General features: G+C 40.9%; 1 protein-coding gene and 1 long non-coding RNA gene across 5 annotated transcripts; one reads left to right on the top strand and one right to left on the bottom strand.

Annotated features, from left to right (window-relative positions):
* The first annotated feature begins 11,596 nt into the window (after positions 1-11,596).
* LOC130549335 (rho guanine nucleotide exchange factor 9) lies at positions 11,597-97,572 on the top strand. Of its 4 annotated transcripts, XM_057326528.1 has the most exons (10): positions 11,597-11,792; positions 14,908-15,105; positions 15,207-15,386; positions 15,524-15,756; positions 30,869-30,998; positions 54,292-54,423; positions 54,733-54,792; positions 54,901-54,976; positions 55,408-55,476; positions 96,686-97,572. In XM_057326528.1, the coding sequence occupies exons 1-10, from the start codon at positions 11,667-11,669 to the stop codon at positions 96,769-96,771; spliced, it is 1,290 nt and encodes a 429-aa protein (XP_057182511.1). In that variant the 5' UTR covers positions 11,597-11,666; the 3' UTR covers positions 96,772-97,572. The 4 variants fall into 4 exon arrangements, with proteins under 4 accessions (XP_057182511.1, XP_057182508.1, XP_057182510.1 ...); XM_057326525.1 differs by having other exon boundaries at positions 54,733-54,976; XM_057326527.1 differs by lacking the exon at positions 96,686-97,572 and adding an exon at positions 70,343-70,450 and having other exon boundaries at positions 54,733-54,976; positions 55,408-55,502.
* A 121-nt stretch (positions 97,573-97,693) lies between these two features.
* Positions 97,694-102,040, bottom strand: LOC130549337 (uncharacterized). Its single transcript, XR_008962166.1, has 3 exons — positions 99,444-102,040; positions 99,015-99,050; positions 97,694-98,714 (listed from the first exon to the last, which is right to left on the bottom strand). It is a non-coding gene; the product is annotated as an uncharacterized LOC130549337 (long non-coding RNA).
* Positions 102,041-106,501: the final 4,461 nt, after the last annotated feature.

The following is a 106,501-nucleotide window of genomic DNA, read 5'->3' as shown; positions in this document are numbered from 1 at the left end:
TTAGTTTAGGTCACAGACACCAGCATAATACAGTAATGTACAATTCATAAACGCGAAATAATCTCTACATATCAATGGAGCAAGGTCGTTACAGCAATTTACCATGGTAAAAACAGTTAATCCTTCCAAAGCACATGTAAGTAAACGATAAAAAAAAGAAATGTTCGGTAGCCTACTACGCATATAAATTAAATTTTATGATTAGATATTTTAGCCTACAGGATGTTTGTACATCTGCAAATGTATAGTGTTTTAAAAAGGAACTCAGAAATTGCGGATAAAAACTCACTTCAGGGAAACAGTTAAGACATTTTAAATGCATAGAAACATTAATATGTTCATTTAGAGATGACAAGCATATGGAAATGTACCGCTTTGTCAGATTTATGGTTTTTGGTTTCTTTAGCAGCAGCTGCTCCGTTCCGTGCGTCATACGCCCTTACGTCTGTACGAGCCAGCGTCGTCTTTGCACATGCGCACAATTTCCTACTTCGGTTTTCAATCTGATCAAGTCCTTACATGCCCTATCAAGCGGATTACAAACGGCATAAACCACCCCCTACAATCCGACTGAAATTTCAATGGGCATTTTCAATTGGGCATTTTTAATCTGATTGACGTGTTTATATGGAGCGTTTTCATTCGGATTGGATTTTTAATCAGATTACATTGGTCCATGTAAACGCAGCTAGTGATTGGTCCGGTATGAGAGTTGGCCACTCAAACAAAGAGGCTGAAGGTCACAAACAATGAATGAAATAAATAAACCAGTAAAAGCATGTTATTATTTATTTTACATTACATTACTGTAAAAATAGTTAAGTGTCAACAGGATTGAAGAGTATTACAGTATTATTATGAAGTGCATGAGCTCATATAGTGCAAACTGCACTATTTCATGTACTGTACATTTTTGTTGGACTGTTTCGTTGCTTCATGGATTAGTTTGTGGTGAATTGTGGAATTTAATAAATAGAGAGTGGGATGAAAAAAATAACAGGAGGTGTTTGGAGAAAAAACATTGTGTAGCGGGAGTCTGATCCTCTCAGATCCAAATGGCAGAAGTCTGGTGTGAACTGCAGCTCCTGTGAGGTGATGTGTGTGTAAGGCTGAAAGTGAACTGTTGGCCAGACGCTCTGAGCAATGTATGATGTGTCTCAGCATTTAGACATTTAGGGCCCTATTTTAACGATCTAAGCGCATGGTCTTTAGCGCACTGCGCAGGTGCACTCAGGGCGAATCCACTTTCGCTAGTTTAACAACGGGAAAATGGTCGGCGCACCCGGGTGCATGGTCTAATTGGGTTGTCCCAATTCTCTTAATGAATCATGGGTGTGTTTTGGGCAAAACGTGCAGTAAACCGTCTCATTCCCTTTAAGAGCCAGAATTGCATTCGTGCAATGGCGGATTCGCTATTAAAACGGCAGAATTTGCAAGAGCAAAACGGGACGCTTCTCCAGAGAGGAAACGCATCTGCTTGTGCGCTAGGTTAAAGCGCACGAGCAGACCGTCTGCAGGACAGGCCAGATTTGTTATCTTTATGCACACAATAATAATCTTTTTCATTGCAGTCCATTTATTTTTAATATTTGGCATGTTTGGGTGCTGCTGCGCGTCCCTCTGTGCGTAATACATACGAACGTTAACATAGAGGCACCAGCCACCATAGTCCAATGTTTACCGGGAGCCAGAGCGCCTGACATCAAGTCAAATTTAAATGTGCTGGCTAAGGCTAATCGTAAATTCAGTAAGATTGTTATTCACGTCGGCACAAATGATGTTCGACTCCGTCAATCGGAGATCACAAAAGATAATATTAAAGAGGTGTGTGAGCTCGCAAGCACGATGTCAGACACTGTAATATTTAAGGTAGGAAAGAAAGAAAGGAAGGTAGGAAAGAAAGGAAGAAAGAAACGAAGAAAGGAAGGTAGGAAATAAAGGAAGAAAGGTAGGAAAGAAAGGAAGGTAGGAAAGAAAGAAAGAAAATAGGAAAGGAAGGAAAGATAAACGGAAGGATAGAAGAATGTTATGGGTGAGCATAAAAGGAGAAGTGAGAGAGAGGATCATGCCGCCTGGCTGACGTCCACACACCTGCTCTACTCAAGGTCTCAGTCCTCTGAGCTCTAAGAGCTCACTGAAGATAGAGAGACGGAACAAAGACAGACAGTCACTCAGCAGACAGACAGCACATCTACACACACAAATCTATTCCATCTCTTAACGCACCCTCAGATGTGATGTCAACATCATCATCACTTTCTTATACAGGACAGTGGAGGCAGACAGGAGCACGAGGAGAGTCGGGTGTGTGATCGGGACATGACCCGGGTCCCCGTGAGCCGACTGGCACACTAACCACTGGGCTACAGCTCAGACAAATCACTTACTTTAGAAAAATACCCACAATCCTGAGATCAGCATCAGATGAAATGTGTCAGGCTAACACAGACAAGCGTTACCCATGCTGGTTTCTTCATGTAGTTCTGATGAAATACACAATACGACTACATTATGACTACATAATACCAAAGTTTTGTGCAGTCTACTTCTGTTCTTGTACTTGATTGTTTTTAGGTCTAAAGGCAGATACCTGCTTCCCAACCCGAGCCCGCCAGAACCTAATTTTCTTTGTTATTTTTATGACTTTACTGAAATCTCTAACAGTCTGACTTGCTAGTTTGCAATGGATGGGATGCTTAGCCTCATGTGATGGACTCTGAGCTTCAGAGCCATTCTGTCTGGAGGTGAAGTTGAGAAAGAAAGGATGTTCACAAACTTCACAATGACCACACCGCTTGAGCACTGACCGGAGGGGAATGGAGCGGGTGGCCAAGCGCCATCTGCAGAAAACGAAGCTCATGTTAGCAGCGACATATCCCAGCATGCAACAGGGGATGGGCAAACCAGTCACTCCAACCACTCCAAGATTGGGTGAGTCACACATACCCCCAAGTGGGGATTTGTGAGTGTAGATATAAGCACGCTAGATCGGCGTTGTGATGATCTGATGCTTTATATCTATAATTTAGCAAGCATGCTAAACCAATGTGTGATAAAAAAACAAGTTTCACAAGATCTTTAAACTTGTTGAAGCGTCTCTCAAAAAGTCAATTGCGAGAACGAAATAAGTCAAATAAGTTTGACAACAGACGTTGTGAAACCAGTTTATTGTTTTTATCACCACAGAGAAGCACAAAGACAGCTGAAGAAAAAGATATATCGAGAGAAAAAACATGATATGAACAAATCAAACAAAACCACAGATGTACAAGGACACAAGCACTCTCTCTCTCTCTCTTAACACACATACACATTCACACAATAAACAGAGACTCAACGCAAAAATACAACGAAAATGGCCACGATACAGACACCTATAGGGACGTATACAATAATACACATATATACATTTATATATGGACGCTGGGACATGAGAACTCCAGAGAAATAGCTCAGCAGCTCAGACAAAGTGACAGGGATGTGAGATGAGACATAAAACTAGTAAATATCTAAACAAAATACCCGTTAGATCCATTTCTTACTGTAAATAACTACAGCTGAGTGTCTCAGAGACTGTGTGTCTTAAAACTGGACAGTATTTTGAAGTACAGGATTGTAAAGAGATCACACATCAAAACCCCACCACTAGACCTAGAGGCCGTTTACACGAGACCGTTTTCAACTACAAACGGAAAACTTTTCGTGCGTTTTGGCTGTTCATTTATGCGACAACGCCGTTTTGGGGAACTGAAAACGCAAACTTTTGAAAACGGTTCTCGAAGTGCAAGGTTTTGACAACGACGGCATTATCGTTTCCGTGTAAACTCTGAAGGCGGCGTTTCCAAAAACGATGACATCATACGCATGCGTATTACGCGTTCGGTCTGTAGGCATGCGCGAGTATTCCCGAAACAACAAAGGCGGCCTCCGTGCATGCATGTTTGTGCTGCTGTCGTGAAAAATTCGGTGTCCGCGTAGGAACAAATTTAGAAGGTAATTGTACTGCCTGATCACAACGTTGTTACCTCGATATGTTGTTAACACGGCTAACCGAAGCTGCGTTAGCTTCTAGCATGCTAAATACGCTGGGTAAAATAAAAGCATTAAAATGACATGTTAAAATTTTAGTTTACGAAAAACATATGAGCATATAAGCTTGATGTAACATACACGCCAGTATTTCTGGGTCAATATCTGCTTAACAAACAAAAAACATAACTTTTGATATTTTAAAGTTACCATTGTTTTATTATAGTAAATAGAACAGTAAGAACGAGATTTGTTCGATTTCACAGCCCATAGCCTCATTTATGTACTACTATTTGAAGAATTCAGTGAAAAAGACAATAATGGTCATTTTAACAAAGTACTAGCGATATAAATCGTAATGTAGTTTATTACGAATTGCAATCGGGCGCTAAAAAGAGTTCCCATTAGAAGTTCTTTTAGGCAACAGAATCACGCGGGGTCCTAAAGGGGACCGATTTCGAGAGGGGACTCGATTTGTCCTGACACCGGGTGACAGAAAAAAAGTCGACCGTCGATTTACTGCACCACTACAACCAGCGGAGTAGTATTTATATGCACACTACTATAAACACACATAAACGCCGACAACGTGTATTATAAGCGCATTTAGATTAAAACAGTGTATGCTGATGTGCGCAAGCACGTAGGGTTTCTTGAAAGCGCAACAGCGCCATCCACTGGCCTGGCATGCATAATACATCGTTTTTATTCGTTTTGATAACGCTGTCCTGTGTACGTGAAACTTCAAAAACGCAAAGGAAAAACTTTTCCGTTTTTTATCGTGTAAACATTCTCTTACAGAACCACTTCCCAGCACCACCCTCTTCAAGTTCAACATTAAACGTCACCTATAACGTTCCAAAGAGATTTTTATTACCTTCTGAAAAGTCTTACTTTTGCAGAGCAAAACATGTCAGAGGTCAATCCTTCGGCTCCTCGTGTACATTAGACATCAAACATCGATGAAGAACTTAAATCTTGATGCGTGCAGGCAGTCTGGTTAAGACTTAATGTTTGATGCTAAACCTTTAAAGTTTGGTGCTGAGAAGTGGTGGATTAATCCTTTAACAAGTCAACTTTCCTGTCCTCTGAAATCAACCATTAATGCTGATTTGCTTTGTAATCTGTAAAGCCACAGAGAGGCCTGTCAGAGCTTTACTTCATGACACAAAATCAGCAAGGCACAAAAAATGCTTTTTTCTAAATTGATCTTTCTATCGTCACAATATTGCCAAACAATGTTTGATAAGGACGTTGTTATTCCCATAACGCTAAGCGGAAGAAAGCCAATATGAAGCAGAACCAAACCAAACAGAGGATCACATCTCGCCATACTTGCCTCTAAAAGTTTCTATGGAGACAGAATGGAAGAGCAAGCGTTAGACAAACCAGCTGATGTATTTGTACAACCATTACTGCGTTTTGACACGTTCTAACACTCAGACCACAGAGTTGTTTCTCATAAATACAATAATCACATTGAAACACAAAGCAAAGAGATTTTCATTGTTTCATAGCAGCCACAGGGCTCAAAAGGTGATGTTTTCTCACATAAGCAGAGGAAAAAGAAAGTGTGATTGTTAGATGTCCTCGAATCACAACACGAAGAACTCACAACATTAAGTGAAGCCTTGCAAAAAATGGCAGCGCTATTCTGTAAAATAGGAAAAGTATAGGAAAATGCTGTGGCAGCGTAGTTGATTGACTTCAAAGTGTCCCAAAAAGTGTTTGAAACAAATTAAATTGCCGAAAAACGAAGATTTGAGAACTTAAAACTTGCAAAGTGCAAAGCAAAAACAATGCAATCGTCAAGCAAAATAACCAAACATATATTATGCATTTAGAAAAATATACTGTATAAATCTCAAATTTAAATTCCGAGGCAAAACTATAAAAAACCTCGCTGCATTTAATCATTACGGATGTAATTAAAGTTAAATGACTAAAATAATGTATTTATTTTATTTTATTTGAGTACATGGCACATGACACATAACAGACATTGTTGTGGATTCACTCAGCGTTGGGCGCCAGACGCACTTCTTGCAAGGCTTCTACATTTAAAAAAGGTGAGGATGTTTATACTTACGTTGACTTCGGTGATAGCGATATCTACCACGCTACCGACAACTATTAAGGCGTCAAACGTGTTCCACGCGTCAGTGAAATAATGCTGTTAATAAAAACCGCACAACACACAAGAAAGAAAGAAAGAAAGAAAGAAAGAAAGAAAGAAAGAAAGAAAGAAAGAAAGAAAGAAAGAAAGAAAGAAAGAAAGAAAGAAAGAAAGAAAGTTAACGATAATAAAATACACTAATATTAGAGCGAAGTGGTAAGCGCACTGATACAAACAAGCCGCCGGCAGCGATGCAGGAAACAGGAAGCAGGAACCCTACACACACGACAGCTTTCATGCTGGGATTCGGGTGACACATGTTATTAAGTGTGGGGGGGAAAAGAGCATGGTGCTTTCACTGCCTGTCAGATGCTGGCTTTACAATGAGTTCGACTTTGTGTGGAACCAGGGTGCTGCGGGAGCGATTTGAAAGCATATAAAGTGGTCTGCTACTCTGCTCTCAGGTTGTTCTCACGGTGCTTTGCTGTCGTTCTCCAACCGGTCTGTGGGGCACTGCATGGGTTTCGAGCGTAGCCATCTTGCATGCTTACGCGCTAACGTGACCGAACCGGAGAATCTATCGACCAAAGCGGAAAGATTTTTCCTAATAATTTGCCTCGGCAATATATCGGTCAACCACTAGTCATTACATGATCTGCCTCGGGAGATGATTGAGGTGTGAAGTACTGTCACTGACTAATTTTGCTATTGACAATCCAGCCAAGAATTTAATTCCTCCTATTGTTGTCGGTACTTTTGCATCCGGTTTCGTTTCAGCTCCGAAACTTTCAGAGCTGGATGCCGTGGTAATCATCTGACTGAAGCTGCCTCTGCCATTGTTTTAAATTGACTCACTCTGCCAAGATAACTCTGGCCTCTGAACCTGACAGTATTAAACGAGGCAATGATTGCAGCATGTATTAGCCAATCAGGGGTTGAATAGGATGAGTCTTATTCACAGGATGAGGGTGCGATCATTTGTATCTGATTTTAGACAACTTGGAAAAAACGGGACGTGCTATTTCATTCTCAAATATGGGAGGATGCCGTATTTTAAGGGACCATGTCGAGGACAGCTCACAGGACGCATACATTCTGTGTGCACCAGCTCAAATTCAGAGTCTACTCCTGATGCAAGTTGGACCACTCATTTTTAAGTTATTTTTATTAAGTGGTCTTTGAACATTAGGTAGTTAATAGTCTCTAAAACAGGTTGGTATATCCATTTTTGTTTGGTATGACCATAAACAGTAGGGAAACAAAATCCATGTGATCTCTGTGCTAGCTCATAAAGTAGTGGTTCGCAACTCTGGCGCACTAGATCCATTTTCCTGCCGAGTTTAGCCCCAACTCTGATAAAACACACCTGAACAAGCTAATCAATGTGTTCAGGGATAGGCGCATTCAGCTTAATGCACAGGTCTATCGGTGTATAATATAAAGAGTACACAATATCGTTTACAGGATAAAAAACTGAAAACTTTTTCTTTTTTCGTTTTTGAAAAGTTTCACGTACACAGCGTTATCAAAACGATCTGCATTTACATGGATCCGGGCAAACTAATAAAAACGTCTCGGTTATGACTGTAACCTCCGTTCCCTGATGGACGTTGTGTTGAGAGTTAACTGGGGTTTGATAGGATGAGTGAATGGCCGCCACCTCCCTTTTATACCCGTATGCACGGGGCGGGGACTGGAATGCGTGTGCCATTCGCCAAAGCCCATTGGCATTTTAAATTCCTCTCGGAGATGATAGGTCTCAAGATCAAACCCCAGTCTGACTCTCAATACAACGTCGAGAGACCGACTGAAGGGGGACTATGTATGTGCATGCCAGGCCAGTGAATGTTGCTGTTGCGCATTATAAAAAAAACCTACAGGGCTCCAGACAAAAAATCAGTTAAGGAGCCATTGGCTCCCATAGGGGGAAAAAGCAGGCGCCAAATATTTTTTTAAAGCCATATAACATGAACTTACATTTTTTTATAAAAAATACTTTTAATTATCCTGTCGTGTCATTAAAATCAGTCACAGCAAACAGCTCTACTAACACGCTCACATTGTGTGTCTACTTGTCCATAACAAGCGCTAAAATCCATGGAATTCTGAGTTTTCTGCAGAGATCTGCAAGCCTTTTTCCGGTGCTGCCTCATCGAGCATTGGTACGCACGTAGAGTGTGGAATAAACTAGGGCTGCAGCTATCGATTATTTTAGTAATCGAGTATTCTACTGATTTTCCATCAATTAATCGGGTATTCGGATAATAAGTACTTTTTCTTTATTAAAGAGCAATACTAAATATACAAGAGAAAATAAAACAGGTCTCTTAAAATAAAAAACCCAAAACTAATTTGTTTCCTTTTTAGAAAAATTAATATATTTATTGCTGAAATTGAATACATTAATATCTGTGAAAACTAAACCCATTTAGTACATTCCATTGCCATATTACATTCAAAATGCAATATATGACTAATACAAATGTATAAACAAGAAACATTAATAAAAATAGAAAGAATAATTTCAAAGGTAAACAACTAACTTCAGCTCATGCATGATGCATTTAGTTTATCTAAATTAGTTTTAGTTTATTTTTTACTATTAAATAGTAATATATTTGTCCACATAAAAATACTGAGTTAACCAGACTTTTATTTTGGCAGGTCGTCGGAAGCTGCTTATTTTTTTAGTGTGTTACCTTCACTCGGTAAAATGTTTTGAAATAAGCTCTCAGAGCAACTCTGGAGATGAAGTTTATGTGTTCATGTCCTCATAAAGTGCAGTTCATTCACTCAGACACGCAGAACAGCCAGATGGCATGTGTAAATAACAGGATTCCCACTATTCCGAATCTAGTTTTATGGACTAGTGTAACCGGCTCCACTCGCACCGCTCTGCGCGGGCCTCGAACTGGCGTCGGTCCGGATGGGAGACGGGCACTCTAACGAGGAGGCTAAAGACCGCAGTCTCTAGCGTCTGTCGCTAGAGCGTCTCTGTTGTTCGGGGAGTGAGGTTAACACACTGCACAGCTCTTCACTGGCTGGCCTCCGTTACACTAGTTTACGGAAAACAAATTTCACTCGCAAACTAGACTAAAACTAAGTAAAGTAGCAGTTCACCATTTCAATAAGCTATCAGTTATTTATCAGCATGAGAAATACGTTTGAGCGTGTGAACAGACTAAAATGCGTGTCTCACAGTGAATGCGTGGGACTTGAGAGCCCTGTAACATGAATAGAGTTTAGCGGGCTGTGCGTCAGTAATAACGGTCCGTGGGGAAACGCAGTGCTCCATGTGTACTGTAGTTAAATGGATTAAACGAGGCTTCGAGGCAACAAAAATTGCCTCGATGATTTTTTGTATTCTAATTACTCGAGGAATCGTTTCAGCCCTAGAATAAACGCAAGCGGAGAGTCGAGCGCTGGCGCTGAGCGTGCGAGAAACTGCTTGTGTAACCTGTCTCGCACAGCTCCTGCTAACAGGGGGACATCGAACCAGGTGTCGGTCCGGCATGGGAGTCGGTCGCGTCTGCCGCTAGAGCACCTTTTGAGGTCGGGAACTGCACCTTCCCTGAGACCTGCACAGCTCTCTCTCTCGCTAGCTTGCCGTTTTTTTAAAGTGTGGCGCTTCCGTTGGAAACACTTTAAAAACGAGTAAATTTGCACGGCCGCCAGTGGCGACCTACGCAAAAATATCACTTGCAAATTATTATTTTTAGTCGCAAATGCGACCGCTTTAGGTGCAGTCTGGAGCCCTGCCTTATGTGATTGCGCACATTCGCATACACTGTTTTAATATAAAAGCGCTTTTAATACACTTTGTTTGCGTGTATGTGTGTTTATAGTAGTGTGCACATAAATACTATGTCTCCACTGGTTTTAGTGGTCCAGTAAATCAACTTTTTGCCGAAGAAATGATAATGAAATGATAATTTGAATACGTATGAAAACGCCCCCTTCGGAGTTTACACAGAAACGATAATGCCATCGTTTTCAAAAGCACTTTGAGACCCGTTTTCAAAAGTTTGCATTTTCAGTCCCCCAAAACACTGTTTTTGTATAAATGAACAGCCAAAACGCGTAAAAAGTTTTCCGTTTTTAGTTGAAAATGGTCTCGTGTAAACGGCGAGAGGCATTTAAAGGGATAGATCACCCAAAATTGTGTGATGTCCCAGAACTAAAAATTGGAACAGAATTGAACAGAACAGAAAACAAGTAGCCTACAATTGTAGTAAAAGACAAATATATTTGTTTATTTTTTAATAACCAATTTATATTCTTTATTTATGTTCAGCCAACAAAAAAATGTTTTATGTTGTTCATTAGGTAAACTTGACTATGTTGTGACAACTAATGACTTAAACATAATTTTTTTGTGCCTCTCAAGAAAACTAATTATCCTAAATTACCTCAATTAAATATTTTTTATATCTCCAGTTAGTTGTTTTAAGTCAGTACAACTTCTATTCCAACGAGTTGAGTGAACAAGAAAAAGCAAGGGGAAATTAGTACTAAGATTTTTTTGTTGTGCAGGCTTAAAATGTTTTAGTGTTGTTGTGAATCTACTTTTATTCAGATACATGGCATCATGGATTAAATCAAATACCAATCAATTAAAAAATCAAAACCTGACTTAATATGCTAGAAATCTTATAATGGTTTTTTTTAATCAGGACATTTGTTCAAAACAACCATAAAAATAAACAAACAAATGACTCACTAATCACAAAATCAAAGTCATGCAGTTTTTCTTGCAAATGCAGGTAGCAAAAATAATTAAATGAAGGGTGTAAATAATAATAATAAAAAAAAAACATGTATTTCATAATGTTATTTCCCCCCACTTTCAGTTGTTTTACTTCAACGAAACATTGGATTTTTGTGATTTTTAAATAAAATATCAAAAGGAGAAACAATGCAAATTAATTTTTTACAGCATTCTTAGATCATATTTACTTAGATATTTTTATAATATTTTTTATGGACACAGCAACATGGCACATGGCAAAACATTTCCGAGACAAATATCTTATTAAGGGTCACCAAAGAGCTTTATGTGTGAATCTTTTCTTCCTATTGTTTGATTTCTTTATTTGGATTGACACACCAAGCAACTTTTTTGACAGTGCACTATATATTTAACACGATCTCTCATTATTTGTGTTGATGTCTATGCAAATTTATGTCCTGCTATTAACACACAGAATATTTGTCATTGTAGCAATTGTAGTAAATGTGCTCTCATACAGAATGATGAGATTGTGTAGAATAATTCCTTGTTAATGTACATGCCTGGTTTCACATCAGAAAAAGTCAGACAAATATAGACTCCCTACCATTCTCTGTAGTCAATGAACAAGTGTTAAGATTGTGGTTCTGTTACTACAAGGGTTAAAATCACTTTCCAGATCATTCACTTTCTTTGTTGCTCTGTGGTGGAATGAAATTTGTCTAATTTTTTGTTTAGTTGATCAGTGGCGGTTCAGTAGTCAGTGCAGAGGCAGTATGGGATCATGTGACGATGGCTGAGCGGGAGTTGGCTTTTAAGGCAGGGGATGTCATCAAAGTCCTGGATGCCTCAAACAAAGACTGGTGGTGGGGCCTAATCGACGATAAAGAAGGCTGGTTCCCTGCCAGCTTTGTGAGGGTAAGTCTTGGCTTATTATTTTTTATTATACCAGGTCCATCACTTAATATGTTTAAACATAAAATTTGTATTTGGCCTAGGACAAACAAAACGTATACCCAGAGGTGGGTAGTAACGAGCTACATTTACTTGAGTAACATTTTGGAAAATATCTACTTTTTAAGTAAAATTAAAAGTGTGTACTTTTACTCTTACTTTAGTAAATTTCTATTAGGAAATCTGTACTTTTACTTCTTACATTGCGTGACGTTCCTTCGTTCCTTCATTTTAAAATATGCTTTTTAAAACGCGTTGTTTATTTCAAGGTTGTCGTCTCTTTTTACGGGCATTCCCGAGTGATCGATTCTTTTGAGTCGATTCTTTTGAAAGCTTTAATTGAACAATGGGCAAAACCATTTGAATAGGCTAATGAATCAGTTCAAATGATTTGTTTAGTTCGCAGCACGATCTGAATCATCTGAAGCAGGATTAATCACTCCTCGTAGCGCGAAATTTAAGAACACGCAGAACACAAAGAGCATTGGATGAAGTGGATATTAATCTACACTCACCTAAAGGATTATTAGGAACACCTGTTCAATTTCTCATTAATGCAATTATCTAATCAACCAATCACATGGCAGTTGCTTCAATGCATTTAGGGGTGTGGTCCTGGTCAAGACAATCTCCTGAACTCCAAACTGAATGTCAGAATGGGAAAGAAAGGTGATTTAAGCAATTTTGAGCGTGGCATGGTTGTTGGTGCCAGACGGGCCGGTCTGAGTATTTCACAATCTGCTCAGTTACTGGGATTTTCACGCACAACCATTTCTAGGGTTTACAAAGAATGGTGTGAAAAGGGAAAAACATCCAGTATGCGGCAGTCCTGTGGGCGAAAATGCCTTGTTGATGCTAGAGGTCAGAGGAGAATGGGCCGACTGATTCAAGCTGATAGAAGAGCAACTTTGACTGAAATAACCACTCGTTACAACCGAGGTATGCAGCAAAGCATTTGTGAAGCCACAACACGCACAACCTTGAGGCAGATGGGCTACAACAGCAGAAGACCCCACCGGGTACCACTCATCTCCACTACAAATAGGAAAAAGAGGCTACAATTTGCACGAGCTCACCAAAATTGGACAGTTGAAGACTGGAAAAATGTTGCCTGGTCTGATGAGTCTCGATTTCTGTTGAGACATTCAAATGGTAGAGTCAGAATTTGGCGTAAACAGAATGAGAACATGGATCCATCATGCCTTGTTACCACTGTGCAGGCTGGTGGTGGTGGTGTAATGGTGTGGGGGATGTTTTCTTGGCACACTTTAGGCCCCTTAGTGCCAATTGGGCATCGTTTAAATGCCACGGCCTACCTGAGCATTGTTTCTGACCATGTCCATCCCTTTATGACCACCATGTACCCATCCTCTAATGGCTACTTCCAGCAGGATAATGCACCATGTCACAAAGCTCGAATCATTTCAAATTGGTTTCTTGAACATGACAATGAGTTCACTGTACTAGAATGGCCCCCACAGTCACCAGATCTCAACCCGATAGAACATCTTTGGGATGTGGTGGAACGGGAGCTTCGTGCCCTGGATGTGCATCCCACAAATCTCCATCAACTGCAAGATGCTATCCTATCAATATGGGCCAACATTTCTAAAGAATGCTTTCAGCACCTTGTTGAATCAATGCCACGTAGAATTAAGGCAGTTCTGAAGGCGAAAGGGGGTCAAACACCGTATTAGTATGGTGTTCCTAATAATCCTTTAGGTGAGTGTATATCTATACAATCAAAACTGCAAATGTGTAATATTGTTTGCCAGCAATGATAAAAGCCCGCCATATGTGCGCACCCGCGCGACCTGTTCATCAGACACAGCAACATGCGCGTTACCTGTCAGACACAGAGACGTGGGCTTGCAGAAATATACATTTGAACAACAGAAGGAAGAAAACTTGTTGATGGGCGTGCCTGTTTACTGTTTGTTTACAAGTAAGAGCGTTTCACAACACACACGTGACACAACACGAGAAAACATGAGCTTTGTTCAAAAATGTGTATTTCATTTAAGAGAGCACTGCAGATGTTCTAGATCATCTTAGCAAATGCTCTGAGTTTAGTTAATGCATTGTATACGCAAAACTCTGCAGGTTCACTTTAGTTTGACATGGTCTATTATTCTAAATAAGTTGTGTAAACTACATTGACATCAGGACTAGATGAAATTTACAGAAATGCTTGTCTCTTCTGTGTTTGTATATTCTTTAGTCTCTCTAGTATATTGCAAAGATATTTGCTTATGATAATTAAAAATATTGATTAAAATGTAATATTAAAATATTGGCGTTAATATTAATTTAATGTAGTAGGCCTATATAATCAGATACTAAGTTACTAGCTACTAGCATTTTTACTTTTACTCAATTAATTTTTAAAATAGTGACTTTTACTTTTACTTGAGTAACAATTTCTCTAGTTACTTGTACTATTACTTGAGTAAAGATTTCGGCTACTCTACCCACCTCTGCGTACAACTGATTTTATTTTCACTACGAAAGCAATATAAAGAAAGCAAATGTGCATCCAACACCCTTGGCTTGACAAAGCAGATTAATTTATATGTTAGAGGTGTCTAGATGGTCGAAAACAACTTATCTAAAAATAAATGACTGATTGTTTGATTTGATTTGTTTATCCCTTTTGTGTTCATCCTTGGGTGGGGGTGCAACTAGAAATCTCGCCTAGGGTGCCAAAATATCCATAAATAGCAATGCTCACTTTATTTCAAACATTTGTTTTGTTTCTTATTTTTAACAAAATACATAACTTCCACATACATTTTAAAAAAAATTGACTTTTCAAACTGTCATTAAAATGGAAGATTGCATCTCTGGAAGATTGCAAGTTTATTTTATATGATTGTGTGCATGAAATCTGGGTTACAGTGGCTAAATGGTTTAATTTATCATCTGTGGTAGTCTGTAAAAAAATAAGCATCTATTGCTGTAACCATTTATTAAGGACAGATAGAAATATTTTATTACATAGACTTGTTACCTGGCAGTCAAAATAACATTCTTTAACCCAGTGACAACTAGGGATCAGATGAGTTTCTTTTTTTGTCAGCTGTGGGTTAACCAGGATGATGAAGCCACAGAATCAACAGAAGGTGTCATGGTACACAATGGACACATTGACACAGCCAATGGAGGTCTGTGTATTAGCCAACCACTTCAGAATCGAGATCAGATGAGGGCCAATGTTATCAATGAGATCATGAGCACCGAGCGCCACTACATCAAACATCTGAAAGACATATGTGAGGTATTGCATTGCTTTTATGATATAAGATTATTTGTAACGTTTCCTATCTTCCTTTTTTACTGTAATCAAAATCAGATTTTTAAAGCTGCTTCTCTCTATAGGGCTACTTTAGGCAGTGTCGAAAGAGGGTGGACATGTTTAATGATGACCAACTGAAAGTGATTTTTGGAAACATTGAGTGCATCTACAGATTTCAAGTGGGATTTGTTAGGGACTTGGAGAAACAGTACAACATTGAGGAACCCCATCTCAGTGAGATTGGACCGTGCTTTCTGGAACACGTGAGTACATTGACATTTGCTTCAATATCATCATAATATTATCATGGTATCTTTAGGGAATTGCAAGTCTCTCAACTATTTAACTATTGAGAATATTTACTAATAATTCAGTTAGATGACCTTTGTCTGCCATACAGCAAGATGGTTTCTGGATCTACTCAGAGTACTGCAACAATCATCTTGATGCCTGCATGGAACTTTCAAAGCTGATGAAGGATGGGCGGTATCAACACTTTTTTGAGGCCTGTCGCCTTCTGCAGCAGATGATTGACATTGCCATTGATGGGTTTCTGCTAACTCCTGTGCAGAAGATCTGCAAGTATCCACTACAGCTGGCGGAGTTACTCAAGTACACAACACAGGAACATAGGTAGCACACACTGCCTAAACCACTGGATCTGTTTGATCTTTTTAATACTCCCTACTAAACAGGGTTGATGTATTTTTGTAAGCAAAACCCTGAAGCAAGGTTCTTCAGGAACGCTTCAGCATGACAGCGTCTCCAGCACGTGTAACAAAACATCCAATGAGGTGATGATACATCATAGGCGGGTGACGTATGGACCAGGAAACATAAAAGGGCATCCAGAACAGCATTTTCAGCTAACGAGTGCCAAAGCAAGATCTAACAATGGCTGCACGGAGTATGGCAGGGAGACACAGTGTCTCGTTCCTTTTTCAGGGAACCGGTGTTACAGACGTAACCCAAGATGTAACTCGCACTGCGTCACCATGGTTACCATACCTCCAAATGCGTGTCTCTGTGTATAACTGAACACAACACAAGAGGTGAATATTCTCCACTTTAGGGCATAACGTTTCCTTGAGGATGGAGCTCTTGTCATTTCAAGCCTTTATGCACGGCTTGACATTAAGCATTGTCATGTGGTTGTCCTTCGGACAAGTAAACTTGTCATTCACTTGTCCGAGTACAAAAATTACTGTCCAACGATAAAAAAATGATATTTCATTTGAATTCTCAATATAATTGTTCCGGATCTAGATTGGTAAAGTTTGCTTCTAAGCATTTTAACTAGTGTCTGCTTTGGCCACCTGAATTTGGTTATAGGCCTACTCTCCGTGACTGCTATAAAACAAAGGCAAGCAGTAATTATTATTAGTGTTAAGGCTGTAGGTTAACTTTTTTTGCTAGAAAGGTTTAAAGTTTGGTAGCACAGGCAGGCCTGGATTAAGAATTCAGGGGCCCCTGGGCACAAGTGTTTTGTAGACCCCAACACCCCCCCAAGCTCCCCCCCCCCGGGCACACAATAAAGTTTTGAAAGAGCCTACAGCGTATGGATCACCTACATTTTATACAGGATTACATTGCTAAATTACAAAATATGATCACAATCTGAAGGAAGATATCAACACCTGTACACATTCTCCATCATACAGGATTTACAACACAACAATGCTTTTCTGGACCAGCAACAGCAATATCAAGACATTTCCCTGCATACTGTAACTCACTGGCATTTGCAAGCACACAATTCAGTTCTATCAGATTCTTCCATAATTCACAAACAAACACGCCGGATTAACAAAACTGTTTTTAAGAGAAAATATAAGAACTTTATTAAGATAAATGATAGGACGTTCTTAAGAATATTCTTAAAAGTAATTCTCAAATATTTTCTTATAAACACATTCATTTTTCTAAGAATTAAAGGGCAGACTTTGTCAATGATTATACTATAGTAATTTGTCAATTTGTTAAACTTCATTTGTGTAACAAGCACCGCGCGACTCACATTCTTATGTAAGCGTGTAATGTGTTAAACGACATTAACGAATATTATAGGTGCTTCTTTAGCCTATATGTTACGAGTCTGTGTAAGTAAACATTTTGCAATGTATGTAAAAGCACTCTGGACTTTCTAATAAAGAAGGCTAAAGTAAGGCAGTTAGACCTGATCAACATTATATCAAAATTCATTATTGGCGAAGAAACACCACCAAATACATGTAAAAAAACTTTTATCTTTTGAGATTTTAAAGACAACCGTGAGGGTATTCTAATTTAGCCTATAGATTATATTTACAACAATAAAGCTGTTTTCATTTACATATTTTCAGTTTCACCTTTCTAACTAAACTCGACATCTAACGAATCACCATAAAAAGCGTCGATTTTGGCTATATTTTTTCAAACAGTCTCTGTCTAGGTAACCATATGCATATTTACAGACGAAATGTGTTGATGTTTATACATTCAAACAGTCGATAACAGTGACAGGTTGTTGGAAACGCTGTTTTGTACTTATTTCATTCAGGAGTCACCTGTCGAATATGCTGCTTCTTCCTGTCGCTCACTGAGACGATCCCTCCACGCGGGGAAATTGAGACCTTGCGCTCGCGGGACAGCACATGCGACATTTTCCCACTGAATGAAAGCTTTATCGGAAGGTCGCTGGATATTTCGCTTTGTGCTTCTCCTGAACAAAAGCTGCTAAAGGGCTTGTAAAAGTTACTAAATCAAGAGACAGACTTGCGTACGTTAGAAACACTGTTTTATGCGCACTTGCGTGTGTGCGGGCCAGAGGCACACTGCAGAATGAATATAGCGATAGCGATGTTATGTGAAATGTTCTCCCCCTTTCATGGGCCCCAAGCGCGCATGGGCCCCTGGGCCGGTATTGTGCCTAGAAATGCACCCCTGCCAGATTATGCACCCTCCCTCCCCACAATGGTTAGGGTGAGGATTAGGTGTTAGGGGAGGGGTTAGGATTAGGATTAGGTGTGGGGAGGGGTTAGAATTAGCCAATCGGACAGCATGTTATAGAAGGAGGTGCATAATCTGGCAGGGGTGCATTTCTCGGCACAACACCGGTGCCCATAATGCCCATTGGATTATCCGGCCCTGAGCACAGGCCAAACTAGGAGTATAAATCGTCTGTTGTCATCATTAAAAAAAATATGCAAGTGCAGTTCATCATGAATAGACAGATAACTGACAAAAGACATTAATGTTACATACAGATGCATAAATTAGGGCCGTATCATTTTTAGATTACCTAAATTTGTTTGAATATTTCTCTATTGTGTATTTTTCCTTTTTAACTATACAACAGTGGTATATTTGTCCACATAAATTACTGTAGTATACTATAGTAAACTGCAGTAAAATTCTTAGATACTGTAGTGTTTTTGAACTTTACTATAGTATACAGTGTTTATCAATTCACTACAAGGGCACTACAATTTTCAAAAGCAAATACTATAGTACACCACGGTATTTTTTGTCTGAGTGTTCAATTTAACGGGACTTTTATTTTGACGGGTCTTCGGGAAGACGCTTGTTTGCAGATAGCTTCACTCAAACAGTAAAACGCTCATAAAATAAACTCTCAGAGCAACTCTGACTGGAGATGAAGTTCATGTGTTCACATCATCATACAGTGCAGACGCAGACACATACTCGACCATCACTCGTGTTGTATGTTAAACTGTGCACGTAATTCACTCAGACACGCAGAACAGTGAGATCACATTTAAATAACAGGATTCAGCTCCGCATCTAGTTACATGGACTCCATGCGGTTCGCCATTGATTATTGTAACACACAAGCACCACCACGACAAACGCACTACACACAAACACACAGCTCTGTCTAATGTACATATTCTTATTATTCTACATATATGTCGCACTGTTGTTATTGTTTTTTCGAGTTACTTGTCCAGTCGGGCAAGTAAAATTATCTCTCACTTGCCCATACAAAACATTCACTTGTCCCGGACAAGCGTTAATGTCGAGCCCTGCTTTATGACTTTCTTTTTCCGCAGAACACAAAAGAAGATTTTTGAAGAAAGTTGGTAACCGAACAGCACTGGCCCCCTTTCACTTCTATTGTATGGACTCCAAACCAGTGCAAGTGTATGGGGGCCAGGTAACAACATTGTTTTAAATATCTTCTTTTGTGTTCTGCGAAAAAAAGAAAGTAATACAGGTCTGAAAGGACAAGAGGGTGAGTAAATGATGACATATTTTTTTATTTTTAGGTAAACTCCTTTGACTCCGTCAATCGGAGATCACAAAAGATAACATTAAAGAGGTGTGTGAGCTCGCAAGCACGGTGTCAGACACTGTAATATTCTCTGGCCCCCTCACTGCTTATCATGGTGATGAGATTTATAGCAGATTATCATCACTAATGGCTGGTTGTCTGAGTGGTGCCTGCAGAATGATATAGTTTTTATAAATAACTGGAAGAGTTTTGAGGGCAGACTTGACCTGTTGAAACGAGATGGTCTCCATCCCTCCTGGGCTGGGGCTTCCATCCTGTCTAGAAATATTGCAGAAAGTCTTAATTATGATAAAGTTTGACTCGCTGGGGCCCAGGTCAGGGAGCAGACAGTTGGCTTAACCAACTGTCTGCTTGCCGTCTCACGTCGCAGAATACACAAAATGTACAACATATTATAATCCCTTCTCTCGAACATCATAAAATAGAGACCGTGTCTGTCCCCCGGATTAGCAAGCATAAAATAATGCGTAAACCTCTTGAAAGTAATTTAATAAACGTTAAACAAACTAAACATGAACAAAATACAGATAATCAACTGTTACGACTCGGATTGCTAAATATTAGATCTCTCTCTCTAATAAAGCACTTTTTGTTAACGATATGATAACAGATCATGAAATAGACATGCTCTTTTTGACAGAAACATGGCTAAAACCAGATGATTATATTGCTTTAAATGAATCTGTCCCCCAAGATTATTATTATAAACATGAGCCTCGTCTAAAAGGCAGAGGGGGAGGTGTCGCAGCACTTTACAATAACTCTCTTAGCATTTCCCAGAAGTCTAACTCTAATTACAATTCTTTTGAATGGTACTTCATGTTTCAACACCTAATACTAAGGATAAAACATTTTTAAAATTTATTCTGGCTATTGTATATAGGCCTCCAGGGCACCACACAGATTTTATTAAAGAATTTGGTGGGTTCTTATCAGAACTAGTACTGGCTGTAGATAGAGTCCTTGTCGCTATGTAGATATCGATACAGATGCCTTAGGAATGGCTTTCAAAGACACTCTTAACTCCATGGGCGTTAGTCAACATGTGTCAGGACCCACTCACCTTCGTAATCATACTTTAGATTTAATACTGTTTTACGGTATAAATGTGGACGATATTAAAATCCTTCAGCAGAGTGAAGACATTTCGGATCATTATCTGGTATTATGTTTGCTTCACTGGCCTACGGCTGCAAATAAAACTCCTTGTTACAAATATGGTAGAACAATAACTTCAACTACCAAAGATGCGTTTCTCAATAATCTGCCCGAATTGTCTCAAATCGCTAGCATGAGAAATAACGCTGAAGATCTTGACACTACCACTGAAAATTTGAATTCCACCTACTCGGAAATGCTAGACACAGTTGCTCTTCTACATTTAAAGAAGATAAAAAATGGCAGTCCCACACCGTGGTATAATGAACACACTCAGGCTCTAAAGAAAGCGGCCCGAAAAATGGAGCGCATCTTTAAGAAAACTAAATTAGAGGCATTTCGTACAGCATGGAAGGATAGTATTTGAAAATACAGGAAAGCCCTAATAACTTCTAGATCTGCCTACTTTTCATCACTAATAGAAGAAAACCAGACAACCCTAGGTTTCTATTTAATACAGTGGCTAAATTAACAAAAAAAATCGTCAGTGACTTCTGATCCTGTATATCAGCATATCAGTGATGAATTTATGAACTACTTCACAAATATAATCCAAGATATTAGAGAAAAATTATAACAATGCAATCAGAAGTGAAACCCGCTGAACAAACTAACTACAGCGCCCTTAAGGAGAAAATGCAATTATTTTATACCGTAGATCACGATGAGCTGTCTAAAATCATTAGATCATCTAAATCAACAACATGCATGCTAGACCCTATACCTACAAATCTACTGAAAGAGATGCTCCCAGAAATTATAGACCCCCTTCTTAGTATTATTAACTCATCTCTGACATTAGGACATGTGCCTAAAGCATATAAGGTGGATCTGTTATAAGGCCCCTCGTCAAAAAACCCCAACTCGACCCTAGAGAACTAGGGAACTACAGGCCTATATCGAATCTACCTTTCATATCTAAAGTTCTGGAAAAAGTAGTTTCAACTGAATTATGCTCCTTCCTCCAAAGGAATGACATCAATGAAGAATTCCAGTCTGGATTTAGAGCATGTCACAGTACAGAGACTGCTTTGATCAGAGTTACAAATGATCTGCTATTGACGTCTGACCGAGGTTGTATCTCGTTATTGGTGCTGCTAGACCTTAGTGCTGCATTCGACTCCATTGACCACAGCACACTACTACATAGACTCAAAAATAGACTACGTCGGCATTAAGGGAATAGCTTTGAAATGGTTTAAATCTTATTTATCGGACCGTTTTCAATTTGTAGCAATAAACAATGAGGTGTCACGCAAATCGCAAGTCCAGTACGGTGTACCACAGGGATCAGTCTTAGGGCCTCTGCTCTTCGCATTATACATGCTACCTCTAGGAGATATAATAAAGCGACACAGAGTTAGCTTTCACTGTTATGCTGATGATACTAAACTTTATATTTCCCCGAAGCCTCATGAAACACAGCAGTTCCATCGAATAATGGAATGCATAGTCGATATAAAAAACTGGATGAGTAACAACTTGTTATTACTGAACTTGGACAAAACAGAAGTGTTAGTTATTGGACCGAAAACTGCTATACGTAACAACCAAGAATACTGCTTAACTATTGACGGATGTTCCATAAAACCCTCGTCGTCAGCAAAGAATCTTGGCGTTCTATTCGATAGTAATCTGTCATTTGAGAGCCACGTCGCCAACACCTGTAAAATTGCGTTTTTCCATCTTAAGAATATATCTAAACTACGTCATATGCTGTCAATGTCAGATGCAGAGAAGTTAATTCATGCATTCATGACATCAAGACTAGATTACTGTAATGCACTGTTAGGTGGTTGCCCTGCAGGCTTATTACAAAAACTCCAATTGGTCCAAAACGCGGCAGCTCGAGTTCTTACACGTACAAAAAAGTATGAACATATTAGCCCGGTTCTGTCAACCTTGCACTGGTTACCTATAAAGCATCGCGTTAACTTTAAAATCTTGCTTATTACCTATAAAGCCTTACATGGTTTAGCTCCTCAGTACTTGAATGAACTCCTTTTGTATTACAGTCCTTCACGTGCATTACGCTCTCAGGCGTCCTGTCAGTTGGTAATACCTAGAATTTCAAAATCAAGTGCAGGTGGTAGATCCTTTTCCTATCTAGCGCCTAAACTTTGGAATAGTCTTCCCTGCACTGTCCGGGAGGCAGACACACTCTGTCAGTTTAAATCTAGACTAAAGACGCATCTTTTTAATCTTGCATACACTACTCTTCCATAATATAAATCTTCAGAGGGTTTAGGCTGCATTAGTTAGATCAACCGGAACCAAAAACACAACTGATGTACTTGTTGCATCAAAGAGTACAGAACAGTACTCTACTCTCAGCCAGTCTTGTCTCATTGTTCCAAGGTTACCACAGCGAGCAGGATGCAGTTCATGGCCTGACCTGATGGTAGAGCGGAGAATGGGAAGTGGGGACCTGACAAGAGCTGAGATGATAGAGCTGGATAAAGAAGGACGCGGTCTCTTGACATGTCTTCACCACAAAATTTCAAATGCTATTAGATTATTAATGATAATCTTAAACTATAATTTATTTTATTATTAAGTTTATTTATTTTATTTAGCCTTGTTGTGCAAGTTCTCTGGAGCTTGTGCAGAGGCAGCAGCTTTTGCCAGAGGGGAACTGGAATCCCCTGGTTGGGCCTGGGTTCTCCTGAGGTTTTTTTTCTCGATTAGAGTTTTGGGTTCCTCGCCACCGTTTGCATACTGTTTTTTGCACTATTTGCCTGGCCGGGGGGCTGCTTTAGAATTTTAAAGTTTTACTTAATTAATATTGCATATAGGAATTTATAGTCTGTTATATTTGACCTGTGCTTCTCTCTCCTTTATCTTAAATGTGTGCTCTCATTGTGCGTGCGTGCGTGTGTGTCTGTGTGTCTGCACGTCCGTGTGTGTGTCTATGTCTATGTGTGTTAGTACGTGTGCATATTGTGTGTGTGGAGTGTTTTGTATGTGGGTATGTCTGTCTTCTGTGTTTTCACCTTTTTCTTGTTTTTACAGGTACAACTTTAATTGTTTTGCTTATAGTCAATATGTCTCATGTACAGCTGCTTTGTAACAATGAAAATGTTAAAATGCGCTATATGTCTCCACAAGACACTGCAGTGGAGTGAAGGTGAGAAAGATGACCCATCTAAAGTTCTGGATCAATTCGCAAACTACATAAGGCCGAGGAATAACAAAAGAATAGCCAGACACCGCTACAAACAAAGAAAACAATCACTCACCGAAAGCTTTGACCACTTTGTGAAAGATTTACGACTTCTGCTCATGGATTGTGAGTATGCAGATCCAGATGACATGTTAATTGATGCAATAATAGCAGGCGTCTGAGAAAAGCGTGTACAAGATAGACTGTTAGACAAAGGTGAAGATCTAACGCTGCCAAAAGCCATAGAAATAGCTCAGCAATTTGAACTCTCACAGAAGCAGATGAAAATAGTCAGAGAAGAAGAATCTCAAGTGCAAGCTGTAAACGTAAAAGCAAAATACCAAAACGCAAATAAGAAAGTCTACAGAAAAAGTCCAACAAGATTTGTACAGAAAGAAATGCAAACGGCACAACAAAAAAGCTGTTCAAGTTGTGGTAGAGACCCTCAACACAAATGGAACCAAGGAAAATGTCCAGCTAAAGGCTCTGTGTGTTCCTACTGTCACAAACCAAACCACTGGGTGGCAGTATGTCGTAAAAGATCGGTAAATGCAGTCAGTGCGCAGCTGCAATCAGATTCAGAGAAGGAAGACGTACTGATCATAAATCTGATGCAAACAGGTGAACACGATGAAGATAAGTGGACAGTGGACATTGAAATTTTGTCTCAGAAGGTACCATTCAGAATTGACACTGGCGCAAGATGCAACAGTTTAACTTTGAATAGTTACCAGTTACTTATGCATGTGAGTGAGCTCAAACGTTCCAATCGAGTGTTAAAGTCATACTCAAACCACAAGCTGAAACCAGTGGCTGCGGTAGACCTACTGTCAAAACATAAATCCACCGAAATACCAGCTGAATACGAGATTGTGGATATTCCACAGGAAAATGTGCTTAGTGGTGCAACAGCAGAAGCTTTAGGCTTAATAATGTGGCTTGATGCATTGCAGTCTACAAAGAAAGAGAATATCAAGACACATCTCAGCAAAAAGGCAGTCAATCAAAACATGCCGGTTGGACTAGATGAATACCCAGAGCTGTCTCACACTACTGGAACCTTGCCAGGCAAGTACACAATAAAAATAGATCCAGATGCAAAAGGTGTGGTCCATCCAGTCCGCAGACAACCAGCAGCGCTAAGGAAAAAGATAATTGAAAAACTGCATGAGATGGAAAGAGATGGACACATCACTAAAGTAAACCAACCAACTGAATGGGTGAGCTCAATGGTAGCAGCAATCCGAAATGAGAAAATAAGGATCTGTATTGACCCGAGCGACCTGAACAAAGTCATAAAGCGGGAACATTACCCAATGCGTACCATCGAAGAAGTGGTTTCAGCAATGCCGGGCGCTAAAGTCTTTTCGGTCTTGGATGCAAAATCTGGCTTTCTGCAAATAGAGTTGGATGAAAAGTCATCACTCCTGACAACATTTAATACACTCATTGGAAGATACAGATGGCTCAGGCTTCCCTTTGGCCTAAAAGGTGCACCAGAAATATTCCAGCATATTATGGATGAAATGCTCGAAGGCATCAGTGGAGCTATCAGCGTCATGGATGATATTCTCATCGCAGCTCCCTCAAGGAAGGAACATGACGAAATACTACGTAAAGTAATTCAAAGAGCCACAAGCTACAATCTCAAGTTAAACTTTGACAAATGCCACATCAGACAATCATCAGTACCCTATGTAGGACATTTGATAACATCAGAAGGCCTGAAAGCAGACCCATTGAAAATAGAGGCTGTCAAATTGATGCCAACACCAACAGACAAGGATGGTGTTCGTCGTTTCTTAGGTTTCGTCACATATTTGTCGAAATTCCTGCCTAACCTCAGTGAAGTGGATGCAACGCTAAGACAACTTCTAAAAGCTGACGTTGAGTTTGTGTGGCAACCGGCACAACAACAAGCCTTTGACAAGCTTAAAGACTTATGTACGAAGTCTCCTGTGCTACATTTTTTTTGATCCAGAAAAGTCAGTGGAGATTGTTTGTGATGCCAGCAGCAATGGCCTTGAGGCAGTCTTGCTGCAGGACAGTCATCCTATCGCTTTCTCATCCAGGTCACTGACGGATACAGAAACTCGCTACGTGCAAATTGAGAAGGAGATGCTCTCAATAGTCCATGCTTGCGTCAAATTTCACAACTACATATTCAGAAACCATGTTATAGTGTACAATGACCACAAACCACTGGAGGACATATACAGAAAGCCTCTGCTTTCCACACCCATGCGCATACAGAGAATGCGCCTCCGCCTGCAATGGTATGATCTGACTGTTAAGTAGGGATGTAACGATTCACTCAGCTCACGATGCGATGCGATTCACGATTCTGATCTCACGATGCGATTTATTCACGATTTACTCACGATTTATTTTTAAAAAATGAGTTGAAACAAATTAGAAATGAACAACTTCCCTTGCATTATTTCTTAAATGCTTCACGTTTCTTTGCATAATAAAATAATGTTTTATTTCAAATAACAAAAGTAAACTGCGATTTTATAACAAATTAATAATAGAAAAAGTCTCTTTAATATAAACAAACTAATACTGTCTGTGCTTATCTTGGATTTTTTTGCATTTAAGAAATATCAGCATCCACGTTTAGGTTTGCAGTGAAAATAGCGGCCCCTGCTGTTCAAAAAATGTATTGCGATTCAGTTCAAGCCTCAACCGAATTGAATCGTCACTCATTATAACCGATTTTCAACCGGCTCACGGTGAATCGTTACATCCCTACTGTTAAGTACAGAAGAGGAAAGGATATGGAACTGCCCGATACACTATCTAGAGCACAGTTCCCTTTCTGTCGGTCTCTCGATGTTGTGTCGAGCCGACAGATGGGGTTTGTCCCTGAGAACCAATCGCTTCCGACTTCTTAGAAAAGGCCAATGAAATTGACGAATGAAATTTGCATGCCGGACTCTGCCCCCGGATATCCGGGTATAAAAGGGAGACGGCGTGCCTCATTCATTCACCTCTGGGGTGAATTCAAAGACATTCCTAGATTCATATCCCATGCCACAGATACAAGAGGTATTAGAGTCATTACATGGAGCAGCTGTTTTTAGTACACTCGACCTCAAGAGTGGACATTGGCAAGTTGAGAAGGAGCGTGACAGTATAGCCAAAACTGCCTTTGCAATGTCCTCAGGATTGTACGAATTCCTACGCTTACCATTTCAGCTTAAGAATGCGGCCGCCACATTTCAACACCTGATGGAGTTTGTCTTGAAAGATGTGAGAGGCAAGAGTTGTTTTGTCTACATTGATGACATCGTAATTTACTCTAAGTCAGAAGATGAGCATTTAATCCATCTGAAATAAGTTTTTAACTGCCTACACCAAGGAGGACTTACATTAAATTTGAAAAAGTGTAACTTGATGCAAAAATCTTTTAAGTTTCTGGGACATGTAGTGTCTGCTGAGGGAGTTAAAACGGATCCTGTCAAAGTGGAAGCAGTTTTGGATTTCCCTGTGCCTAGATCACTGAAAGAAGTTCAATGGTTTTTAGGTTTGGCAGGATGGTATCATCGATTTATCCCTCAATTCTCATCCAAAGCTGCCCCTTTGCATGCTCTAAAAAGAAAGGAGCAATATGGAGTTGGACGAAAGAATGTCAGGAGTCATTCGAAATAATCAAACGTGAGTTGATCAACACTCCCATTCTGATTCCTACTGATCCATCAAGACCTTTTAAAGTTCAAACCGATGCCAATGATGTGGGGTTGGGAGCTGTTTTAACCCAGGAAATTGATGGTTTAGAACATGTGGTTGCATATGCTTCTCGCCTTTTACATGGAGCAGAGAGAAACTACTCGGTGTCAGAGAAGGAATGTTACGCAGTGGTATGGGCTGTGGAGAAATGGAGACAATACCTGGAAGGACAGTCTTTTGAAGTGATCACTGACCACGTTGCCTTGACATGGGTGTTTAATCATCCAAAACCTTCACGCTTGACCAGGTGGTGCATTCGTCTACAAGACTTTGAGTACTGTTAAGTACCGTAAAGGGCAATGCAATATTGTACCGGATACCCTTTCCCGAAGTTTCTCAGATGCAGTTCCTCTGAATGCATTGTCTCAGGCTAAACTATAGGATTCTTCTACCATGTTTACTTCATTCCCCATTGATTGGTCGGATGTAGAAAAAGCTCAACAGGAGGATAAGGAGATTCAAGAGCTTATTGCAGCTACCCGAGCAGCCAGTAATCCAGATTCTATGCAGATTTTTTACCTAATGAAAAATGGATTTCTATTCCGTAATCCCCAAAAGCAGAAAGGACCCAGACTGCAATTAGTTATCCCTACCTGTCTAAGGCAAAATTTGCTGAATTATGCTCATGATAACCCACTCAGTGGACATCTTGGACAGCTTAAGACTTTGTTGCGACTAATAGACATTTGCTTTTGGCCTACTATGCGATCAGATGTATGGAGTTATTGCAAGAAGTGTCAGGTATGTCAGAAGTACAAACCTTCCATGGAAAAGCCTGCAGGTTACATGCAATCCACGTCTGTAGTGGAACCTGGTCACATGTTGGGGGTAGACCTAATGGGCCCCTTTCCAAAAAGCCCTAAACGGAATGAACATCTTTTAGTGGTTGTAGACTATTGTTCCAAGTGGGTAGAAATGTTTCCTTTATGGGTTGCAAAAACACTGCAGATTGCATGCATTCTTGTGGAAGAGATTTTTACGAGATGGGGCACGCCGAGGTATTTGGTTTCTGATAGAGGAGCTCAGTTCACCTCTCAACTAATGAGGCAAATCTGTAAACAATGGAATGTAATTCAGAAATTAACCACTACTGCGCACCCACAAACTAACCTCACTGAGCGAGTTAACCGTACCCTTAAGACCATGATTGCTTCCTACGTTCAAGGGCATCACCGGCTGTGGGACAAATGGTTGGAAGAATTTCGTTTTGCAGTTAATTCAGCATGGCAAGAGTCCACTGGATTTTCTCCGGCTGAAGTCATGTTGGGCAGGAAGCTAAAAGGTCCTTTAGAGAGGGCAATTCTCAGAAATTCCGACCCAGACAGTTTAACTTATCCGTTAATGGAGAAACATAAGGAGTTAATGGAAGACGTGAAAAGGAATGTGGAACGAGCCCAAGAAAAGCAGAGGCGTAACTACAATCTCCGAAGACGTCCAGCTGTTCTTCAGGTCGGAGACTTGGTTTGGGTTCGTACTCAGCCTCTTTCAAAAGCTAGTGAAGGTTTTATGGCAAAACTGGCTGCGAAATGGAAAGGACCTGCTAGAGTGATTAAGTGTCTCGGGCCGGTAAATTATGCAGTGGCTTTCCTAGATAACTTGGAGCAGTCTGATTCCTTTCATGTTCAAAATCTGAAGCCCTGTTATGGTTATGAGGTTACTCTTTCCAAATGAGGTGGAGGGTATGTAACAGTCGTTACCAGTCAGGGTATTTATTGACTGGGGTTGACCAGACCACTAGGGGGAAACCTTGAGTCATCTGAGGCAGTATAAAACAAGACAGAGAGAAAGAGTTCAAAAGCTGCCACATGGCAGAGTTTGCTGTGCTGCTTATATCCCATTTGAGAAACTCCAGAGTTTGCTGCTCAAATGGGATTTTGTACGGTAGGATGCATATAATAGATCTGAGTTACTGGGTTCGGGACTCAAGGAGAATCTTGTAAAATCGATCTATGGATGTACGGGCAAGATGAGAACAAGTTTCTACAGTGGCTATTATCTTCTCTTGATCTGTGTGGATGCTTACAGACTCTTGTGAACCAAGCCAGTGTGGATACTTAAAGACTCTTGTGAACCAAGCCTGTGTGGATGCTTAAAGACCTTTGTGAAACTTGGGCATTTTCCCAAAGGGGATTATGAATTGCTCAGATTGATGTGGGACAAATGTTAATCTGAGAAACCCAATGTTTGTGTGTTAATTAAAGGGGTTGTATCTGAAACTTAATCATACCCAACTCATTTACTAGTAAAATATGAATCCCCATGTATTTATTAATCTGATCAGTGCAAGGTAGCTGAGCAGGTTATAACCTCTCCTTCTAGTTATATATTGATGCTCAAGAAGTCATTATTGTTAATAGTTGTTTAATAGTAATATGTTTGCGTTTCATGCTTAGGAGATGTTATGTATTGCTATTGTGTGCCTGTTCCTTTAAGTGAAGCCCTGACATCTGTAGTTTTACGTGATGTCGTGGCACGTTGTTGGAGTGCAATAATAAACGAGTGAGCATGGCTCTGTACTGAAGCTTTGTGTCAGATGCATTATTTTACACTTCTGAAGATAAGTTACATTAAGTAAAAGCTGTGTTGAGAAATTGTTAAAAGGTGACAAACTTTGATAACGCTGCTACTTTTAAAACATCTGCTGGTTTTAATAATGAATGGGTTTTACATTCATGTGATTGTGAAAAGCTGCACGCTGAACTGTTTGACCTTAAGAACGATAAGACTGACTATGTTCAATGTAATGGACATTTTTCTTGATGTACTGTGGCAGGCAGCACAGTGCGCACTGCAAATGCTCTCCCAATGCATGTGTATCATTACAACCCTAGCATTTTATTTTCTTCACTTATTCTGTTTCATATTACTTCTGTGTGCTTTATCATTGTTTTTATTTTATATTTTCTGTACAGCTGCTTTGATACAATGCAAATAGTAAAAAGCGCTGTAAAAATATACTTGACTTGACAGGAGATTTTGGGGATGTTAAACATCATCATGCATAAAACTCTCTCAAATAATGCAACATGAGTACAAATCTACAAAAAACTTGGATTCATTCATGGAGTAATAACTTATCAGGGAACGTGTTTTTAATGTGACCGGAGGAGCTATCATGTAGTCTGATATTTGCTTCATGTTAGCTTTCTATTGCTGGCAATTGTATTTAGGCTTCAAAATTCATAAATGTTATGTTGATTTGTTGAAAATATGTAAGTATCATAGACAATATTTTTGTGATTTTTTCAGAAGCCTATGGAAAAAATATGTAGGCTCTTGGGCGAGGAAACCAGTGCGATGCTATATTCCGGGTTGGCCTACAAAAATACATAATCTCTGTTGCACTCTATATGCATGATTTTTAAAAAAATAACTTCTAATCTATTATTTTTCAACAGTGATTACCGATATGTGGCAGCAGCACTGGCTGTCATGAGGAATGTCACCCAGCAAATCAATGAGCGCAAAAGAAGACTTGAGAACATTGACAAGATCGCTCAGTGGCAGGCCTCAGTCCTGGAATGGGAGGTTTGTTTGAAGAATATTTTGGTTTTAGTTAGTTAGGTATTAGTCTCAGCCTCAGACATCATGCCCACGGACCGTTGGTTAAACGTCTGATGCATATGGCACACTTTAGGATTAACTTTATTGTCCGTTCTGTTTGTCACAGAGCGGAAAAGTGTCTTTGACACTGGTGGCATGGTTCAATACATTGACATAAACATTACACATAACATAACAATACATTGACATAAACATTACACATATCAACTCCCCAATTCCGCAAACACATAATCAATAAAATCACAAAAAAGAAAAAGAAAAAACTTTAAAAAGTCATTTGATTTACAAACCCGATTCCAAAAAAGTTGGGACACTGTACAAATTGTGAATAAAAACAGAATGCAATGATGTGGAAGTTTCAAATTTCAATATTTTATTCAGAATACAACATAGATGACATATCAAATGTTTAAACTGAGAGAATGTATCATTTTAAGGGAAAAATAAGTTGATTTTAAATTTCATGGCATCAACACATCTCAAAAAAGTTGGGACAAGGCCATGTTTACCACTGTGTGGCATCCCCTCTTCTTTTTATAACAGTCTGCAAACGTCTGGGGACTGAGGAGACAAGTTGCTCAAGTTTAGGAATAGGAATGTTGTCCCATTCTTGTCTAATACAGGCTTCTAGTTGCTCGACTGTCTTAGGTCTTCTTTGTCGCATCTTCCTCTTTATGATGCGCCAAATGTTTTCTATGGGTGAAAGATCTGGACTGCAGGCTGGCCATTTCAGTACCCGGATCCTTCTTCTACGCAGCCATGATGTTGTAATTGATGCAGTATGTGGTCTGGCATTGTCATGTTGGAAAATGCAAGGTCTTCCCTGAAAGAGACGACGTCTGGATGGGAGCATATGTTGTTCTAGAACTTGGATATACCTTTCAGCATTGATGGTGCCTTTCCAGATGTGTAAGCTGCCCATGCCACACGCACTCATGCAACCCCATACCATCAGAGATGCAGGCTTCTGAACTGAGCGCTGATAACAACTTGGGTTGTCCTTGTCCTCTTTAGTCCGGATGACATGGCGTCCCAGTTTTCCAAAAAGAACTTCAAATTTTGATTCGTCTGACCACAGAACAGTTTTCCACTTTGCCACAGTCCATTTTAAATGAGCCTTGGCCCAGAGAAAACGCCTGCGCTTCTGGATCATGTTTAGATATGGCTTCTTTTTTGACCTATAGAGTTTTAGCCGGCAACGGCGAATGGCACGGTGGATTGTGTTCACCGACAATGTTTTCTGGAAGTATTCCTGAGCCCATGTTGTGATTTCCATTACAGTAGCATTCCTGTATGTGATGCAGTGCCGTCTAAGGGCCCGAAGATCACGGGCATCCAGTATGGTTTTCCGGCCTTGACCCTTACGCACAGAGATTGTTCCAGATTCTCTGAATCTTTGGATGATATTATGCACTGTAGATGATGATAACTTCAAACTCTTTGCAATTTTTCTCTGAGAAACTCCTTTCTGATATTGCTCCACTATTTTTCGCCGCAGCATTGGGGGAATTGGTGATCCTCTGCCCATCTTGACTTCTGAGAGACACTGCCACTCTGAGAGGCTCTTTTTATACCCAATCATGTTGCCAATTGACCTAATAAGTTGCAAATTGGTCCTCCAGCTGTTCCTTATATGTACATTTAACTTTTCCGGCCTCTTATTGCTACCTGTCCCAACTTTTTTGGAATGTGTAGCTCTCATGAAATCCAAAATGAGCCAATATTTGGCATGACATTTCAAAATGTCTCACTTTCAACATTTGATATGTTATCTATATTCTATTGTGAATAAAATATAAGTTTATGAGATTCGTAAATTATTGCATTCCTTTTTTATTCACAATTTGTACAGTGTCCCAACTTTTTTGGAATCGGGTTTGTAAAAAGATTACTGCCATCGGGACAAATTATTTTTGTATACATTTCTTCTGGCCAAAGGGACTTTAAGTCTGCGCCCAGATGGGAGCATTTTGAGGTTAGGATGAAGAGGATGTGTGTGATCTTTAAAAATTGCAACTGCAGTTTTTTCTATAAAACAGACAAATAGACACTGAATTCACTGTTGCTTATGTCCCGTTATCTTATTTGCTTGGTTTATAATTTGTGGTACTTTGTTTTTCTGTTTTACTGTTAGATTACCATACCATGAGACAATATTATATGTAAGGATACTTTCAATCAAGGATCTGTATACCATAGTCAGGGTGCGTGTACTGATTTTAAAACTCCTCAGTTTCCTGAGAAGACCAAGGCGTTGTCTAGCCTTCTTATGAATGGACTCTACGTTGCTTCAAAGTTAAGCTCATCATCAATAATTGTGCCTAAGTATTTGAAATTGGACACCTGTTCTACAATTTTTCCTTTTATGTCAACTGGTTCGAATACAGGTCCTGGACACAATGTTCTTGTTTGACTACTTAAGCATAGTTCTTTTGTCTTTCCTATATTAAGATGTAAAAAACTGCTATCAAACCAACGTATAATACCATCGATGTAGTTAAAATATGAAGAACAATTCCTTTCTTCCTGACAGGAGACCAATGCCATATCATCAGCATACTTTATGAGAGAGAGGTTGTTATCACCTTGCATTCATTAATATACACAGAGAACAGCATTGGAGACAGTATGCACCCCTGCGATACTCTAGAGTTTAAGATCGAACAATTTGACCTGATACTATCAATGTGGACACGCTGAGGTAGATCTTTTAAAAATTCTTTGATCCATAAAATCATCCAATCACTAACTCCCAAATCATGTAAGTGGAGTAAAAGAAGATTGTGTTGAACCGTATTAAAGGCAGATGAGAAATCCATGAATAATATTCTGGCATATGTATTTGTGGTTTATCCAGATGAAGTTGGACTTTATTCAACAGGGTAAGTGAGGCATCCACGGTGCTCCGATAGGGCCGATTGAATTCTAAACTTGTGAGGACAGTTCCTTGCATAATATTCTTTCCAAGCATTTGCTAAGAACTGATGTGAGCGCAACTGGGCGAAAGTCATTTAACGATTTTGCATGTGGTACCTTTGGAACTGGAGTAACAATAGTGCTCTTCCAGGCCGTTGGAACAAAGCCACTATCCAAAAACGTTTGAAATAACCTTGTACAAATGTATCCTAGTTGCGCTGCACATTCCTTCAAAACTCTCCCCTTCAGATCATCTGGGCCTGATGCCTTGTGCGATTTAACTTTACGAAGCACTGTGACAACCTCTCTCTCTCCTGTATAATCATAGGCTGTGATCGGGTCGTGGTCATGGCTACATTACTAATAGTCAGATCGGACGGATTATTTTCAAATCTAGAATAGAATGTATTAAGATCATTTACAAAACACTGAACGTCCCCATATTGTTGGACAGTTTTCTTTTGCCTACCCATCATTGTATTCAGACCTTTCCATGCGTCTCTAACATTACCAGTTTTTATTTACTCCTCCACATCATCTTTATATTCTTTCTGTGCATCTTTTATCTTACATTAAGGGATTTATTAAGCTCTTTTACGTTCTGTTGGTCATTCTGTCGGAAAGCAATCTTCTTCATATTTAGGTATTGTTTTAGATCTTTGTTAATCCATGGTTTGTTATTTGAGTATGTTCTAATACTTTTTGTTTGAACAACAGAATTTGTGCAAAAATTAATATAACAGGTAACTGTGTCATTCAAAAGCTCATAATTATTACTACAGTCCAGGTCATTAAAAAATAAGTCCCAGTTAGTACATTCAAAACAGCCTCTTAACGCATCAGTTGGTGTAAAATATTGGAGTAAATGTAATTAGTTACTGTACTTAAGTATCTTTTTGGCTACTTTGTAGTTGTACTGAGTATTAAAGATATTAGCAACTTTTACTCTCTACTTGACTACATTTTTGAATTCTTTACTCCACTACATTTGTAATGACTAATGCAATTACACATTACATTTTGCATAGCACCTATCTTTTTTTTGCAGCAGTTTATTTTCGCTACAGAAGAATTAATATTGCCATTTAAAGGGCATTGAAGGTACTTCTTGTGAATTTTGCCCTTACTTCTTTATGTGAATACGAGTGCATTATCAGGTAGTTGACAATCGCTGGCTTTGACTTTTTAATTTTACCTAACATTATTTTATTTATCCGTTATATTGAAGAGACCTTTTTGAAGAATATTGGCTTACTTATGAGCACTTGAGCTTAAATGAGACTTGGGTGTTTGTAATAGATGTAGGTTATGGTGTCGATCATGATTTGTTGCAATTTTTAGGTGTTCAGTCTTATTATGATTTAAGAAAATAAATGTGATTGCTCTCCTCACGAATCGACTGTTTCTTGTTATTCACTGACATGTCTCTTAAGTGTTGAGGACTTGAGCTGCTTTGAGCCTACATTCAGTATGAGTAAAATACTCAAGTACTGTTAAAATCAGATACTCGAAGACTTTTACTGAAATCGTTTTGGAATTGGTGACTTGTAACTTGTAATGGAGTAATTTTCACTGCAAGGTATCTGTGCTTTTACTTAAGTATGGTTTTCTGGTACTCTTTACACCTCTGCACTGGACCATACTTGAACCTGCTGGATGACAGGCTTAGTCCTCTTTAGTAATTGCCTGTATTTTGGAAGTAGATGAATGACATTGTGATCCAAGCGACCCAGAGGTGGATGTGACTTTGGGATATATGCCCCTTCCACGTTCCCGTAACATTTATCCAGAGTCTTAACCAATCTTGTCGGACAGGTTATATATTTCTCAAGATTCGGCAGTAATGAGGATACATCACATTTATTAAAGTCACCAAGCAAGAAAACTGGGTCATCGGCAGAGCTACACAGCGCCCTGCTGTAACTAGCAGCTATGCATTCCACAGCGAGTGCAAAGTTTGGGCCGGGCACGTAAACTAAGATCACTGTTATTTGTCCAAATTCTCTATGTAAGTAATATGGTCTAAATGAGACAGTCATCAGTTCATTATCGGCTGAGCAGTGTGTTTCATGTAACGTGATATTACTCGCCCACCCGCAGTTGATAAACATACACAGTCCTCCTCCGATGGCTTTAGTAGATTTAACACTGTCCCGATCCAGTCGGATTATTGAATATCTGTCCAGTTGTATGTTGTTAATCTCCTCCGTGAGCCATGTTTCCGTGATACAGATTAGGGGTGCTAATTCACCTTTAGTTCGGTTCATATTGGTCCGGACCAATATAAAAAAAATTATACATTGCAGCATTTTTCAGCGGTGTTGGTTCCCGGATAGCATGAGGGAAGAAGCTCCTCCTTATTCTCTCTGTATTTGCTTTCAAGGAGCGGAAACGCTTTCCTGACCAACAGAGAGAATAGTCCATTGTTGGGATGGTGGAGGTCTTTCACTATCCTCTTGGCCTTGGTCAAGCACCATCTAGTGTAGATGGTGTGCACGTCAGGAAGCTCAGTTCGGATGGAACGCACAGCTGATCGCACCACCCTCTGGAGAGCTCCTCTGTCCTGCTGGGTGCTGTTCCCGAACCAGGCTGTGATGTTTCCTGTCAGTATGCTCTCAATGGTGCAGGTGTAAAAAGTCCTGAGCACCTGAGAGGGCAGTTTAAAGTCCTTTAGGCGTCTGAGGTGGAAAAGACGCTGCCGGTCCTTCTTAAATGTGTGGTGGATGTGACATGACCATGACAGGTTCTGTGAGATGTGAACCCCAAGATATCAGAAACTGTCCACTCTCTCCACTGGGGTCCCGTTGATTGTGATTGGTTGGTAATTCCTCCTCTCCTGCTTTGTACTGAAGTCCACTATCATCTCCTTTGTCTTGCTAACGTTCAGGAGGAGATTGTTTTCCTGGCACCATGTCTCCAGGTTAATGATCTCCTCAAGTTAGGCTGTCTCATCGTTGTTGGAGATCAGGCCCACCACAACAGTGTCGTCAGCAAACTTGACAATGTGGTTGAGTTGGAAGTGGCTACACAGTCGTATGTGTACAGTGAGTACAACAGGGGGCTCAGAATGCAACCTTGGGGAGATCCAGAGGTAAGACTTGTTTGCCCACCTGTACTGCTTGCGGTCTGTCTGTCAGGAAGTTGTAGAACCAGCAACATAGCGATGGGCTGAGTCCCAGTACTTCCAGCTTGGAGGTGAGTATGGAGGGAATTATAGTGTTAAATGCTGAACTGTAGTCGACGAACAGCATTTTAACGTAATTCCCTTTTCTGTTGTCCAAATGGTTCAGGGCTGTGTGATGGAGGTGTGCGATTGCATCATCTGTGGAGTGGTTAGGACAATATAAAAACTGCAACAGGTGCAGGGTCTCAGCTACTGTAGTGAAGAAGCGATGAAGTCCCTTACTAATCTTTCAAAGCACTTCATCACAGTGGAGGTTAGAGCTACTGGACGGTAATCGTTAAGATAGGCAGGCTTGGGTTTCTTTGGGACAGGAACAATGGTGGACTGTTTAAAGCATGAGGGGATTACAGACTGTTCCAGGGAGAGGTTGAAAAACTCTGTAAATACCGGAGCTAGTTGGTCAGCGCAGGCTCTCAGTAACGACCTGTGGCTTTCCTGGTATTCACTCTCCTGAAGGCTGTTCTCACGTCGTGCTCAGAAATGATGAATGCATTGTTCGCTTCAGCACTCTCAGCTTACATGCTGTTAGCAGTGTTGTTAAACCCGCTAGCGCCATTAGCTGGCACGCTGTTAACATTTCTGGCACCGTTAGCTGCAGCCTCGAAGTGAGCATAAAATGTGTTTAGCTCATTTGCAAGTGAAGCATCCGCGTTCATCGCCCTGGAGGGTGGTGTTTTGTAGTCCGTCATTGTTCTTAGTCCTTGCCACATGCTTTTATGCTCTGATGAAAGAGAGCTTTTTACTGTAATGTTGCATTGCTGTTTATACTATAACCGCTGCCCTGTCATGCAAAAGCTTTGGCTATACATCTATACTAGGGAGGACTCGCTGTTTGTTCATATTAAACTTCATAAAATGGCTTCCTCAATGGCTTCCTCCTTTACTATAAAAATAAACAACCCACAAAGACGTTCAACAATATGCAAATACATATATTCATGAGAATTAATACTTGATGAATGTCTCACAAAACAGAGGTGCAATAAATACCACCAAATACAAACAAGTGAAAAATAAGAAACAACGATTATTATCTGGAAGAAGTTGGTGATAAGTCCATACAGTCCATGTCTGAATCCCACAGGCAGAAAACAAGACAAAAATCCCACAAGATGAAGGTCTCAAAAAATCCACAAAAACAATATAATCCACAGTTGGCATTGAGTCCCCAAAGGCAAAAATGTATATATGTAATCTTTGTGAAACATTGTCCATAAACAGGAATTCCCACAGGTTGAGACATTTGTTGCACTTCTACACCATGCTGCAAAAAAAAAAACATTAATTACTCATACTGGGTGATAAACTTGATCAACAAGAGAGAAATGTGTGTCAAAATCAGGTAGGCCATTCCTACCTCTCATGGCAGACTGACGTCTTCTCTGATTAAACAGAAGTTATTCCTAACTGCCTATAACTCACTAGCACCCCTTTAACCCTTTAGGCGCCAGGGTTTTTTGGAAAACATGCTGGATTTTGACATCAAGATTTCAAAAGCTTGTGGCTTGAAAGGACTTAAAGATAGAGATCTTCTGTAAATTAGAAAAATGTTGGGCATGACCAAACGTTTATGTGGGGTGTAAATATACTCATCTAATTAGCATATTATGACGTCATCCGGGGCGGCCAAATTGAATTTCATAATATTCAGGAAATAGTAGATATTGAATTGATGTTTGAACTTATTTGCATGTTTTTTTTACTCTTTGATCCTTATTCCAAATGATCAGGAAAAGAGGAAATCAACAGTAAAACTATTAGTAACTATAGTAAAATTATTACTATATTACTGTGCCATAGTAAAATCGAAGTACTACATGTCTGCCATCTAGTGGTATGGAATACAAATGAGATATTACACCATATTAGGATCTACAGCCTATTTTATGAAGTATGACGTCTTGTCGCAATTCTGCGACTTTGGCGCTTAGAGGGTTAATGATGAGGAAGAGGAACTACAGGTTAACCATGATAACAGTTTCTCAAACTGTTACAATACTCACATACTTACTGGTACTTGGTACAGGCCAGCTTGATCAGTGGCAGCCTGTGGGGCGTCCAGGACCCGGATCAGTGTCCCCACCTCCATCACTGGAGAGCGATCGACAAAATGATCGGAGTCCCCGCAACGCCAACAGACTGGCCCAGGCTTCCCCACCGCCCTAGTGGCAGAAAGTGGGCCAAGGAATTGGTGAGGAGAGGGCGGAGGGAGGAGAGCTGAATCTCCTTGCCTTCGACGACGTTGCCGGTCCCGTTCCTGGAGCCGACCTCAATCGAAGAGGTATGCTCAGTGAGAGGTTCCCTCGGGACCTAGGGAAGGGGGCAGGTTTGTAGGGAGAAGATACAGGGGAAGGGGAAGAAAGAGAGAGAGATGGTAGGGGTTCACCGACCCTGGAGCACGCCACCATCTAGTCCTCCACCAGCTGGATGGCCTGGCTCAGCGACGTCGGGCGGTGGCACTGGACCCACTGAGCGGTCTTGCGCAGCAGCCGAGCCACGAACTGTTCCAGCACCACCTTCTCCACGACGTCCTCGATCTTGCTTCCATCGGCCATCAGCCAACTGCGGCAGGCGTCCCAGAGCTGTTGCGCCATCAGAAACGGCTGGCCCAGATCCCCGAGGTCTTCCGACCGGAAGTGTTGGTGGTGCTGCTCAGGGCTCATGCCGACCCGCTTGGTGGATAGTGTGCTAGAGGTCTGCATACACCAGGATGTTCTGGACTGGCAGCTGTTGGGCGGCTAGCTGTGATTCCCCAGACAGCAACGCGATGAGCTGCACTTTCCAGTCTTCCTGGGACCAACAAGATGCCTCCGCAGACTTCTCAAATAGATCGATGAACACCTCGGGGTCGTCCTAATCTTGTGGAGCGGCACATGAGGGGGCAGGGGTCAATGCCGTTCCCGTGGCGCGATCCTCTCGGACCATCCAGCTCCGGAACAACTCATGGGCTTCCTGTTGCGGCTTGGACGAGGGCCTGGAATCGACTCTCCTGATCTTCTCACAGCCCCAGCAGAGCCTGGTGTTGTTCTTGGTGAAGACCCGCAAGTATTTTGATCACCTCCGCAAACGGCGATGCTGGTGGCGACTGCATGTTCGCGGCGGCGTTCTCCTTCCTTCCCGGGTTTCAGAACCAGTGTAAAGAGGTTCAGTGTATGGAATGAAGGAGACAGGGTCGGTGTGGCTGAAACTCAGGTTTTTATTGACAAAACTCAAAACGGGCGCTCACAGCGCGTCCTATCACTCATACAAGAACTGCATATAACTTCAACTACAGGGATGTGTAATCCTTCAGCTTTCGTAGTACGTTTGCCTCGAGTTCCCAGCCGATCTCTCTCAACCTCTCCTCCGGTTGTGCTGGCTTTTAACCGTCTCTTAACACATGTCAGCTTGACAAGCCAACTATTGTCCTTCCAACTTTGGCGAGGACGTCATCAATAAACCAGTTCATACACTCTAAGAATGGCTACCTTAACTTTTTCATAATCAAGAGACTCCTCAACTGATATAGAAGAATAAGCTTCCTGTGCTTTCCCAACAAAAACTCACTGAAGTAACATAGGCCAGAATGTTCTCGGACATTTTAAATAATTGTCAACACGCTCAAAAAGAGCAAAACAATTCTCTACCTCTTGCTTTCTAAAAGGAGGAACAACACAAATTTTACGGCTTACATCAAAATAAGCTTTCAACTCAAATTCTTTGAGGTGGCAAGATTGATCAATCTCAAGTTTCTACATGTTAAAATCATGTCTTTCACGCTGTTCTTGTCTCTCTTTCTCACATTCCCATTCCTCTCTCTCCCTCGGCACAATTCGTTCATGCTCTTAAGCCTGCAACTCCATTTTCTTAATTTTCAGCGCAACATCTGAACCACCATCAACTGATTCAGGATACTCCACTAACTTTTTCTCTTCAACAAAGACGCCCTGCTTATACAAAGACTCAACAAGCAAAATCTGAAGTTTGCATTTAGATAGAGTGACACGAAAACTGACCTTATAATGAGCAGCTATTTTCATAAGATCAGGGCCCGGTTGCAAGAAACCCCTTAAATTAAGAAAACCCTAAGTGACAATACTGTTAGAATTAAGGGTCTAATCTTAATTAGAATTAAGGGTTTTCTTAATTTAAGGGGTTTCCTGCAACTGGACCCAGTTCTATTAATTATAGCTTTGCAATAAATTCCTCTAAATCCAACGTGATTAAATTAAAACGTCTAATGTAAATTAGGGAAGGAAAAAAAGCACTATAACCTACGAGACAAAATTCACATCAAGCTACTGTGATATTTTTTCAAAGTGTAGACAGAAAAAAAATCTAACAAAGCCACACAAATTATTATCCATATTATTAAATCTCTTAAAAGCCTCCAAATATGTTGAGGCCCAAACCAATTCAAAAAGCTTGTTTAAAAATCTCCCATAAATATTGGTCATGGTCTGAACATATAAATATCCCCAGAAATGTCAGATAATCCGTTTATTTTAATCAAGAACAGAAAATAATTCTAGACACAATCAAATCACAATAATATCAACAAGTAAATGTATGCAAAATATATAAAAACAAACACACACACAATTAGTCATAGTAAAAAAAACTGTCTCGCTCTAGCGAGCGGAGAGTGGTTTTCGGCGACCCTGCCGAGAGGAACAAAGAGAGAGAACACAATTAGGCCCGTAGGCAGATATATAAGGCATCCCTGATGACGTCACTCATCACATGATTGGGAAATCCACGCCTCCACGCCATCTATATATGAACTAAAAAAAATAACACAGACATACATATCAGTAATTAATAAGACGTGTATATATACTATTGAATGTTGAAAATCACTAATTTTGTGTGTTATGTGGTTTACAAATAACTGTTACTGTTCTACTGAAATAGTTCTGATTATCAGAAATGAGCCCACTATTGTCAACAACTGTGTCCATTAATGTGTCGTTTTTATTACTTGGATTCATGATAAAGGATGTGGATATATTTCGTTCATAAACTGTAATGTTTCATCATTCAGTCACGTAGGGCTGGCGATTTGGCAAAAAAATCGAATATAGATTTTTTCAGAATGTTTGACTAATTCACAATGTTTATTTCAATTTTTTTAAATGTTTATCTAGTCAATTTAAAAACATAACTACAACGTGTGTTAAGTAACATTCTTTTTAATATCCATCTGGTTAATCCCATCATGAAGTGATCAATGTGGTGTAAATATAAGAAATGACTTGCCATTTGTTAAATATCTTTTTAAAAAATCCATCAAATTTTGCACAAACTTAACCCAAACATATCTTACATGACGTAATATAAAATAAGATAGATGCTAAATATTTCTTGGTCAGCGATAGACTGAGTCAAGGCACATTCAAAATTACAACTGTAAATGTTACTAAAAAATAGAAAATAGCAGCACCATCATGCACATAGCCTATGCCAGCGGTTCTTAACCCTGGTCCTCGCGACCCCCGCCCTGCATATTTTGCGTCTCTCTTGTTGAACACACCTGATCACTAGGGGCCTCATGTACAAAGACTTGCGTTGATTCCATACTAAAACATTGCGTACAGACAAAGCTGTAAATGTGCGTACGCACAAAAAAAACTCACACCAGACATGAAGTTGGCATGGAGGAATGCACATTCTCACATTAATTTCACTGTTAGTACATCCGACCGTGAGCGTGAAAGCTGGCGTACGCAAAGTTTTTGTGTGCATGCGGCGTTGAGGTCCCTGCTCATTAAAAGAGCGCTTTATGAACAAACTGTGTTTTGATTCACATGGTCCCTTGACAGTGTTCTTTGCTCTCTACTCCCTGCACACAGGAAATCAGTTTAAGTTTAAGAACACGGATTTGCGCTACCTGACTCTCTGCAGCATCTTCAAACACAAACCTTGCTACAGAATTGTGAAGTGTTATTTAACCGTAATCAAGATTTGCGTACGTTTTGTGCACTTTAATGTCCTTCGAATCTTATACGAATCATGGCAGAATATTCAGTGATGTTCACTTCGCAGGGCACCTACGATCGTATTGAACAAACCTCTAAACAGAATGTGAGAAACATACAAAATGTGCAGAGCAGGGGGTAACGAGGTCCAGGATTAAGAACTGCTGGCCAATGTTAATAACTTACAGCATGAGCGTCTCGTGCATAAATCGCATTCTTACAACACGATGCTCAAGTTAAAAGAAAGTACAACTCGCGTATACATTGGCGAGCTTAATTGTAGCTGTGTGTCTATGTGTAACCGGATCTACTGGCCCCGCTCCTCGAACCGGGTCAGTCCGGCATGGGAGTCTGGCACTCTAACGAAGAGGCTAAAGACCGCAGCCTCTAGCGTCTGTCACTAGAGCGCATCTTGAGGTCGGGAGTGAGGTTTACACACTGCACAGCTCTTCACTATCTGGCCTCCGTTACATATGCAGTATATGTGAAAAGACCAATCAGAACAGATTGGGGTGGCCGACAAATCGGAGCACATGGAAGGGAGGGGTTTAGAGAAAGTGAATCTTTGAACTGCTTTGAGTTAGTGTTGTCATGGTACCACAATTTCAGTAGTCGGTACCAATACCAGTAAAATTCCACAATTCTCTGTACCAAGTTCGGTACCAACGCAAAACACCAATACATGCTAATTGAAACACACAATTTTAGTAATAAAGCAATGCCATTTTGTATACATGAAGTATACAAGTTAATTGTTGCGGAAACTGTGATGCCATAAACCAAGTTTTGTGTCGATTCATGAAAGTTTGGAGAGGATACATCATCAAATTCATTTTGGGATGCTTGTCTTTGAATTTGTTAATCCTGTATATGAGAATGAATTTGCGAATAATTACGAATTCCATAAGGTTTTGTCAGGAGTATATCTAGAAGTTATATAACAAATTTCATGCAAATCGGACAAACGCTCTAGAAGGAGTTAGAAAAAGTAGGTTTTCAATATAATTAAAAATGACTGACAGTATGTTGGGCAATTAAAAGTTTTATGTCAAAATACTTGTTATTACCCATTAAATGTAAATGTATGAGTAACATGGCAATATGGCAATTATTTCATATGTAATGAGCATTTTTATACATTTTGTTATATCTATTGACCACAAGGGGGTGCCGCCCTAAAAATTTTCATGTGCTCACAGAGGGAGGTTCAACATTTTATGACAAAATTAAACATGGGCGAGGCCCACAATGGTTGACTGAGGAACATTGGGTATGATTGGGTATGCCTCAAGGAAACAAACAAAACCATACTCATGATTATAGAACAAAGTTTACAAAAGTTATATGCAAAAACAGCTATTGTTTATATCTCTTGACCAGTGAGAATGGTTGGACCAATTAACACAAATTCTATAACTTTTAGTCACGAGTGTCTCTAGTCTAGATGCTACAAACAAAATGTTTCGCAAATGGGACAAATGCTCTAGGAGGAGTTTGAAACTTTTTTTTAAAAACCCAAAATGTCAAGAAAACTTTCATGACGGAAAATGATGTCATACAGTGCACTTGGCATGAGCCATGGATTCAGAGGAACAAAGAATTTTGTTTACTACCGGCCTGGCTACGTGCACTTTTCTGGTACATCTCGGTTACGACTGTAACCTCTGTTCCCTGATGGAGGGAACAAGACGTTATATCTCTCGGGTTACAATGCTGCTCTGCCCATTGCAGCTGCTCTGCCCGCTGCAGGTTCCTCAGTACAAAAGCTGAAGGAATGGGCACACCATCCTTCTTTTACGGCATGCAGATGCCATTCGCCAAGTTCATTGGCCTTTCAGAATTATGATCAGTGATGATAAGTTCAAACCCCATACTGTTGTTTTGACATAACGTCTTGTTCCCTCCATCAAGGAACAGAGGTTACAGTCGTAACCAAGACGTTCCCTGATGGAGGGAAAAAGACGTTGTGTCAAGAGACACGATGGGCCCTATTTTCACGATCTAAGCACATGGTTTAAAGCACACGGCGCAGGTGCACTCAGGGCGTGTCCGAATCCACTTTTGCTAATTTAACGACGGGAAAACGGTCAGCGCGCATGGGCGCATGGTCTAAACGGGTTGTCCCGATTCTCTTAATGAGTAATGGGTGTTTTGAAGGGTCAAACATGCAGTAAACCAATCAGAGTCTCATCTCCCATTCCCTTTAAGAGCCAGTTGCGCTTGCGCCATGGCAAATTCGCTATTTACACGGCGGAATTCGGAAGAGCAGACACTTCTCCAGAAAGGAAACGCGTCTGCTCTTGCGAGAAGTTAAAGCGCGCAGGCAGACTGTCTACAGGACAGGCCGGATTTTTATCTTTATGTCCACAATAATAATATTTTACATTGTAATCCATTTATTTGTAATATTTGGCATTATTGTGTGCTGCTGTGCGTCCCTCTGTGTGTAATAAGCAGAATGTACGAGCGCTGTGCACCTGCCTATAGGCGCACATTCGTAATGCGCTCTTTAAATAACAAAAAAAATATTGCACCATTGATTTTAGACCAGGTTTGAGTTGGTCGATAGCGCAGTCTATTTTCAGTTCCTCAAAATAGCAACGCGCCAACAATGCGCCTGAGCACACCTCTTTTTTATACCAACACGCCAATGGGTGCACAAATGAGCGCAAATGCATTTGCTATTTAAACAACGTGGCGCAGGACGGCAAAATGAGAACTGCGTCAGGTGTACAATAGGGCCCTAAAGGTTTGACTTGGGAACCTATCATCTCTGATCTAATTTCAAAACGGCAGTGAAATGTGGGAATGTGGAATTTGCATGCCATTGTCTGCCCCTTGTATACGGGTATAAAATGAAGATGGCATGCCTCATTAATTTAGCTTTTGTTCTTCTGAATCTGGCACAGCGTCTATTTAGTTAATGCAGAGTTTTATTGTCATCTTTGATCTTTTACTACTGCATATACGGTGCAAGCTGTGGATCTGTACCTACTTCAGCGAGAGCATCCCGTGTGCGTTTCGGCAGCAGAGCCTGGCATCGCTATGCTAAAAGAGCTCTTCGTGATGCACGTGCATCTTTTTAAAATGCTTCGCTGCTGTTTACCTAGGAGCGGTATTTTTCTCCCTGACAGGTACAAAATCTATGTCGCGTGTCTGGGGCGCCAGCACACCAAGGCAGCTTTTGTTGAAGTGTTATGTTCTCATATTTAAATCATTGTGTACTGTATTCTATTGTGTTATGGTCTCTGTGTACTGTTGTTGCTGTTTCTGTGTTCTGGATGCTCCTGTCACCAAAACAAATTCCTTGTATGTGCAAACATACTTGGCAATAAAGCTCTTTCTGATTCTGATTCATTGTAAGAATATGTCGATTAAAATGTTGTGACCACAGCTTTTATATGTATTTTTAAATTGACTGCCACCAAGGATGCTTTTCAGTCTGTTTTGTCTGCTGCTTTTGTCTGCTGGTGCGGTAAGCACCTTGGGTGATATAGGGATTTCTAAGGAAGTTACTCAGCCGGTACAAGCCCCGGGTAAATTGGTATTGGCAGTCAGAAAGAGTTATTTCTGTTACTATTTCAAAACAATTCTTAATGCGTGTCACGCCCGGTTGCCTGCACCATTGTGAGCCACTAGAGAGTGTTTTTGTGTTGTCTTGTGTTCCTGCATGTTGTTCTGGTTATGGACTCCATTTCCCATCATGCTGTGCTGTCATTAGTGCTCAACCTGGTTCAGCTGTGTATCATTTCCTGTTTTCAATGTATATAAAGCCCAGGGGCCCGTTTCAGAAAGGAGGTTTAGTGAAAACTCTGAGTATATTAACCCTGAAATGAGGGAAACTCTGGGTTTTCTGTTTCAGAATGTGAGGTATGTCAAACCTGAGAAAGCGGGGTAACTCAAGCCCGTTTCTAAAGGAGAGGTATCTTATACTCAGAGTCAGTAACCATAGTAACTTACTCTGTGAACCTAACCTGGTCGGGAGCAGGTTTTCTTTGGTAAACCCAGAGTTTATTTCGATCTCCTCCCCCTTTTAAAGCGCAAGTGGTGTAACTCATCCATTCATTCATTAATACAGTCATTCATGGCACACATTTTGATTACACAGAGACCATCTCAGTGACTTATACTGTATGTCATATGTGCTTTTATAGAGGATTCATGAAGATGCTGCATTAATTCATTGGAATGTACTTTGATTTCAGGAGAGCACCGAGTGGAATTTTGTCATTTCCCTGTGCATTTTAAAACTGTACCGTTTTTCTTTACAGTGAATTAGATGTATCAAAATATATCTCATCCATCCTTACACATAAATAAAGTGCATGAATAAAGAAATGAATAAATACAGACATACATGCAGAAATGAAGCGATAAAGGTAATAAACAAGTAAATTTGACATGCATCCATTCCAAGTGAAATCTGTTCAGAGCAGGATTCGAACCGGCGATCAGTCTAACATTGCACGAGAGTCTGACGCCCTACAGGTGTCCTATACACCATGACGTCTTACTTGCGTAACTAGAGCACTCATGGCGAGTGAGAACATATGATTTTTTTATTATTTCTGTTGTTTCATTCATTTAATTATTAATTTATTTGTTTATTGGTATCAATTTATTAATTTAAACTTAAGTCATTTTCAGGACATCAGTAAATCGAGCGGAAAGTGTGCCTCACTCTCATGTGCTTTCTGCCGCCATGTTGCTTTTTTTGGTGCTGTTGCCATGGTGAATCGTGCTATCTTCGCTCAATTGATGATGGCTTTTTAAATCAATGGTGCACGCGCGTAACCTAGAGTGAACTTACTCAGAGTGGATTGAACTAATTGAAATCACCTGTTCTGAAACCGAAAACTCAGAGTTGCGATTCTCTGAGTAAATCAACTCAGAGTTCACATTTTAACTCGGTGTTGGTTGAACCTCCTTATTGAAACAGGCCCCTGATTTGCCATTGTCTAGTGTGAGTTGTTGATAGTGTTACGTTCCTTGTTTCCTTGGTCTTGGTCTTGGTTTTGGTTTTGGTTTTGGTCTTGGTCTTGGTCCTATCATGTGTTTTGGATGTATATCACTGTGGACTGTCATTAAATGGATTTAAACTGCATTTGGACCCGCTGTCTGTTCCTGGCCTGTGCATTGTCGTAACGGAACAATGCGACCATGTCAAGGTACCTGTTGTGCCCCATTAATGAAGCTGTATTCTATTTATCAAGGGGGGGGGGGGGGAGGCGTCATATTGAAGCTTATGTGGAGAACTTTTTTTCACTTTTACTCCCACCTTGTGTCTGGTGATGATGCATTGCTAAGGGACTGTTTTTGGAATGGACTTGACCTGGATATCAGTCTCAACTTGCCAGATGAGAATCCAGGTTGGACCCTGGTGCCATATATTGACTTTGTTTTTGAATCAGAATCAGAAGGAGCTTTATTGCCAAGTATGTTTATACACACAAGGAATTTGACTTGGCGACAGGAGCTTAGTGCAGAAGAAAGTGTACATTACGAATATACATTAAGATATAAAAAATGAGAACTTAAATAAAAACAATAATGCACTACTGTATATACAAAAAGTGAAATAGACAAGAAAATAAAATATATATATTTTTAAGTGTACAGGTGTGTTATTTACAGGTTTAACCTATTGTTTCTTACAGTGTACAGTTTCCAGATGCTATGTGCTGTCGTGATTCTGCTTCATCTTGTCATGTCTTTCGTGATCTTGTGGCAGAATCATGGCAGGATCCCTTGTTATATGTGGAGAGAGACGTTTTGGCCCTGTGGGCCTTCCATATACTCCCTCTCTCCAGTGTTGCATCTTTTAGCCCCGCCCTCTCGTTCCCTCGTCAACTTCTCCTTATTGTTTAATCCCCGTCACCTGCCCATCACCTTCCCTGTATTATTATCCCTTGTTTGTATTCCCCTATATATTGACCTTGTGTCTCTTGTCTTGGGCTGATTCGTTTTGTGCTACTTTGTACTGTTTGGATTACCTCATATTCTCAGTGTTCCTCGGCATTGTAAGTGTTACGTTTTGCTCTGCCTAGTCTTGTGTGTGTAGTTAGTTTAGTCCTGTCTAAGTTTCATGTAGTTTAGTTAGTTGCCTTGCCTCGTCTGTTTTATCCCCCTCGAGGGTGTTTTGCTTTGTGTTTTGTGTAAATAAACCTGTGTTTCCGTCCACCATTGTCTGCACCTGGGTCCTCATTTCCACGATCATGACAATGTGCAATCTGAAAGTGTGCAATGTGATGGACAGTGTGTAGTAAGAGCTTTTAATTGTTCAGGCTGAGTATAGCCTGCAGGAAAAAACTGTTATTGTGTCTGGCTGTTCTGGTGGTCAGTGCTCTGTAGCGCCGGCCAGATGGCAACAGTTCGAAGAGGGAGTGAGCTGGGTGAGTGGGGTCCAAAATGATTTTCTTGGCCCTTTTTCTCTTTCTGGAGGTGTTAAGATCTTGGAGGTTGGGCAGGGGGGCACCAATAATCCTCTCAGCAGTCCTGACTGTTCGTTGTAGTCTCTTAATGATTGATTTAGTAGCTGAACCAAACCAGACAGTTAAGGATGAGCACAGGACAGACTCGATGATGGCCGAGTAGAACTGTGTGAGCAGCTCCTGTGGCATGTTGAATTTCCTCAGCTGGCGAAGGAAGTACAACCTATGCTGGGCTTTTTTAGCGATGGAGTCTATGTGAGTGTCCCACTTCAGGTCCTGAGAGATGGTAGTGCCCAGGAACCTGAATGACTCTACTGCAGCCACAGTGTTGTTCATGATGGTGAGTGGGGGGAGAGCAGGGGGGTTCTCCTGTAGTCCACGATCATCTCCACTGTTTTGAGCGTGTTGAGCTCCAGGTTGTTGTGATTGCACCAGACAGCCAGCTCTGCAACTTCCTGTCTGTAAGCAGACTCGTCTCCATTGTGGATGAGGCTGATGATGGTAGTGTCATCTTCAAATTTCAGGAGCTTGACAGAGGAGTCTTTTACAGTGCAATCATTTGTATACAGGGAGAAGAGCAGTGGGGAGAGCACGCATCCCTGAGGGGCACCAGTGCTGATTGTGAGAGTCTCGGATGTGAGTTTACCCAGCTTCACTAGCTGCTGCCTGTCTGTTAGGAAGTTAGTGATCCATTGACAGATTGGGGTGGGCACGGAGAGCTGGGTCAGTTTGTCTGAGAGAAGGTCAGGCACGATTGTATTAAAGGCCAAACTGAAGTCCACATATAAGATCCTTGCATAATTCCCAGGTCTGTCAAGGTGTTGTAGAACATAATGCAGCCCCATGTTGACAGCATCATCAACAGACCTGTTTGCTCTGTAGGCAAACTGAAGAGGATCCAGCAAGGGTCCAGTGATGTCCTTTCAGGTAGACCAGGACCAATCTCTCAAACGACTTCATAACCATAGATGTGAGAGTGACAGGTCTGTAGTCGTTAAGTGCAGTGATTTGGGATTTTTTGGGGACCGGAATGATAGTGGAGTGTTTGAAGCAGTGGGGAACTTCACACAGCTCCAGAGATCTGTTGAAGATCTCTGTGAAGATGGGGGCCAGTTGGTTAGCGCAGACTTTTAAACAGGCAGGTGAAACACCGTCTGGGCCTATACATTTCTTGGTCTTCTGCTTCTTGAAGACCTGGTTCACATCCTCTACACATACCTTAAGTGCAGGTAGAATGGTAAAGGAGGCAGGGGGGGGGGGTTGCACGGGGGGTGGGTGAATGTGTGAAGTGCAGATCAGAGCGGGTGTGGAGTGTGAGTCTTTTCAAATCTGCAGTAAAACACATTCAGATTGTCAGCCAGTTGTTGATTCTCCACAGACTGTGGGGGTGGTGTCTTGTACTTGGTGATGTTCTTCAGACCAGTCCATACTGATGCCGGGTCGTTGGTCGAAAACAGTTTTTTCAGCTTTTCAGAGTAGTCTTTTTTTTTTAGCAACTCTGATCTCTTTTGTTAGTCTGTTCCTGGCCTGGTTGTACAATATTTTATCCCCACTTTTGTAAGCATCCTTTTTGATGTGACGAAGCTGTTTGAGTTTCCCAGTAAACCATGGTTTATCATTATTAAATGACAAGAATGTCCTGGTAGGAATGCACATATCCTCACAGAAACTGATATATGTAGTCACAGTTTCTGTGAGCTCGTCCAGATGGGTGGCTGCAGCTTCAAAGACACTCCAATCAGTGCAGTCGAAACAGGCTTGTAAATCCTGCTCTGCTTCATTAGTCCATCTTTTTACAGTATTTGTTACAGGTTTAGCTGTTTTCAGTTTCTGCCTGTAGGTTGGTATGAGATGAACTAGACAGTGATCAGAGAGCCCCAAAGCTGCTCGTGGGACAGAGTGATATGCATCCCTAATAGTAGTGTAACAGTGATCCAATATATTCCTGTCTCTGGTGGGACATGTAATGTGCTGTTTGTATTTCGGCAGTTCACGGGAGAGATTTGCTTTGTTAAAATCGGCGAGGATGATTAAAACAGAGTCTGGATACTTTTGCTCAATTTCTGTTATTTGTTCGGCCAGTTGTTGAAGTGCTGCGCTCACGCATGCGTCTGGAGGAATGTACACACTCGCGAGGATGAAAGAGGAAAACTCCCACGGAGAGTAGAAAGAGGCACTTTTCATAAACTGTAAACCTAAGTTAGGACAGCATACCTTTGTGGATCTGAGTTTACTGTGGGGGTAGTGGAAGAGGAAGTCTCCCCTAAACATTTTTTGGGAGGGGGAAACAGGCCGTGGGCTCCAGTGGACACAGAGTTCGGTCGACCAGGATTGCCATCATGCCAAACACTGATGATTGCTAGTCCAGTGCACTACCATGCCATAGCCAGTGTCAGCAGTCAAGATGGCTGCCAGCCCAGAGCCTGTTCACAAGATGGCCACCAACCCAGAGCCCCCAGCCATTATGGCCACAAGGCCAGTGTTCCCAAGTCCGGTGGTCCCGGAGGTGTCCATTCCTGAGGTTCTTCCCTTGGAGTCTGCTCTGTCGGTGGTGGTTGCTGCTTTGCTGTGTGTTTGGACGGTGCACTGTTCATCTGCACTACCACTGAGCTCCCTGCCTCATCCAAGATGGCCGCATCTGAGCTCCCTGCCTCGTCCAAGACTGCCGCATTTGAGTTCCCTGCCTTTTCCAAGATGTTCACCACTGGCCTTCCAGCCCTGCCTGTGCCTCGCTGGCCTGACCAGTCTGCACCTCAGCTTAATGGCCCAGGCCTGCCTCTGCTCCACGGCCCTAACCCTGTTCCGCTTCATGGGCCTGGCCCTCCGTCCCGCCACCCCTCCTCCGCCTTCCTGGACTCTGATATTTTAGGGCTTCTGGAATTCACCCTTAGAGGGGGAGTTATGTCACACCTGGTTGCCTGCACCATTGTGAGCCACTAGAGGGTGTTTCTGTGTTGTCTTGTGTTCCTGGCTGTTGTTCTGGTCATGGACTCCATTTCCCATCATGTTGTGCTGTCATTAGTGTTTAACCTCGTTCAGCTGTGTATCATTTCCTGTTTTCAATGTGTATATAAAGCCCTGATTTGCCATTGTCTAGTGTGAGTTGTTGATAGTGTTACGTTCCTTGTTTCCTTGGTCTTCGTCTTGGTTCTATCATGTGTTTTGGATGTATATCACTGTGGACTGTCATTAAATGGATTTAAACTGCATTTGGACCCGCTGTCTGTTCCTGACCTGTGACTTCTCGCAACAATACTTTTGTATGGAAAACACTTAGGAACTTCTTGTTTAAGGTTTTCGTTATGACACCATAACCACACTGAAAAAAATAACTTGTAGAATTTACTTTAAAAAAGTTAGTGCAATGTGTCACGAGGATTTTATTAAGTAAATTTGCTGCTATAATTCAAGTACGACTTACTAATCAGAATAAAGTAAATTCTTCGTATTAAATACATTACGTTTTTGTTAAAATATCAAGTAAATGTTACTTAAAGTAAACGAAAAAATTGTTCTGATCAAAATCATGTGTTTAATTCAAACTTCATGGATCACTTACTTTCATATTCAAATATACTTCTTTTTTACAACATAAGAAGAGACTGGTGTTCTCTGTACTGGTATTAGCACAGTTACTGCTCAATAAATGAAATGACACACTTCATGACATATTGTGCCTCCCTCAGCCTAGGCACAAGCACCGCTCTTCTGAACAACGGTTACAACTTAAAAAACCCAAACTTAAAAATAATGCCGAAGCTCTCCTAAATCTCAAAGATAAATCAACACGAACAAGTCTTTCTTTTTACTGAAAAACACTTAAAATGGCAATTAATCTTGAAAATTAATCTCCTAATGCAGTCAGAAACAAAGCATGCTGGGAACTACGGATCAACTGCCAAAGTAATTATATCTACACATTTTTTGTATGTAGTCTCAAAACAAAATAAATAAGTAAACTTAATGGGTTTTACATAATAAAATTGAGTTGGATTTAATTAATAATTTGTTCAATTAAAATTCGAAAAAAATAATTAAAATCTAAACTACCAATATTAGTAGATTTTATTCTCAAGATTTTTACGTTATTTTAACAAATTTTTCGGTTAAAAACAGGAACATAATTATATTAAGTATATTTTAATCATTTCTTTTCATAAAATCTAAGGCAAAAATATTTTTTTTCAGTGCATATGTACATTCAGTAAAATGACTTATACAAAATGGAATAGAACCAGTGCATTTCTGTGTTGTTTTAGGATATACTGCATATATAATATATTTTTCTGATACAAAAGATATCTTGTGATATTTCTTGTGATATACAGCTTTCCTGTAGCTCAGCGGTTAGAGCATGGCGCTAACAATGCCAATGTCATATTTTAAATCTCAGGGATTACACATAATTCGAAAAAAAAATTATAGTATAATGCAACGTAAATCGCTTCGGATAAAATGCGTAAATGTAAATATTTCAGTTCTTATCTAGAATTGTTTTGCTAATATTCATTGTGACAGTTGGACAAAGTCCTAATTTTGTCTGTAGGTCAACATGGGTTGGGAACTACAGACAGTAGTTAATGTCATTTGCATGGTTTGAAATGAAAGTGGGGGGTGAATTATAAGATTAATTTTGTAGTACCTCTGAATGTTTTATGTGTCATTTGAGAATTGTAGTACCTCTGAATGTTTTATGTGTCATTTGAGAATTCTTGCCTTTGTTGCTTGGCTCCATATCTCTGCCAAAAGCTTTTCATATTTTTCTTCAGGGTGATGACATTCTGGACAAAAGCTCAGAGCTGATCTATACTGGTGAGATGTCGTGGATCTATCAGCCTTATGGCAGGAGTCAGCAACGAGTTTTCTTTCTGTTTGATCACCAGATGGTTTTGTGCAAAAAGGTGTGTTTGTGTTGTTATACCTTTTCTGTACAAAATACATTGGGCCCTCAAAAAAGGATTACATTTACAGCCTGCAATATGCAAATAAAAAAACTCTAAAATGCCCCAACCCAGTTCCTTTTTTATGTCTGTACAGAATCTATAAAAATAATTGTTTTCTTACCATCTAATCTACCCACACTTTAATATGCGGCCTTGTTAAGAGATTATCATATTTGCTTTAGATTGCAGAATCAAACTCAAGTTGCTTGTGTTATTGACCATGCTTTCTGACTACGAGCTTTAGCGAGCACTACATTTTTTTTTCAGGACCTCATAAGACGGGACATTCTTTACTACAAAGGTCGCATTGACATGGACAGGTATGAGGTGAGAGATGCTATTGACGGACGAGATGACGACTACAACATCAGTGTAAAACACGCATTCAAACTGCGTAATAAAGAAACTGATGAAATACACATATTTCTGGCAAAGAAGTCAGAGGAGAAGATTCGGTGGCTAAGGGCATTTCTTGAGGAGCGCAAGATGGTTCAAGAAGATGAAAAAATGGGTAAACTTATTTTTTATTGATTATGATCTGTATTGCAGAAGTTTTGCGCAATATAGGTAAAAATAGAATATATGCAGTGCTTTTCTGTGTTATTTTAGGATATATAATATATTATAGATATATATATATTTTATGAAACAAAAATATATTGTGATATTTCAGTTCTTATCTAGCCAGCTAGAACTGTTTTGCTAATCTTCATTGTGACATTTTGACAAAAAAGTCCCAATTTTGTCTGTAGGTCGAAATGGGTTAGGAACCACAGACATTTTAGTGTGTTAATGTCATTTGCATGGTTTGAGCTGAAATTGGGGGGTGAATTAAAAGATTAACTTTGCAGTACCTTTGAATGAATTTCATAAAACTTTATAACATGATTTTTTTTATAAAATGATATTTATGAACCTATTTTTTTGGCTTGTTGTTTTTAGGTTTTGAAATATCTGAATACCAGAAACGACAGGCTGCTATGACAGTGCGTAAAGTGACCAAACAGAAAGGTGAGGCACCAAGGCGATGATACCAGGTGAATTCAACATTTTTCTATTTTCAAACCCATCTTAAAACTTTTGTTTTAGTTTAATTAGCTCACTAAAACATTGATTACTCATGGTCAAGAACTAGACAACCCAGATATTGCGAATTAACTGCCTTGGTGGTTATACAGTACATACAGTACTATAGCTATAGTTTCTAAAAAGCCTGTTCACCTAAACATATGACCCAATAGGTTGTTTGTGCAAGCAGCTTATTAGGACCTATATTCACATTTTAAAGCAACAGTGCTGTGTGGCACACCCTGAACTGTGCCCAAGCACAATACTGCTGTCGTTTTCAAAAACTTGCACTTTGAGACCCGTCTTCCCAAAACGCCATTGTTGTGTAAATAAACAGCCAAAACACATTAAAAGTTTTCTGTTTTTAGTTAAACGGTCTCTTGTACATGGCCTCTACTTCATATGAATTCGTACAAAGTGAATTAAATTGTACGAATTCATACTAATTGGCCACTTCATGAAATAGTTACAAATTACAAATTTTATTGAACCTTAAAAAGTCATTTGAATAAAAAATTCCATTGCCTCTGAAATTGATTTATTGAAGATTGTTTTAAGATACCATGCAAATACATGGTTAAACGCTGAAATTGATTTATTGAAGATTGTTTTAAGATACCACGTAAATACATGGTTAAACTCTTCAAATACACTCTAAAAAGTTTAACTGCAATTTATCCAGTTTTTGTTGAAACAATTTAACTCAAAAAATTAAGTAAATTTTAAAGCTGTGTAATCAATTAAATGAATTGTTTAAATTGAGTAAATGTAAGTAAAAAAATTAATTAAATTTGATTAACTCAAATATTTCTATTGGAATTCACCAAAAATATTAATTGTATATTAAAAATATTATTTGTTGATTAATTACTCATTTATTTTATTTAAATAAACATGTACCGTGGTCTGTCTGAATACTTGATTCTGATTGGCTGGAATGTGTACATTAAAACCATTTAATGCACAGGTAGTTCCAGTCCATTTGATCAACATGTAAGGGATAATCCACGGGTAGCCAGGAATTAAAGGATTTTAATGTGTGACGTGCAGGTGAAGAACCACTCGAAACGAAGCGAAAGGAAAGTTTAATTAAAATCCTTTAATGCATGGCTAGCCATGGATTATCCTTTACATGTTGATCAAATGGACTGGAACTACCTGTGCATTAAATGGTTTAAATCAGAATCAAGTATTCAGACAGACCACGGTACAAGTTTATTTAATGAAAATATGGATCAAATATGTGGATCATCCGCTTATTCCATGGTCATTTGCCAAATTTGGAGATAAAGTAGAGCCATATGATTGCATTTATTTGAACTAATTTTAGCATTTATTTGAGAGAGAGAGAGAGAGACTCTGAATTTAAGATCTCTTTATTTAACAATTTCCTATATATAAGAGTCTTTTATAATTCACAGACATAAACCACCATTACATCTAAAAACAGTAAAAATAATAATAAATTAAATAAATTAAAAAAAAGAAAACTCCAACTATAAATACATTTGCAAAAAAACATCAACATCAGCTTCACACAAAACTTAATTACGGTAATTAAAAGTTTCTAAGTCTTTAACCATTTGGTAGTAGGCATATTCCAACATTAATCTTGATTTAACAAAACCTTTTAAAATTGTCATTGTATCAGTTGACCCCACACCATTAAGTTTACCTTTACGTGAGATCCATATTGCCATTTTTGCTTGGCCGAATAAAAAGTTAAGTAATACATGGACCTCTTTTTTACTTTTGTTGTACTTAAGACCATAAATAAAAAGCATTGGTGAGAAAACTCTCCCAAAACTGTACACAATTCTTCCACTTGAGCTAAAATATTAACAAGTCTTTCACAGTAAAAAATAAATAAAAACGGTTTCTGATAAACCACAAAAAGGACACCCCTCCCCTACCTGTGGATCAATGTGTGCTCTATATCTGTTTGTGGCTATTATACCATACACAATTCACCATTGGAGGTCACCAGACATTTTCTCTATAGGAGGTTTGTACAAGGTCCTCCAGCAACCTTGAGGGGAAGTGTCTGATCCGAACTTTTCCTGCCATTTGGATTCTTTAAGTCCTTCTAAGGATCGAATATGTGAAACTTTGACACGTTACATATAGTGCCCTTTTCTCATTTTCACTAAAGAGTCTTAGTTCTGGAGTATTAAAATTAATCAATTCCCCCTCCTTCTCTTGAAGAGCACCTACAGCAGGTGCAACTTCCACCTCTGGGAAGGGGACTTTATCCTCATTAGCAGTCTCCAAAACATGTTTAAAATCCATTGGCAAGCTTTCAAAAATGTAATTTAACAGTCTCCGTGTCAGGCAAACTGACCTAACACCAATCTTTGAAGACAGCATTTCAGCAGACATCCATCCTTCTGTTGTTATCAAATGTCCCAGTGTTGTAACTTCTGCATTTTTTAAAGCATTTCTCAGAGATGGTGACTTTAAAATTCCTGAATCCACAAGCGGATTATGCTGCAAAGGTTCCTCTCTTAAGCAGAGATCTCGCACATCCCTGAGATTCCTTGTAACATTTAGAGGTTTCCATGCTTTAAACATCGACTGATAAAAAGAAGTCCATAAAATCAACGTTTTGAATGTCCATCAGAAAAAGATGATAATCTAGCCCCATTCCACCTGCTTTTCTCAGGAGGGCACACGCCAGACCAGCTCACATCTTCTCCATGAAGAAGCCTTTTTGCAGTTTGAAGCCTAAAAGTCATTACTCTGCTATTGATTTTACTAGTCCTTGACCACCTTCTTGTCTTGGTAAAAACAAAATGGATGCTTTAAGCCAGTGTTGCCCAGATCAAAAGAAGTCCATCAAACGTTTCTGCAGATTTTCCACCAGTTCATTAGGAGGTTCCAAGATACTCATTTTGTGCCACAAAGATTTGGCTACAGGGTTGTTGCAGACCAAAACTCTTCCCCTATAAGAAAGCAGGGGTAGCAGGCTTTGCCATCGAGACAACCAAGCACACACTTTTTCCATCAGGCCCTCCAAATTTTTCCTCCTATATTCCTTTCTGCCTAAAAAAAACAGAAAGTATTTAAAACCAGATCTTCCCCATTGTAAAAAAGCTGTCCAGTAATGGACTATTGTGATCAGCACCACACCACAGAGAATCACTCTTTGCCCAGTTTACTTTAGCAGATGATGCTTTCCCATAACTCTCTAAAATATTTTCTAATACTCGAACATCATTATTGTTTCTTAAAATAACAGTTCCTTTTCTGTCGGTCTCTCGACGTTGTGTCGAGCCGACAGATGGGGTTCGCTCTTGAGAACCTATCAACTTCTGACTAGTTTAGAAAAGGCCAATGAAATTTGCATGCCGGACTCCGCCCCCGGATATCCGGGTATAAAAGGGAGACGGCGTGCTGCATTCATTCACCTTTTGTTCTTCGGAGCCTTCACATTGATCGACTTCGAGATTTCAATCTCTACGCCGATTTACTGCTGGAAATCTTATGACGTGGTGCAGCGAACGGTCCCTTCCTGCAGCGACTTTCCCCTGGGCGTCTCGGCAGTTCCAGAAGTGTTCGAGTTTTTTTCTAAAAGAGCAAATTTCTCCAGTGTGGCATGTCCCGCTGTTCTCATGGGTGCAACACACTCATCGAGGAGGGGGACGGACACGATGTCTGCTTCCAGTACGCTGGGGCAGACGTTGTGGATACGTCCTGCTCGCACTGCGGGCGGTTGATGATTCAGACGTTGCGTCACAGACGGCTGTGTTCCCACGGGACTCAGCCACCACCTTGTCTGCTCCCCATTCCGTGACGGCAGGACTACGGCCCTGCCGCCCGCTACGGCAAGCAGCGAGGGTGATATGAGGATCACTGTGAGTGCTTATCTGCCAGCCACTGGCTCACGGACCGTTCGCACCTCGTCTCGCTCGTCTGACCGTTCCCCAGGAGACGGTCCAACCGTCTTGTTCCTCAACCACGTATTCGGACACGATGCGTGATGATGAGATGTTGCAGCATCAGGGGGTGACGTACTGTCATCCGACTCCAACGATTCCTCGGGCTCCCTCCCTCGGGGGGTCGAGTCCAGGAAGAAGCGGACGTTGAAACGTCAGCCATGCTTTCCCGGGCCGCCGTGAGCGTTAGGTTACAGTGCCCGCACTGCCTCTCCCAGCGCTCACGGCTGGCTACACGGCGCCTCGGGGTTGAGCGCGGCTAGAGGATACGTCGATGTCCCCCAGGTGGAGTGTGCCGCCGCGATGCACTCATGCCTGCAGGCGGCGGCCGTCTGGGGGGCTCGACCTAGACTCCCGTCCAAAGCATGTGGGGTCTCGGCATCCCTGGTGTCGAGAGCTCACATTGCGGCGGACCAAACTGTCTCCTCTCTCCACGCTATGGCTCCTGCCAGGCCAAGGCATTGAGAGAGTTCCACAAGGGTAGAGACCGACCCAACGCTTATGCAGGAACTCCACGCCGCCACCGACCTTGCTCTACGGGCGACCAAGGTGACCGCACAGGCCCTGGGTCTGGCGATGTCCACACTTGTGGTCCATGAGAGACACCTCTGGCCAAACCTTGCACAGATGAGTAACACCGAGAAGGTCCGCTTTCTCGACGCACCCATCTCGCAAGGGGGGGGGCTGTTGGGTGATACTGTCGAGCTGCAGTTCACAACAGTAAAGAAGCAGACAGAGGATATCAAGCATATCCTCCCCCGCCGCGACTCGGCCGCCGAATCCCGTGCAACGTCTGCTTCCCAGCAGCCCTGGTCCTCTTCCACGCCCTCCGGCTCTGGCACCCCCCACTCAGGCGGCCCCCCCGGAAGAGACATCAACGAGGAGACCATCGCCCCATCAGCAGCCGTGGCGAAAACGGCCCTCATGGGAAGACTCCAGGGAGATTGAGAATACCATCGGGCCCGACCCCAGCCACTCCATCGCTGGGGGATCGGAGAGGGACGGTTCCTGCCCCGTCTCACCACCTCTGGCCCCCTCCGGGGGGCTAGCGCCCACTTACTCAAAAAGAGTTTCCTCTCTCTCTGGGTCATTACAGCCGCCTCCCATTCTCGGCACGACGGTGGACGGGAACTCGACGTTGCGCCATGGCGAAGCACAACGTTGAGTATAAACACCAGCCCTCAGCACTCTCAGTCAGACGTTGAGTGCGTTGAGCTGCGCAATCGCCAGGCAGGAAAAACAGCAGAGCCGATCTCCTCCCCGGGGGCCCTCCCCCTGCAAGGGATCCGTATTGCTGGCCATCGAACCACCCCCCCCCCGGGGGGGCGATGAAGCAGATCAAACCCCTAGTCCACCTGTCCCAGGCTGTCGGTCTCGGCTACGCGATCCAGTTTGCCAGACGCCCTCCCAAGCTTCGGGGCATCCTCTCTACCTCAGTCTGAGGTGGGGATGCGCCTGTGCTTTGGGCCGAGGTTGCCACCCTTCTGGCGAAGGGAGCGATCCGAGCCTGTCCTACCAGCCGAGATGTTCAACGGGTTTTACAGCCCGTACTTCATTGTCCCAAGAAGGACGCGTACTTTCATGTCTCTTCTTCCCTCGACATCGGCTGTTCCTACGGTTCGCTTCGAGGGGCGGGCATATCAGTACAGGGTCCTCCCGTTCGGTCTGTCCCTGTCTCCATGTGTCTTCACGAAGATGGTGGAAGCCGCCCTCCTTCCCCTCAGGGAAAGAGGTGTGCGGGTACTGAACTATCTCGACGACTGGCTCATTTTGGTACACTCGCGAGATCTGTTGTGTACACACAGGGACCTGGTGCTCCGGCACCTAGATTGGTTGGGGCTAGTGGGTCAACTGGGAAAAGAGCAAGCTCTCCCCCGTGCAAAGCATCCTCTTTCTCGGTAAGGAACTCGACTCAGTCTCCATGACAGCGCGACTGACTACAGAGCGCGCCCAGTCAATGTGAACTGCCTGAAGATTCTCAGGCAGTCAGCGGTCCCCCTGAAACAATTTCAGAGGCTCCTGGGACACATGGCATCCTCGGTGGGGGTGGTCCCCCTCGGGTTGATGCACATGCGACCGCTCCAACACTGGCTACAGAGTCTGGTTCCTTGGAGAGCGTGGCACACCGGCAGCAGGCATATGGTCATCACGCCTGTCTGCCGACGCACCCTAACCCCCTGGTCTTCTATGACCTATTTGCGGACAGGAGTCCCCCTAGGGCAGGTGTCAAGACACGTCGTGGTGATGACGGATGCCTCCCTGCAGGGTTGGGGTGCCGTGTGCAATGGGCACGCAGTGTCAGGGCGGTGGACGGGGCCCCCGCCTGCGTTGGCATATCAACTGCCTAGATTTGTGGGCTGTACTACTTGCACTGAGGAGGTTACAACCACAGCTGCCGTGGCGTCAATCGTCAGGGTGGTGTTCGCTTGTGGCAGCTAACAGACTCGCCCGACGCCTCCTCCTTTGTAGTCAGCAGGTGATCAGCTCCCTGCAAGCCTCACACATCCCAGGGGTCCTGAACCAGACAGCCGACGCGCTCTCTCGTCAGTCGACGCCTCGTGGAGAGTGGCGACTCTATCTCCGCGCCAGCTCATTTTGGAGCAGTTTGGCCAGGCACAGGTGGACCTGTTGCCTCCCCGTACTCCACCCATTGTCCGCTTTGGTACTCACTGACCGAGGCACCCCTCGGCATTGATGCCCTTGCGCACAGCTGGCCACAGGACAAGCGGAAGTACGCCTTCCCCCCAGTGAGCCGCATTGCACAGACCCTGTGCAAGGTCAGGGAAGAGGAGCATCAAGTGGTACTAGTTGCGCCCTACTGGCCCAACCGGACTTGGTTCTCAGAGCTGGTGCTTCTGATATCAACTCCCCCCTGGCCAATTCCCCTGACAGAGGTCCTTCGGTCACAGGGGAAGGGCACATAACGGCACCCCAGGCAGACCCCTGGAACTTCCATGTCTGGACGGGACGAGAAGATCCTGAGTGGCCCACCCCCTGCGATGGTTGGGACATCTCTCAGGCTAGGGCCTCGGCCACTAGGTGGCTATACGCCCATAAGTGGCGCATCTTCTCGTCCTGGTGTTCTTCTCGAAGAGAAGACCCGCAGAGTTGCTCGATCGGGAACGTGCTGTCCCTTCCTCAAGAGAAATTGCAGAGTAACCTCTCCCCCCTTCTCACTGGGAGTGTATGTAGCCGCTACGGCCGCTCATCACGACCCAGTTGCTGGGAAGCCTCTGGGACAGCACGACCTGGTCATTAGGTTCCTAAGGGGCGCGAGAAGGCGACCGCCTCATCCGCGCCCCGTACCCTCTTGCGACCCCTCAGAGCTGCCGCTCTTTCTCACCTCATGACAAAGACGGCTCTCCTGATGGCGCTCACCTCCAAGAGGGTAGGGGACCTACAAGCACCCTCAGTGTCCACAGATTGCCTAGAACTCGGGCCCGGTGATTCTCACGTTATCCTGAGACCCTGACCCGGCTACTTGCCCAAAGTTCCCACCACTCCTCCTAGAGACCAGGTGGTGAACCTGCAGGCACTCCCCACTGGGGAGGAAGACCCAACCCCATCCGAGTTGTTTTCCAGTACGCGCACTGCGCCTCTGCTTGGACCGTACACAGAGCTTCAGAAGCTCTGAGTAGCTCTTTGTCTGTTTTGGAGGTCAGCAGAAGGGGGGAAGGCTGTCTCCAAACAGAGGCTGGCGCACGGAATCGTGGATGCCTTCGCTACAGCATACCGATCTCAAGATCGCCCCTGCCCGTTAGGAGTGAGGCACACTCCTCATGGGCACTGGCTCAGGGCGCCACTCTGGCAGACATCTGCAGAGCTGCGGGGTTGGGCTATGCCCATCTCCTTCGCGAGGTTCTACAACCTACGCGTGGAACCGCGCGTCCTGCAAGGCAACATGTAGGACCGGCAGCCAGTAGGGCGTACGCCTGCAAAAGCCCTTCCCCCCTTCCTTAGGTGGGTCAGCGGCTATTTCCACCTCCCTTCTTTCCCCTCTGGGTAAAGAACAGGCATTCCATCCATCACTAAGCACCTTTCTGGGGGGCAGGCTGGGCAGAGCAGCCCTGCCCCCTTAGGCTAGGGAACAGTTGAGTTACCTACCACATAGCTCTAACCGGACCTAGTGCTCCAGACGTGGTAACCCCCCCAGTGGGCGGTTCCGTCTGATGTATCCTCATGAATGGTTCCCACCTCGGTAACCCATGACCTCCCTAGGTGGACTCCCACCTTGTGGTTAACTACTTCAGTCCGCACATTTTCCCATGAGTTCTCCCCTGTTGGTGAGACCATGTTGGTGTCTCCACTAATTCCTCCCTACGGAGGTAGTGGTCTCTGTAGCGTTTTTACCCCAGGGGTAATAATGCTTACCCAGTGGCCCTTATGGTGCCGTGACGGCCGGTGGCAGGGGCTTCCCACATTTTCTTCAAAAGCTCTGGGACCCCCTACCTCTCCACTGGATGGTTACAATTTCGCGCTAGTGCTCGTCTGACTCGCCCAGGCCAGTCAGCGTCGCTCCGCTAGAGATTGTGATGCGGCACAACGCTGTGGTGTTTTCCATAGGAACCCCATCTGTCGGCTCGACACAACGTCGAGAGACCGACAGAAAAGGGAACGTCTTGGTTACGGATGTAACCTCAGTTCCCTGATGGAGGGAACGAGACGTTGTGTCCTTCTTGCCACAACACTGGCCGCCCGCCGCAGCGGTCGAGGGATGCTCAGGCTCCTCAGGCCAAAAGGTGAATGAATGCAGCACGCCGTCTCCATTTTATACCCGGATATCCAGGGGCGGAGTCCGGCATGCAAATTTCATTCGCCAATTTCATTGGCCTTTTCTAAACTAGTCAGAAGTTGATAGGTTCTCAAGAGCAAACCCCATCTGTCGGCTCGACACAACGTCTCGTTCCCTCCATCAGGGAACTGAGGTTACATCCGTAACCAAGACGTTATATCATCAGCGTATGCTAAGACTTTCACACATTCATTAGAAATTATACTGTTAATATGTAGACCCATTAACTTTTATCTTAATTTACAGAGAAGAGGTTCAATGACCAAACTATAAAGTTGACCTGAAAGAGTGCACCCTCTTATTCCCCTCTGCACTTTGACAGGGATGCTAAGACCACCCGCCATCTTAATCGTACATGTAGCATTGTTATACAGCAACTTTATCATGGAAACAAATTTTTCCCCAAGACCAAAAGTCTTTAAAACTTTAAAAAGATATTGGTGATCAACTCGATCAAAAGTTTTTTCTTGATCAAGTGAAAACAACCCTAGATTCATATCATTACTTATTACACGGCTCGTTGGAATACTTGATTCTGATTGGCCAGTCGCCACATTCCAAGGTTTGTAATTCCCAGATAACAACCGCTCAAACTAATAACACACGGTAACCCGGATGCAACAAATCATTTTGACAGGTTTTTTTGACAAATTAAATATAAATATGTCTTTTAATAACATATGACATTATATTTACAAATGATTAAACCAAATTGATTGTTCGTGACATTTGAACGTCATTTATTACCTTAAAACCGAAAGTAAACGGCTTTCCTCGTGGAAGGTCTGCATTTAGTAAAAATGAGCTAATAAAATATTTCAAATTTACATTTCATGTCCAGTTTTTTTTCTCATGGGGCAAGTAGCTGTGTAATAAGCGGGATAATGTACAAGCAGCCATAAGGGAGCTTATTTCTGCGATAACAACCGGCTGCCTGTACATTATCCCTTACTCGTAGCATAATCAACAACATCACGTATTAGATGTAAATTATCAAAAATACATCTTTCTCTTATACAATAGGATTGGTCCTTGTGTATTATTTTATTAAATGTTTTTCTTCAATCTGTTAGCAAGACACTGAAAACAGTTTGTATTCAGAACACAGAATTGCCACAAGTCTCCAGTTCTTTAGTGAAGTAGGGTCTCCTTTCTTTGGCAGTAGTGTTAGAACTGCCCGCTGGCAACTCTTTAGCAGAGAACCTGTCCGAATGCATTCCTGTAGCACTTCAAAGAGATAATTTCCAATTGTAGACCAGAATTGTTAATAGAATTCATTTGGAAGTCCATCTATACCCGGAGTTCTGCCTGGAGAAAGACCCATAACTGCAGCACTTAGTTCTTCAAAAGTAAGTCCAAGCTCTAAATCGTCCTTATCTTCCTCATTTAGACAGGGAGGATTCTGTAAAAGTTCATCTTGACTCTGAGTATCAGTGTTCTCTAGGGATGTAACGGTATTGTAAATATCGAAGTATCGCGATAGCATTTTTTTTCCGATACTATCGTGGTCACATGACGATAGATCGTCCAGGCAAAGTGTAGTTTTTTCAGCCGAATGGAGCGAGTTGAGGGAAGCGGGAACTACAATTCCCATCAACCCATGCGTGCCCATCATCCTCTGCGCTCTGCTGCCGCCCGCTACAGATCAAGTTGAGCGAAAATGGCGGATGCCGCTAGTGGCACAGAAACGGATTTACAAATTGTTGAAGCTAGGGCTGGGTGGAATGACGGAATATTCTGTTACCGCGGAATAAAATATCAACCGTAAGAGATTTTTCTATTCCATGTATTCCGCGGAATGTAAATAAGTGGGCGTGGTTAACTCAGCGCTCTGCAAATTAGGCGCTATTCTGAAAAAAACTAATGAATTAATCCACCCGTAACAAATGAACGTATCAAACATTCTTTTGACCTTCTTTCAGTCTGTAGTTTAGTGATCCGCTCCAGTCCGGCGTGTTCTCTCTCACCCGCAGTGCTCGTGCAGGGATCTGCGCCAGCATTTAAAAAAGCTCATTCTCAACACGTATTTCAGAAGTCAGGTTGTTTTGAAAAGCTGTTAATAGTTTTATAAAGTTTAACTTCAGGCGAGCCAAGGTGAAACTTGCGTTGAAATGCGCGATGATGCGCGTGAGTGCTTTGATGTGACGCGCTTCTACCTCCAGTTTTGGGAGACGCGTGAGGAGTCACCAGAGACTCGCAGTGCAAAAACAAGTCCGAGAATAAACTAACCTAAAGACAGAGAGTCGCAACACACTAAAGGTGCTCATCTAATAGAGAGTGAAGAGCGATAAAGACCTACAGTACAGACCCCATGAACACCAGTTTAGTCATATACTGTACTCTCATTGTTTGTGCATATTCATACTTTATTGTATATGTTGTCTATCTTCCTACTGTATACATATGATATAGCCAGAAGATAAATATGAATAAATAATACATCTGATTATCAGAACTTAATTTGATATCTTTAGTACATTTTCATAACTTACCTACATTTTAACTATTGTGAGCATTTAAATGAACTGTAATAAATAAATTAGTTAAATCAATCTAAGAAAAATGAGGTATAAAATATAAAATTATAATGGGAGATTGTTTCATGAAATATATCGTTACCGTGAAATAAAATTACTCATTCCTTGAAATATGCAGACACTGCCAGACTGCGGTGAAGTACAATTCGGGGAATACGACTAATATGAAGAGCCATTTGTTACATCACCCCGAAAAGTTTCATGATGATACGAGGAGAAAAAAAATAGCAGTGAGTGAAGCAGTGAATGAGGCGAGTACCTGACTGGTTGTGAGTTGTTAAAAGTTTACAAACAACTCAAACTTTTTTCATTTGAATTTTTTCATGTTTCATGTTCTCAATTTTTATGTTATTAATTTTTATGCTATTATATTACTGTTCTTTGCACTTTAAATTACCTCATCTAAAAATAATAAATGTGATCTTTGTTCAGTCATAGTTTAATAAACACTTATGCCACATTTTTTCCAAGTCTTCATTTGTTTTGTTATTTTCCTGCACAAAATTCAATAAATATCGTATCGTAGTCTTCATATCGAGGTACTATCGTTTCGTGAAATGTTGATACCGTTACATCCCTAGTAACCAGTGAAGGGTTGATAACATTGGGTTTATGTGATCGTATTTTCTGGACCTGGTTAGAACTCTGGCAGCTGCATTCTGAACTAACTGTAGTTTGTTTATTGATGATGCAGGACAACCACTAAGTAGTGCATTACAGTAGTCAAGTCTTGAGGTCACAAATGCATGAATAAGCTTCTCTGCGTCAGCCACACATAAAATATTTTGCAATTTGGCAACATTTCTAAGGTGTAAGAAGGCTGTTTTTGTGACATTTGAGATGTGATTTTTAAATGACAGGTTGCTGTCTAATATAACGCCGAGGTCTTTAACTGTATTTGTTGGAGTAACAGTGCTGCCTTCAATTTGCAGGTTATAATCCGAAATATTCTGCTCACGTGTCTTTGGTCCGATAAGTAATATTTCTGTTTTATTAGAATTTAAAAGAAGGAAATTACAAGTCATCCAATGCTTTATATTGTCGATGGACTCTGCCAATTTGGATAGTTGGAAGGAATCATCTGGTCTTGATGAGATATATAGCTGAGTATCATCTGCATAACAGTGGAAGCTAATTCCATGTTTTCTAATAATGTTTCCAAGGGGCAGCATGTATATGGAGAATAGCAAGGGTCCTAAAACCAATCCCTGAGGTAGTCCATAATTTACTTGCGTTAGTTTTGATGATTCCCCATTTAAATGGACAAATTGATATCTGTCTGATAAGTAAGATCTGAACCATTGTAGTGCCTGTCCCTGAATACCGGTATAATTGTGTAAGCGATCTAGAAGTATTTTATGGTCTACAGTATCGAACGCAGCACTAAGGTCAAGCAGGACTAGGAGTGAGATGTTACCTTTATCAGATGCTATAAGCAGGTCGTTTGTAATTTTAATGAACGCAGTTTCAGTACTTTGATGCGGTCTAAAACCTGACTGGAATTTTTCGTGTATGTCATTATTTTGTAAGAAAGAGCACAACTGAGTGGACACTACTTTTTCTAGTATTTTAGACAGGTAAGGGAGATTTGAAATCGGTCTATAGTTTCCTAGTTCATTGGGGTCTAAGTTTGGTTTCTTGATAAGAGGCTTAATGACGGCCAGTTTAAAGGGTCCTGGGACATGGCTTAGATTAATTGATGAGTTGATAATGTTGTAAATGGGCTCAATTGCAACGGGCAATAACTCTTTTAATAATTTAGTTGGTATGGGGTCTAATAAGCAAGTTGTAGGTTTAGATGTTGCAATAAGTTTAATTAAATCTTCCTGTTTTATAGGTGAAAAACACTGTAGCCTTTCTTTTTGGGCGATGGTTGGTACTAATTTATAGGACAGACTTTGAGGTTGAGTTTTTACTATTTTGTCTCGTATTTTTTCGATTTTCTCTGTAAAAAATTTCATGAAATCATTGCTACCAAGGTGCAGCGGAATACCCAGGTCAGGTGAAGTCTGTTTATTTGTTAGTTTAGCAACTGTACTAAATAAAAACCTTGGATTGTTTTTGTTAGTTTCTATGAGGTTACGGAGGTGCTCTGCCTTTGCTGCTTTTAGTGCCTTTTTATAACAGTTTGCACTCTCTTTCCACGCAATTTTTAAGACCTCTTATTGGGTTTGTTTCCATTTGCGCTCCAGTTTACGTGTTTCTCTTTTAAGGGCGCGAGTGGTGCTATTGTACCATGGTGCTACGTTTTTCTCATTAATCTTTTTTGACTTCATAGGTACGACAACTTCTAATGTATTAGAGAAAATAGTGCCCAATTTGCTGGTCATGTCATCGAGTGATTCTGTATTTATTGGTATGTTTATTAAAGGAGTCAGATCTGGCAAGCTCTTTGCGAAACTATCTTTAGTAGTCGAGGTAATTGTTCTACCCTGTCGATAATGAGTTAAACGGCTGATTTCTGCAGTGCGCAGTGTTCATTTTATAAGATAGTGATCAGTGACATCGTCGCTTTGAGGTATAATATCTATATTGGTTAGATCGGCTCCTTGAGATATAATCAAGTCTAGTGTATGATTAAATCGATGAGTGGGTCCATTGATGTGTTGTGTTACTCCAAAAGAGTGTAATAGCTCTGTAAACGCCGCTGCTAATGCATCGTTAGCACTATCTATGTGGATATTAAAGTCTCGACAATTAGTACGTTATCAACGTTAACCAATAGGTCCGATAGGAAGTCCGCAAACTCTTTCAGAAAATCAGTGTAGGGACCAGGGGCTCTATACACAGTAGCCAACGTACAAGAAAGCAATGATTTTTTACTGTCAATTGGAACAATTATGTTCAACGCAAGCACTTCAAATGATTTAAATTTATGCTCCGTTTTCTGAGTTACAGTAAGAAAGTCTGTAAAGATTGTTGCGACACTGCCACCTCGACTAACCGGACGTGGCTCATGCATATAACAGTAGCTTGGTGGGGCACACTCATTTAGACCGTAATAATCATTTGGTTTAAGCCAGGTTTCGGTAAGGCAAAGTATATCAAAACTGTTGTTTGTGATCATTTCATTTACAATAACTGTTTTTGAATTTAGTGATCTAATATTAAGTAGGCCAAACCTTATGAGTTTGTTTTAGTCGTTTATTACATTGTCTTCAGGTTTAATCACGATTAGATTTTTTCTCTGAGGTTTGGCTATTTTGTTATTTTGTAGTATTATTCGGGGGACAGACACAGTCTCTATGCATTTGGAAGCAGTAACATTTATAACAGATGAGTGGGAGGAACACAGACTATGGTTAAAGTTTTGACTTACCGCTGGGAGACGTAGTCAAGCGGTGCGTAGTGTCTTTGAGATGTTGTCAGACAGAAGTTCCGCTCCGATGCTGCTGGGATGCAGGCCGTCAGGGCGGAAGAGCCTAGGTCGCTCCCAGAACAGATCAAAATTATCAACAAAGAGCAGCTTCTGTTCAATACACCATGACATCAACCATTTATTTAGAGCAAATAATCTACTGAACTTTTCATTCCCTCGTCGGTAGGTAGGAAGCGACCCTGATACGATGATCCTCGCCGTGGGCGATGCGTTGCATACCGTCTCGATCATACTCCTAAAGTCCCTCTTCAGGATCTCCGACTGCCGCATCCTGACGTCATTCACCCCTGCGTGCAGCACGACAGCTCCGATGTTAGCATCGTCCTTCAGGATCGCAGGTACCTGCGCAGAGACATCAAGAACACGGGCGCCAGGATAACAATGAGTGCACACCTTACCTTTAGTGGAGGAAGCGCGTACGTTCTGGACGATTGAGTCTCCGATGACCACAGCGTTGCATTCCGTCTCGCAGAGGGCGGCAAAGCGGTTCCTGTTTGGGATCTCGAAGACCGGTGGCGGCGGTTGGGTCATCGCTCCAGTCCTGGCTCGCGCCTTTCACCGTGGGTGTGCCGGTGCAGGAGTGAAGTTCATTTGGGCTGACCGTGTTCTCGAAGCCTGGGCTCTGTGCAGAGAAACATGTGGAGTAGAAGTGGAAGGAGTATTAAAATCGCGATGAAAACTTACAAGCGTCATCTCTGGATGTTTCCAGCGCCGTTTTAAGTTCTCGCAGCCGTGTCTGCTTCTCTAGTAGATCCTGGATCTGCTTCTCCACAGCCTCCAGTTCCGACTGAAGTGCGATCGTTTCCTCATCTGCACTCAGAGGTACAAATACATCTGAAACATTAGCCATTAGTGATGTAATAATGAGAACAGTGTGTTAAGCAGTAAGCAGGCAGGCTGGGAATGCTAACAGCCTGAGGCTAATAGCGAATGATCCGATAAAAATAAATGGTCGGTGCGTTTAAGGACGATTTTTGGTATGGGATATACTTAAGGATATGTTTTACCCTCGGTGAATAACAATTTAAAACACAAGTCTTAACATATAACAAGAATGAACAATGTATTAAGAATAAGTTTGAAAGAGCTCCGACTCAAACCATGCGCTCTCAGGAAATCACGATCGGTCGTCTAATGACTGCGCGTCTCCCGGTACATCTGTGCAACGCAATGGTGCCGCCGTGCAAGGCGCGAATGTTCACGAAGCACAAACCAGCAATCATTTCGACCCTTTGCCTAATGGAGATGGGGTTGGTAGGGGTGAACGGGGTCGTAGTGTCCATAGGAGAGCTGTTGCAAGAGGTAGAGGCAGCTGATTGGGCAGATAGCTGGTCAACTGATCAAAAAATAGGCACATGCATTTTACTATGGCACAGTAATATAGTAATAATTTGACTATAGTTACTAATAGTTTTACTGTTGACTTCCTATTTTCCTGATCATTTGGAATAAGGATCAAAGAGTAAAAAAAACACATGCAAATAAGTTCAAACATCAATTCAATATCTACTATTTCCTGAATATTATGAACGGGACGGGAGGAGAGAGAGAGAGAGAGAGAGAGAGAGAGAGAGAGAGAGAGAGAGAAAATCGTTCTGCTCCTGTTTCATGAATGAGGCCCAATGCCCAAATGCTGAGATGTTAAACAAACATTCTCTAAAACTAGGCCAGCCAATGTCAGCATCTGTCCTAAAGTGAAAGTTCTGGGTTTTTGAAGTACAGAACTAAGTCCATACATATTACAGCTGTTAGAGACATCCAGATGAGCTCCAATATTAAAGGGTCCTCCAGCAGCCAAAATAACAAAACCATGAATTCTTCAATTAGTTTAAGCAAAATCTGTACATCATAAACCATGTATGTTTAATCTTAATTGATGCAACAAAGGTTCAATGGCAAAAGAGTATAGCATACCAGACAAAGACACCTGAAAGGGAGTACATAAGCCGCCATTTATCTTAAGTATACTCTCAACCTCACTATAGAGCACTCTGATCCTATCTATGAATTTTTGGTTGAAGCCAAAGGCCGACATTGTTCTAGACAAATATGTGTGCTCAACTCGGTCAAATGCCTTTTCTTGGTCCAGTGAGACCAGACCAAAATCCAAATTTGACAGTTCTAAAATATAAATATATCCCGAATAAAAGGGATGTTATCAAAGATGGTAGGTCTTTTCCGGATGGATGACAAGGTCCATTACTTTAGACAATCTGTTAGCCAACGTTTTGGAAAACAGTTTATAATCGCTGCAGAGAAGTGAGATGGGACGCCAGCATCTAATGTCAGTAAGATCCCCCTTTTTTGTTATGAGAGTGATTATCGTTCTACGGCAACTCAACGGCAGCCTGCCCTCTGACAAGCTACCATTCAGCACCTGCAAAAGCATAAAATCTGTCTAATCTGGCAAGAGAGATAGCATTGTCTCTTGTATGAGCTCATGTATATGGTCTTTCATCTCCATTTAACTGCCGCCAAACATCACGCAACTCATGCTTCTTGATGATATGGCTAAGGCGCTTTCTAGGGGGCATATGAGGTTCAATGTGGTTACTGGCCAGAGCATGTTCAGTGCAGTTAAAATCACCAGCCAAAAATAAATATTCATCAGAACAACAGTTTTGCAAAGCACAATATAATGCATCTAAAAAAAAACAACCTTTCAACTGCAGCTGTTGGAGCATGAAGTTTCAAGTTTAATATATTTCTAAAGCGCATTTAAAACAACCGCAGTTGACCAAAGTACTGTACAAAAAGTCATAAAATTCAGATCAGATCACAGATATCAAAGAACATCAAAGACAGATAACAAAGAACAACCACATCTCCCAGACTGAGTTAAAGGCCAACAAATAAAAGTGTCAGGGTAGTGAAACACGCGGATTCAAGCGGGTAACAATGAGTTTATTGTGAGTACAAACACAGGCAGATGCACTGTAAGAATCCAATAGAGTCTAGAACTGGGAACAGCAGGCAGATGTCCAGTAGTGAGCGCCGGCAGACCACAGAAGAAATCCAGAGGCCAATGAGCCGGCAGTGCCAGCCGCGAGTGATGCAGCGGTGGTGGGGAACAACTCCCAAGGTGCGCTAACAAAACCAAAACAAAAAAACAAGGAAAACAAAGACTGGAGCCTGGGCAAAAATAAAAGAACACGAGGGTAAAATAGTCCAACTAAACCGTAGAACTTTAACTAAATCCAAGGGAAAAAATAATCCAATAGAAAAAAGGTAATCCACAGAAAAGTCATACACACGACAAAACAAGATAATCCGTAATCATGGCGAAAACTCGACTAGACAAGAAGTATAGGCAGAAGCTATGTACGGTCCAAACATAAGCAACAATCGCACAAAGATAGCGAGGAGTGGCAGTGACTAAATGGGGAGAAACTAACAAGCACCAGGTGAAAACACTAAGACTAACGAGGGAATAATAGGTGGCGGCTGGTGGGGCACACTAACATGCAGACAGTGAACATGTGGAGCTGTCAAACCATTCCCACATGCTCGGGACATTCACAATCTCACAACAGAAGGAACAAAACAGACATGTGTCAACCCCAGGACCCAACAAAAAGTGTGCTTTAAGACTAGTTTTAAACACGGACAATGTAGGGGCCATCCGCACTGATACCGGTAATGCATTCCACAGTTTAGGGGCAGCTACAGCAAAGGCATGCTCTCCCCTTTGCTTCAGTCTTACTCTAGGGACTGCCAACAACATAAGGTCAGCAGACTTCAGAGACCTGGATGGAACATGAGGTTTAATTAAATCGCATAGATAGGATAAGCCATTTAAGGATTTAAAAGCAATTACTAAAATCTTGAAATCGATTCTAAAACGGACCGGAAGCAAGTGAAGGGAAGCCAATATGGGGGAAATATGTTCCTGTTCATGCATACGTGTTAAAAGTCGAGCTGTGGCATTCTGCACTAACTGCAAACGTGAGAGTGAGGTCTGATTGACATCAACATGGGCATTACAGTAATCTAGACGAGATGAAATAAATACATGTAAGCCTTTCAAAAACATTAAATTATAAAAAAGCCTTGACCTTAGATAAGAGCCTTAAGTGATAAAAACTTGACTTTACTAAGGAGTTTATCTGTTTGTCTAGTTTAAAATCCCTGTCTAATGTTATACCCAGATTTTTGGCTTTAGACTTCACATATGGACGCAAAGGTCCCAGATCAGTGTCTAAGGACTTGTTAGTAAGATTCGGGCCAAATATGATTATTTCTGTCTTACTCTCATTAAAATGCCATCCAATCTTCAATATCTTTAAGACAATCAAAGAGAAGATTTAACAAACTGCCATTTTCCTGTTTAAGTGGCAGATAAATTTGAGTGTTATTTGCGTAACAATGGAATGAAATTTTACATTTCCTAAGAATAGACCCTAATGAGAGCATATACAGAAAAAACAGCATAGGGCCAAGGATAGAGGATAGATAAACACACGTAAAAACAAAAACGTGATTCTCAAAGACAGCTCTCACTTTTAAAAGTCTCCCCTTAAGAATTTCATTATAATCATAAGAGATTGGGCTAAAAAAACAAAAAATAAAAACAAAGCCCCAAACAACAAATCATGAAAGAAAAAAACCTTTAGCCTTTTACACATTGTTGTTTTTAAACTTGCCTAAATCCCTTACAATTTTTCTTCAAACGATAGTTAGTGAAGGAGCCTTCTGCCATCAGACTCTCTTATTCTTGGTCGATTTAAGAAACAGCTTTATATCGTCAACATCATAGCCATGAGCAGAAAAGTCACTCTGAGAGAGTGCGACACTAGAATCAGAATCAGTATAATCGCTTTCTGTATCTTGGTCTTCACTAAGTTGCGAGTCATTCAATTAACTTTTTCCCCAGTGTTGTGTGTTGTTCTTTCTCTTTTTTTGAGGCACTTTAAATAAGTTCTGCTCTGCTTCCGCATCAACACAATCTATCTCGCGGACATGACATTTTTTTTTTTTCGAAGACTCCACTCCATTCATTGAGCTCCCACTACCATCATTAACAGTTGTATCAATCTGTGCCGTACCTGAACTCTCTTGATACTCCACGATTAGACTATCATCCACCGGGCTGGCAACATTCGGTCTTTTACCTTGAAAATGCATTCTCCACGACCTGGCTGGAACTGACCGGTTCAGTTCCAGCCAGGCTCTCCCCTGGTAGAGTCCATCTGTTTGTGCTCGGCTGCACTGGGAGCGATATTAGACACAATCTCCCCAGCACCACCATTCTCTTTTGATTTATCGGGACAGTTTCTAACTAGATGTCCAATTTTCCCACAACCGAAACACTTAGTTTTTGCAGTAGTAATGAAAATAATATACTCAAAGCCATCAATGTGAAAATTAAGTGACATATCCAGCTCAGCGTCATCTTGAACGATCATATATGCAAATCGCCTGAAAGAAACAATATGTTTCAATAGAAGGGATTTGCTACTGATTAGAACCTTTTTAATTGGTGACACCAGCTTTCCATAGCGGGACAAGGCCAAGGTTAAAATATCATTGCTCATGAAAGGGGGGACATTCAATAGAGTAACTCTCTTAGATGGTAAAGAGAGAGGGAGAACAGGAACAAGCTCATCACTAATAGTAACTCCGGGCTCAACAACAGCATTTACTTTCTCAACACTTTCAAAGAAAATCACAACTGAACCGTTCATTTCAATTTCAATATCAACGACCTGAGAACTGCACCATCATGGCAACATCAGCAATGAGGAGTGGAGCTCACACTTTCTCCTTACCCCCCAGACATCCAGTCTGAGAGGAGCAGACAACAACACATTCAAAACACAAAGAAAATCCAGAGACACTGTTTAAAGACACTTCAAACAGTAAAGGCAAAACCATCACCACAAATCTGCTCTACTACACAGAACGCCCAACTGTCTGGCACACAGCTTTCTGCACACTATTCCAATATCACACCAAACATGGAATCTGCAAAGGCAGACAACTGAGTATACAGTATATGAGAACTCAGAAAAAGACCCAGAGAACAGACATCTGACAGTCAACTTCTACCAAAACGGAACTGTTATGGTTCAGGGAAACAGTTCTGCCCTAACACACTTTGAACAGACCTTCCACACCTTAAAAGATATGGTGGAAAAGAGGAATAAAATCCCTGCAAACAAAGCTATACAGACACATCAGAAAACACAGAACAGAAGGAGTCCTCAACCCATGCTAATATAAAGAACAGGACCACTCCAGAAATAACTGAAAACACCATCATCTTTCCCTCAAGCCCAGGACTTCATAACACAGTTGTTCAACTGCAGAACAGCCTAGAACTGATGGAAGTGGAAATAGTGGAACTGAGCGAGAAGGTTCATGCCCAGACCACAAAATACACTGTACAGTTGATTATATGATAACAGACATAGATCCTTCATCTCTCTGATCATTCACTGTTAGAGAACTAACCCCTCTATCTGACCACAGTCAAATTACTCTACATCTCAAAAAGACAGAAAATAACATTAACACAAAGCCAAGTGAGCTGTACAATATCAGAAAACCATACAGATGGACTGAAAACAGCGCAGAAGAATATCAGAAAGCACTTAGCAGTAATCAATCTTGCCGTAAAATATATCAATTTCATATTTGAAAAATCTGCAAAACAATCTAAATTAAAAACAAAAACAGTAAAAAATCAGATATCCAAAAATGACAAAAATTGGTTCGATCATGGCTGTCAAACCATTCGCAAAAAACTGAGAACACGGTCAAACCAGAAACACTGAGATCCAAATAATGCAGAGAGTCGACTTCTTTACTGTGAAACATGAAAACAATACAAACATACACTCAGAACCAAAAAAGCCCTTTACACCCAAAAACAGCTGACAATAATTGAGAAGTCAGTCAATACAAATCAATTCTGGGATAATTGGATAACTGGAACAATCTGAAAAAAACTGATCATGACGAATTGGCAATTCAAAATGGAGAAATATGGGGAAGTCATTTCCAAACATTGTTTAATAAAGTACAGACAGACACAAACCGTGAGCAAAATCAAACAATCAAATAATTAGAAAAACTAGAATTAGCAATCAAAGATAATCAAAACCCATTAGACTTCCCAATAACTGAAAACGAACTTGAAGACAAAATCAAAAACCTTAAAGCAAAAAAGCATCTGGACCTGATGGGATTTTAAACGAAATGATAAAACATACAAACAGTAAATTCCAACGGGCCATTTTTAAATTATTTAACGTGATTATGAGTGTAGGTCACTTCCCTGACATCTGGAATCAAGGTTTGATAACACCAATCTTTAAAAACGGAGATAAATTTGACCCTAACAACTATAGAGGCATTTGTGTGAGTAGTAACCTGGGAAAATTATTCTGTAGTTTAATAAACGCTTGACTCTTTGACTTCATCACGACACACAATGTCCTGAGCAGAAGTCAAATAGTTTTTTTACCAAATTACTGCACTACTGATCATATTTACACACTTCATACTCTAATCGTATCTGTTTGGAGAACACAAGGACTGCTGTGTGTTAGCTGCACCATATGTGTCTGCCTGTCACAATACAAGAGAAAACCATCAATCTGCCCTGACCAGGGGCCCGTTTCAATAAAGAGGTTCAACCAACTCTAGGTTAAACCTTGAACTCAGAGTTGGTTTACTTAGAAATTCGAAACTTTCTGGAGTTTTTGATTTCAGAACAGCTGATTTGAGTTAGTTCAATTTACTCTGGGTAGGCTTACCCTGGGTTAAGCACGTGCACCACAACTATAAAAATCCATCATCAATGGAGCTCCAATATTACGATTCACCATGGCAATGGCACCAAAAAAAAGCAACATAGTGGCAGAAAGCACTTGAGAGTGAGGCACACTTTCCGCTCTGCATACACTGGATTTACTGATGTCCTGAAAATGACTTAAGTTTAAATTAATAAATTGATAAATGTACCAATAAACAAATAAATTAATCATTAAATGAATGAAACATCAGAAATAGTAAAAAAAAATTGTATGTTCTCACTCGCAAGGAGTGCTCTAGTTACGTCATGGTGTATAGGACACCTGTAGGGCGTCAGACTCTCGTGCAGAGTGAAAGAGAGAGAGAGAGAGAGAGAGAATTTGAATTTTAGCAAGCCTTTAATACAAATCACATTACAATTTAAAATTCACAAATTACAGAGACAAAAAAAATCACATGAAAGTAAAGAGAGAGAGAGAGATTTGAAATTTTACAATCCCATTTTATTAACAATTCAATTATCAATTCAATTATAAATGGACACTGACACTTGTCCCCGTAAAAAAATTAACAATTGGCATTCATTACCTCGATTCCGAGTGTATTTAAATCCACAAATAAAAACCTCCATTGAAAAGATTTCACCAAAACAACAAAAGTGTTTGTAAAATATCAAACAATGGTCTCAATCTTGTACAAAACATAAAAGCAGGAAACAGAGTTTCTCTTTGAGAACAAGAAGGACATTCACAATCCACTTCTCGATTAATTACAGACACAAAGGCATTAACAGCAATGATTCCATGCAAAATTCTCTATTGTAAATCCCCTGTTTTTTTAGGTAATATAAAGTCCCTCCATTCTGGTCTTATATTTTCACCTAAATGCAATACATTACGCCAAGGTGTATCTATTTTTCCATTAAGAATTTTCTTATTAAACACTTTAACACAACATTTATATACAGCTTTTCCTGTTGCCTTGTTTTCTCCCGATAGCACTAAATTATTACAATTCAGAAAAGAACCATTACACATTTCAAAATCAGGTGAAAAAAACCAAGTTGGGAAAATGATCATCACTTTTTGTTTGAATCAGTCCTTTGACAAAGTAATTTAACAAAATGAGTTCATCTTCAGAAATATCCAATTTCCACTTCCTCAACAACTGAGCTGTTAAACGAGTTGATTTAATCTTCAATGTATCAGCCAAAGCATCATTGTTGGAAAAGTCCAGTCCTGCTATTTGAATCAGAGTTCCAAGAGTAATGACATGAGATCTAAGAAGAATGTCCGTCAGGGCAGGAAAGCAACTTCCACTTGAAATGTCAAAACGTGAGCCAAAAATAAGTGGTTCTTGTAATGTCCAAAATAAAGAAGTTGTACTCTCACTTCTAAAAACTTTAAAAAGAGACCATACTAAAAACGGGCAACTTAGAGAGATTCATCACATTCGCATGCAACCAGAAGAAAGATTTGTCCAAGTTCAATCCTTTAAAATTCCTTAATATTATGGCAGTTGCCATACTCCAGTTGACATCGCAATAATTCTCAAGAAATCTTTGCACAAATTTCATCGAAATGCTGCTGCTCTACTTTGCAAATGTATAAGACCTTGTGGTGATGAACGACGTCTTGTGGTACCATCCCAAAAAGGTAAAAAATCTCTCTCACGTACCTTCTCGGGATCGGTTCCACATTTATGGAATGATCTGCCCGCTGCTACAAGATCAGCAGATTCTGTAGCCATCTTTAAGAACCGTCTGAAAACACATCTCTTCCGTCAACACCTGACTGATCAGTTCTGACTTCTATCTCTTTTCTACTCTTTCAACAACAAAAAAATGAGACCAATTTTCTTTTATTGCACTTATACTTTTTGTTGTCCTTATGTTGTTCCAATTGCTTCCATTGTTTCCCTCATCTGTAAGTCGCTTTGGATAAAAGCGTCTGCTAAATGACTAAATGTAAATGTAAAAGACCCTGTCCACCCTCCTCTTTAGGTAAATATAAAACACTATGTGGGATCCAATGCAACTTATCCCACAATCATAAAATCGTTTAAAATGTTCGTCACCTTATTCACATCACATTGTCCATTAATAAGAATCACAATGTCATTGGCATAAGCTGATATCTTAAATGCCTGTTCACAATTTGGTACTTTTAAACCATTAAGCTCTCTTCTAAATTTGATTAAAAGAGGTTCAATAGCCAAACTTTACAACATACCCGAAAGGGCACATCCTTGTCTAATATCTCTAAAAACTTTAAAAGGAGCACATAAGTCACCATTAACCTTTAAGATACTTTCAACATCACAATACAAAACTCTTATTTTATCAATAAAATTCTTACTGAAGCCAAAAGCCTCGAGCACACCTACCTGTGGAATGTTCTACACTCGATCAAAGGCTTTTTCTTGGTCAATAGAAATTAAACCAAAATCAATGTCAAAAAGCTTACCAATATCCATAATATCTTTAATAAATGATATATAATCAAAAATTTGCCTACCTGGCACACAGTAAGTCTGATCAGGGTGGATAACTTCCTTCAAAATTTCACTCAATCTATTTGCTAAAATTTTCGAGAGCATTTTGTAATCACTGCATAGAAGTGACACAGGTCTCCAATTCTTTATCTCATTCAGTTCTCCTTTCTTTGGCAGTAAAGAGAGGACTGCTTTATGACAGCTCAAGGGTAAATTCCCCTTCTTTACACTTTCGCTGATCACTGCAAGTAGGTCTTCACCTATTTCAGGCCAAAAAGACTTTTACAAATCTAAAGGCAGGCCATCTATGCCAGGGGCTTTGCCACTTTCCATTCCTTGAAGAGCCTTTTTAAGCTTGTGTAAGGTCACCACACTGCAAAGTTCTTTATTGGCCTCTTCAGAGACCTGAGGAAGACCATCAAGAAAAACATCATTAGTGTTTGGCTTGTGCGTAAATTCACTCCTATACAGTAATATAATACTCCTAATATCTTGGATTTTATTTGTGAAGTAGTTCATAAATTCATCACTGTTATGCTGGTATCCAGAATCTGAAGTCGCTGACAATTTATTTTTTGTTCATTTAGCCACTGTGTTAAATAAAAACCTAGAGTTGTACTGGTTTTCTTCTACTAGTGATGAAAAGTAGGCGGATCTAGACGTTTTTAGGGCTTTCCTGTATTTTCGACTAATATTCTTCCATGCTGTACGAAATACCTCTAATTTAGTTTTCTTAAAGATGTGCTCCATTTTTCAGCCTGCTTTCTTTAGAGCCTGAGTGTATTCATTATACCACGGTTTGGGACTGCCATTTTTAATCTTCTTTAAACGTAGAGGAGCAACTGTGTCTATCGTTTCCGAGAAGGTGGAGTTAAAATTTTCAATGGTAATGTCAAGATCTTCAACGCTATTTCTCATGCTAGAGATTTGAGACAATTCGGGCAGATTATCGAGAAACGCATCTTTGGTAGTTGAAGTTATTGTGAGTTTTATTTGCAGCCGTAGGCCAGTGAAGCAAACATAATACCAGATAATGATCTGAAATGTCTTCACTCTGCTTAGGGATTTTAACGTCCACATTTATACCGTAAAACAGTATTAAATCTATGATAGTAGAATTAGTAGATAATAGAAGTATAATTACGAAGGTGAGTGGGTTCTGACACATGTTGACTAACGCCCATGGAGTTAAGAGTGTCTTTGAAAGCCATTCCAAAGGCATCTGTATCGTTATCTACATGGATGGTAAAGTCACCAACGACAAGGACTCTATCTGCGGCCAGTACTAGTTCTGATAAGAACCCACCAAATTCTTTAATAAAATCTGTGTGGTGCCCTGGAGGCCTAGTATATACAATAGCTAGAATACATTTTAAAAATGTTTTATCCTTAGTATTAGGTGTTGAAACATGAAGTACCATGACTTCAAAAGAATTGTATTTAGAGTTAGACTTCTGGGAAATGTTAATAGAGTTATTTTTAAGTGCTGCGACACCTCCCCCTCTGCCTTTTAGACGAGGCTCATGTTTATAATAATAATCTTGGGGGACAGATTAATTTAAAGTAATATAATCATCTGGTTTTAGCCATGTTTCTGTCAAAAAGAGCATGTCTATTTTATGATCTGTTATCATATCGTTAACAAAAAGTGCTTTATTAGAGAGAGATCTAATATTTAGCAATCTGAGTCGTAACAGTTGATTATCTGTATTTTGTTCATGTTTAATTTGTTTAACATTTATTAAATTACTTTCAAGAGGTTAAATTACTTTCAAGAGGTTTATGCATTATTTTATGTTTGCTAATCCGGGGGACAGACACAGTCTTTATTTTATGATGTTTGGGAGAAGGGATTATTACAAATCACAATACAATTTAAAATTCACAAATTACATAGAGACAAAAAAAATCAGTCACATGAAAGTAAACACCAAGTCGGCCTAAAACAAAATTCAACAATCGACATGAAAATCTTCTTTTTCTTACATATTTAAAAACAAGAATGAACACTTCTAAGGAAAACGTTTCACCACAACTTGCAAAAATTATTATTATTAACTTATTAACAAAATCAAAAGTTCCAATCTGGCACAGTTAACAAAAGCATGAAAAATGGTTTCTCTCTCATCGCAAAAAGGGCATTCAACACCAATATCCCGGTTCAAGATTGAAATGAAAGAATTGACAGCAATAGCACCGTGAAGGATCCTCCACTGCAAGTCACCTGTTCTTTTAATCAATGGTGGTTTATACAATGCCCTACATTCGGGATTTCTCTACATTTAGTTTGAAAAAATCACGGGGACACCCCATGGGGTGTCAATCTTCCATCTACCATTTTCTTGTTAAAACAAATCACACAATACTTATACAGTGTTTTGTGCTTAATATATTTATGTATACCTAAACTAATTGTGTAATTAGAAAATTGCGTTTTAAGATTAGAAACAGTTGAGTTCCTCCTCCCCTGCCTCACAGTGGTTTGGGCCACTGCCTGCTTTCCCCAGCAGACGTGTGTCACACACTGCAACTAAAACGCCGAAGCCGTTTCCCATGTATTGTTTTATTTGTGGCAACCTGGCATAATGTTAACATTATTGGCCACAATTAGCCACCGATCCTTACCATTCAGGTCCCGTGTCACACACAGTCGCGCACATACCGGTGACAATTTAGTGACTTTGGCATGATATTTAGCAAATTTAAGACCCCTTTTTTCCACAAAAGGTGCACAGCTTTTATTCAGTTGTAAATGCTCGTTTTCTCAGCTATTTTGTGCAGTGTGTGCGCGGCAGATAAGCTAAACATTCAGTTGACTGAAACTTGACGATTCGTCAACGAGTACAACACAGAATTTGAGCATCTGTGTATTGTATTTCGGGGAAACTATGAGTTTAACCACAGTAACATACGTATAATTAATTGTGATTAACCATTAATTATTTTATACACTTTAACCTGATGCAGCAGAGCAAATAACAGCGACAAACTAAATACACTCGTCCACCGAGTGATCAGCAGATCGTATATTAACTCTAAGAAATATTACTCCCCTGGCCTGGAAAAACAATACTCTTACTGTAGTACAGTACCACTTCAGAAATCTTAACGAAATCAAGCAGTTTAAGTGACGATGATATGTGATAAATAAACACAGAAACAATTCAAGCGTGGATACACATGCGGTTTATTTATCTACACTACGGGGGAACTAAAACCAACTACTAACAAGGACCAAACATTAACAAACAAACATAAAAGGATAAAACAGTAGAAAATTAAAGACAATAGATAAAGCAAAGAAAAGGGCAGTATTAAATCAGCTATTCACATCTGCACGAACCATCAAGGACAAATCTCCTTATTTAAAAGGGGCAAAGCTTATACGCAACTGGTTAGCAATAGTTCAGATACTTGCATTGTTTCTCGGGACACGTGCTGGCACGTGTATCAAAGGGTCCTGATGCGTTCAGAGCGAGCCGGGAGTCCGTTGGATTTAGCTGACTCAAACTGCTGGAAGATGCTATCTCTGAGGAGAGACAGGTCTAGAGAGGTTGAATGAACACGAACGAGCGGAACGCGCAGGAGCGCGAATGCCCACGAGCGAACGAACATACACAAAAGAGCAAGCTTTCCTGCGTGTTCAGGTGTTTTAACACAGAGGGTGTCACGCCCCTCCAAGGTGGGCGATCCAATGTGATGAGATAGTTTTGGGCACGAAAACATGTTTCTTTGTCCGGCACACTAACTCATTTGCATTTGGTCGCCTGGGAGTTTGGAGCAGTAGATAGTCTTAGAATAAAATAAAGTGAACAAGCTTGTGGGCGACATGGTTTTTGTCACTTTGGTGACCAGCCCTGTCCCCCCCCCGAACCTCCTTTGAAGTCCGGGGGGGTGTTTAGACAGGCCCATTTGCCCAGACTCGTCGGTGCCTGCTTGAAGTCCTGCTGAGAGGTTGCTGTGTTTTACAATCACAGATGGTAAACTTTGATCTGACCATACTCTACATCTGTCACTGTTACTGACTGTTTGAGTACACAAACATGAGCATAGTACATCTATGCACATAGTTTGTTGGCAGAGGCAGTGCACTACATGGGAAAATAGCCACCACTCTTTAATGTAGATGCATGGTGACTTTGTCAGACGATGTTGCAGTATAAATCAGGATAAAATTTAAAAAGTGTTTAAAAAGTGACTCATTGTTAACATGTAGTATCATGGGTAGTGTGTTTTTATACTTGTTTCCTGTCTTGAAAACAGAGACAAAAAAATGTAAATGGAAACAGCTTTATTTGGCGTTCACTTGTATTACAGTAAGTGGCAGTTGAGTTCAGTTATAATATGACTGCAAGTCTGCATGATAAACCTATGAAGCTAACGCATATTGTCGCTTTGTGGCGTAGTAAGTACAATTTTGACTGTTTTATTTGTGTCCTCTTCAAAAATTGCTCTTGAGAAATTTTATGTTTATTGTCCCCTCCTACTGTTAAATGAGATTTACGCCCCTGCAAGGATTCAACAGTCTCTCTTCTACCTTCACAGAGAAAAACAAGCAAGGGAAAGAGTCTGTGGAATTGAGCTTGCCGAGTCCGTCACAAAAACTGGACAGCAAAGACCATTCTGTTGGATTAAGGACAGTTTGCCATTTCAATAATAACTGTGCAGCAAGACGAGTAGATCTTAAACCCAGCCGCTGAGCAGTTGCTTCATTGTTCAAAAGACACCAAACCTTAAAAATGTTCTTATAAAACAATGGCAAGCTAGAAGTGTTCAGTTTCGTAGAGTCCACCAAAAAAGAGTTTTATCCAGACCCAGATTCTCAAGCTTGTTTAAAATCAAATATGCAACAGCACACCATTTAAAATCAACTGAACCAACTAGTAGTCTTTGGATGTGCTGCAACCAAATGTTTTCTATTCTGCTTTGTAGATGTATAAGCATAAACTGACAATATGAGATTATCCTTCCAATTTGGCAGACATATACCCTGTAATTTAACCCTTATTTGCTGTAAAAGTGGTTCAATCGCTAAAGAATAAAGCATGCCAGATAATGAACACCCCTGCCTAACACCTCTATAAATTTAAAAGGAGCACATAAACCACCACTGATTTTAAGAAGACTCTCAATGTCACTATAAAGTACTTTAATAAAATCAATACAATTTTGGCAAATGCCAAAAGAGTCTAAAACTCTCCAAAGGTAACAATGTTCCACATGATCAAAGGCTTTTTCCTAGTCTAGAGAAATTAAACCACAATCTAGATTGAGCATCTTGGAGACCTCAAAAACATCACAGACTAGAGAAACATTGCCATATATTGATCTGCCAGGAACAATTCAATTCAATTCAATTCAATTCAATTTTATTTATATAGCGCTTTTCACAATGTGCATTGTTCCAAAGCAGCTTTACAGGAGCAAATAAGAAAAACACAGAAAGGTAAAACACAGCACAGTGCATGGTGTTTATAGACCAAGCAAGATCATTATAATAAATGAATAAATAAATAAATAAATGCAGTCTCCCGGTGAGCAAGCCAACACTGCACTGCTGTGGCGAGGAACGCAAACTCCAATGATGAATAAATGGAGAAAAAAAAAACTTGGGAGAAACCAGGCTCAGCCAGGAGGGCCAGATCTATGGAGCGAAAATTGTGCCTAAACTTAACAAACAAATCCAGCGTTTTGCAAACAAAGGCAACCTTTTTTGCAAAAGAAACTAAACTCTGAAACAAACAGAAAGCATTTTACAAATACATAATGCAATTCGAGAGAAAATGCAAAGGTGCAACATATAAATGTACTGTGTTTAAGTCTCACCTTTTTATGAGATTCTCTCAGCTTGATTTTCTCACAAATGTGACCGTGCAGATTTTCTCACAAATGTGACGGTGCAGATTTTCTCACAAATGTGACCGTCCAGATTTTCTCACAAATGTGATAGTCCAGATTTTCTCACAAATGTGACCGTGCAGATTTTCTCACACATGTGATCGTGCAGATTTTCTCACAAATGCATGTGCAACAGCAGGTGGTGCTATTGGGAATTAGTTTCTATAGGAAGAAGCCATGAACATTTCCTTGCCTGCCACCCTTGCCAGTGCCAGAAACTGAATTAATTTCATTCATCAAGTTTCATTCAGTTAGTCTCATGAAATTTATTGAAACTGTTAATAATAATCAGTTGCTGTTCTTAATAATAAATAATAAATTATGCATTGGTTTTAATATACAAATAACATACAACAAACTGGATGCATTTGCAATGTTGTCACCCCTTCCACCCATCGCATTCTCTCGTTCTTGTTTCCCAACTGTTTACGTTCACAAAACAAACTACTTTTTAAGGATACTTTCTTATAAGGGAATTTTGACATAATTTTGTGTTTATATCAGGGCTTGCTCTAGGCATGGGCAGGGTGGGCTGAATCCCCCTAAACATCTGTCTTGCCCACCCAATGAGAATAAAAAAATAACACCAAAAATTGTTGTATTTTCTATTGGCTGAAAGCAACGTCACTCTTCACTTCACTGCTCTGGCTTTAGTTTGTAACAGAGAAGCATGCTACATGCTACAGGTGGATGCAAAATACTGTGCAAAGGAATTTTAGACGCACTGCACATATGTAAAATTAAGCATGTCAAATTAATTGTGCAGTAACATCAGATTCATTTCTTCGTTTTTGTGGTCTTATTTTGTGCTGTTAACAAACAGCTATTATTTGCTTGCAATATATAGGCTAAGATTTTAACCTATTGACTTTCAGTAATGACTGAAAGCTCCATCTTCCGAAGCTCCCGCTTCAGAAATAAATCTGTTTCTCTCCATCTCAAACACTCCAATTCACGCTGCAGGTGGTAGCGAAAAAATGTGTAAAATAGTTCAGTTTAAGCGCGATGCGCACTCACTATACCATATATAAAACAGCCGACACGATGTAAAGTTCATTGTGCAGTGTAATCAGATTAATTCATTCAATTCATTAAAAGAAATTAAACAGAAATCAGTGATCGTTCAGGAATGTTCTTAGCCCACTTTATTTTGTAGGCTTCTATTTATGTCCAGTTTACATAACCGCTTTATTTAAGGTGTAAAACATCAATGAAATGTTGTCTGTTTTTTATATTTATATAAAAATAATTCATTTAAATCCTGCATGTATTGCAGTCATATACTGCAGTGTTTGTTGAATTACAACAAAAGCAAACCTCAAGAGTGACTGAGCACGATAACAAACTAATTAAAAAAAAATCTGGGTTATTTCATAAAACATTTTTTTACGTTTCTAACGTTTTCTTAGTTTTGTGTTGCTTAAAACTAAATATGAACTTGTTTTTGCTGTGTTTCTGTTTTAAAAATTCAGATCATCTTTTCTGTTTTCACCTGCTTTCACCGGTTCATTTTCTCCAAATAAATAAAAATAAATTATATGAAATTTGGGAGAAATGTTGTCAAAAGTTCACAGAAATAAACAAAAATGATCATTTTACCAAATCACATTCTTAACAGAAAAAGAGGAAAATACTTTTTAAATGGACTCTTAATTTTGTCTGCAGATACTGTCTGTGTGTTTGGGGTATATCCCCACCCAGGATATCTGCTAGTCCACACTTCTGCACCTGGCAGGAACCGGGCCTGATTTATATTTATTTATATTTTTATATGTCAATTTTTTGTAAGATTTCAGTATAGTATTTTGCGCTCTTTCTGAGATGCGACTCGGTTTTTAGTGATTTTTCTGCATGAAAGTTGCACTGATACATATGTTTGACTTTTATACATAACAATTCATAGATAAAAAGTATTTAACATTATGTCTAAACACTATGGCATTAAAGTAGAGAGCTTTCTAGGCTATAAAAGATGGAAAAGCAAATAAATCGTCGTGGCAGTTGTTTCAGTCAGTCATCGGCTTTGTTTGGTTGCCATTAGCCTATTTAGGTTTAAAATGAATGCTGCTATTTTTTTGGCTATTTCAAGCTATTTGGGCAATTTTTGCAATAAAATAAACCAGCACAAAAAAAAACAGTAATATAAATCTAAGTCAAACAATTTAACTATCTGCTGTTTTGGGAGAAGTTGCATAACTGAGAAAATCTGTACGGTCACATTTGTGAGAAAATCTGCACGGTCACATTTGTGAGAAAATCTGCACGATCACATTTGTGAGAAAATCTGCACGGTCACATTTGTGAGAAAATCTGGACGTCACATTTGTGAGAAAATCAAGCTGAGAGAATCTCATAAAAATGTGAGACTTAAACACAGTACATTTATATGTTACACCTTTGCATTTTCTCTCGAATTGCATTATGTATTTGTAAAACGCTTTCTGTTTGTTTCAGAGTTTAGTTTCTTTTGCAAAAAAGGTTGCATTTGTTGACCGACCTCGCTCTACGGGTGACCAAGGTGACCGCGCGGGCCCTGTGTCAGGCGATGTCGACACTTGTTGTCCATGAGAGACACCTCTGGCCGAACCTTGCACAGATGAGTGACGCTGAGAAGGTCCGCTTTCTCGATGAACCCATCTCGCAAGGGGGGGCTGTTCGGTGATACTGTCGAGCAGCAGTTCTCGACAGTAAAGAAACAGACAGAGGCATATCCTCCCTAGCCGTGACTCGGCCGCCGAGTCCCATGCACCGTCTGCTTCCCAGCAGCCCTGGTCCTCTTCCACGCCCTCCGGCGTCCCCCACTTAGACGGCCCCCCGGAAGAAGACGTCGAGGAGGAGACCCCATCAGCAGCCACAGCGAAAGCAGAAGCGGCCCTCATGAGAAGACCCCAGGGAGATCGAGAATACCATCGCAGTGCAGTGTGCAAGGGCACGCAGTGTCGGGGCGATGGACGGGCCCCCGCCTGCGCTGGCATATCAACTGCCGAGAGTCGTTGGCTGTGCATCTTGCAATGAAGAGGCTACAACCTCTCGTGCAGGACAAGCACATGCTGGTCCGGTCGGACAGCACAACTGCCGTAGCGTATATCAACCACAGGGTGGCATTCGCACATGGCAGTTAACACGACTCGCCCGACGCCTCCTCCGGTGGAGTCAGCAGATGATCCGCTCCCTGCGAGCCACACATATCCCAGGTGACCTGAACCAGACAGCCGACACGCTCTCTCATCAGTTGACACCTTGCGGAGAGTGGCGATTCCACCCCCGCGCAGTCCAGCCCATTTGGGTGCAGTTCGGGCAGCTGGCCGCGGGACAAGCTGAAGTATGCCTTCCCTCCCAATGAGCCTCATTTCACAGACCCTGTGCAAGGTAAGTGAAGAGGAGCATAAAGTGTTATTAGTTGTGCCGTACTGGCCCAACCGGACTTGGTTCTCGGAGCTAATGCTCTTGACGACAACACCCCCTGGCCGATCCCCCTGATGAAGGACCTGTTTTCCCAGGGGAAGGGCACGTTATGGCATCCCAGGCAGACCTCTGGAACTTCCATGTCTGGACGGGACGAGGAGATCCTGAGTGGCCTACCTCCTGCGGTGGTTGAGACCATCACTCAGGATAGGGCTCCGGCCACTAGGCGGCTATACGCCTATAAGTGGTGCCTCTTCTCGTCCTGGTGCTCTTCTTGAAGAGAAGACCTGCGGAGTTGTTCTATCGGGAACGTGCTGTCCTTTCCTCAAGAGAGACTGGAGAATAACCTCTCCACTTCCACCCTGGAAGTGTATGTAGCCGCCATTGCCGCTCATCACGACCCAGTTGCTGGAAAGCCTCTGGGACAGCACAACTTGGTCCTTAGGTTCCTAAGGGGCGCGAGAAGGCTACCGCCTCGTCTGCGCTCCGTATCCTCTTGCGACTTTGGGTGGTCCTGGCGGGCCTCAAGAGGCCCCCCTTCGAGCCCATCGGAGATGCCGCTCTTTCTCACCTCACAATGAAGACGGCTCTCCTGATGGCGCTCACCTCCAAGAGGGTAGGGGACCTACAGGCATCCTCCGTGTCCACAGATTGCCTAGAACTCGGGCCTGATTATTCTCATGTTATCCTGAGACCCCGGCCCAGCTACGTGTCCAATGTTCCCGCCACGGACCCCTAGAGACCAGGCGGTGAATTTGCAGGCACTCCCCACCGAGGAGGAAGACCCAACCCCATCCGTGTTGTGTCCAGTACGCGCGCTGCGCCTCTACATGGACCGCACGCAGAGCTTCAGAAGCTCTGAGCAGCTCTTTGTCTGTTTTGGAGGTCAGCAGAAGGGGAGGGCTGTCTTCAAACAGAGATTGGCGCACTGGATCGTGGATGTCTTCGCCACGGTGTACCGATCCAAAAATCACCCGTGCCCATTGGCAGTGAGGGCACACTCCACCCGGGGTGTAGCCTCCTCATGGGCACTGGCTCAGGGCGCCTCTCTGGCAGATATTTGCAGAGCTGCGGGTTGGGCTACGCCCAACACCTTCGTGAGGTTTTACAACCTCCGCGTAGAACCGGTATCAGCCCGCGTCCTGCATGGCAACATGTAGGACCGGTAGCCGGTAGGGTGTACGCCTGCGAAAGCACCTTCCCCACCTTCCCTCTAGGTGGGTCAGTGTGCTATTTCCGCCTCCCTTCTTTCCCCACTGGGTGAAGAACAGGCATTCCATCCATCACTAAGCACCTTCCTGGCCCCCTAGGGCCGGGTACCAGCTGAGTTATCTACCACATAGCTCTAACCGGACCTAGTGCTCCAGGCATCATAACCCCCCATCGGGCGGTTCCGTCTGATGTATCCTCATGAGTGGTTCCCACCTTGGAAACCCATGACATCCCTAGGTGGACCTCCACCTTGCGGTAAACACCTTCAGTCCGCACATTTTTTCCCATAAGTTCTCCCCTGACGGCGAGACCATGCTGGTGTCTCCACTAAACTCCTCCCTACGGTAGGAAGTGGTCTCTGTACCTCAGTGAGGAAATAGCGCTTACCCAGTGGCCTTACGGTGCCGGGCGGCTTCTCGCTGTTAGAGTAACAAAGCCTCCCCCCTGTGACGGCCGGTGGCAGGGGCTTCCCACCTTTCAAGGAAAGCTCTGGGACCCCCTACCTCTCCACTGGATGGTCACAATTTCGCGCTGGCGCTCACGTCTGACACGCCTAGGCCAGTCAGCGTCGCCTCGCTAGAGATTGTGACGCGGCACAGCGCCGTGGCGTTTTCCAGAGGAACCCCATCTGTCGGTTCAACACAACGTTGAGAGACCGACAGAAAGGTAACGTCTTTGTTACGGATGTAACCTCTGTTCCCTGATGGAGGGAACGAGACGTTGTGTCCTTCATGCCACAACGCTGGCCGCCCACCGCAGCGGTCGAGGGATGCTCAGGCTCCTCAGCACAAAAGGTAAATGAATGAGCACGCCGTCTTCCTTTTATACCCGGATAACTGGGGGAGGAGTCCGGCATGCAAATTTCATTCGCCAATTTCATTGGCCTTTTCAAAATAGTTTGAAGTTGATAGGTTCTCAAGGGCGAACCCCATCTGTCGGTTCGACACAACGTCTCGTTCCCTCCATCAGGGAACAGAGGTTACATCCATAACCAAGACGTTTATGCGTTGGACCTTGAACCCACTGCGTAAAATTCAGAGATGTCATAAGATTGCAAAAATCCCTGGAAAGTAAATTGTTAGGACAGCAGACGTGTATATTGAAATCCCCCAATAGTAAAATTTTGTCAAACCTTGTGACTAACCCTCCCCAAAAAAACTGCAAACTCCTTAAATAAACTATTAGGTTGAGGAGGTCTATAAATAGTCACAAACAATACCAGTTCTGTGGTCACATTAAGCTGGAACAATTGCGACTCAAAACTAGTAGATGATTCCCCAGATAGAGTAGTGTAACCAGAGAAAGAGTCCTTGTAAATAGTTGCTATTCCCCCTCCATGTTGCCCCGATGTCCGCGGAGTACTTAAAAAAAAAACAATTTGGGGGGACAAGATCTGAGAAAGAACTTTGATCGTCGTCCTTAATCCAGGTTTCAGTCAGAAAAAAAATCTAAATTTCGTGTTATAAAATAGTAATTTAAAACAAACGTTTTTTTGTGTAGTGATCGTGCATTAAGCAAAGCCATCCTGAGGAGCTGAGGCTCACCGCCTGGAAGTGCACTGCGCCGTAGCGTGCGCAGAAATTGCGCATTTACTCCCTCACGGCGAGTCCGGGAACAGAAGTATTGTGGTGGTAGGACGTAAACCTCCGGGACGATCGGACGAATCCAACAGTAAGAAACCTCATGGTTAAGGCAACCAGCCCGTTGACCACGAAACCCCAAGGTGGCTCACCGAGATCCCGCTGCGTTTCCCACGGCGTGGTTATCTGGAATATCCAACAGGAACGGTGGAGTATACCCACGGAGAGCATCCGAGCCAGCAGAGTCAGAATCTAAGATGAAATTTCCTATTTCTATCAGAAATTTACAGTCGTATACAAGCAGACCTGATCCGTAATTAGCTACTACTGCACTTAAAAATAACCAGAGCGACAGATGGCATGCCAAACATAGCAAAGCCATCTTTGCATCCATTGTTGAAATATTTACTTCACACATATTTAGAAGAAAAAAATAAACTGCACACACACCCACTACATGCATGGTCATTGTAGTACTAAATTTTCTGATTGCTGCCAAAGAAACTCTCAGATGTGGAATTTGTCACAATCTTTTTTAATCGATATATCTCTTTGTTTGGAAACAAACCTTCTGACATGAAAAGCCTAGTTTTGCCAACAAACTGTTTCGTGTCAGGAAAATACTCATTTACACACACTCCCCTTTTGTTTTTAGTAGCCTTGAGAAAGAGCTTTATATTCTCGACTTCGTAACTGTGGGAGGGAAAGTCGCTCTGAGACATACTAATGCCAGAATCAGATGACTCGCTACCGCTTTCCATACCATCATCAACATCCTCCACTTTATCATATTGCAAGTCATTAGTGTTTTTCCTTTTAGTCAGGATTTTAAACTCGCTCAGTTCTGCCTCCATATCAATGCCATCACAAGGCAAATCAGACTGCACAACATTAATCGCATCATTGCCTCCGTGTGTGTCTTTCTCCACAAAGGATTTAGAAACCGGAGTATAAGCGTTAGCTGAACTGTTATTTTCAACCACGGTATTGAGGTTAGTTACCTGAGCTGTCTCACTCGCGCTCGCGGATGGACTCGCATCATCTATCTCCTTTGCCTTACCCGACTCTGTCTCAGATGAAGCAGTGAATGACGGTCCGGCCTCAGCCGACTCAGCAACACTACCGTCACCATCCGCTGACTCTTTTCGGTTAATTTTACCAGGACATGTGCGAATTACATGACCCACTTCCCCACAACTGAAACATTTAATTTTCTCCGTTGTAGCATAAATAACATAATCACAATCCTCAATTTTAAGATGCAGTGACAAGTCCAGTTCTTCATCTTCATTTAGGATCAAAACCGCATGTTTCAAAAGAGGAGATTTGCAGCCAATTTATATAATCTTTATGGGGGACACCAGTTTCCCATATCGAGACATAATTCTCACTAAAGTTTCCTCACTCACAAAAGGCGGAACATTTGACAATAGAACTTTCTTAGTGGGCATGGAAAGCGGGAGTACCGGAGTAAAAAGATTGTCAACGACTATACCAGTCTCAACTAACTGGATTGCTTTTTCAACCGAACTGAGAAAAAGAACTGTGGCATTATTCATCCTAGAGGCCGACCTGATATGCTCATACCCCATGACCTCACCTGTAGCTAAGTGTCTTCTACACTCACCGCGGACGCCACTTTGACACCATGGTGCCCTTCATGTCGAATTAACCAAATTCTTAACCAAAGTGAGATTAACCAAATTCTGTGACCGTGAGGCCGACATGCTGCCCGCACCGTGTACAATAGCAGACGGCCTGATAAGTCAACAAAGTATAAAAAATAGACAAGAGTTTACGCAAGAAAAAGAAATGGAAAGAAAGAAATATTCACTCAGACTCACCACGCGCTCCACTCACTCAACGATCCGCAAACGCTCGCACATGCGCACAGAGAGAGAGTGAGATGTGTAAATCAACACGTTCTCACTCCCAACTCGTCACTGTTTACAAGACACTATTCAGACAGTTTGAGCAAGTAATGTAACAGTTTATTTATTGTAATATAAAACACATAATACAAGCAGTCACAATGTCGTTCAAAAATACAGATATTCCAAGGTTACCAATGCGAAACGATCGATTTGTATGAGGAACAGATGTGAAAGCGATCACTGTCCGCTTTAAATCTCAAATCCAGTGAAAAACGATGTTCAAAATTTGCTGCCACTTGAAATTACGTCAGCTTCGATACCATTGGCTGTCCCGTATCTCGTGACTGACGCGTCATTACGTTGGCTTTGAACGTGAAACGGTATTGGCTCCCGCGACCGACTGCATCTAGCTGTTCCGGTTTATCTTTAAATGACCTCATGCCTTCACGGACGCGCACGGCATCTTCATGTAAAGTTATCGTTTTTGTCATTTTGTAATGCTTTTGGTCAGTTTGTGCAATACATACCTGTATACCTGAGTGTAGTTTTATTCGCATGCTGTGTTTTATATGGCTGAGAAGTGGTTAGGGTGAGCTAGGGTGCTACAAAATATTAAAACCATAAATAATTATGAAATGCTAAGAATTGCACGCATCTCAGTCTGGAGCATTTAGAAAACAGCAACGCAGTACCTCGTTCGTCGAAAAACGACACCAAAGGAGTACCCTGAGCGCTCAAAAGTGACGCTGTGGGGTGCTGACCGAGCGTAAATATGTGACGAGTCGGGAGTGAGAACTCACGTGTCTGTGTAATATGATCACATTTCGAATTGTGATCAAACTGACTGGAGCTACCTGTGCATTAAAAGGTTTTAATGCACAATTTCCAGCCAATCAGAATCGATTATTCAGATAGACCATGGTATAATCGAAAGTAATGCGCAGCCTATAATGTAGTTATAATATCACGCACAGATCAGACATTGATTACGCTGCCAGTGCTCACATAAACAGCACCAAAACGTGTTGTCAACGTTGCCTCCCTGGACAGGGACTAAAAGCGGCCCCGGACTCTTTCTTTCTCTCTCTCAATAATTGAGTCAAATAAATGCTATAATATATTCAAATAAATGCAGTCCTTTTCACAACTGCCACAGACGAGAGATATCCATGAAACAATCCTTTTAATAGTAAATCCAAAAGGTATACATGAAGAGAAACAGGTACATAAACACAGTAATAATATCTAACCACACAGTAGACACACAAGGAACAGAGGAACAGTGGTGTGTATAAATGAAGTCCGGTGAATGAGGCTGATGGCAAGCAGGTGATGGTGATTACAGATGCAGTACCGGTGAGGGAGTCCAGGGAAAACACAACGGGAACCGTCAGGACCTTGACAGTCCTAGTGTAACGGAGGCCAGCTAGTGAAGAGCTGTGCAGTGTGTAAAACCTCACTCCCCGACCAACAGAGACGCTCTAACGACAGACGCTAGATACTGTTGTCCTGTCTTTAGCCTCCTCGTTAGAGCGCCCGTCTCCCATCCGGACCAACGTCGGTCGAGGCCCGCGCAGAGCGGGGCGGGTAGGACCGGTTACACTAGCGCTCTACTTTATCTCTGTCAGATTTAAAGAGGATGAAGTGCTAGAACTAACGAGCCGTAACTGACAAAAAATAACTAGAATTTTCACCTCAAAAATAGCTCTGTAAACATCAATAACAGCTTTAACTTGTTTTTAACTTGGGAAATGACCATGGTATAAGGCTCCGCTTCGCATTAAATCCTTTAATGCACGGCTAGTTATGGATTATACCTTACTTAAATAATATATGTACATTTTTGAGAAATTAACTGTTGGATTTTTAATCTCTTTCAGTGTCCCACTGAAAAAATCACTTAAATGATTTTAAAAGATTTTAAGTTAATATAGTTAATATAATAATAAAATTTATTTTGGGATATTAAGCCACTGGATTCCTTTTTAGAGTTTAAATCAACAATCCCCTGTTACTTGGCAAAGCAAATTTTGTTTTGTTATAAATGTATTTGTGTGTAATTGTGGTGCATTTATATATACTCAAGATGACGAGTTTGTATACAAACTCGTCATCTTGAGTTCATTCTCACCACATACTTTTGGCTCTTCGTTGCTGTCACAGCACCTTCGTTGCTTGGCACTGCATTGCTACTCAACTTCTCATAAACAGATCTTCTATGTCTCGTAGCATAATCTTCTGTGGTTTTGTCCATTGTTAGACCTGTCCTGTTCTTTTGACTTTGAGTAGGTGTGACCAGAGCAGGTGTTTTTCTCCAACCAGCCTATCAACCCCCTGGACCTCCTGACAAATGGATACTTGGTGCCATCTTATGACCCACCACTATCAGATATTGTTGAATATAATCCTCCAAATCAGGACAGTCTCCATTTTGGCTAAATTTAAAACACTGCAGATCTACATAAACATCCTACGTTTTTTTATTTATTTACAGGAGATGACATTTAGTGACAAGCATGATTCAGATGTGCTTCTACCTTTCAACAATAACAAACGTATGTCCTCTATCAAGACATTCATATGTACAATTGATAATTTGCCATTGCTGTATCTTGCCGTTTTACTTGTGGGATAATTTTGTAGGATTTTGAAGGATTATTTTAATAATCTTGTTGACAGTACAGTTATTCATAAATTCAAAAAATATTTGCGTATGGTCCTATTGATGTCTGTGGTATACTGATGAAAAGATCAGTTATATGGTGATGGTCATGTGTAAGAATGTACACTTTATACACAAATAACTAAACAATCCTCGAGATAGGGTATTCTTCTTTATTGTGGTAAATTTGTCAAACTGTGGCGAATACGATCATTATTGCATATTCTACATCATCATATTGTGAGTGCAGACATAAATCCTTAATGTTAACATTATCCCATCAGAAAATGACCCATTGTTTGACATTGCCTGAACGTATTTGTTTCATATGATAAATGTTTGATGTTGTGTCTGTTAAAGGTTAATAGATTTGTATGAATTTGCTTCAAAATGTTTTCATTTTTATTGTACTAAATACTGTTATAAGCAAAGTAAAACCACTGTTTTTAATAGCTACTCCAAGTGCTATTACTGTGGTAGTTAATTGCACATATTAAACAAATTTGCATTGCAAGTCTTTTTTACTATTGTTTAAAATGGTGTAGTACCCAAAATACCCCCAAATGTATCCCGTTTAGTAGTCGGGGCACTGATCAGGCAGTTGGCCATTTTTAAGGACTGTCATATTTGCAAAATCCTTCTAGTGCAATGAAATGTTCGTTTCCTAAAAACTCCATGTACAATGCAACGTAAAAGCCAGGGAGCGTCAATGTTTCCTATGGTCCCTTGCTCCCTGGAATTTATTTTTTGAAGCCGTCAAACTGAAATCACACAAGCCTTGTATCCTCATGAAGCAGTATATTTTTTTAGAAAAGACAAATATTTGTTTTATTGTACACTGTAAAAATTAAAGGTACTTTGAGGAACCATTTGGGGTTCTTCACATTGCCACACCGGCGGAACCCTCAGGGGAAACTCAAGGCACCGCTTAATGAAGGGCGGTTCTCTGAGGAACCCTCAAGGCTTCTTGGGGATCCCTTTTATTAAAATGGTCTGGAACCATCTTGGGTGCTTCAAGGCACCATTTCACAGTTTATATTTGCTATTCACAATATTTTAATAAGCAGAAATACTAAATCAAATACAACAGTTTATTGATAAACAACAACAATTTACATTGAATAAATATTTACAGAATGGTCAATATTGAACATTACCATTCTAACTTCATTAAATCACATGTACCTGTATAATTAATATTGTGTTGGTGATATTGTTATAAATGAAAAGTCTTTATCTTAACAAAACTAACCAAATAATTTGCCTTAATTTTAAATATACTGTACATACAGAAATATTTCAGGTACTTTGTACAAATGTACAATTGTAAAAAAGTCGAGCAAAAAAGTAGTCTCTCATAGCAAGGCCTACACCCATGGTAAAGTTGTAATTTGCCAAATAGCAAATCCTTGCGAGCTAGAGAAAACAATGCTGTTCTCTCCAAATGGGTTTCCTGCTATTACCAGGTGGTGTGAGGATCACACTGTAGTCAAAGTAAAAATTATTTCTATAGTACATTTCACAATTTTGCATTGCTAAAGTAGATATGTATTTATGGCAAAAAGAGAACAGGAGCTGCGCCTGTTGGCCTTAGCTGTCCCAGGCAGTGCAAGGATGAGCATCAGGGTGGGCTGGGTCTGTTGGCCTTGGTTGCCCCTGCGAAGAAGACATGGAGACCAAAAAGAGGGATTTAGATAACGTCTCATAAAACATTAAATTTAATCATTTAGCACATCACAAATTGCAATTGGTTTACAAATGTAACAATAAACAAAATATTACAATGCCTGGAAGTCACTGTTTTGGTCTATGGTTAAGGAGTACAATAGGCTATTTATAGCAACAACTGTAATAATCCACTTTATTCAGATTTTCCATTGTCAATGAGTATTTTTACATGTGCAAATATAACAAATAACATAATAATGAATACATCATAATAAATATAATACTTACATTTTTTTGCTGCTCAACTGGAAAATACTGAAAATTCTGAGTTAAAAGGATAAAAACAGAACTGAATGATAAAAAATATTTAATTACAGACAATTTATGTAACATGGGTGGGAAAACCATTCAACACAAACATCAATAAGTTAAAAAGAGCTATACATTCACTAAAAGTGAACATAATAGCTAAAAGTGGCTAAAAGTCATTGTTTGTCATTTAACATTAACGTTATCCTTTTAACGTTAGCCCCACAAGCTTCATCTTAACTTTTATTCGTTAGCATCTCGGCTAAAACATGCGCTGCCTACACTGTGTAAATAAATGGTTTAAATAGCCAAAATCGGCCATACAATTAGACGTGTCAGAGTATACATTTATATAAATAGTATATAGTTCGTATATTTAAGTTATTTATATATTTTGACTTTACTTACATCCAATGGGACAGTCGAGAGGTTGTTGCGATCCGTTATTTTGAATTCCCGCCTGTCGCGCGAGCGGAACAACACCGGTGAACACTAGTGGTGGGCGATACTGCAAAATTTGGTATCGATCCGATACCAAATACATATAGGGTCAGTATTGCCGATACCAATACCAATACGATACTTTTTACTTAAAAAAAAAATACTTTTGTGTAGGGGAGAGCAGTATGTCATTGTTTCTCAGGTGAATGAATGATCAATTCTTTAGACAATATTTTTTATTAATGTATTGAAGTCACAACGCTTCTCTTCCTCTCGGCCATCCTGATCTCTCATTCAATGTGCTATCAGCTTCGCTCACTCAGTTCGCTGCTCCTTGGCGCGTTGTGTCAGTGAGTCACGTGACGACACAACAACGAATCGCAGCAGGAGGGGGAGGAGTAGCAAAGTGGGCCAGGATGTAAAAGCAGCGTTTGCTCAGGATTGTAGAGGTAGAAGACACGAGCAAAGTATAATGAACGTAGATGTGAGATATTTAAATTAAAATATCGATTCAATTACAATTGTATCGATCTGATACCAATACCAGTGTTGGCATCGATACTATCGATATTTAGATCGATCCGCCCACCCCTAGTGAACACTCGTGCCACTGATGTTTGATCGCAGACGGATCGCCGACATCAAAGCACAGTGAGAGCTATTTGTGAACTGCTCTGTATGCTTTAGAGATGTTATTCTAAGTCCGTATGTTTTTTGTCATAAGGTGATCGGTCTGCGCAGAGCTGGAAAAAGTTAAACACGCATACTAACGAAAGCGCCACATGGCACATTTCACATGCCTTGACGCTGCGACATTGGGCCAACAGCGCCACAGTACTGTGGAGGGCGAGACTGCACAATAAACACAGAGCAGCTGCAGTTTGTGTGGATGGAAAGCACAACAACGTTTACATTGTCAAAAGATTTTAGTGACTTAGGATCTACTTATAGAATAAAAATGGGGGTAAAAAAATGAAAAACACATGTACACTATGCTGATTGACAACCTAGCAAGCTGGGAGCTTATTAAGTCACGGTTAATGTCACTGTAAATTATTATGCTGATGCCATCTGAAATGACCTACGAAGAACATTTTAATTCAATTCAACTGTATTTTTAAAGCGCTTTTACAATTTACATTGCATCAAAGCAGCTGTAGAAGAAAACCAAAACCAAGAAAAACAACATAGGTTGAACACAGAAAGTAGATAACCCTTAACAGTAATATGAAATAGAGAAGGTAAGGGAACAGCGGCATAAACCCTGGTGTGCACCTCTAATTGCCTGCCAGGCTGTTGATCACAAATTCAAATCATATTAATCTGATTTTTGTTTGTGTAAGTAACACGGTAAGTTTATTTACTTTTTTTGCAAACAATATGTGCATGCTGTTAGCTACAGTGAACTCTTCATTTACAGAGAATTTCGTTTTTCCATGCCGCAGGGTGGCGCAACTTCTACATTGTTTTTTTTTATGTAAGCATGCGCTATACGGACGTGTTTGGTCGTTTGCGCACATCGAATGAACAGCACCTGACTGTACCACAAGTGTAACAATTGCAAGTTAGCATTACATTATTTTAAATACATTCACGAGCAGATCTCTTCAGAAAAGCGATCGTGTTTCCCTCATGTGCAGCATATAATATGATGTATGTATATAGTTTTAACTATGTTTCCTTGAAGGCACTGCGAAACGAGGGTTCAGTCAGTGGAGGAAGAGGGTTGACAAAGTTATATACGATGGCCTTTCCTCACTCATCCAATTTAAGCGTATAACATGCTGGGTGTTTATGGTTTTATTATTTAAAAAATATGATTGCAGCCCAGCTAACCATATCACATGATTGTTACGTAACCGCAACGTAATATGATGAGCAAACTTCCGTTGTGGCAACGTAACTAGTTACGTCGTGACAAACGGAAAAGTGAAATTCCTGGATTCGTTGCAACAACGTAACTCCGTGACGTTGCAGGTCGTGAGGTCATCAGATTACGTTATCATACCGTTGTGACAAGTCAGATAGTTATTAATATATTCATATATAAATGACAAATGAATACTCAAAATTCAGTTCATTTATTGTACAACAGTACACAATAACATTTTATTATTTTGCTTCAACAACTGTCAAAATAATAAAAGAATAAAAGCTTCAAGAAACGTGGAACAGGTTTATATCAATTAACAGTCATTTGTATGACAGCTATTTAAATAATAGCTATATAATAGTATAAAACAGCATAAAGACATTAGGGCTGCAGCTATCGATTATTTTAGTAATCGAGTATTCTACTGATTTTCCATCGATTAATCGGGTATTCGGATAATAAGTATGTGTTCTTTATTAAAGGCAATACTATATATACAAGAGAAAATAAGACGGGTCTCTTAAAATGCACAACTAATTTGTTTCCTTTTTAGAAAAATTTACATATTTATTACTGAAATTGCATAAATTCATATCTGTGAAAACTAAACCCATTTACAACATTCCATTGCCATATTACATTCAAAATGCAATATAGGCCTGATACAAATGTATACATAAGAAACATTAATAAAAATAGAAAGAATAATTTCAAAGGTAAACNGACAAACGAGGGATAACGACATGGGGCAGGTGTGGGACATTAAACACTCAGGGAAAGATAACGAGGAAACAAGAGGAATGGGGCCAATGACAAGACACTGGAGAGAACGTATATTATTGTCAAACGGACAATAATATGTTTCTCTCCACACATAACCAAAGACTTTGCCATGGCTCTGCTACAGGACCAAGAAAAACATGACTAAGGAAGCAGAGCCATGACAATATCGTTATCGATCAATATAGAAAAAAACTATCGAGTTTACTTTTTTGCCATATCGCCCAGCCCTACTTTGAAATGAGTGTTACTTAATGTGATGTTGGTCTTTTGTCATTATTTTGCTGTTTTCAGTCTTCAGTGCATAGTCCGGTTGCCATGGTCACTCTGCTCTTAACAGCCACTAGTGCTAAATAATATAAAAATAAAACCAAATAATTACTTTTTATACGTTTATACAAAGAACATTTTATACATTTCATACAAACCACTTAGGCTATGTCTTACCTGAATTAATTTTTTGGTCAGAGGAAACATTCTTATCTTGGTGATGATCCCGCCGCTGTATAAATACCTTAAAAATATATAAAAAAACTTAAACAGTGCTTTCAGGCACTTTACCCTCTTTTCAATTTGTTGAAAAGCAACTGGAGTCTTTCACCTGATAAAATGAAATTTCCTGTCAGAGGAACTTTGTTCCAGTCAGTAAAGAAGCACCTCAAAAAAGCATTCTCCTGTCAGACGGCGTTCTGTCAGCTTACGAGTAAATATTTCATTTAAAATGCGATTTATACAACTCTTTAATCCACTGTTGTGAAATTAGAACTTCGAAGAAATGAGCGGTCCTGTCAGGCGCAGTTCAGCTGTTAATATTCCCATACAACACAGAGCAGCCTGCATAGCGTGTTAAATCTCTTGTAAATCTGGCAGATTTACAATGTTCAGACTAAAAACGTTTTAACCAAGCATAATAATTGTCGTGTGAATAGTCAATGTTAAGCTTGGGCTAATATAAATGGTAATGAAATTACGTGCTTGCGACCTGGCAGTTACGTTACCAGCAGGTCATCATGTTGATCTCAAAATATAACCAATATATTACGTAACTGGACCGTTCTTGGTTATCCTTCAATGTTAGGAGATGGTAAATGTGACATTATGAATTGGTCATTTATTGGTAATGAAATTACATGCCTAGGACGTGTACATTACGTTACCAGTAGGTCATGTAATTACCAAAATAGTACGAATATAGTACGTAACTGGACCATTTTTGGTTATCTTGTAATGTCAGGAGTTCGTGCAGGCGACGTCATGAATTGGTCATTTAATGGTAAAGAATTTATGTGCCTAGGACGTGTACTTTACGTTACCAGTAGGTCATGTAATTACCAAAATACTACGAATATAGTACGTAACTGGACCATTTTTGGTTATCGTGTAATGTCAGGAGTTCGTGCAGGCGGCGTCATGAATTGGTCATTTAATGGTAATGAAATTACGTGGCTGGGACGTGCCAGCTACGTTGCCAGCTGGTAAGTCATGAAATTACCAAAAATGACCAATAAATTACGTAACCGGTACATCATGTGTTAGCTGGGCTGTTGTAAATTGAGTGAAAATGTATTCTCTCATTTGTTTACCATTTTGTGTTGTTCTTTGTTAACAGGAGTTTTTTGAGCACGCAAAGCATCTGTGGGATGATGAGGGGGTTAAGGCCTGTTTTGAGCGCTCAAATGAGTACCAGCTCATCGACTGTGCCCAATAGTGAGTATCTGCAATTTCCTTCAGCTTTACTCCATAATTTCATATAAATACACTCATTTTGACATTTTTTGGGTCCTATGATTTACGCGATGCCATGTATGGAATTGCAGAATCCAGCCATAAAAATTGAATTTGCTGTATAACGTGGAATGGCACGGAATCTGGCATATTTAGCATTTCTTATCCAGGAAGTAGTGCTGAACATCTAATAAAATTCAAATCGTGCCAAAAATAACATCAATAGTTATTCAACTTCGGTTTTTATATGTAATCTGCTTGTTCTGCGTGTCTGTAAATAAAAGAGTAGCATGGTTTTGTGTACTGCACGTGTGATGCTCATGGAGTTTGCAGCGTCTCACTCTATAGGGATGTGAACACATAAACTGCATCTCCAGAACTGCGCTGAGAGTGTCATTTTTATTGTCTCCCAGAAAGTGGGGGTGATACACACATCTGTAAATGCACACGCATGCAGGCAGACATGCACACATACACACTGGGTGTTTGCACTGAACGCTTCAAGAATATCTCATTTCACATATACACATTTAACTGAGCAAAATGTTGACTCTGTGAACAGTGAGATGATGGGCTTTTAAATGCTGCTTTGTGTTTTATTAGTTGATTTAGTGAGTTGTTAGTCTAGGGATGTGTATTGGCAAAGGCCTCACAATACGATACATATCCTGATACATGAGTCACGATACTATATATTAACTGTGAAAGCACAATGAGTAATGAATCAATGAACAAGTGTTATTGTTAATCAGGAATATTTTTTATAGGGCTATTTTAATAGGGATGTGCAAAAATATTGATACAGCAAACTATCACAGTATTTTTTTCACGATAGTGCCTCGATGTACCAACACACACATATACAGTATCTCACAGAAGTACACCCCTCACATTTTTGTAAATATTTTATTATGTCTTTTCATGTGACAACACTGAAGAAATGACACTTTGCGACAAAATGAAGTAGTGAGTGTACAGCTTGTATAACAGTGTAATTTTTGGTGTCCCCTAAAAATAACTCAACATACAGCCATTAATGTCTAAACCGCTGGCAACAAAAGTGAGTACACCCCTAAGTGAAATTGTCCAAATTGGGCCCAATTAGCAATTTTCCCTCCTGTCAAGTGATTTGTTAGTGTTACAAGGTCTCGGGTGTGAATGGGGAGCATGTGTGTTAAATTTGGTGTTATCGCTCTCACTCTCTCATACTGGTCACTGGAAGTTCAACATGGCACCTCATGGCAAAGAACTCTCTGAGGATCTGAAAAAAGAATTGTTGCTCTACATAAAGATGGCCTAGGCTATAAGAAGATTGCCAAGACCCTGAAACTGAGCTGCAGCACGGTGGCCATGATCTTACAGTGGTTTAACAGGACAGGTTCCATTTAGAACAGGCCTTGCCATGGTCGACCAAAGAAGTTGAGTGCACTTGCTCAGCGTCATATCCAGAGGTTGTCTTTGGGAAATAGACGTATGAGTGCTGCCAGCATTGCTGCAGAGGTTGAAGGGGTGGGGGGTCAGCCTGTCAGTGCTCAGATTATACGCCGCACACTGCATCAAATTGGTCTGCATGGCTGTCGTCCGAGAAGGAAGCCTCTTCTAAAGATGATGCACAAGAAATCCCACAAACAGTTTGCTGAAGACAAGCAGACCAAGGACATGGATTACTGGAACCATGTTCTGTGGTTTGATGAAACCAAGATCAATTTATTTGGTTCAGATGGTGAACCAAATTAATAATTTGGTGGAGTACAAAGACAAGTGTGTCTTGCCTACAGTCAAGCATGGTGGTGGGAGTGTCATGGTCTGGGGCTGCATGAGTGCTGCCGGCACAGTTCATTGAGGGAACCATGAATGCCAACATGTACTGTGACATACTGAAGCAGAGCATGATCCCCTCCCTTCGGAGACTGGGCCGCAGGGCAGTATTCCAACATGATAACGACCCCAAACACACCTCCAAGACGACCACTGCCTTGCCAAAGAAGCTGAGGGTAAAGGTGAAGACCTAAACCCTATTGAGCATCTGTGGGGCATCCTCAAATGGAAGGTGGAAGAGCGCAAGGTCTCTAACATCCACCAGCTCCGTAATGTCATCATGGAGGAGTGGAAGAGGACTCCAGTGGCAACCTGTGAAGCTCTGGTGAACTCCATGCCCAAGAGTGTTTAGGCAGTGCTGGAAAATAATGGTGGCCACACAAAATATTGACACTTTGGGCCCAATTTGGACATTTTCACTTAGGGGTTTTGTTGCCAGAGGTTTAGACATGAATGGCTGTGTTGAGTTATTTTGAGGGGACAGCAAATTTACACTGTTATACAAGCTGTACACTCACTACTTTACATTGTAGCAAAGTGTCATTTCTTCAGTGTTGTCACATGAAAATATATAATAAAATATTCACTAATCTGTGAGGGGTGTACTCACTTATGTGAGATGCTGTACTCACTTCTGTGAGATACTGTATAGGCATTGTATACATTGTACAACATGGTATTATTGCAAGTATTACTGATGAGCTAGATATACTTTAGATATATTATTAACGATAGCACAGATACGTCTGTAAGATGTCTACTAAAGATCTCGAAATCTGGAAAATACTGTATATGCTGTGTAGAAACATCTGATAAAGGGGGCAGTCGT

This window comes from Triplophysa rosa, unplaced genomic scaffold, assembly GCF_024868665.1.
Source record: "Triplophysa rosa unplaced genomic scaffold, Trosa_1v2 scaffold101_ERROPOS106501, whole genome shotgun sequence".
In the NCBI taxonomy this organism is placed as follows: Eukaryota; Metazoa; Chordata; class Actinopteri; order Cypriniformes; family Nemacheilidae; genus Triplophysa; species Triplophysa rosa.
This window is presented reverse-complemented; position numbering and strand designations above follow the sequence as displayed.

Excerpts from the sequence above, each read along its gene's own strand:
- LOC130549335 (XM_057326525.1), top strand. The coding sequence starts at position 11,667 with ATGGCTGAGCGGGAGTTGGCTTTTAAGGCAGGGGATGTCATCAAAGTC. Across the intron at positions 11,793-14,907 it reads TCCCTGCCAGCTTTGTGAGG|CTGTGGGTTAACCAGGATGA; the intron begins GTAAGTCTTGGC and ends TTTTTTTGTCAG. Across the intron at positions 30,999-54,291 it reads CCTCAGTCCTGGAATGGGAG|GGTGATGACATTCTGGACAA; the intron begins GTTTGTTTGAAG and ends ATTTTTCTTCAG.